This window comes from Sorghum bicolor, chromosome 6 (assembly GCF_000003195.3).
Source record: "Sorghum bicolor cultivar BTx623 chromosome 6, Sorghum_bicolor_NCBIv3, whole genome shotgun sequence".
In the NCBI taxonomy this organism is placed as follows: domain Eukaryota; kingdom Viridiplantae; phylum Streptophyta; class Magnoliopsida; order Poales; family Poaceae; genus Sorghum; species Sorghum bicolor.
The window spans coordinates 46021953-46162790 of record NC_012875.2 but is presented as its reverse complement, the minus strand read 5'-3'; the positions used below and the strand labels follow the sequence as shown (position 1 = coordinate 46162790).

General features: G+C 43.7%; 12 protein-coding genes, 1 long non-coding RNA gene and 2 other non-coding genes across 21 annotated transcripts; 9 read left to right on the top strand and 6 right to left on the bottom strand.

The window, feature by feature from the left end:
• Positions 31504 to 33938, top strand: LOC8075852 (MADS-box transcription factor 26). Its single transcript, XM_021463908.1, has 7 exons — positions 31504 to 31839; positions 31926 to 32007; positions 32175 to 32236; positions 32457 to 32568; positions 32658 to 32699; positions 32791 to 32832; positions 33358 to 33938. The coding sequence occupies exons 1-7, from the start codon at positions 31658 to 31660 to the stop codon at positions 33451 to 33453; spliced, it is 618 nt and encodes a 205-aa protein (XP_021319583.1). The 5' UTR covers positions 31504 to 31657; the 3' UTR covers positions 33454 to 33938.
• LOC8075851 (GTP-binding protein YPTM1) lies at positions 33888 to 35963 on the bottom strand. Its single transcript, XM_002446486.2, has 8 exons — positions 35777 to 35963; positions 35608 to 35680; positions 35442 to 35489; positions 35265 to 35312; positions 34703 to 34774; positions 34458 to 34613; positions 34243 to 34346; positions 33888 to 34167 (listed from the first exon to the last, which is right to left on the bottom strand). The coding sequence occupies exons 1-8, from the start codon at positions 35788 to 35790 to the stop codon at positions 34059 to 34061; spliced, it is 624 nt and encodes a 207-aa protein (XP_002446531.1). The 5' UTR covers positions 35791 to 35963; the 3' UTR covers positions 33888 to 34058.
• On the bottom strand, positions 36408 to 40104 carry LOC8080348. The gene is made up of 10 exons (XM_002446485.2): positions 39746 to 40104; positions 39606 to 39644; positions 39117 to 39237; positions 38962 to 39023; positions 38162 to 38229; positions 37929 to 37978; positions 37597 to 37666; positions 37272 to 37392; positions 37057 to 37173; positions 36408 to 36676 (listed from the first exon to the last, which is right to left on the bottom strand). The coding sequence occupies exons 1-10, from the start codon at positions 39986 to 39988 to the stop codon at positions 36578 to 36580; spliced, it is 990 nt and encodes a 329-aa protein (XP_002446530.1). The 5' UTR covers positions 39989 to 40104; the 3' UTR covers positions 36408 to 36577.
• Positions 47590 to 48924, top strand: LOC8080347 (ethylene-responsive transcription factor ERF027). The gene has a single exon (XM_021464040.1). It carries the CDS (start codon positions 47810 to 47812, stop codon positions 48458 to 48460), a length of 651 nt encoding a protein of 216 aa, XP_021319715.1. The 5' UTR covers positions 47590 to 47809; the 3' UTR covers positions 48461 to 48924.
• On the top strand, positions 62420 to 64928 carry LOC8080346. The gene is made up of 2 exons (XM_002447853.2): positions 62420 to 62720; positions 63556 to 64928. Exon 2 carries the CDS (start codon positions 63664 to 63666, stop codon positions 64597 to 64599), a length of 936 nt encoding a protein of 311 aa, XP_002447898.1. The 5' UTR covers positions 62420 to 62720; positions 63556 to 63663; the 3' UTR covers positions 64600 to 64928.
• LOC110436356 (protein phosphatase methylesterase 1) lies at positions 66584 to 71376 on the bottom strand. Of its 2 annotated transcripts, none has more exons than XM_021463251.1 (13): positions 71109 to 71376; positions 70937 to 71024; positions 70755 to 70825; positions 69861 to 69975; positions 69617 to 69696; positions 69188 to 69272; positions 69014 to 69094; positions 68555 to 68649; positions 68378 to 68428; positions 68137 to 68217; positions 67527 to 67599; positions 67103 to 67180; positions 66584 to 66986 (listed from the first exon to the last, which is right to left on the bottom strand). In XM_021463251.1, exons 1-13 carry the CDS (start codon positions 71216 to 71218, stop codon positions 66954 to 66956), a joined length of 1041 nt encoding a protein of 346 aa, XP_021318926.1. In that variant the 5' UTR covers positions 71219 to 71376; the 3' UTR covers positions 66584 to 66953. The 2 variants fall into 2 exon arrangements, with proteins under 2 accessions (XP_021318926.1, XP_021318927.1); XM_021463252.1 differs by having other exon boundaries at positions 70937 to 71021.
• On the top strand, positions 75850 to 75931 carry TRNAS-AGA. The gene has a single exon. It is a non-coding gene; the product is annotated as a tRNA-Ser (tRNA).
• LOC8080345 (endoglucanase 11) lies at positions 78598 to 80655 on the top strand. The gene is made up of 4 exons (XM_002447852.2): positions 78598 to 78884; positions 78987 to 79496; positions 79601 to 79753; positions 79865 to 80655. The coding sequence occupies exons 1-4, from the start codon at positions 78609 to 78611 to the stop codon at positions 80471 to 80473; spliced, it is 1548 nt and encodes a 515-aa protein (XP_002447897.1). The 5' UTR covers positions 78598 to 78608; the 3' UTR covers positions 80474 to 80655.
• On the top strand, positions 82301 to 83089 carry LOC8075850. Its single transcript, XM_002447851.2, has one exon. It carries the CDS (start codon positions 82397 to 82399, stop codon positions 82871 to 82873), a length of 477 nt encoding a protein of 158 aa, XP_002447896.2. The 5' UTR covers positions 82301 to 82396; the 3' UTR covers positions 82874 to 83089.
• Positions 83349 to 83421, bottom strand: TRNAK-UUU. Its single transcript has one exon. It is a non-coding gene; the product is annotated as a tRNA-Lys (tRNA).
• LOC8080344 (protein FAR1-RELATED SEQUENCE 11) lies at positions 83603 to 86187 on the bottom strand. Its single transcript, XM_002446484.2, has 3 exons — positions 85044 to 86187; positions 84519 to 84965; positions 83603 to 84313 (listed from the first exon to the last, which is right to left on the bottom strand). The coding sequence occupies exons 1-3, from the start codon at positions 86025 to 86027 to the stop codon at positions 83720 to 83722; spliced, it is 2025 nt and encodes a 674-aa protein (XP_002446529.1). The 5' UTR covers positions 86028 to 86187; the 3' UTR covers positions 83603 to 83719.
• LOC8080343 (chloride channel protein CLC-c) lies at positions 89697 to 117585 on the top strand. Of its 6 annotated transcripts, none has more exons than XM_021462820.1 (9): positions 89697 to 90339; positions 93787 to 94119; positions 95019 to 95219; positions 95407 to 95584; positions 96528 to 96790; positions 97124 to 97393; positions 97488 to 98556; positions 117121 to 117154; positions 117319 to 117585. In XM_021462820.1, the coding sequence occupies exons 2-9, from the start codon at positions 93857 to 93859 to the stop codon at positions 117558 to 117560; spliced, it is 2520 nt and encodes an 839-aa protein (XP_021318495.1). In that variant the 5' UTR covers positions 89697 to 90339; positions 93787 to 93856; the 3' UTR covers positions 117561 to 117585. The 6 variants fall into 6 exon arrangements, with proteins under 6 accessions (XP_021318495.1, XP_002447895.1, XP_021318496.1 ...); XM_021462821.1 differs by having other exon boundaries at positions 90201 to 90339; positions 93782 to 94119; XM_021462823.1 differs by lacking the exon at positions 89697 to 90339 and adding an exon at positions 92668 to 93473.
• Positions 113566 to 117114, top strand: LOC8075849 (two-component response regulator ORR1). Its single transcript, XM_002447849.2, has 6 exons — positions 113566 to 114076; positions 114355 to 114419; positions 115111 to 115188; positions 115314 to 115384; positions 116476 to 116665; positions 116743 to 117114. The coding sequence occupies exons 1-6, from the start codon at positions 113947 to 113949 to the stop codon at positions 116893 to 116895; spliced, it is 687 nt and encodes a 228-aa protein (XP_002447894.2). The 5' UTR covers positions 113566 to 113946; the 3' UTR covers positions 116896 to 117114.
• LOC8075848 (two-component response regulator ORR1) lies at positions 119536 to 122619 on the bottom strand. The gene is made up of 6 exons (XM_002446483.2): positions 122105 to 122619; positions 121807 to 121871; positions 121029 to 121106; positions 120831 to 120901; positions 120146 to 120398; positions 119536 to 120062 (listed from the first exon to the last, which is right to left on the bottom strand). Exons 1-6 carry the CDS (start codon positions 122232 to 122234, stop codon positions 119910 to 119912), a joined length of 750 nt encoding a protein of 249 aa, XP_002446528.1. The 5' UTR covers positions 122235 to 122619; the 3' UTR covers positions 119536 to 119909.
• LOC110436614 lies at positions 137111 to 137956 on the top strand. The gene is made up of 2 exons (XR_002454422.1): positions 137111 to 137415; positions 137591 to 137956. It is a non-coding gene; the product is annotated as an uncharacterized LOC110436614 (long non-coding RNA).

The window sequence follows — 140838 nt, the reverse complement described above, 5'->3', positions numbered from 1 at the left end:
GATAGATCGGATATCTTCTGCTTCAGCGCGTCTCCAGAAGATCTCAGGATACCGATGTTCTTGTGCTTCTCATCGGTCAAAAGCTTCTCTTTCCTCATTTCATCGGAGAGTTGAGTCTGAGCGGCTCTATCGACAAGCCGCCGAGAAGCTCTTTGGTACTGCAGCTGGCGACTCTCCAGATGAGCGGCTTGGAACAGGATTTCTTCAACATCGGCTGGGATTTGGCCTCTGAGAGTTCTGAACAGGGTCTTGGTAGGGTCGGAATCATCAACCAATTGCGTTGTGTCCTGGTGAAAAAGAGCTGACAATTCTTCCAGCCTGACCCTGACCTCTGCCGATGTGATGCCGACCGTCTGAGAAGTGCTTGCTTCTTCACCTTCTTCTTCAGAGAGATCAATGGCGAAGGAGAACAGGCTATCAGGAGAATTTTGTTCCTGGGAGGGAAAGCAAAATTAGCTCATACTTAGAGAATCGGCAAATAGTGCTAACGGTAAACGGTGACTTACTTGCTTCAAGGCGATCTCTTGTCCTTGACTGAGAAGTGCTGACGGAGCTGCAGGCTGATCGGCCAAAGATGCCGATGGAGCTACAGGTTGATCGGCTGAGATTGCCGATGGAACGATATCAACTAAAAGAAGACAAAAGGAGTTATGAGGCTAGATAAGAATAAGTTCATCGGTAGCGATATTGTTAAAGTATGTTACCTGGAGGAGGGACAACGGTTGTCTGAATCGGGAGAACTGCCGATGGTATAACTGGACCCACCGGGCCAGTTGTTTGTTCGCCCGTGTCAGCTGATGTATCTTCTGTTTGAGATCCTTCCTGTTGGGGTTCTTCTATCTGTGGTGCTTCCTGCATAGGTGGGGGAGATGGTGCTTGCTGTGGCTGGGCTTCTGGAGAAGAAGGAGAAGACTCCACCGGAATTGGAGATACCGGAGGAGGAGGGGGAGTTGCTACCTTCTGGCGCTTTGTTCCAGTCTTAGCACCCGTGGTGCCCTTTCTCTTGGGTTGGCTAGACTGGGGGGCATCGGTACTCTCACACCTGGCTTTCGCCGATGCGCCGGTTTGCTGCAATAATGAACAAGAGTTTATAAGCATAAATATAGCCGATATAAAGCTAGTCAGCATAAAGAAAAAGATTTGACAGATTGCCTTGAAAGCCCGCGCAAGAGTGGGAGCAGCAACCGTTGGTGATGTCTGAGTTCTTCTGGTGGTGACTTTCCTGAGGCGTACACCCCGATGCACAATGGAAGCTAGAGTGGGAGCATTGTGGCCGATTGAGGAAATCGGGCCTGATGGAAACAAGTCGATCGGCCTGCCACTCCTGCTAACCAATGGAGGAATATTGTCAACCTGCAAAAGGAATACAAGGGTAAGCTGCCGATGGGGGTAATATTGAGAAAATGAAACGTTGGTTTGAGTTACTTACAATGTCATCGGGAACTTCGTATTCGGAGTCAATCATGCCGCGGTATGAAAGTGCCGATCTGCAGAATAGATGCTCTTTCCATTCTGCCCACCATAACTTGTATGCCTGAGTGATAAAAGCAGCCGGAACCCATTCTGACAGATTTACATCTATATCGGCGTTTGGTGGTAGTTGGGCTGCTCGAGTCCACTCAAGAAGGTTGTTGATAGTTTCTCTGGGTTTTATCACATCGGCATAAGGAAGTGCAATCGGCAACTGGCCGAAAGCTAACTGGCGAGCTAATGCCGATGGATTGTAAAGTTCGTAAGTTTGAGGGGAGGTTTTTGTGCTACCAAAGAAATTCACTGGAATGATTCTGGGAGTCACAATTGCCATCATCACCTCATTGTCCCTGTCGAGAGCTTCATCAAATGGATTGAAGGTCAGAGGGAGCATGCTATCTGGGTCATCATAAGCCAACCATGGTCGTTCGTCTCTGGTCAAACCCTCATACAGAGTCTGGAAGAATCGGCCGATCTGATCTGGATTACCCCCTGAACCAGGCAGAACTATGACAGCTTCGCCAAAGTTCAAGGGGGCGCGTGTTGCTGATTCCTCTTCACCCAATACATGGTTTTCAGCTATATCTCTTGGGAAACGCTGTGTGAACAGGTTGAAGTTGAGACGCTTGTGCAGATGCAGATTGAGCCACATGTTGACAAACCACCAGGGGCCTCCCAAGTTGCCAATGGATTAGCCGAGCAGAAGTTTCTGGGCTACTTGATGGAGAAGGTGGTAAGCAGCGCCAAGCAAGTATCGGCCGAGAGGGAATCGGCCACCGTTAGCCAGTCTTTCTGCTGCCGATAGGTAGACAGAAGTCGGTCCTGCCGATCGACCACAGAATACAAACTTGTCCAGCCACATGTTCAGAAAGGTGGTTTGTTCCTTTATGGTGACAGATCCTTTCCCACGGTACTTCTGAATGTACCCCGACCAACCACCGATAGCGCGAGTCTCCACTTTGGCACTAGGGGCAGTATCAAAAAAGTGGGTGCTATCGGCAGAAGATATATCTAGACCAGTAAGCATGGCTACATCGGCAAGAGTAAGAGAAGCAGGGCCGTGGCCAAAGGTAAAAGCATTGAGGGTGTCTGACCAAAAGTAAGATGCAGCTATCAGCAGTGACTCGTTCCTATGCATATCGGTAATGGACAATCTAATGCATTGGGCTAGATTCCTTTCACCCCACTGAACTTCATTAGAGTTGCTGACCCTTAAGAACCAGTCTTTCCACCCTACAGTTGGGCTGGGCCAAGAGCGGAAGGTGTCCTTCCACAGATCTAAGGAAAAATTTTCGGCTCTGAAGGGGATCCTGTTGGTTTCTGCGTTGATAAGGTCAGTTGGATCTGGGTCCCCTAGAGGGCCGAGGCATTGAAGGTGTGGTTGATCGGTGGGGATGACAATTTTGTTGGACAATTCCTAGTGATTTTGGGCGTAAAAAGAAATACAAAGAGGAAAGAAAAGGAAGATGTTCAGTAAAATGAATTGCGAGTGAACAGGGATATGAAGAAAAATACAGAAGACGGGGTGGAGATTTGACCTCAGGGACGACGAACCCGACGGCCATCTTGCTGCGAAGGAAGCGTGTGAAGGCGCCGGAGTTGATGAAGAGGGGTACTTGTCGGAGACCTTAGGAGTTTTTGGTGGCGCCGCCGCTGGAAAAGTAAAGTTGGGTAGTAGAATGGTGTGATGGGGAAGGAGTACCCAAGAAGGAACTATTTATAGGACAAGATGGGCAAGGGCAAATCCGACTTATCTCTTTGCCGCATCCGAGAAATCCGAGGGTACTCAGGTGGATATGGTAACTGTTCGCACGGTAATCCAGGGATTGTGCAGGTGATTTGACGGGAAGCGGTCATTATCTGAAGATATTTTACTGTGCGAGATCTCCTGGTCGGTCCATCGGCGATATTCTATAACGGTCATATTGCCGATGGGTGGATAGAGGGGAAGTAACCGTTTTTGCGAATATCCTGGTCAGAACATCGGCAGATCTTTGTAACGGTATTGTTGCCGATGTACGACTGAGAAAAATGCCCGTTTAGGAAGTTGGGGATTTCGAGGAATCTGCGGAGGATTAGGATCAGAGTTGTCCAGATTGAGGTTGTCGGTTACCAGATTAGGAGCATTAATTGCGGGAGGAAGCATCATTACTGCAGAGAATTTCGGAGCATTAATAGTTTTATACTCCGAAACTGGGGGGCATGTGTTGACACCGTTTTTGGGCGCGTGTCTAGGATGGCAGGATAAGGTGGCAGTACGATGTTTTCAAAGCGGGTTGCCGATGAGGATGGTTTCCGATGAGGGAGAAGTTGAATGTGACTAAGTCCACAGGCAGTAATATGGTGCCGATGGCTAGATAAGAAAGTCTGCCGATGACTATGGCAAAGGATCTGCCGATGATGCAAAGGAGGAGTGTGGAAGCTGCCGGTCGTTATGTGGAGGAGTTTCGGTTTGTCACGAGGGATAGTTTTGTTATTTCCTTAATTATTTGCATCGTTTTGTATACGGATTCCGTGTAATTTGGAATTCGAATTCTAATCGTGTCTGGTTGTAGCTCTTTGAGCAGGGTATAAATATAGACCCTAGGGCCTTGTAATAATCAATCAAGAAATCAAACACACGTTTTTACTCATATTCCAGCATTTACTTTTCGACGACTTCGTCATACTTTTTCCTTTTGTTACGAGTTCTTAGGAATTCGTCGACTTAAGCTCGGCGTGTTCTCAAGTTCCGCGTGAGTACCTCTTAGCCGTGACATCCGGGCGCATCGCTGTTGTCAGGACTAAAGTATTCGAGTTATCACCTTTGCCGATAGCAAGGTCAAATCGGCTGGCACGCCTTAACGTTTGAATCGGGTATTAGCCCTTTGTGTTTGCAGACTAGTTTTGCATCAACAGAAATGAACTTAATGTGCTTGATCTCTCTAACTTCACTAAAAGATAAAGTTGTGTGTTGAAACTTGTAAATAGCTTTTGCTTTGCATATCATGCATACTAAAACTAAAATTTGAACAAACTTTGTGTGTAGGGCTTGTCTAACATGGTTAAGATAACCCCCTTGTGTGTGTGAAAAAGCTTAACCTTGGATCAAACTTGACAAGCATTAGTCTACTTTCAAGTATTGCATTTCATCTCATTTCATATGCATGCTTGTTAATTGACCGTTTCTTTTCGGTTATTCTTTGAGCATCCGTTGTGTTCGTCCATAGATAGGGGGAGCATTCAAAGCTCATTGTGTTTCAAACCCCTAGCTTTATGGCCATATGATGCTCCTTGGTGATTTCTCGAATTATTTTCACAAAAACTACTAACCCTATGGCTAAATATTTATGAAAATTTGAGGGTTTGAGAGAGATCACTCATACCAGTTCCATTTAGTGTTTATTTGTGTGTCTTTGAAGATGGAACTTGGTTGGGTCAAAGTCGGTCGTAGTGCTAAGTCGAAAAAGGACTCAGAGAGGCACCAGACGATGCACCGGATGCTGTCCCGGTGCGTCCGGTGCGGTGAGTGTGCCAGATTGCACTCACCGGACGCAGGAACAGTGTCCCTGCAGCGTCCGGTGATGTGCGTCCGGTGCTCACCTGGCATGCCCTAGGGCACCGGACGCTAAAGCCAGCGTCCGGTGGCCATCGTCCGGTGACATGCCAATTTGTAAACCTCTCTGCGCATGAGTTCGGTGGTCACCGGACGCGTCCGGTGCCACTTTAAGTGCGTCTGGTGACCCCGCGGCGGGCGCATATAACCCGCGCCCAGAGGTTACTCGCGGGCAGTTTCTTTTCTCCCTCGCCAAGCCGCCCGTGTCTGTGCCCTAACCCAGTCGCCAGAGCGCCGCCGCCGTTGAACCTCCTCCTTCCTCCGGCGACGCTTTCTTCTTCCTTCGCGCCAGATCCGTCCCTGATCTCTCCCTCTCCCTCATCTTCTCGCGTGGATTCAAGCTCGCGAGGAGTCAAGGGTTTGGGTTAGTTCTCGGTTTCCTGCCCTCAAGGTGTTCGAGTTTATGTCACAACGGTTAAGAAAAAGGTTTTTGACCCCGATCTTCTCTGTTCCATCTGTGCAGCACCTTAAGAAGAGGATTCGCGTTCACCGACAGTTTCCGATCGCGATATTTCTTCCGGAACGCGTCCCGTCGCCCGATCGTAAGCCGTTCGCGCCCGTTCATTATCTGTTCTTGCGTTCTATAGGGTTTTCTCACATCTAGCTATTATGTTTGCTTATATATGCCTTATCTTGTCTATCTCTTGCAGCGCGTTGATCTCCTGCGACAGTTGGTCATTTGTCGGCAGTTAGTTCAGTCAGTTGTTCTTGCGATGGCTCGTTGCAAGAACGTCAGTGGACCGGCAGCCAGTGCTGGAGGTTCCACGGGAGGTGATGGTGGAGGTGATCCTCCCCGTTGCCTGTCAGCGGTAGAGAAGGACAAGGGCAAGAAATTAGCCACCAAGAAGCGCAAGGCTAGCGACAGAGAGGGAGAGGTGGCCGAGGCAGTTGCAGCAGCAGCTGAGGCAGCTGAGAGGGGTGGACGGTCAGGTGCTTTGAGGATAGGGGCCGATCTCACCCCGCGTCAAAGGCGTGCGGTTCTTGAGGCCGAGGCTCGTCATGGATCACCTCCAGGCACCATCATGATAGGAGGGCAGTGTGTCACGATCAATGTCAGAGACCCAGATCAGGAGGACCCAGACACAGCGACAGAGGTAGAGACACAGACAGAGGGTCCAGCAGAGGCACAGGAGCAGGACCAGCCCCTCAGGAGGTCGACTCGCACACATACCTAGGCCACTCCTCGGACTGGTAGGCAGGGCCAGTCTAGCTCCGCTGCTCGTGCTACACCAGCTAGAGGCACACCAGCTTCTCGTCAGGGACCTGTCAGGATACACAGGGATCTCACTCTTGTGTCAGCTAGGGAGATCCAGCAGTTGCGGTTCGTTCCTTTTCTGTCACACCCGAATGTAAAAGAGCATTCGGGTGCCAAATCACATGCGCGCCAGGATCTCAAATTCACACACATGGACCGACATCATCAATGGTACAAAACACAGTGTTCAAACGAATTACATAAATGAGAGTAAAAGTACCATTATTACAAGCCAATTGTTTATCAAAGTGCGGAGGGGAAACATAAACTAAACTGTTCCATAAATAAAGGGAAAACTAAACGCCGACGTAGCAGGACCACCTTGCCACAGGAAGGTCGACGGTAGAACCACACGAGCCTAACAACCGGGAGACTCAGGGTAGTCCTCAGGGAAATCGCAATTGTACTCCTGATCGTCCGAGCAACCTTTAATGATTATAGCAAGGGTGAGCTCATGTCGAACTCAGCAAGCACAGACGGAAAGTAATGACATGCAAGGCTTAAAACAAGGTAAAGCTGACTTGGTTTGACTGCGGTAGCATTTTAGTTGAACACTTTTAGTTATGACTATTATTAGAACAACCTATTACTAATTATGAGTAGCATTAACCCAACCCTTAATTAGTGTAAGTAGTAATTAGCATCTTTTAAGTACTATCCTAAAAATTATAGAAGTCCAGGGATTAACCCCAATTATTACCAAAGGATAGCAATCCTGCCATCACGGAATAGCCATTCCGCCAAAACACGAGGTAGCAACCTCGCCAAGGTCCATCTCCAAGTAACCAGTGAATCCAATTTGCTCATCAAGTGAGGGTCTGGGCCGCTCGTGACCGTGAGCACGGCTGATATATCAGTTTTACACTCTGCAGAGGTGTGCACGTTCACTCCAAGTCGTGATTCCCATTCGCCCGGGGTCGCGACTCCCCAAAACACTACCAAGGTGAGCCGGCCTGGCCACGTGGCAGCGCGTGAATGGCCGGTCCACGGCACTGTGCTGTGGACCGGGGCGCGGGGGCAGTCCACCGGTCCATGGTGGACCGGGGGGGGGGGCGCGCGGGGCGGCATGGACCGGGTCCATGTGGACCGGCCGTGCGGGGCGCTGGGGTCGCGGTCCACGGTGGACCGCGCCCTGGGCGAGGCGAGCGGCGGGGCTGGGCCGCGGCGGCGCGCCATGGCCGCGGCCGGGAGCTCGCCGGGGCGCCGTTTTGCGGCGCGGGGAGGCACGCGGATATCGCGGGCGAGCTGCGCGCGGGGCAGCGGGGCCGGTGCGCGCGACGGCGGCGGCTGGGCGTGGCCGGAGTGTGCGGGCCACGCGGCGGCGCTATGCGGCGGCGGCGGCTAACTCCGGTGAGGCCGTACGCGCGGCAGAGAGGGGGAAAAGGCCCGCCGAGTGCGCGAGCGCGTTCGTCGCGAGAAGGCGGAGCTCGGGGGATGCTCACCTCGGGGCGAACAGAGGCGGCGGAGCGAGTTCGACGGCGGCGAGATCGCGGTGACTTCGGCGGCGGCGCTGCGAGCTCGGAATTGCGGCTAGGGTTTAGAGAGGGGGCGCGGGCGGGTGCGGCGGCCTTTAAATAGGCGGGGGCGATCATTGGGACGCGTGCGCACGGAAGCCGAGCGACGGCGCGGAAGTCGGAGCGGCCGTTGCGGTCCGTCTCCGATTCGGCCGGAGGTAGGTGATGACAGGTGGGTCCCACCTGCAGGGCCCACCAGTCAGCGGGCGGCAGAGAGAGCAGGGGCAGGGGCGCTGCTGCCGTGCGGCTGGGCCGCGGCCCACTTGGGCATGAGGGGAGAGGGGAGGGGTGCGGGGGGTGCTGGGCCGAGAATCGGCCCAGGTGAGAGCTCTCCCCTTTTCCCTTTTTTTTTAAATTTTCTTGCTCCAAAACAAAACAAAACAAGCATCAGCAAAATAAATAAAATCAAGCAAAATTATGCAGCAGCATGAATGCAAAAAATCAAACACGTTTCTACCTTATATTTTATTTTAATTAATTTTGTAAATTATTTAATAATTCTCCAAAAATTCAAATTGAGCCAAAATTAAGTCAAATTTAAACTAAATTTGAAATTCAAAAATTTGGAGTGTTATAAACCTACCCCCCTTAAAAGAATCTCGTCCTCGAGATTAGGATGAACCAGGGAATAACTGAGGGTATTTGGATATTAGATCATCTTCTCTTTCCCAGGTTGCTTCTTCCTCGGAATGGTGTTTCCATTGTACTTTACACATCCTGATAGTTTTACTCCTGGTAATTCTCTCTGCTGTGTCCAGAACTTTGATAGGACTCTCTTCATAAGTTAGATCCTCCTGTAAATCCAGTTCCTCTAGTGGCAACTGTTCCTCAGGCACTCTCAAACATTTCTTGAATTGGGAGACATGGAAAACATTGTGCACATTGGATAAACTAGCAGGCAACTCAAGCTCATAAGCCACCTCTCCTTTCCTTTCCAAAATCTTAAAAGGACCCACATATCTGGGAGCTAGCTTTCCCTTGACATTGAACCTCTTTAGACCCCTCATCGGAGACACTTTCAGGTATACATAATCACCTGCCTGGAACACAAGTTCTCTTCGTCTCACATCGGCATAACTCTTCTGTCTAGACTGAGCTGCCTTCAGAGTCTGTCGGATGAACTGAACTCTTTCTTCGGCTATTCTCAATGAATCAGGGCCGAACACTTGCCTTTCACCAGTCTGGTTCCAGAACAATGGAGTCCTACACTTCCTTCCATACAAGGCTTCAAAAGGAGTCATCTTAAGACTAGTCTGATAGCTATTGTTATAGGAGAACTCAGCGTAGGGCAAGCTAGTATCCCAACTATCTCCATACTGTAAAGCACAAGACCTAAGCATATCCTCTACTATCTGGTTGACTCTCTCTGTCTGACCATCGGACTGGGGGTGATAAGCAGTACTGAATCTGAGCTCGGTTCCCAAAGCATCATGTAACTTCTCCCAAAATTTTGATGTAAACTGTGTACCTCTATCAGACACAATCCTCTTAGGAACTCCATGCAGACACACAATCCGTTCCATATACTTTTCTGCTAACTGATCTCCACGGTAGTTAGTTCTGACCGGTATGAAATGAGCTACCTTGGTCAATCGATCTACTACAACCCATATTGAGTCATAACCTCGTTGAGTTTCGGCAATCCCACTATGAAGTCCATGCTGATCTCATCCCACTTCCACTCAGGTATCTTCAACGGTTGCAACAACCCTGCTGGCCTCTGATGTTCCGCTTTCACTCTCTGACAGGTGTCACACAATGCCACATATTCACCAATATCTTTCTTCATACCAGGCCACCAATAGTTTTGCTTCAAGTCCTGATACATCTTAGTACCTCCTGGATGAATAGAGTAAGCAGATTCATGGCACTCCTTCAGTATCACATCCTTGATTCTCTGAATATCAGGCACACACAATCGGTCCTTGTGCCAAACAATCCCTTCTTGATCAACTTTGAATCCAGGTGCTCTACCTTCCTCTATCAGCTTAAGTATCTTTTTGATCTCTTCATCCTCTTTCTGACCTTTTCTGATCTCTTGCTCAAGAGTTGGTTCTATGTCCATGGAAGTACCTTGGGTATTAGCAACAAACCCCAAATTGAGATACTCAAATTCTGCCAGTAGTTCCATCGGTAACTACGTGGCTTCCAACATATTCACTTGACTCTTTCTACTCAGAGCGTCAGCAACTACATTAGCCTTGCCAGGGTGGTAATGAATCTCCAGTTCATAGTCCTTGATCAATTCTAACCATCTTCTATGTCTCAGATTCAAGTCATTCTGAGTGAAGATGTATTTCAGACTCTTGTGATCCGTGTAGATATCACACTTATGACCCAGAATATAGTGTCTCCAGATTTTCAGTGAATGGACCACAGCTGCTAACTCAAGATCATGAGTTGGATAATTCACCTCATGTTTCTTCAACTGTCTAGATGCATAGGCAATCACCTTTCCCTCTTGCATCAGTACACATCCCAAACCTTGCTTGGAAGCATCACAATAGATAGAAAAGCTTTTAGTCACATCTGGCAAAGTCAAAATTGGTGCAGTAGTCAACCTCTTCTTCAATTCCTCAAAACTAGCCTGACACTGTTCATTCCACTTGAATGGCTTACCCTTCTCTAACAAAGCGGTCATGGGCTTGGCAATACTGGAAAACCCTTCAATGAATCTCCGATAGTAATCGGCCATTCCAAGAAAACTTCTGATCTCTCCAACAGTCTGAGGTGGACTCCACTTAAGAACATCTGCCACATTCTTCGGACTGACAGCAACTCCACCATTTGAAATGACATGACCAAGAAAAGACACTTCCTTCAACCAGAAGTCACACTTACTCAACTTGGCATAGAGCTGATGTTCCCTCAATTTCTGCAACACAAGTCTTAGGTGTTCCTCATGTTCTTCCTCAGTCTTGGAGTAGATCAAGATATCATCAATAAAGACTACCACAAACTTATCCAAATACTCCATAAAAACTTTATTCATCAGATACATAAAGTAAGCTGGAGCATTAGTCAATCCAAAAGACATAACTGTATATTCATAAAGTCCATATCTGGTGGTGAAAGCAGTCTTTGGAATATCACTGGGTTTAATCCTCAACTGGTGATAACCTGACCTCAGATCTATCTTGGAAAACACACAAGCTCCTTTCAACTGGTCAAATAGGTCCTCTATTCTAGGCAAAGGGTATTTATTCTTAATTGTGACCTCATTCAAAGATCTATAGTCTACACACATCCTCTGTGTCCCATCCTTCTTCTCTACAAAAATAACTGGAGCTCCCCAAGGTGAGGAACTAGGACGGATATACCCCTTAGACTGTAACTCCCTTAGTTGTTTCTTAAGTTCTTCTAACTCATTAACAGCCATTCTATAAGGTCTCTTAGATATGGGTGCAGTACCAGGTAATAAATCAATAACAAATTCAATCTCACGTTCAGGTGGCATACCTGGCAAATCCTCTGGAAACACATCAGGGAATTCTTTCACAACTCGAATATCTTCTACTGACCCACTGCTCACATGGTAAACTGTTCCTTCACTGCTAGGTGACATAGAGACTCTGACCTCAATTCTGTTCCCACTAGGTGCTGTTAGAGCCACTGTCTTCTCAGCACACTGAATAGTACCCTTAAACTTGGACAACCATCTCATTCCCAATATCATATCTAAACCTTCTGAACCCAACACAATAGGATTGACAGGAAAATCTACCCCTTATTTTAATGCTCATTCCCGGACACAAAGTATTAGTATGCATCTTTCCCCCAGGTGATTTAACTATCATGGTGTTTTGCATGGTACAGGTGGCTATACTATGTTTCTCAACAAACTGTGCACTTATAAAAGTATGTGATGCTCCAGTATCAAACAAAACAGTAGCTGGGCAAGAGTTGACAAGGAACATACCAACTACCACATCTGGAGCCTCCTCAGCAGTTTCCAGCTTCACATGATTCACCCTTCCATTGTTGTTCTTCTGCTTTTGGGGGCAAGCATTCGCGTAGTGTCCAGGCTGACCACACTTGAAGCAGGTATTTCCAGTGGGGGCGGGGTTGACATTGGGCTTCACTGGGACAGTGTTGGAGTTCTGGCGAGAGCCTGATGGTGCTGGGGCATTCTGGCGAGGCGCCTGACTAGCGGGGCGCTGCACTTGGTTGTTGTTGTAGCGCTGGCTCGTCTGCTGACTCTGGTTGCTGTACCTGACATTCTGCTGCTGTCCTTGGTTACCAGACTGATATGCAGGGCGAGACTGAGGGCCCTGCTGATTGTTGTAGCGGGGACGACTGGCACCAGCCTGCTGCTGAGAGGAGTTATACTTCCTCTTCTTGTCCTCCATCTTATGGCGCTTGCTCTCGAGCACCAATGCCCTGTCCACCATCTCCTGGAAACTGGCATACTTGACATTCGACATCATGTAGGACAGACCATCATTCAAACCTTCCAGGAAGTGGTCTTGCTTGTCTTCATCATTCTCCACTTCATTGGGGCAATACCGCGACAACTGAGTGAACTTGTCACGGTACTCACAAACTATCATGGAGCCCTGCTTCAGAGACAGAAACTCCTTCTTCTTCAACTTCACCAATCCAGCAGGCACATGATGAGTCTTGAAGGCGGCCTTGAACTCATCCCAAGTGATAGTATCCGGGTCCTGATGTGCAAAGCAGTATGAATCCCACCAGTCCTGTGCGGCTCCCTGAAGCTGCCCAGAGCCATACAGAACCTTCTCCCTGTCATTGCACTGAGCAATGACCAGCTGCTTCTCCACAGCTTTAAGCCAATCCTCAGCTTGCATAGGATCAGCTGAGTGAGAGAAGAACGGTGGACGTCCCTTCATGAACTCTCCACGCTTGTCCCTGGGTGGGGCAAACGCGTTGTTACCTCCTTGATGTTGATTCTGATTCTGATTTTGGTTCTGCTGCATGTGGTTCATAATATGGGCCATCCCTTGCATCAGCTGAGTCTGCATAGTCATCAACTGCTCTATGGTCATGGGCTGATTCCCAGGAGGAGGAGGGTTGGCATTAGTCCCGCTGTGATCATTGTTGTTGTTGTTGGACTGCCCGTTGTTTCCACCATTGGTGTTGCTCCTGGTGTGGACAGGCATCTCATGTATAGAAACAATATAATAAAATCAGATGTAGTTCATATGTGTAAACCTGAGTTGTAATATAAACTGCAATGTAATAATCTTTCCTCAAAGTAGGAACCAGCTGATAGTCACTTTCCCTTCTCAGTTGATAAACACAGTACTCACAACAGATGTAATATATAGATAATGAACTGATCATGATAAAGTAAGACTGATAAGATAAAGCGATAAGAAATATGATAAAGCACAAATAAAGGAGACCGATGATAACCCAAACCAACTATCTCATATAAACTTAATACTTAATCTTGTTCTTGATGCGTTGTGGACATGACCCACAACTCATCGCACTCATTACAAAGAACCAAATCACACCATTAACACAATAATAAATCAAGTTCTCACACAGACCAAGCAAAGCACACTAAGCAAACCACTAAGCAATAGACTCGCATAACTAAGATCGTGCTAACGTTCTAAGCGTGGCACTATTTATTAATAAGCTGGGAATAGCTCCTATTCTATAGTAGTACGAGCGCTGGCATCTCCATAGGCTGGATCTTCACGAGGCGGAGAGAAAGCAGGCCACTTAGGTGAAGGCGGTGGCACTCCAGTGATCTGAGCCTCCAGCTGCGCTATCCTCTTCCTGGCGTCGTCCAGCTCCTTCCTGACTTGCTTCAGCTCCACTAGTGAACTGTTGAGCTCGGTGTTAGTGACCGCCACCAGCTTGACAGTCCTGTGCACGCGGGGGTCTTGCTCATCAGTGGTGGAAGCAATAGTCATTGCCAACTCTCCACGGCGACGGCGAGGGTAGTAGCGACGCTCATCCTGGCTGATCTCCTCGAAGAAGTGATCACGGTATGCGTAGAAAGCCTGGCGAGCAGCATCATTAATGCCCGCCATCTGGGTAGACCTCTCAGCCACAGCCTCATGTATGGACATGATCCTCAGTGCCCTCAACGTCGGGTTAGGCCTGCCGACGTGTGCCCAGACCTTCCAGTACGCCGGGTAGTCTGGGTGACTCCAGTGCTCACTGCGGTACTCCACTGAGAACATGCCATGTCCCAGCTGCTGGTCAAGGAGACGCTTCAGCTCGCTGTGGAAGAAACACTCTCCACCATCCCTGGTGCAGACTGTCACAATCCACCCATCATCAGCAGCAAAAAGTCCATCTTGACCTCCAGGTCCTCCAGGTCCACCGGGTCCTCCGGGTCCTCCAGGTGCATCCTCATCATCATCATCATCCATGTCATCATCACCGAAGGGATCATCTCCTCCAGGTGCCCAGCAAGGCGCCCTTCCATGCACCACCAGAGCTTGAGGTGGTTGCTGTCCTTCATAGGGTTCCGCGTCTTGGAGGTTAGCACCGTCATCAAGATGCTGGTTAGGCTGGAACACGATGTTATCCACGCGACCAGTCAACGAGAACTCCACAGCTTGAACGGGGCGGAAACGAATAACGCTCTTGCGGCAGGTCAGGTGGCGAGTCATCTACTTATGCATAAGATCATAGACATGCAGGAAACGGTTAATAGATCATGACAATGATAGGTAAATGAATAACATAAATGAAGGTAAAAGTGTATGTGTAATGAAGATGAACCAAGATTATACAATGGATGGACAATATGAACTTTGGTGGTATTTATGGTAAGATATAAAAGCAAGTAATGAAGGTATAAAGTGAAAACAAGGTAATGAAATTTATTGTCAAGGCAGAAATAAAACATAACTCAAGTAATAAATGAAAAACAAGGAACAAGAAGGTAATATGAGTAGAATGATAATAAAAGACAAGGTATCAAAGAAAGGTTCAAATAACAAGTAGTAAAAGTTGAAACAAGAATATAAATGCAATATGAGAAATAGAAAGCAATAAATGATAACAAGGTAATAAATGCAGGAAGTAAGTGAATAAACTGAACTGTTAGTAAAAGTAAGTAGATAAGGCTAATAGATAAAGTCTAATGAGACAGGTTAGTAAGGTAGTTAATAGATCCAATGGTGTATTCCACCCAAAAGGGACAATCTAAACGGCTGTTTCTAACTAGGCTGCGTGATCCTACGGTCAACACGGCTTTGATACCACTTCTGTCACACCCGAATGTAAAAGAGCATTCGGGTGCCAAATCACATGCGCGCCAGGATCTCAAATTCACACACATGGACCGACATCATCAATGGTACAAAACACAGTGTTCAAACGAATTACATAAATGAGAGTAAAAGTACCATTATTACAAGCCAATTGTTTATCAAAGTGCGGAGGGGAAACATAAACTAAACTGTTCCATAAATAAAGGGAAAACTAAACGCCGACGTAGCAGGACCACCTTGCCACAGGAAGGTCGACGGTAGAACCACACGAGCCTAACAACCGGGAGACTCAGGGTAGTCCTCAGGGAAATCGCAATTGTACTCCTGATCGTCCGAGCAACCTTTAATGATTATAGCAAGGGTGAGCTCATGTCGAACTCAGCAAGCACAGACGGAAAGTAATGACATGCAAGGCTTAAAACAAGGTAAAGCTGACTTGGTTTGACTGCGGTAGCATTTTAGTTGAACACTTTTAGTTATGACTATTATTAGAACAACCTATTACTAATTATGAGTAGCATTAACCCAACCCTTAATTAGTGTAAGTAGTAATTAGCATCTTTTAAGTACTATCCTAAAAATTATAGAAGTCCAGGGATTAACCCCAATTATTACCACAGGATAGCAATCCTGCCATCACGGAATAGCCATTCCGCAAAAACACGAGGTAGCAACCTCGCCAAGGTCCATCTCCAAGTAACCAGTGAATCCAATTTGCTCATCAAGTGAGGGTCTGGGCCGCTCGTGACCGTGAGCACGGCTGATATATCAGTTTTACACTCTGCAGAGGTGTGCACGTTCACTCCAAGTCGTGATTCCCATTCGCCCGGGGTCGCGACTCCCCAAAACACTACCAAGGTGAGCAGGCAGGGTTTCACTACGAGACCTTTCACAGGGTCCAACTAATAAGATGCCACTCGTAAGTTTTTGCCGGGGCGCGCGGCAGCCGTGCCCATAGCAATGGGACCCCGAACTGACCGACCTCTTAATATGAATACCCAAGCTACATTCCTTACGCCTACCCGGAAAGTAACACCCTACCAGTGGAGGTCCTGCTAATTAGTCAAGCCAGAGCCCATATAGCTTGGAGCTGCACTGTAAGTCCCAGGGGGCCGCTCCCTGACTAAGTCCTTACGGAGAGCAGAGACGGGTACGCCCGGCAAACCGGACCACCAACGGTACCCGCTCTCCCTGTCACCACCATCTTCACGATGCTCGTAAGCATCCAACATCGCCATCACCGTAGTGACCAAAGATTCAGCACAATTTAAGCATCAAGTTGAGTAGAGATTAATACTTGTTTAGGCATGTGTATAAGATGAGTAGAGCAGCTAAGCAAACCTAGTATATCCTAGACTACCCAAATACATAACCCCAGGTGAGCAAGGAATAATAAGTAAAGCTAGTCATGTCCTTAGGGTTTGCATTCATTGGACACATGCATATAAAGTAAATGACATTAATGAGTAGGTTCAAAATGATCAAATGGTGTCTGCACTTGCCTTGATCGAAGTCGGGTTGCTCGAACTCAGCGGGATCCTGAACCTCTTCCTTCACGAACGTCTCGTTGGCTATACGCGACAATCATCAATCATAGGAACAATACATGCAAGCAAACAAACTTAATCAGAAACAGTACACGAAAGCATGCGAAAGCATAAAGCAACTGCACTACTGTATTCTACTCGATGAAACGAAACTATAGCGACCAGAATCACCTAAATCGGAGTTACGATGCAAAAGTTATGGCTAAAACAAGTTGAATGGCATTTCTGTAGATAAACTGAACTATTTTTCGTAATTAAAACTAATTAAAACTGAATTAAAACTCATTTTGGATTAAATACATAAATACCAACGGGTGCAGGGGCTAAACTGTAAAAGCAGGGGCATATTTTAAATGAAACTATAACTGAGTTGGATCGCGGGTTAAATTTGAAGAAACGCGAGGGCCTTTTCGCAAAAAGGCCAGGGGGCGCGCGGGACCGTGGCCGGCCTGGCCACGTGGCAGCGCGTGAATGGCCGGTCCACGGCACTGTGCTGTGGACCGGGGCGCGGGGGCAGTCCACCGGTCCATGGTGGACCGGGGGGGGCGCGGGGCGGCATGGACCGGGTCCATGTGGACCGGCCGTGCGGGGCGCTGGGGTCGCGGTCCACGGTGGACCGCGCCCTGGGCGAGGCGAGCGGCGGGGCTGGGCCGCGGCGGCGCGCCATGGCCGCGGCCGGGAGCTCGCCGGGGCGCCGTTTTGCGGCGCGGGGAGGCACGCGGATATCGCGGGCGCGCTGCGCGCGGGGCAGCGGGGCCGGTGCGCGCGACGGCGGCGGCTGGGCGTGGCCGGAGTGTGCGGGCCACGCGGCGGCGCTATGCGGCGGCGGCGGCTAACTCCGGTGAGGCCGTATGCGCGGCAGAGAGGGGGAAAAGGCCCGCCGAGTGCGCGAGCGCGTTCGTCGCGAGAAGGCGGAGCTCGGGGGATGCTCACCTCGGGGCGAACAGTTGCGGCGGAGCGAGTTCGACGGCGGCGAGATCGCGGCGACTTCGGCGGCGGCGCTGCGAGCTCGGAATTGCGGCTAGGGTTTAGAGAGGGGGCGCGGGCGGGTGCGGCGGCCTTTAAATAGGCGGGGGCGATCATTGGGACGCGTGCGCACGGAAGCCGAGCGACGGCGCGGAAGTCGGAGCGGCCGTTGCGGTCCGTCTCCGATTCGGCCGGAGGTAGGTGATGACAGGTGGGTCCCACCTGCGGGGCCCACCAGTCAGCGGGCGGCAGAGAGAGCAGGGGCAGGGGCGCTGCTGCCGTGCGGCTGGGCCGCGGCCCACTTGGGCATGAGGGGAGAGGGGAGGGGTGCGGGGGGTGCTGGGCCGAGAATCGGCCCAGGTGAGAGCTCTCCCCTTTTCCCTTTTTTTTTAAAATTTTCTTGCTCCAAAACAAAACAAAACAAGCATCAGCAAAATAAATAAAATCAAGAAAAATTATGCAGCAGCATGAATGCAAAAAATCAAACACGTTTCTACCTTATATTTTATTTTAATTAATTTTGTAAATTATTTAATAATTCTCCAAAAATTCAAATTGAGCCAAAATTAAGTCAAATTTAAACTAAATTTGAAATTCAAAAATTTGAAGTGTTATATTTTCCCACTTGGTTTGTAGCTACTAGGGATCCCCGAGCCGGTGCCAGGTTCTACACAGTAGTCCAGGAGGACATCTATGAGGTACTGGTTCGTTCACAGTCTCAGTTCAGGAAGCACAGAGTGATAGACCTTGAGATACTAGGGAACGTGGTTGGGGCAGATATCCGACAGTACTTTACTTACCTCTACGGCCTTCCAAAGTTACTAGCTCTCCCTGGTACTTACTGTGAGCAGTGGGTTCGAGAGTTCTACGCGTCAGTGTGGGTGTCTCTAGATCACAGCTATATCCACTACGCACTGGCAGGCTCAGACTACAGGGTCACAGCATAGAGGGCCCGAGAGGTGCTTGGTTTGAGAGCTTACTCTACCAGGATTCACCAGCTTTGCTACGGGAACTTTGAGCCTCCCCGACGTCCTCACGGTGGTGAGATCCCACCTGTTGACTTTGTGGCTCCGTGTTTCCGTCCGCCTTTTGGAGAGGGCTCTAGTAGGATAGTGGGAGACTTGACACGCCCAGCCAGGATCCTCGACTTTGTGTTGAGGAAGACTCTTCTCCCCAGGATAGGCTACAGAGATGGCTTCACTCGGATTCAGCAGTGGCTTGTAGCTCACCTCATCTCTCAGACTCCGTTTGACTTGTGGGATCTGATAGTCTCAGAGATCGAGGACACTATCTCAGAGAGCTTCAGGGGACGGCGTCAGTTGCCATAAGCACATTGGATCACCCTGCTTATTCTTCGTGCTAGGCCAGTTCCCCTTCCAGCTCACCTGCAGAGAGAGCTGACTGACTCTGACACCGTCTTCCCCCACTACAACCCCAGGCAGATGTTGAGAGCTCACCACGACCTCAGAGCTACACCACCTCCTCGTGCACCACGTGGCCCAGTGCCCCCACCTTCTCCAAGGGGGACTCGCAGTACAGGAGCAGTACCAGAGACCGAGGAGCAGCAGGACATAGCTATTGGGGCTTTTGTAGATGCTGAGGCTGAGGGACAGTTTGACTTCGCTTCGGACAGCTCGGACGATGACTATCGTCCTCCAGTGTCAGACCTTCCACCAAGGGCACATGACTACAAGGTAGGAGGCTCCTCGAGTGCTCCAGACCCCGCTCTGCTTGCCATTCTAGAGGGGATGAGGGCCGATCAGCGGTGGACAGCTGAGGAGCAGGCGAGGAGAGACAGGGACCAGGCTGCCATCAATGCAGCCGTGCAGGCTAGGCAGGATGAGCTCCAGCGATAGTTTCTGACCTTTCAGGAGCAGCAGCTTGCGTTCCAGGCCCAGCAGACAACGATGATGGCCGCTCTTATGGCCGCCTCAGGGATTCAGATTCTACAGATACAGCTCCCAGGCACTTCGTCTGTCAGGCCACCCACTCCAGCACCTCAGACTCAGAGTCAGTCTCAGCAGCCGCTACAGCTTCCCGCTCAGAGTCAGACGTTTTCTACGCCTCAGCACCAGGTCTCCTAGGGTGCTATCTCCTCTGGCTTTGAGCAGGTACCCCAGTTCACGCCTCTCCACTCTGGATTCACTCTTCAGTCAGCGACAGCGTCACAGCTTGTGTTGGACTTATCGACAGACCAGTACCTCAGTTTCACGTACAGTGCTCTGACTGGTGACCCTACGCCTCCTCCTCTACAGGCTCCTGCAGCCTTTACGGCGCCAGTCACCACTACAGAGCGTCTGTCGTCATCAGTAGCGTAGTCTGAGCAGCTAGCACCTTCCTCTACCGTGCCAGAGACTTCAGCTACAGCGACCGAGTCTGTGCCAGCTTCGTCAGTAGGACTCGAGCAGCCCGCACAGCCAGTGTTAGCTTCAGCGCCTCCAGAGCAGACCCAAACTGCTTCGCCAGCTCGTGCAGCTTCAGAGGGTCACTCTATCTCCTCCGCCTGGACGGCTGATGGTTCAGACGATGCAGCTCGTTTTGAGGCCGTGCCGAGGGATGTCGCTGCTCCGCCTCCTCCACCGTCGTCTTAGGTTTTTGGCGCTTGATGCCAAAGGGGGAGAGAGAGGGTTGTGAGTATGAGAGTTAGGGGGAGCTAGAGGCTAGAGAGAGGTTGTGTTAGTCTTATTTTGATATACTCTTTTGTGTGCTACTCCATCATGCATCACGTTTATCTTTATGCATTGCATTTGTGTGAGATACACTTTGGTTGTGAGACATGATTTGTTGCTTAATTGTGATATCTTTATGTCATGTGTTTTGGCTCATATTACCTTTGCTTCCGTGTTTTACTCCGATGTACTTATGAGTCTTGTGGTTATATCCTGTTGTGCTTCACTCACATATTTGGATGCAGGATGTCAGACTTGGTTGATATAAGCATGCCTAATCCCTTGGTTCTTATTGTATCATGCTTATTGAAACCAAGTAATTTGAAAACCTCAACTCTTTCATACTCGAGGTTATTGTCATCAATCACCAAAAAGGGGGAGATTGAAAGAGCATCTAGGCCCCTAGTGATTTCGGTGATTAATGACAATGTTGTTTTACTATGACTAACGTGTGTTTTGCAGAGGCAAAGTCATAGGTAAGGTCATGGTAATATGTTCTCGATGGACAGGGACGTACATGCCTACTTAATAGTGGAAATCGTTTTGGTTTTTGAAGGATGGCTGGACATCGTCAAGACTAGACTAGGTCTAAGTGTCATATGGTGAAGAAGGGCACTTAGAGTAGTTTAGGACTTTGTTTTTCTTTGACCGTACTATTAAGAGGGGCTTTGACCTAGTAGCTTGACATAGGCAAGGCTTTAGGTTTAGGTGTGGTGCACACTTGGTAAACCTAGCACTAGGCAGCTCAGAGATAGTCCTTAGATCGAGAGGAACCAACTTCGTTTAGGAGCGATCGCCTTTCGACGAAGATAGGGTGCCCAAGGGGGCACCGGACGCTACACCGGACGCTCTGTGAGTGCGCCCGGTGAGGTCCTTAGGCGTTGGAACAGTGTGGTGCTTAGGGTTAAGCACCGGACGCTGGCACCGGACTCACCGGGCAGCGTCCGGTCCCACACCCAGGGAGGTTGTAAACTTCCTTGAGCACCAGACGCTAGCACCGGACGCACCGGGTAGCGTCCGGTCCCATACGCAGGGAGTATGTAAAACTCCCCGAAGCACCGGACGGTGCCACCGGATGCTGAAAGTTAGCGTTCGGTGACCTGTCAGACGCAGGTACAGTTAGCCGTTATGAAGCACCGGTTGCCGGTGCAGAGCGTCCGGTGCAACATAAAGAGCGTCCGGTGACCCCGTTTTCAGTGGAAAACGGTTGGCTGACCTTTGGACTTCGTGGATAGTATTTATACTCCTCCACCTCGTCCATGAGAGGTCTCTTGCCCATTTGAACATCTGAGAAACTTGTTGTGGAGCAAGAGAGTAGCAAGAGCCTAGAGAGGATTGAGAATTGAGTGATTTCTTGAGAGAATCATTCTCTAGTGAATTCCAAGAGTCAAGTGTGCATCCACCACTCTCTAGAGCCTTGTTTGGGTCAAGTGAGAGTTCTTTGCTTGTTACTCTTGGTGATCGCCATCACCTAGACGGTTCGGTGGTGATTGGAGGCACGAAGACCGCCCGGAGTTCTTGTGGGTGGCTTGTGTCAAGCTTGTGAGCGGTTTTGGGCGATTCACCGCGACGGAGTGTCAAAGAATCAGCCCGTAGAGAGCACTTGGTCCTTGCGCGGACCAAGACCCTTGCGCAGGTGCTCCAACGAGGACTAGTGGAGAGTGGCGACTCTTCGACACCTCGGCGAAACATCACCGAGCATTTTCTTCCACTACGCTTTTACTTTCTAGCATTTACTTTGTGCTTTTACATTCTTAGAATTGCCTTGCTAGAATAGGATTGGAACTAGGTTGCAAAACATTTATCCGGTAGCTCTCTAGGTCACCTTAGGCACAAGGGGTAGAATTGGAGCTTATAAGTTGCTTAAATTTTTAGAGAAGCCCAATTCACCCCCCTCTTGGGCATCTTGATCCTTTCAGGCCAGAGGCCAGTGAAAGGTCCTTGTTTGGTTTTGGTAATTGAGTGACAACTTAGATGGACTAATAGTGTTTATGTGAGATACACGGGAGATTAGTCCACAGGTGATGATGTGATGATGGAGGAGCTCATTGCACATGAGACATGACATGGAGTCATGTGACCAAGGTGGAGAAGATCAAGATGAGGCTTGGCTCGATGGACCGGTTGCAAGAGTGAAGGGCAAGTTGGAGGATTTGAAGCGAGGGATCCCATGTGACGGTGAAGCTTGAGCAAGACTTGGCGCCGATGGACCGAGGCAACAGTGAAGAGCAAGTGAGGTCAAGATCGATGAACCAATATGGTCACATGATGATATGAAGTGGATCATATCATTTGGTGATTGGTTGGTGCATGTGTTGCATCAACATTGGAGGAGTTGGAATGGAAAGCGCAAGGCAAAGGTATAACCTAGGGCTTTTCCATTTCACCGGTCATAGGTGTGTAGAGAAGTTTATGACCGGATTTAGGATATATGGCCGTACTATCAAGAGGGGCAAACTTGTTTGCATATCGGTCATCTAGTGCCACTTGAGCGATCTAAATTTGCATACGTGATTAGGATCGAATGGCGTGGCAAGTTGAGAAGCTAACTCCCTTGGAAAAATGTTTGTGAAAAGCTAACACACTTGCACTTTGGTGGTGGACACTTGTTGGTGTTAGCACATTTGCAAATGAGGTGGAGTTCCTAGGGTTGAGAGGGGCTTGGGTTCCTCTCTCCCGCCCGCCGAGCTTGCGAGGCGGGATTCGGCGCTTTTGAGAAAAATAAGTGTATATTTTCTATTGCGCCGGTGGGAAATTTGGAGAAGTCACGGGAGTGTTTCTCGCTGAGAAACACTCACCGGACGCTCTGCGCGGAGGCACCGGACGCTGGCCTTTAGCGTCCGGTGTGCTGTCGGGTGTAGCAGAGTGCACCGGACGCACCGGAGAGAGTCCGGTGCTCAGCGTCCGGTGTGAGGAGGTTTTGCAACCCTCCCTGCGCATGAGTCCGGTGAGCACGGGACGCTACCGGTGCTTAGCGTCCGGTGACCCTGCGAGTTTGCAAAACTCTCTGCGCACGGGTCTGGTGTGCACCGGACGCGTCCGGTGTGGACTAGTTGAGCGTCCGGTGGTGCTGTGTCAGGCGCGAGCGCGTGGTAGCCGTTGGCGGCAACGGTCGAGTTCAAACGGCTAGTGACACGTGGCTGACGCCTGAGCACCAGACGCTGGGGGACGAGCGTCTGGTGGCTCCCTGTGAGCGTCCGGTGCCCTCGTGTTTTGCCCAGTAAAGGGGCAACGGCTAGTTTAGCCCTTGGAGCTATAAATAGAAGTGGTGGCCGGCCTTGGCTGGTGCTGAGCACCCTTGGCCTTGGCTGGTGCTTGGAGAGTGCTAGGAAAGCCTCTAACTCACTTGTGCTTGCAAGAGTGCGAATCAATAGCGAGTGAGTGATTCTAGTGCGTTGCATTGAGAGATTGCATCGTGTGGCACTAGGTGTTCGTGTTGCAAGCCGATGGTGCTTGTTACTCTTGGAGGTTGCCACCTCCTAGACGGCTTGGTGGCTTGTGACTCCGTCGAAGCACGCAAGAAGATTGTGCGGTGCTCTGGAGAAGAGATTGTGAGGGGTACGGTGCTCACCCCGCGGGGATCGCGAAGAGCAACTCTAGTGGAGTGCTTGTGGCTTGGAGGATCCCCATCTTGAGAGTGGATGTGCGGCACCCGCTGAGGGTTTGGCTTTGGAATGCCAATTAGCTCGTGATCCATCAAGTGGGTGTATCGCCACACCGAGGACGTAGCTTGGTGGCAACCAAGTGAACTTCGGTAAAAATCACCGTGTCAACATTGTCTACTCTTCTCGGTGGTTTGCATTCGCTATACACGAGCTTGTATTTACTTTCTTTATATACTTGTGCTTGTGTAGTTGCTTTTGTAATTAGTTAAGCTTGTGTAGCTTGCTAGTTACCTTCTTGCTTGTGTAGCTAGAAGTAGTTCCCTTGGGTGGCTAATTCGGTTTATGTAACCTTGTTAGTTACATTGCTTAGTTTGTGTAGCTAAGTAAGTTGCGCTCTCTAATTTGGCATTAGTTGCCTTGTTATTGAGCTTGCTAGTGAGCTTAGGCTTTGTGCGCTTTGCCTCACTAGTTTGTGTAGGAGCTCCCCCGGTTTGCAAAGTACTAGTTGCATAGGTTTGTGTGACCTTGCTTCTAGAATTGGTTAGGTGAGCTCTTGCTAAGGTAGCACCTTGTTTTCTTGTTTAAGTTCTTTTACAAGGTGCTAGAGAACTTAGATAGAGGGGTGTAGTCTTGGCTAGGCCAATAGATTTAATTCCGCATTTGTTTCGGTTAGCCGGTGCGATAATTTTTAGAAAGGACTATTCACCCCCCTCTAGTCCGCCATCTCGACCCTTCAGCCAGGCACGAGCACGGCACGGCCGGCACGGTGGCCCGTTGAGGCACGACCCCGCGTCGGGTTGGCACGGCCCGATGGCCATCTATACTCGTTTAATACAACCGTACAACACATAATCCTTGCTTTACCGAGCACTCTAGTCTGTTGCGGCAAGGTTTTCCTTGCCAACGCAGGAGAGCCAAATTAACTCTCCTGTAAGCAAGATCACTTAAAATTTTCTGTAACACTCTCGTGTTAAGCGAACTAAAACATGACATGTCATCATGAGCATTGCATCGTAAATTCGTTAAGCACACACTAATGCATTAACTTAAAATAAGTTTAAATTGGATGAATGTGTTTAGGAAGTAAAGTGTGTTTATTTTATGTATGGATGTTTGTTTTGGAGTTTAAAAACCTTGGGTGAAAGTTTTTCCGAAAGGCTTAGGGGGGAAACCCTAGTTTTCAAAACCCTAGATTTGTCCCCTTTTGTGTAATTTAAAAACTAAGCAAAATTTGAAGTTGAGTTCAAAAGCAAAGTTGTAGATCTTGTCAAGATGTACAACTTTGGTGTTTTGAGTTTTTGAAGTTTCAGTACAAAATTCAAAGTAATTTTGAAAATACAGATTTCCGAAAAGTGTCCCCTTTTCAAACTTAAATCTCCAATTCAAAATCTGTTTGGAATTTTGAAAAGTGGTCAACATGAAAGTTGTAGAGCTTGAAAAGTTGAACAACTTTCATGTTGGGAGTTTTTCAAGTTGTTATGCAAAATCAAAAGTAATTTTGGAAACTCTGTTTTGCCCAATTCAAAAATTTGGAATTGAGCTTGAATTTCAAAACTGTTGAGAAAATTTAGCTATTTTCCACCCAGAATTAGCTCTGGCCACCAAAAGATGTTTTGTAGCTCACAAAATTTTGCACAAGTTTATTTTTGGTGAAAATTTGGCTTCAGTTCATCTTTTGGTCGATTTTTGCAAAACCAGACAAAAAGGGGGGGATAAGTTTTGGCTCCTGTTCATGGCGGTGGACACCCGAGTCTGGATCGGTGAATGCCAGCGCATGGCCACCGTTTTACCTCGTCCACGCGCGTGTTCACGTCCGTGACGATGTGGAGCAGCTGCTGGCAACCAGAGGCGCGACGTGCCCTTCTCTTCTGCGAGTACCGACTGCTTTTCCGCCACCGGAGCACCGAGGAGCAGTACCCCGTCCCAATCCAAATTGGCCGTGCTCGATCCTCCTCGCATCAAATTGAGCCGTCTACGATGTTCGCCACCTCCTTGCGAATCCAGAACACCACCAAGCTCGCCCCATAACCCTCTCAATCGCCGGGACACCTCTATCCTCTCCAACTCCGACCGAGACCGCCGCCGTGAGTCTTTTTCCGTGGCCACGGTATTCTGCTCGGTATCATGCTTATCCGGCCGCTGTTTCAAGTTCTACTTGTGTTCTAGTAGCTCATGCGCTCTCTCTTTTGCTTTGGGCACGAACAGAATCGCCGGGACGAGCTCGCCGGAGCCGGAGCGCCCGCCCGATTTCACTGTCTCCGTCGCCAGCAACTTCAGCTGCTTCTCCCGCCGTGGTGAAGTGAGCATCGTGTTCCCTAAACCACCTTGAACCTCCCTACGCCTTTCGTTTGCTCTCTACCGGGCCCTAGTGGCCGGCCGACAGTCGGCCATGGCGACCGCCCGCTCCTATCGTGGCCGAGGTGGTAGCAGTGAGGTAGAGCGTCCGCGAATGGTACCTATGGAGTCGCGGAGTTGAGGCGGAGCCGATGCGCGCGCGCGCGGAGGCCGAGGACCTCGCTATCGGCCGCCGGAGTCGCGGCCGAGTCGCCGCGCGTGTAGGGGATAGAACTGACAGGTGAGGTCCACCTGTCAGCGACCTCGCTGAGAGAACGGGAGGCGCGCGCAGCGTCCGCGCGGGCCGAGTGGAGTGGGCCGGCCTGCGGGCCGATTTTTGTCCACTGTGCAGTAACGTTTTCTTTTTCTTTTTCTGCAGTTTTAGTTTTATATTTGAATTTGTGTAATAAATTTTGTGCTAATCCAAAAAATTATGAGAATTTTTGTATGGCTTCCTTAAAATGAGTAGAACACATGAAAAATATTAGATTCTATTTTCTGATAGTTTGCATGTATGTAAAAATTGCCTCTGTTTAATAATAAATAAATCTTCCATGATTTTTAATCAATTATGGGTGTATCCAAAAATCATGAAATTTAATATGTGATTTTGTGTAACTGATATCTAGCTTCATGATTAATTTCAGCTCTGTTTGATAAAGTATGCTATGCTTCTTAATAAAGCTATTTAAATGCTTATAAAAGAAATAGAAATAATTAATCCCTTTAGGATTTGGGTGATATTTTAGATTGTTTGATAACCAGAGGTCGCTTGGCATAACATGCTCCCTGGTTATGGTTTATTTCATATAAATGATCTTTGTTGTATGATAACTTCACAATCTTGTTTAATAAAGATGATAAAATTGGTTTAGTAATACTCTATGCTTTGATAGCTAGATTAATTTGTTTCTTTACCATGAAGGTAAAGTGTACTCGAGATAATCATATTTTGTTGTTATCATCCAAGAACATGTAACCTGTCTTTATCATAATCATGCATATGCACTTTTACGTATAGAGTACGCTCCGGAAGAATCTGATCCTCAGTGGGTTTCTTCCGAGTTTGTGGATCCTTCGAGTGTTGTTGAGTTGCCGAACGTCCCCTCCGACCAAGGCAAGCCCCGGACATTAAACCCTATCCTTGTATTTTCATAAAGTTATTTATATCACTTGAGTTAATATGATGCATTAGGTGAATAGGAGTTGAGTGAATCCTATTTGCTGCATTACCTACCTTGATGATTTCCATATTAACCTTGATTCTTGTTTTATGAAAATACTTAGTATGCTTAGTCCTGCTTTTTAGATAAGTTTTCAAATGAGAAAGTTTGAAGGGTTGTTGTGGAATACTTTTAAGATCAATAATGTTCAACTTGAGACCGGTCGGTGGACTTGCTTTAAGAATGGAGTCTTAAAGTAGTGTCTCCAACTGTGTCGATTAAGGACCGTACCGTTGATTGGCCTGTTGTGATTGAGACCTTTGAGTACAGCCCACATGCGGCGGTAAGCCTTACCTATAGCTATTCCGATACTTGAGAACGGCTAACCGCGTACTGGGAGTGGAAAGATGGCGAGAGTAGCGTGTACCCACCTTACGGATCTGAGATGACCGGGAAACATCTAGATTGGCTGTAGGATGGTGGTGTACTGTACTCTCGGGTGACGCTGGACCCGTTCTTGTATGGGAGGATCTATAGAAAAGGTTGACATATGCAAGATTAAGTTCTACATATGTCGTGTGGTACTGAATCCCCAGCTGGGTTTAATCGATTCGAATCGCCGTGTTTCCTCGGACATGGAGCCTCAATCCTCACACCATCATCGTAGTAATAAGTGAATCTTTGGTATAAGAAAGAGGTGTTTTGCTTATGAAAGTTGGATAATGATACTGGCTAGTTATAAGTGATAATCTTGAGTTAAAACTTGAAATTAGGCTTTACTCGTAGTAAGCTTTTATGCAAAAGAAATACTTGATCTTGTTAAAGCTTTACCTTGAATCCCCATAGCCTGTATAACTGAGTCTTCACCTCTTTTATAGTCGGTTAAGTCTTGTTGAGTACTTTTGTACTCAGGGTTTTATTAACCCATGTTGCAGGTGAATCTCTTGATTATCCTTTTGATGGTCATGGGTATTTTACTCTTGTGGAGGAGAGTGATGATGATGAACCTGATGTGTGACCTTGGGCAAGTAAAAACTTGTTGTGTGATCTATGGTTTAGGTAATATAAAGTTCCGAAGCTTTTATGTATTAAATACTTATGGTTTGTAAACTTTGAACTTAAGTTTCAATCTATGTTATGTAACCTTTCCGCTTTTACTCTGATTTCTCTTATCTATGAAATGTTGTAATACTGTGATACTTGATGAGGGAATTCCTGAAAAGAAAGTTACGTGGATGATTCGGGTTTCCCGAGGACACCCGACAGACTTCTTGAGTCATTTGGAACTCGTGCACGTCGATCAGAAGTCTTTGGGACAATGATGTGTGCATGTGGGCCACTTAATTCAGGAGGTTCTGCCACAGCTTCTTTCATAAAAATATTCCTTTATAAAAAAAACTAGTTACAACAAATTACCTATATAAAATGAGAAAAATACCTTTGGTGATGGATGCGACAACCAGGCTAAAATCTTCAAAAATAAAAACAGCTCAGAAGTAAACCACCTTCACTCAAAGCAACAGAGGGGAAACAATCCACAAAAGGTAAATGGGCAAAAGTGAAACATGTCACCATGAAATGACTGTATTTGTAAGCGCAAGCTAGCGACTATTGAGAACACAAATCCGAGATTGCAGAAATCCCCAAAAACAGAACAACTATGACAACAAACCATCCGAATCACCAATCTCAAAGCTAATTAAACTTTCAGTTAAAAAATATAATAGTTGGTAAGCCCCTAGGGGCTACTGTTAGGGTCCATACCTTCGGGATGTCATCCCCTTTTGTGAACGTAGAATCCTCAAGCCCAAGCAACGAAGATGCTTTGCCTCTTGTATTCTCTTGACCAAGTTGATGAGAGTGAGATTATCAAAGGCTCGTGTCCGACGAGAATATCCCGGGAGCATGTACTGGTTGACGAAATAGAGTGATAATAGTAATTCAGATTCTTTTTCATCCTATTTCATTTGTGTTAATATCTTTGTTATTACCTTTTGTTCTATTGTTTCGGGATTAGGAACCTAGGACTAGAGGGTACCGAGGATATCCAACTGTTTGAACAACTAACGGTTTTTTTTCTTTTTTGCAAATCATAGTACAGACACAGACACTAATACATATACGCATACTCACCCCTATAAAGAAACGTGCACATATTCTACCTCTATGAGTACCTCTGAATAACAGAGATCGAGTCAGCAGATGATCTCAGATGATCTTGAGATTGACAAAATCACAACAGGCGCTTCACTGTTGATAGGCATGATGCCTACCACCGAAAAAATCTTAAAATAAATCTAAATATGAACATCATATTCAGGTCGAAGATTGAATCCTACGACAGGTTCCATCGTAAGAAATCCAACTAGCTGAGCTACACTCGATTCGTAACTAAAGTTGTTGACTCTAAGGTTTCATAGGAATTCCCAGGATTTGCTGAATGAATTATATGATTTCATTGCTGTGCCTCGCTGCTGGGATTGATAACCTCGACTAGTCGAATTCCAATATATACTTGAAGATAATTGGTTCAGAATATAATATCTAAAGCAATATTAAAGGGCTTATCAAAGGAGTGGTCCTGCTAAACTGTAATCATGGTCCACATGGAACCATATAGTTTTTCTTTAGTTTGATAGTTTGGTCAATTAAGATTTTGTTTCAGTTGTGCGTGCTTGAAAGTTATTATATGTACGCCCGCTGAAAGCTTCTTATTAGCAAGAAAAGGAGTGGTCCTAATTCCTAAAGCATGTTATTGCTTTATTCTTTTAGTACTTACCTATTTGGGATTGTGCAAATGATAAGGTTCTGGCTCTTGAGTGAACTAATGCATTCTCCTTAATTAAACAAAATTGTAGTGCCAAGCAGCAAACTGAAACCTGCTAAACAGCAGGTAGTTTGGTTGTTCAAGTCGGTCATGCCAAAAGAACAGGTTGTGCCTCTGACAGCTCCGTTTGATACTCTTTTGGTTTGTGTTGGAGTTTACACAGAAAGCAGAGGTCCAGAAGCCAAGTTTACAAACAGTTTTTTTTTAATTAGAAATGTGGTGTTATGTAGTGGCACCTCAACAGCCAAGAAGTGTGCACCTTTTCTACTTTGTGCTATTTAGAAATCAGCGAACAGTATTTACAACCATGGCTTATCACAACAAATTGTTTTCTGTAATTTGAATCAGATGACAGGCATAAAGAATATGAGCTTAGAAGAAAGGTAGCTGCAGATTTTAAATTTTTATTAGTCTGACCTTTCAAAATAGAACAAATTCTTAACAATGTAAAGTGTAAATCTTTACATGGGATATATTCCTCACTAATATTCAGTATGATCATCGACAACTTGATTGTTTAGTTTGGGGGTAGTACAGGTGACATGAATTTATTTATTCATTTGGAAAAATAACTTTATGCGCTCTGAACCCAGTTAGTATTTACCTAGTACACTTTCGCTAGCAAGCTACTATAGCAACAGAAACTGTGACTCCCGAGGCAGTTGGGCATCAACATGAAACAAGACTAATTGAAAGGACATAATGGTTTCCCAGTGGTTTTGGCGGCTTCCCTACAAGCAAGAGGTTTCATGTGTCAGTGTCAGACTTTGTTGCCGTTATCAAAACAATACTTTTTAGTTTGACTGCCCAGCCAAGAGAAGAAGGTTAATCAAGTTGCTGGTCGTGGTAGTTTTCTCTGTCTAGAACAGGCACTAATGTAATTTCAGAGTTTGGTGATATGTGTAGTGTGGGTGGGATGAAAACGGAACAGAAATATTCCGTACGGACCGCTTTCGTTTTCTATATTATGATATCATTTTCTATATTATAATACCGTTTTCGAATTTTGTCAAACATAAAAATTTGTCAGTTTCAGTTGGTTTCACAACCTTTTTAATCATTTTTTGTACTCTTTAATTGCTAAAATGTAGAAATATTCCGTACCGACCGCGTTCGTTTTCTATATTGTAATTCCGTTTTCGACTGTTTTCATCCTTTGTAAGGGTTTCTTTATTCGTGTTCAAGATACACAGCTCTTTTTTGTGTTCAAGAAAACTGATCTATATACATCCCCCCTTCATGTTCAAGAAAAATGATCTATACAAGGGTGACAGTTCAGATCCTGTATGTAGGCCTTTACAGAGTGGAAGGACTGGCCTACCAGTTATTCCTTGTCCTCAGGAGTCAGGTGCGACAATAAAATGCTCACTTCCTTGGTGGATCCAAGTCGCCATTTGCCTCAAGTGCAAGAGGGGGATCAGATTGGTCACAACAGCCTCTGAAGCTAGTCAAAACTAGTGAGAGGCTGTGTGCACAAAACTAGTAGAAAAGAAAAAGGCTTGAAGATCCAATGGCTCGTGGTAAGGTTCAGATGAGGAAGATCGAAAACCCGGTGCACCGGCAGGTAACCTTCTGCAAGCGGCGAATGGGCCTGCTGAAGAAAGCTAAGGAGTTATCTGTTCTATGTGATGCTGCTATCGGTGTCATCGTGATCTCCCCTCATGGCAAGATTTATGACCTAGCCACCAATGGGTCTGTATTTCTTTCATGTTTATTGATGGAAACTTTACTGTGCATGGTGATCATTGTTCATTTCTTTGAAATTTGTTGATATGAAGGAACATGCAAGGTTTGATCGAGAGGTACAGGAGAACCTATTCAGAAAGGCCTGGTGAAAGTAGCAACCACAACAAAACCCAGGTCAGGAACTGACAGTATCAAATCAACAATTAACGGAAAGAAAGATTAGGGAGGAAAATTTTGCTCAGTGCACCTGTCCTTGGCATTTGTTTATCCGGTGATGCTATCAGGACTTCACAAGCACTAACAATCATTCTGTACGCTGATATTCTCTTCGTTTTTTGCAGATAATAAAACAAGAGGTGTTAGCGTTAACGCGTGAAATTGATTTGCTTCAAAAGGGATTCAGGTAAAGTAACTGTGTTTCACGTATACTGTATAAGCGCTGGAGAGGATGCAGCTTCATAGTTATATTTATGTTCCATCAACTTACCAGTATGAGCTGATGGGTCATGTTGAACTACCAAGAATCCTCAAATCACAAGAAAGTGCCAGACTATTCCAGTGTTTGGTAAACAATTATAGTATTGATTGCAGGACTCATGACAGATCTAAGCACATCCATGCAGGTACATGCATGGAGAGAATGTAGAGAATGATATAAACCACATGAATCTTGACGAGCTCCAAACCCTTGAAAATAATCTTGAAATGTGGGTAAATAGCATTCGCTCCCAGAAGGTAAGGTTTATATGCTTTCATACACAGACATGATATCTTTTCCAAAAAGAAAATAGTATTTTGATGTACTACTCTCATATGTTGAACAGATGCAGATCATCTCTAGGGAGATTGAGATGCTCAGAAACAAGGTTGGTTCAGTATTTGTCGCTCTGTTCCTGCAACAAACTAAGGTTTAGCAATTTCCGTCACCAATGGTCTCTTTGTGTTTCTGTTTTGCAGGAAGCCATGCTGCAGGCTGTCAATGGCGTGCTTCAGGAAAGGGTACTGCAAATCTGCATGTCCTTTCCTTTCTTTTAATATATATAAAGATTAAAGAACACTCTCTCTGAAAGATTGCATTAGGATCTACCGATCTAGGAATTGACAATAGGCCTACCTGGCTGCCCTTTATCTATACAAAGGCCAGAGTGCCAGACATTGTTATGAACCATTGGTCATTAAGGATGAACACTGCCAAGAATATAGCCAGGCAGAAGTGGCGTGGATGGAAACTAGACTTTTGAGGAGACTTGGGATTAATTCTTCCTAGTTGCTTGATTCTTGATTGAGACACTGCCTTCCTTTATAAAGACATGATTACTTGACCCCAGGTAACATCCAACCAAATTCTAGAAAACCATGTCTAACAATCCTAAACAAACTATCCTAACTGGTCTAATCTCTCTTATAATCTTTATTTCTTGACGTGAAGGATAGATGCGCTGGTCCTCTGGCCAACCATAACAGACATAAGGTCGGGTTAAGGGTTACAGCACATTACACGCTGACTTAATCTTGTGCATGCAGATAATTGAGCAGAATGGGATTCTGAATTTCAGCAACACGGCGATGACACCGCAAACACCATTCCAGCTAACCATGGAGAGAAACTACTATTTGTAGACAAAGCTGCCATCCTATGGATTTATACCTTCGGTTCTGAAACTGTATGGTGTTTCAATTTTGTTCCAAGTCAACCTTCTTGACCAAGTTTGTAGAAAAATGTATAAAAATCTACAATACGAAACAAATGCACCATTGAGACAGATTTAATGGTGGATTTAATTAACTAATTTGATGTTGTAGATGTTGGTGCATTTTTGTACAAACTTGGTCAAAATTCGAAAAGTTTGACTTGGGACAAAAATAAACAGAGATATAGTAACTCATAAGCTATGTTTCCAGTTCAACTAGGCTACCATGCGAGGACATCATAATCAGATCCTGACTACCACTCCATCGTGGGGAAAATTAGTATTTGTATCTATGCAAGCTCTGCATGTGTAAATAAACTACTTTTTAAGATTGAATTACCTCTATGTTCAATATGGTAGAACTTTGTGAATATAATGATGAAATTTGGCAGTCAGAGTTCTGGCTCAGAATCATTTCGAGTTTGTCACCACTACATTTTTGCAACTATATGTGTTTCAAAATAAACGAAGGCAGAGAAACACATCTAGCAGATATCATTTTACTGATTCTTCAAAGATAGACGTCGTTGTGCCTCATGTTGAACAGCATCTACTCTTCTGCTGCTCTTGCTGAATTGGCTGCCCTTTCATCTGAACTATATTGGAGGGCTTCCTCTCCAGGGCTGCCTGACTCCGTGCTTTACTGCAGATGAGACAAGGAATTTTCAATCTCAGTATAACCCCTTTGAGTGAAATCAGAAAAACCGCTTTGCCATACCTGTTCTTAATTGCAGCAGACATTGCCAAGAACGCCTCCTCGACATTGATCGAGTCTTTAGCACTAGTTTCAAGGAACGGGATGCCTATCTCTTCAGCATAAGCCTGCACTTATTTCTGTTGCCGATTTAGCTCAAGAAAGTTTACAAAGGTCAACCATTGCTTGCTAAACTACTATAGTATTGATGAATTAATAAGCTTCTTGGAAGTTTTGACCTGTGCTACTGAAGTATCGACAGTCCTGCTCTCAGCAAGATCACATTTGTTGCCAACAAGAAGCTTGCATACGGTGTCATTGGCGTATCGATCAATCTCACTAAGCCACTGCTTCACATTGTTGAAGCTCTCCATGTCTGTGATGTCATAAACAATCTGGGGACATTTGGCAACCAAGATGTGTTCATTGAAATGCAGGTCTAAAACTTTACGAAATTTATTGGCGGGTTGACTAATTTGTTTACAATTATCCCATGAGCTCCTCGGTAGTAGCTGCTTGTAATGGTCCTGAACCGCTCCTGCCCTGCCGTGTCCCACTGTTCAAACATGCAGCATCGGTCATCAGGTGCCACTAATATCTGACCAAATTGGGTATTACAGTTGCTGCTTTAAATAAAATAATTCCTAAATAAAAAGACGATCAGAAGCCAAAATGAATCAACGGTGACATTTTCAGTCTTTTCCCGCTTTCATGCTAGGAATTAGCCGATACAAGTTGTTCAAGAGAGAGTCAGAGAGTTAGATCTCTACCCTTTTATCATCATCAATTGGCACAAGAACAAAAAAAATGTATCTTTTCACATTGACCTAAATGATTTTAGGCATTTTTTTACATCATGTGCCATTATGTTCTTACCACCATGGAATTGTATGTTCTAAACCAAATTGAATTGGCACCCAGAAAACGAAACTGAAGACTGGATTGCGTCCAGCCTTTTCTATGTGACTTCCATCAATGTACTGAACACTGCCAACAAGTAACGTGTTCCATTGCAGCAATGTGAAAGCGTTGAGGAAACCACTTACAATCTGCAGCTTTATGGTCTTGCCCTCCATCTCGATCGTGCGGATTTTCTGCACAAACAGAACCAGGAAAATGGGATGGTCAGTAGATCAAAGAACACCCCAAATGCCCTGAAGTAGTTCAGATAGGAGGAAAAAAAACCAAGAATGCATGCAGCATTCCAAGAGGAACCAACTCACAAAGTCAACACCAATCGTGCTGATGTAGCTGTCTACATAGGAGTCGTCCTAGACGAACACAAAACGGAAGAGAAAGGTGTAAGTGACCACAGAACCGTATGGTCTACGGGAGCACAAGTCTGCAGCAAATTAATGGTGGGGCATCAAATGGCGCCGCCTGACTCACAGCGAAACGGAGGAGGAAGCAGGACTTGCCCACCGAGGAATCGCCGATCAAGAGAAGCTTGAACAGGTAATCGCTGTCGAAGAAGAAGCAAACAAGACCAAGATTTTGGTACAGTGAAGAAGAGAGGGGGAAATAAGAGAGGGAACAAGAAAGGGGAGAACAAACTTACAATTCGTTGCCCATTGCTCTTCCAATCTTCGATTCCAAGAACAATGCGGAGGAGAGAGGGAGGAGTGAGGGATGAAGATGCTTCTGCGAGGGACGAGGTGAGGACTCGTGAGAGAAGATGCAAAACCTCCGGGGGTGGAAGTCGCCTCTCTCACGCACCTCGAGAAACCGCAGGTGTATTATAAACTGGCCTCGTTAAGTTACAAAATTTTTTAGGAAATCGATACTGTATCACTTTCGTTATTTGATAAATATTGTCTAATTATGATCTAACTAGGTTTAAAAGATTCGTCTCGCAATGCTCCATGCATGTGCCACAATATTCGATGTGACGGAAAATGTGAAAAAAATTTGCAAAATTTTTAGCAACTAAACAAGGCCAGTAATAAGCAACCGATCCGGTGATGCATTTTGTTTTTATGGAACTCCGCAGCGTCGTGACGTCGGAGTGCTCCCTCAAGTTTTTTTTTTATGAGATGACAGGGATTCACGGGCGCGCCGCACCGGCCGCTCGCGGCACGTGCACACGCACCTGGCCTGCCAAAGACTATCACGATCTTGTTACGTAGTGTAGCTTTCTGCTCTCCTAACTCTTAAGTACTAGTACGAACACTTTCAAAAAAAAAAGGTACTAGTACGAACAACATTGCTTTGGGGCTTTTTAGCTGGGGAGAAATGAAGTGTCATGTGAGGAACACAAGTGCAGCAGACCAAGTATATGTACAAACCACGTCTGATACACTGTACCAGCACATATGTAAGATCATATAAAACATACAGTGAAGTTGTGGACGTCTGCTTTCTACTGGCTACTAAGTGAGTACTGCTGGAATAAGTAAGCTAGTATCTTCTTATGGTCGTTCGACTGGAATCCAGTGTTAGGGTCAATCAGATATGGCACCTGCAACACCATGATTATTCGTGAGTTAGAAGTTACCCTTGCTTCACCCTTTTTCTGTTAGAGAAGTAAAGTTGTCAAGAATTGATGCAGGTAAACAGCAATGCTATGTTCCTCGTGAATGAAGAAAATAAAGGGAAGAGAAACAATTGCCTTGCTAAGTTAGGTAATGCACCGGTAACTAGAAAAAAAAAATCTGATACCAAAGACAATTTGTTGATATAACCAAATAATGGACATGCTGATATACCTAAGAAAGCATATCTATAATGATACAGGTAGATAGGCTACATTTCTGATTCTGAGTATCAGAGATTCAGATCCTATCATGAAAATTGTCAGTTCCTCCTTCTCATGGTGTGTCATATGGCTAGCAGAATTACCTGCTTAGAGCCCGACTTCCTTAGAAGCAAATCTGTCTTTGATGATCCCTCTCCAACGTTCTGGAGAACATAAGGAAGCTCCAATTCACAGAGAGCCTCTCGAACTATCCTTGCATACTGAATCCATAACGTACAAAGGGAGAGGGCACCGTCATCAGAGACAGATAATACAACCAACTTGTAACATGACAACAATGAGAGCAGCGATTTCTCACAGAATTATTCTCATATGAGAACAGCTCCAACTTCTCTGCAGGTACAGCACCAGCTTTGTTCCACAGTGTCATTCCTCTTCCAGCTCTAAGAAGAGTGGGCACCCATCCTGTGAAAATTGTACTGCAGAGAGATGGGGAGGCATTGAGAATCGCATACATTGAAAAGAAAATTGTCCAGACCTGTTATAGAAAGTACTTTCATTTTATTCATCCCACTATCATACTTCCTTGGAAAATAATTTCAGCATCATCAAGTATGAAGCATATCAGCACGGTTACATAAGATAGGTAACATAAGCTTCTCAAAACAAGCAAAGCTGGATACCTCTCAAGAAGTCCAGGAGAAGGACTCTTTCCTTGTCCATACTGCCTGAACAGGTACTTCACAATATCTCCTGCACATCCAATCCAAGAGCATATTAGCGTCCAAATTTATTATGCCGTTATAGTAGTGAACTTGAACTTCATTACACAGAGTTACAGTTACAGATAAGAACTAACTCTTATCCTATACCTATTAAATACAGTCTTTCTGACTGCAGGCCAAAAAGTTTCAGAGACTCAATGTCATGGAATTGTAGCAGATAGCAAACCAGAACAGTGTGAACAAACTGTGTTTGGATTCTCTTCAAACCAAAAGAATTGATCAGAACTTACCACTTTCATACATTGAGATACCAGTACTAGCGTCAATAAGGAGTGGAAACCTGAGTACAGATACCACAGTTCAATGACTATCAGCAGTGCATCAGAAGATTTATGTCTCTTTTCAGTAATGCCAACAATGTTTAATGAACAAACATAGAATTCAGAAACTTTCCAAGATATATTCACTTGAAGCATTGTCACATCTATTAGTAAACAGTAATACTTAGCGGGTGAAGACATACTGCTCCTTCCCTCCAATTTTCTTGACCACATCTCTGTGCCTTAGTGACCCTTTTGGACATGGATAAACCTGAAACATTAGGAATAAGAATTGGTACCATTCGGAAGACAGCATCAGAATACTACACCAATAGCCAGCACCGACTATAATGCTAGTAGAGCCAGTACAGGTAAAACGGTTGCATGGTTTTCCAAAGTACTCCCTCTATTCCAAATTATAAAATGTTTTGGCTTTTCTAGATACATTACTTTTACTATGTATCTAGACACAATGACGGAGCCACCCTAGCGGCGGGGTGGGGCGGCCGCCCCAGCTACCAACGGAACCAGCCACGCACCTGCCACCCTCGCCGCCCGATGCAAGGAACCAGCCACGCGCTCGCCGCCACCCTCGCCGGCCGCTGCTAGGCGCCAGCGCGGCACACTGCTCGTCCGCTCACTGCCATCGCTAGGAACGATGGAGGGAGGAGAAGCAGAACTTGGTAGGGGCAGCAGCTTTGTCAGTTATTTAATTTATTTTTTTCACAATAACTTTTGTGATTCTAGTTTTTTTGCTATATTTTTTACAATCGTAGTTGATGAATACTGTGCGATTTGTGCCATAAGCTTTTTCGTTTATCTTCATGTTAGAACTCGCCCCAGCTATAATTTTTTTCTGGCTCCGTCATTGTCTAGACATAGTGTATATCTAAGTGCATAGCAAAAGTTATGTATCTATAATTTGGAATGGAGAGGGTACTAATTAGCAGTACAATGCTTCTATTGCAGAGCTGAAGGAACATTGTAAGACAAGGTTGAGCACCTCTGCAGAAAGGTCAAGCTCGGTCATGGCCTCCCGAACTCTCCTACAGAAGGGACATGCCTCTTTGGAACAATAACAAGGGATTTAAATCAGTAAATTGCAGGAAATCAGAAATGCAAGCCTTCAACCATAGGTAACAGAATTTATTGTTTTACCAAACTCATACAATTGAAGAGTTGGAGTGCTTATTGCCGAATCTATGTTCTCCCCACTGCTAGTAGCCACTTTTGATCCCCATTGCAGTCTAGCTAAACTTGAAATTGAAGATGTCGTGACCTGGGGAACAAAAGGTAGCCACATATACACAAGTCATGGAAAGAAACCAAAAAGAAATATTACGTTATAAAGTAACAACCAGCATGATCAGAAATACCTGCATCGTTTGCATTGTTAGTAGATTACCCAGAGTACTTATCAAAAATTGATCCAGAGTAGACGTGAAATGAAAAGTAATGAATACTAGTATGTCTGAAGCAGCAAATACATGGGACTGGTCAGAGGTTCCCTTTTGTGAATTTATTACGCAGTGTACGTACTTAATCTAGCCATCTGATTGAGCATCCAATTGGGTTCAGAACCCTGGATTCTAATCCAAGTCAGTATTATTAGTTCAGGGTTCGCAATTGCTCAGCCACGAGATTTACCTCCACAACGTCGTTGCGCTGCTGCGAAGGATCGCCTCCCTGCTCAGAAGCTCACACAAAGCAACACCAGTTTTAGCAATCCCGAGCCTAACCAAGCCCGGAGTTGGGCAACCGACAAATCCGACAAACAAACTAGTTACCCCGAGGAGTTTGAGGAGCGGACACAGGAACGACAAGACGCTGCCGCTAGTGGTAGAGGTGGTCTCAGTTCCGGCCGCCCCCGCGCTGGAACCGGGAGGGCGCGCTCCGGCGAAGGTTCGGGCGCCGCGGCGACTGGGAAGGTAGGCTCGACCCGGAGCGGCAGCGCGCTGCAGCGCTGCGGGAGGGAGGTGGAGATGGAGATGGAGTTGGCTGTGGCCGGCGGGGTATGCGAGCGGCAGCATGGCAGCCAGCGCCGGTTAGAGGTGTCGTGTCCTGGAGCTGGGACTGGGAGTCGTCGGCGTGCGTGACGTGACCATGACCACTGACGCCGGCGTGTGGTGGTCGTCACGGGGAGGTGGACTGGCGGTTCGGCTGGGTGTCTGAGGATCTAATGGGCTCTCTGTGGGCCGGGGCACGGAGTCGTTGTTTGCCGCCTCGCAGGCCAGCGCGATGGGCTTTTTGGTTGCTGAGATAAGAATCGGCGGCCCAGGATTACCCGACCGCGCGCGAGCGAGAGTGCGAGGCTGCAGCTGATCAGAGTTCATGGTCACGTAATAATGGCACATACGATCCTAAACACACTGGCTTTGTTCATTGCCTGCATAACCTCTTATCCAGACACCTGCAGTGCCTTGCCTTGTCCAGGCCAACAAGAATATGCTGCACAACCTCTAAAATGCAGACTTACTGTTTGGTCTGGCGCAGTGAACTAATTAACCCGCCCTTCATTAGATCGTATCTTCACCAGCATAATCACGTCATCGACTCATCCCTCCGATAATAGTGGACGTGCTGATGATGACGAATAGGATTACTTCCTAAACAACCGAATATATCAGTTATTTAACAGTGTTTTTCTCTCTGTCCAATAATAATTTCTGTCATGGCTTGTCACGTCCGCGGCGCCCGTAATGCCGTAATGTACCCCGCAAGTCCGAAATTTGTAGGATTGCCACGGGGAGGATATTTCTTGGACGTCCACTCCACCAGCATCTGAATTCTGAACCTTGTGTGTCCGTTCCGATCCATGCCCAACCAAACTTTTACCGACCTGACACAAACCAACTCTGCCATCGATCGATCGAGGCTCCTTCAATCTCGTCAATCGCGGTCATAGCCCCTCGGCCCTCGCCGAATCAAAATCATCAACAGCTGGCCAAAGCGACGGGTCGAACCGTGCTGTTTATGTAATGCGTACATAGATAATGCATATGGCCATATATATATGGGACCATGCAATCATGATCCAACGGCCGGCTCGCGCTGTTCGTGCATCTCTTTCGTCATGGCTTCTAGCTGTCACCACTCGCGCGCGGTGCATGCAATGCAACGAGACCTGGTGGCCTGGATGGACACGGAGACGTGCGCCGTACCGTGGACGCACGGACGATGCATGCCACCGATCGATATCGACCTGGCCAACTTGTTACCATGTAGGAGTACTATTACTACTACTGCTACTGAGATCGATCTCACGGCTGGCCGGATGGATGGCCACTTCTGATGCATGCATGGCAACTGTCGGCAAATCATAGACATACGAGTAGGAGTAACAGTTAAAGGTAAAAGGAACCAGGCCAGCAGCATCGACCACGGCCAGCGTCGTCGTACGTTCTTCCGCGGTATATATATATATATATTGGCTTGGCTGATAAACCATAGTTGAAAGATGATTTATTAGGCCTTGTTTGGACGTTGTCGTATTTACTTCAATCCATGTGTGTTGGTGTGGATTGGAGTGGAATTTAGTTCAAGTTCCACTCCAATCCACCCCAACACATGTGGATTGATGTGAATACGACTACATCCAAACAAGATCTGATGATAAAAAAATACTGCTGATAAACAGTACATACTAGACTCTATGTATCATACGGGCAGTGAGGGTGCTATAGAGGAGCAAGTAGATACATACTAAAGCACATACTGGACTGGACTTATCATATTAGGTTAGTCTGAGTTTCAAGTAAGTTTTATTTACATTAAATAGGTTACCATATATAGATATTTTTAATGTTATAATAGTGTGTTTAAGAAAAGAGAGAAAAAATAAGTTTTATTTAAAACTCTTTTAGCACAGTTACTAACTGTCTCTAAGTCTTGAAATGAAATGCTTTTAAAACTATAGAATAAAACTCTCTATTAAAAATTGTGAGTGTTTCATCATAATTTTATTTTATTTCATATCACACCACAGTTTTAGAAATAACGCTACAAAACGAGACCTTGGTCCTTGTCTGCGCGCTGTACTCAAGTACAAATAGGCTCTAGCTAGGTCTGCGGCTGATGCAACTTCCGCACAGCGCCGCACCATCTATCAGACGTCCAGATCATCTCGTACCACGAGAACCCAAATGGTGCGTGTAGTCGTGTACCAGGGCATTGTTTAGTTTTTAAAAAAATTCAAGATTTTTTATCACATTAAATCTTTAAACTTATACATAAAACGTTAAGTATAAATTACAACAATAATTAATTGTATGGTTTGCCTATGTAATTAAGAAATGAATTTTTTTAACCTATTTAGTCTATGATTATACAATAACTCTCAAATATAAATGAAAGTGTTAAAGTAGTAGTCGACCTCAAAAATTTTAGCCCACTAAACAAGGCCTAGATGATCTAAGTAGGATATGTAGGAGATCATGACGGACGACGTACACTGATAGATGGTGATGCGGCGGCCCTCCGGTCGACGTCGATCCTTTTCTTTGACCGGCCCACCGGCCGGTCCGTCGTCCGTCACGTCCCGGCGCGCGCATGATTAGCGACGATGATCCACCCGGCCCGCCGGAATCAAGATCGGCCAGCTCACTCGGACACTCGTACGCGCTCCCGCCGCTGCCGCTCCGATCGATCGATCCCGGCCGCGCGCGCGCGGCGCACGTCCGGGAGAGCCCGTACGGTCGATCGAGCTAGCGCGACGAACCACGCCTGCACTGCACACCAAAGTACACCCACCGTCGTCGGGACTGCTGGGACCGTTGCTGTTGCTGTAGTTGCCGAGATAGGCGGGCCTTGTTTAGTCCGTTCGGGAAAAAATTTTTACGATACTGTAGCACTTTCGTTTGTTTGCGGTAATTATTGTCTAACTATAGACTAGCTTAGACTCAAAAAATTCGTCTCGTCAATTTCAACCAAACTGTGCAATTAGTTTTTACTTTCGTCTATATTTAATACTCTATGTATACGTCTAAAGATTTGATGTGACGGAAAAATTTTAAAAAATTTTAGGTTTTGGCTAGAAGTAACAAAGCCGCAGGCAGGCGCGGCTCGCTGGCACGGCGCCCACGCCCCGCGCGGTGGTGGTGGCCTACCTCTCCCCGGCTGGCGGGCGTCCTGCGCCCTGCAGGCCCGGCGGGGGTCCGTGCAGTGCATGCATGCATGCGCGCCACCTCCACTCCACGGGCGGATCGAGCGGGTCGACTAGTCAAATCCGACCGCGGTCTGCAGGTCAGGAAGGTGGACGGGGACCCCCGGCGCACGGAGCCGGGTGACGCAGCGGCTGCCGCAGCCACAAGCGCCGCTGCCGCCACCGTGTGTGGCTCTCTTTCGGCCGACATGCCCGGGGTTTCCGCCCATACGTACGGACAGGCGGACAGCAGAGCTCGAGGGATCGATGGACGCACGCTTGGAAACGGATCGGAGCTGCTAGGGCCCTGTTTATTTTTCAAAAATTTTACAATTTTTTAAAAATTTCTCGTCACATCTAATCTTGCGACACATACAAGCTTTAAATATAAATAAAAAATTAATTAATTATATATTTTATCTGTAATTTACGAAATGATTTTTTTAAATATAATTAATTTATAATTAGATAATATTTGTCAAATACAAATAAAAATACTACGATGTTTATTTTGTAAAAAAAAACCAAGGCCTAGCTACCAATAGCTTCAACATTCTCTCGACTCTCGAGTACTGGCTAGCTACAAGCGTGTGTACGGGCCGGCCGGGAACGAAGACGCAGAGCTGACTCGATCTTGGGACGACATTAAACTGCTGGTATATATATCTAGGAATTGTACGTATAGTAGACCGAATCCCGTGTATATATATGAGATGAGATGATGATGATGATGATGATGATGATGATTACAGCCACTGCTAGCTTGGTGAGATATATACTAGTAGTAGCATACAGTGGTATACTTCTATATAATCATATCGTCATTAATCATGCATTCATGAATATATGGTTGGGTGTGTCGTGCTCGTGCTCCACCAAACGCGCACGGATTATATTATGGGAACAGCGACAACATGCATGCAGCCGTAAAGTCCATGCGAGGCTCCTTGATCCTGCAACTACCCAGCGCCTACGCACTCAAATGATTTGGCTGAGATCCCTGTACGGCTGTAGTACGTATAGTAGCCTAGATAATGCCAATTCACTCACGACAGGCGTGTGTGGGGTTCGTCAGTAGTGTATACAGTCGTGATCCTGATTCCCAGCACTGTTACTGTGCTCATCATCATTCGCTGCTCCTAGATATTTTGCATACATATATGTACATATCGTCTGTTCTTATCTCTCATCCATTCTAACATCCAAGGCATTTTTTTTTCCTTTTTGTGCAGGCTGCAGTTTATATAACAAACGACAAAACACGGTTACACGCTATCGAGTAGTAGTAGGATTCAGATTTTGTCAAAAAAAAAAAAACTGTAATCCTAGCTAACTGGGTAGGGTGTCAGCTACTGCGTGATTCTATAGTTTAAATCTCGTCTTTAAAAAATATGTAAATGTAGGTTGGAGATAAGTTTATGGTGGGACCTATCAATAAAAAATACACATGTAATTGAAAAATCATGTTAACTTAGATGGTTCTTTTGAGTTCTATAGGTGTGTGTTGAGATGAAGACAGCAGGAGTACATACGTAATTTTATATTTTCATTAATTAGCGTGGCTTTGAAGAGCGAGATTTACATATTTTGTGAAACGGAGAAAGTATATCACCACACGTCCACACGTTGTGTGTCCATCTGTTACATTGTGTAAAAAAGGACTGTCGTACTTGTGAAATCTCACGTGCGAACATGTGGACACCCTTTCCACCACTCGTTTGGTCTCTACCATATAGAGTCCTGCACAGGATCTGGATGGTGAATCCGAGTGACTTGGGTGGTTGTACAATGCATTGAACATCAAACATAACAACAACATCAATGCAATGAGAGCGTTGAGTCCTACAACTACGGTCTTTATGGGACGGAGCAGTGGCGGATCTAGCAACGAACCAAGAGGGAGGCTAAATAAAATAGCTAAAAAAAATTTCTCGCTCAATCCAGTACACTAATAGATATAGCTAAGATTGATAATTCAATATTAATTTATGGTGCTCAAAAGTAAAGATTTATAAAATAAACATAGAAAAATATCAAATACATAGAATCTTTTACAAAAATTTTTTGAGCCCAAGAGGGGGACTGCAACCACCCTAGCCCCCCCCCCTCCCCTTGAGTCCGCCAATGGGATGGAGGAAGTAGGAAACACAGCATAGAGACATCTCCAACACGTATCCAAATCGTTAGCAGGTATATTATCTTTTATTCATTCTACATGGATGAGAGAGAAAGGTGGAAAAGAAAAACTTGTTAGCCGAGTATGCAAGCAACAATAAAATCGCAAGTCTTCCGAGAAAACATAGATTTTTGACTCGGTTACTCTTTTTTCCTCATTCTTTCTTACTGTATCTCACGTTCCCATATGGATGGTATATTTTATCCTACCGTTAAGAACACCCTTATATGTAAAAGGGTCTAACGCTGATACCATGATGTCATCAGGATGGATCGGGTTAGCTGTCCACTAGATGTACGTAGCATCATCTAGGCTTAGACCATCTTTAGCTCCTATGGTCTAAATTAAGCTTATAGTTAGCTAAAATTAATTAACGGAGTACTCCGTAAATTCCAGATGGAAATAGCCACAAAACCGCTGGCAGGTCTTTCCATGCCAATCTTTTTGTGTACCTATCTGGACCCCGCCCAACAAGTGAATCAACAGAACACCGTTGCTTTGCAGAGGTGGTGGTGGGGTCGTAGGGAGACTTCACGTCCGTGCATGCTCGAGCGCTCGTTGATGATTACGGCTGCGCTGTGGTCGCCGTCGGTACGTACGTACGCATGGCACGGTACGGCGGGCCCAATGGTGTTCCGTACGCATGTCCAAGGTTCGGACACGTGTCGTCCTCCTGCGTGGGCCCCACACGGATACATGCCCTTCTTCCCCGATTTGGGACTCTCACTCTTCTTCAAACAAAAGATTCCAATTAATTAATTAATTAATTAATGATGATCCAGGAGGCAATGCATGGCTCCATGCCGCGCCAACCGTACGCCGCGTCTGCAGTCGTCAGTGTACTGCCTCAGATCTCGCCACTGTTCATCGCCAGCTTCCTCCCCGTTGCTCTGTCCTCTCAGGAGTCAGGAATAGTCCAAAGTCCAGGCTGTTCGACCCCATCCCAATACCAAAATGGACCAGCGACCAAGGCCTTGTTTAGTTCTAAAAAATTTTGCAAAATTTTTCAGATTTCCCGTCACATCGAATTTTTAAACGTATGCATGGAGTATTAAATATAGATGAAAATAAAAACTAATTGCACAGTTTGGTCGAAATTAACGAGACGAAACTTTTGAGCCTAGTTAGTCCATGATTGGACAATTTTTGTCAATACAAACGAAAGTGCTACAGTGTCGATTTTGCAAAAATTTTTGGAACTAAACAAGGCCCAAATTATAAAGCTTCCATTCGTTCCCTTGCTAGAAGCTCCAATTGCTTATTAGTAGTTATATAATTAAGCTTGCAGATAGAAAGAAGATAGCAAGGTTACACATATATATACTTGTGCATGCATGCAGTCTAACTGTCTAAATGTCTCTATATATACGCACAACGATTCGGCAACGTACATACATCGCAGATGATTTGGTGCCACGCACAGCCACATGCCCACGTATATGTACGACAGTCATTCGATAAAAAGTCATAGCTGAAAGTACTGTTTGTTGATTTATTATAAATAGAAAAAACATTGTTAAATAGCTAGTAGATGCGGCAGATAAGCAATTGAAACTATATTTAAGAGAAGAGAGAAGAAATAAGTTTTACAAAAATAAAACTTTATTGGGACAGTTAGTAACTCGAAATGAGTCATATAATTAATTATATATAAAACTACTCCCTCCGTCCTAAAATAAGTGTCGTTTTCGCTTTCCGAGAAATAACTTTAACTAAATATATAGTAAAAAATATTAATATTTATAATACATAATTAATATCATTGGAAAGATCTTTAAGTCTAGTTTTTTAACAAATTTATTTAGAGATATAAATATTGCACGTATTTTTCTACAAATCGAGTCAAACTTGTGACACGAAAACCTAAAATGACATTCTTTTTAGGACGGAGGGAGTATGTTCAAGTGTCATTGCATTTGACGTGACATTTTTTTAAACAGCACTATGAAACTCTCGACTAAGATTGAGACTACAAGTTGGTGCGTCATTTCAACTACTGTAGCTGTAGACGCTTCGTTATTCTCCTTGACAAATTAATGGGACAATGCAAGGATTGGATGATACTCTGCATATACTTACAGTCACAGTCCTAAAACTTTATTATGCGTCCTTTGCTCTGTTCGTCCAACAGCGGTGCATGGCTCCCCTAGCTTGATCAATGGCACTAGTAGTACACGAACCAACAGCCATGAGGCGTCCACAGCAACTGCACACGCGCACACAGTGCTGCCAGGACGAGCGAGGAGAGGGCATTTAATTATTGCGCCCAATCATGGCTCAAATCATGAGCTTAACATAGTAGCTGGCCTCTTGAAGTGACTTGTTGCGACCCCCGGCCGGTGCCCCCATCATGCGTTGCCATATATATATAAGGCCCACCGCCGTGTGGTTCATCTCTTCATCGATCATATCCAATCCCACATCGCATCCGCTCAGCTCAGCTCAGCTCAGCTCGATCGAAAGATCTTCACATGCATACACTAATCCTTTCGCTAATTCGCAACAACTAACTGGTTTGATTGGTAGCATAACACGATGGACCAAATGGGCAAGCACGTCCACGTCCTGCAGATGGCTTCCATGGCGAGCGGCGGCGGCTGCCAGTCGTTGTCGTCGTCGTCGTCGCAGCAGCAGCAGCAGCAGCAGTACCGGGGCGTGCGGAAGCGGAAGTGGGGCAAGTGGGTGTCGGAGATCAGGCAGCCGGGCACCAAGACGCGCATCTGGCTGGGCAGCTTCGAGTCGGCGGAGATGGCGGCCGTGGCGCACGACGTGGCCGCGCTGCGCCTGCGGGGCCGCGACGCGCAGCTCAACTTCCCCGGGTGCGTCGCCTGGCTGCCCCGCCCGGCGACCTCGAACCCGGCCGACGTCCGCGCCGCCGCGGCCGAGGCCGCCGACCGGGTGCGCTGCGACCCGGCGCTGCTGCTGCTGCAGCAAGTGCAGGCGCAGGCGCAGGCGGCGGCACGGGGCCACGACCACGACGAGTTCGGAGCCGGGCCGGGGCCGGGGCCCGTGGTGGTCGAGCTCGGGAGCGACGAGGAGTTCGAGCTGGACCTGGACTCGCCCAGGCTGTGGGCCGAGATGGCGGAGGCCATGCTCCTCGACCCGCCGGGATGGGCCACCGCCGTCGGCGAGGCCGAGGTGGCCCAGCAGTGCTGGTCACACGGCTCCCTCTGGGACGCCTGCTAGTGCTAGCTCAAGCTCACTCGGTTTGCCTTGGCTTTTTTTTTTGGCTGCAAGTGTTTTGGCCATGGCCAATGGCCACCAGACGCTGCTTAATTAACCTCACAAGTGTCGCAAATGCTTTTGGTGTGTGCCACTGTGAGCGCGTCTCTGTTGATTTTGATTCTCCCGTGTGGGTTTCGTTTGCTGCTGCTAGCTGTTGGGCTTGCCGGTTTTCCCCGTTCCCTGTTATCATCTTACCTGTATTATTAGTATTATAGGCAAAATGATGACAGTCGAGACCATTTCAAAACAAAAATAGTACTCATACTATGGTTTGGTCTGTTCCTGCATTTGTACTAATTTGTGCAGTCACATTGGAGACGACCGTGCATGTAACTACTCACCAAAAATGATCATGTACTTTAGTATTTTATAAACATGTATGGTGATTTTTTTTTGTAGACAATCATATCTAATATGAGAACCGTGCAGCCTATTCGCTTGAGCTTATCAGCCGAATTTGTCAGTCATTCAGCAGTGTTTTTCTCTCACAACAAATCAGCCAACAGTAATTTCTCCCATGTCATAAGTCAAATTGTTTTAAATTTAAATAGAGGGGATCTTGGAGATGATGGCACCAGAGATAAAGGAAAAAGATAATGGAGAGGCTACATTACTCTCTAAATTTAAAAATCATAGTTTTATAATGATTTTTTCAACATATAAAAAATTATGATAAGTTATTGAAGTATAAAGAATGAAATCATAAGAGATATAAAGGAAATATTAATGGGATAGCCCTCTAGATAGAGATATAAAGATTGAATGCCTTTAACAGTAAGATGGTCCTTTACTTCTTGGTTACTTGATTGGAGTTTTATAGTAAGTTAATTCTATGTCAACTCAGCATCAACACTAGAATCAGTATTAAGTGGGCTAGTAGTAATGGTAGTATAGTGAGAGAGAATGGTTAGCAATGGTGGATGTATAGAGGCGATTATGGGTTGCTTGGTTCAAGAAATGTGTTGATCTACTATGTTCTCATTTCTCACTTTTTTGGAATGGAATAGTTGGTTCATCACCATACCATCCTTCATAAACAAATAATTAGTACAACATGGGGAACATGGTTATTATACTAATGACAAAAAATGAAGATATGATTCACTGTCTCATTTAGGATGTGATGGTTCCACAAACCAGACATCCCATTAGGTTTATTTGAGAAGATCCTAGATTCTTCGCCCATTTATCATTGATCTTAACCCATCAGCATGTTGCAAAAACCATGTGGATTGTTTGAACTAGGAGAGGTGCTACCAAAGAGAGTGTTTCGCGTGTGAATTTTTTCTTGCGTGTTGTTTTCATGGTGAAATAATTAGAAACCTTTTCCAACATTATTTGTTCAAAGGATATCCATCAGACCATTGACAAGGATTCTATTATTATTGGGTCTATTTGGTTGCAAGGTAGGATGGAATGCAAGAACTCAAGGCTGTGCCCTTGACTAAAGAATGATGAGCAATCATCAAGATTATATTATTTGAGAATTTCTTGGTTAGGCTATTTACTCATAGGTGCTTGATCGTGCTAATGGCTAACCAGCGGTGCAGTGTTGTGTTCTTTTGTGTGGGGAAGCATGTCTTGTGTTGTGTCTCTTGGATTGTGAATTGGTGAAGTGTAGGTGATGGATGCGACCTAGTGGTCAATGACAAAGAGTAAAGATCAAGCAAGATATAGGTCCATGGACCAAGAGCAATGAAGGGCAAGCAAGGATGCTTGGGACCATGGACCGAGTAGGAACATAGAGGATCCAATTGTTCACATGAAGAGCAAGAGTACATGGAGAAAAGAGGATGATGAAATGGCATTGGCAAAGTCAAAGAGGAAGATGATGGCGTCGTGACACTTTGTTGTAGGCTGGGCACACCTCTACATCAAAATGATGAAGATGGTGTCTATCAAGTCAAAGGGGAAGATGAATGCAATAGGGCATTGGTGGAGGTTACACACACATTAACATCAGTGGGTCACACTTTGCAGGGTGTGTAGTGGGTTTGCTATTTTGGTCCCAAAACTAGGTGTGTATGGTTTGGTGGTTTGGGCCTCAAAACCGCTAACGATGGGTTTGACCAGTTTGGTGATCAAGATTGAGGTGACAAGTTGGATCACACATGGCATTATCATGATGTTTATGTCAAGGCAAATCAAAGTTGTGAAGGCTCCAAGTTTGTTTGATCCACCAACAAAAATATGGACGGTTTAATCCCTTGGGTATATGAATTGAGTGTTTCTGTAAGGACATTTTGGAAAATAATCGAGTGGCTAGTTCCTTCGAGGTGTCTCCCTCATTTGTGTGTGAGATAAGGCTAAGGTTAAAGGAAGAGAGGGAGAGAGAAGTGACTTTTTGTTCTTAACTTTTTTGCCATCTTGATCTATGTTAGGATAGGAGAGGTTTTTAATTGAACATTTTGGGGTAATCCAAGTACCGATCTGAAAGCCCTAGTTTGGTTTTGGATAATTGATGAAACCCTAGTACTAACCTCTATACTAAGTGTGTGTAGACTTAATGAGGTTGGTACATGCCAAGTGATGGAGCAAGTGATGATCATGGTGACGATGGTGATGACCACAAGATGATCAAGTGCTCAACATGGAAAAGAAGAAAGAGAAAAACAAAACCCTATTGAGATCAAGGCAAAGGTATTGCTTAGGGTTTTGGTTTTGGTGATCAAGACACTGAAGCGCCCCTGGTAAACCAGGAACTCAAATGTGATACAATACTAGTCCCAGGAGGCTAGTAACACATTTATTACATCAGATAAGTTTCAGCGCAGTAGTCTCGGTAAGCGTGGACAAGGAAGGCACGCTGTAATAATAAGACACCAAAATACAACATAGGTCCAAAGGACCCAGAAACAAACGATATCACAATCGAACATCTGACGAGTCACAATGCCACAGGCTTAGTTGGGTGCAGACACGACCTTACTCGAACGCCACTTCGGGATCGAAGTCCGGATCTTCCTCTGTTTAATAAAGCAAGGGTGAGTACAAAGTACTCAGCAAATCCAACCTTACCCTACGGAAGGGGTTAACAATATATATGCATATGGATAAATCAAGGATGAGGCTTAGTTTTATTTGCATAAAGCTATCTTTTTACACATGCAAGGTTTCATTTCACAAATACTGTTGTAAAAGACCTCTTTTTCCACATATGATAGTATTTCTAAAAATGGGGGTTTGATCACAATTTTAAGTGTTGTTGAACCCTTGTTCCCACAACACAATGGCAGTCAACCATTTATTTCCAAAATCACACTCACTCTCATGTTTTCACTCATCCCAACCAATCTAGTTGTTGAAACCAAACCATAACCCGTCCGAGACCGCGGACACGGCTATCCAGATAGATTTACACTCTGCAGAGGTTGTACACTTTTCCCACAAGTAGGATACCATAACTTACACCGTCGTGCAAGCACAGATCCATCAAAGTCATTACCCTCCATAGCTAAGTAATGGCGCTCACCACGGGAACACTAAGGCCACATCTCATGATACCACAATAATTCACAAAGCTCTTTTCATACAATTCCACAATTTCACATACATCACTTAGTGTCCCGTTGCACACCTGCCTCCAGGTGATTGCCATACTAACTAGAGGGATTTAGACTAAGCCTTTCCCATGCAAGGCGAGTGGTTGTACGATAAATGAGTTAGGCAAGATGAATCATCAACTCAGTCCTTAATCGAGACAAGGCGGATATCTTCTCGCTTAACCCCGCAAGGTATAAGCCACAACACCAGGGCATCCCCAAAAGAGATCCCATCCGCCCCATCTCCATAGTAATCACATCTATAACTTGTTCATTAACCCTTTCATAATACCCACAATTTATTTTCACCACTCACACCTTTTACTTTTAAAATCATTATATTTGAAAAATGATGAGTATCCAGGATGAGTAACAAGTCCTAAGCATACTAAATAACAATATTTCTGTCATAGCATATTATTTGTTCCTAAGTTCAAACAAGACAATTACCGGGTAATATCAATTCAAGGATGGCTATTCAACAGGTTTTAACTAAGCAGCGAAAATACTTCGTACATATATCGTACATGCAATATTTAAAACGGCTTCTACGGGTTGTGTTTAAAAATAGGATCAATATGCATCAAAGGAGATCGGTTGGACTTGCCTCCGTCGGCGTCCTCAGCAAACTCCTGCTGACAGTCCGGGTCCTCGGCGTCAAACTCGCGGTACTCGTCTCCAACGTTCTCGTTTTCCGGCTCGTTCACTCCGTCAACTAAAATACGCGACGAACGACACAGACAACAGGCACAGATAAATAATCATATAAATTCAAATGAGCTCCAAAAATCATAAAATTAATATGGGAGGTAGATCATGATTTTAGATGAATTTAGAAAAAAGAATTATTAAAATCAGAGTTAGCATATGGTATTTGTGAAATGGCCGGACTTTAATCATGTGAAAAAGGCTAACGATGATTAAGAAATACATGCTTCACGAGATGAATTTTGGCTGGTAGTGCATGTTGCATGCATGCATGTACTATTTGGAGTTAATGCTTATGGCCCCACATGCATGGTTAGAGAGAAATTAGCAGGGGTCATTAGAGCTCTTCTGTATGTCATGGTTCTATTCGTGGAGTTCTTGGCAATGAATCGGTACAGACAAATACAAGGAAAAATATAGGAAAAATACTACAGAAAGACAGAGAACAGCAAGGAGATGCTCATGAGCTGCTCACCTCGTCTTGCGACGACAGTCGAGCTCGGCTTGTGCGTATGGCCGTATACGGTATACGCGAAGTGAGAGTGAGTGAGCGAGTGAGTGAACGTGTTTCTCGGGTGGTGAGAGTGAGCACCCGAGGCTGGCTTTTTATAGGCCAAAGCGATCAACTGCGTGCCATTAAAAATACTACTGTAGCGCATGGTCGGTGCCTAATTTCATGCGAAGGACGATGTCCCATTTGCATGCACGTTGCATGCAAATGGACGGTGCCTAATCACCGTGTCCTTGCATGCAGGTGCATGCAAATGGTCGGTGGCATGTCCTGCATGCATGCATGCATGAGATATCTATTCGTGTAGGTGCATTGCTATGTTTTCTTGCATGTAAACTTGCTGGTACTCGCTGTTATTTGTGCGCGAAAAAAAATATGGATGGATTAGATGGAGATACTATAGAGCTCAAATTATTTTATAGTTTTTGAAATATATTTTGAAAATAATTTTTAATGCGAGTGATTTTTTAATGTGAATTTTTGGGATGTTACAAACCTACCCCACTTAAAAGGAATCTCGTCCTCGAGATTCGGCTGGGTTCTAAACAGGTGAGGAAACTCTTTTCTCAGGGCATCTTCTCTTTCTCATGTTGCTTCCGCTTCAGTGTGTCTACTCCACTGAACACGACAAATTCGGACTGTTGTCGTTCGAGTTTGCTTGGTGACTGTATCTAGGATTTTTATTGGCACTTCTTGATATCTTAGGTCGTCTTGTAAATCAACTGTGTCTAGCGATATTTGTTCCTCTGGTACTCTGAGACATTTCTTCAATTGGGAGACATGAAACACATTGTGTATATCTGACATTTCTTCAGGTAGCCGAATACGATAGGCTACAGCACCAATCCTCTGTAATACTTGATATGGTCCAATATACCGTGGTGCTAGCTTGCCTCTAACTTGGAACCTTCGAGTTCCTCGAATAGGAGAGACTTTGACATACACAAAATCTCCAACTGCAAAACTTAACTCTCTCCTTCTTTTATCAGAATAGCTCTTTTGACGTGATTGTGCCTCTTTCAATTTTTCTCTGACTTCAGCTACACGATCTTCTGCTTCTTTTATAAGGGCTGGTCCAGGCAAAGTTCGTTCTCCAACTTCTGACCACATCAATGGGGTTCTATATTTTCTTCCATACAGGGCCTCAAAAGGTGACATGCCCAAACTAGCTTGGTAACTATTATTATAGGAGAACTCTGCATAAGTTAGGCTTTTCTCCCAATCTTTACCATATGTGAGCACACATGCTCTTAGCATATCTTCCATAATCTGATTTACTCTTTCAGTCTGGCCATCTGTTTGAGGATGATAAGCTGAGCTAAAATCTAGCTTGGTTCCCATAGCTTCATGCAAACTTTTCCAGAACTTAGAGGTAAATTGGGTACCTCGGTCGGATACGATCCTACTTGGCACTCCATGCAATTTGACTATGTTATCCACATATAACTGGGCTAACTTGTCTCCACTATATTTGGTGCGCACAGGTATGAAGTGGGCAACCTTGGTAAGGCGGTCCACTATTACCCATATTGAATCATTTCCTTTCAGAGTTTTGGGTAACCCATTCACAAAATCCATGCCTATCTCATCCCATTTCCAAACAGGAATAGGCAATGGTTGGAGCAAGCCTGCTGGTTTCTGATGCTCCGCTTTAACCCTTTGGCAAACATCACATTGTGCAACAAATCGTGCCACATCAGCTTTCATGCCATTCCACCAATATCTTTCTTTTAGGTCCATGTACATCTTGGTGGCACCAGGGTGGATAGAATAAGCTGAGTTATGGGCTTCATCAAGGATTAATTCTTGAAACTTTCTCTTCTTGGGCACACAAATCCTGTTTTTATACCACAATACTCCTTTGTTATCCACTCTAAAGTATGGAGCTTTATTTTCTCCAGTTTGCTCACAAATCTTCATCAGATCCTTATCCTTATGTTGTGTCTGTTTGATTTCTTCCATAAGAGTTGGCTGCACCATCAGACTGCCATTTTGAGGTTGGCGTACTATATGCATGTTTAACTGTGCTATCTCTTCTTGTAGGTGAGTGTTCTTAGGCACCAACTGCTGACCATATGACCTTCTGCTTAGGGCATCTGCTACCACGTTGGCCTTTCCTAGGTGGTAATGAATCTCAAGGTTGTAGTCCTTGATTAACTCCAACCATCTTCTTTGCCTTAGGTTCAAGTCTGACTGTGTGAAGATGTACTTCAAACTCTTGTGATCAGTGTAGATTTGACACTTGTTTCCAATGAGATAGTGCCTCCAAATCTTGAGAGCATGTACTATCGCTGCTAACTCCAAATCATGGGTAGGGTAATTTTGCTTATGAGGTCTAAGCTGACGGGATGCATAAGCAACCACTTTTCCTCCTTGCATGAGAACACATCCTAAACCTTGTCTTGAGGCATCACAGTATATGATAAAATCTTGGTGAATGTCTGGTAAAGTTAACACTGGTGCTGTTGTCAGTCTCTTCTTCAACTCTTGGAAACTCTTCTCACATGATTCTGTCCAAGTGAATTTCTTATCCTTCCTAAGAAGCTCTGTCATGGGTCTGGCTATCTTGGAAAATCCTTCTATAAACCTTCGATAATATCCAGCTAATCCAAGAAAACTTCTAACCTCACTCACATTGGTGGGTTGCTGCCAATGGGAGACAACTTCTACTTTCTCAGGGTCAACTGCAACTCCTTCGGCTGTCAAGATATGGCCTAGAAATGCAACCTTCTCAAGCCAAAATTCACACTTGCTGAATTTAGCATACAACTTGTGTCTTCTTAGCTTTTCCAACACTACTCTCAAGTGTTGCCCATGTTCTTCAGCACTCTTAGAGCTCTTCTATATGTCATGGTTCTATTCGTGGAGTTCTTGGCAATGAATCGGTACAGACAAATACAAGGAAAAATATAGGAAAAATACTACAGAAAGACAGAGAAGAGCAAGGAGATGCTCATGAGCTGCTCACCTCGTCTTGCGACGACAGTCGAGCTCGGCTTGTGCGTATGGCCGTATACGGTATACGCGAAGTGAGAGTGAGTGAGCGAGTGAGTGAACGTGTTTCTCGGGTGGTGAGAGTGAGCACCCGAGGCTGGCTTTTTATAGGCCAAAGCGCTCAGCTGCGTGCCATTAAAAATACTACTGTAGCGCATGGTCGGTGTCTAATTTCATGCGAAGGACGATGTCCCATTTGTATGCACGTTGCATGCAAATGGACGGTGCCTAATCACCGTGTCCTTGCATGCAGGTGCATGCAAATGGTCGGTGGCATGTCCTGCATGCATGCATGCATGAGATATCTATTCGTGTAGGTGCACTGCTATGTTTTCTTGCATGTAAACTTGCTGGTACTCGCTGTTATTTGTGCGCGAAAAAAAATATGGATGGATTAGATGGAGATACTATAGAGCTCAAATTATTTTATAGTTTTTGAAATATATTTTGAAAATAATTTTTAATGCGAGTGATTTTTGAATGTGAATTTTTGGGATGTTACAGACACCATAGAGGGTGTGATCACATTTAGGATAGATAGCCGTACTATAAAGAGGAGAATTCTTTGGCTAAGCGGTTATCAAGTGCCACTAGGTGTCATTGTTCATGTGCATGCATTTAGAACCTAGTGAGCTAACTTAACTCCTTCGAAGAAAATGTTTGTGAAAATGCTAACACACGTGCACATGTTGGTTTACACGTTGTGGTGTTGGCACACTTTGAGAAGGAGGTGGAGTTTGAAGTGTAGAGAGATGATGGGTTTTCGAGAAAATGAACTGCATATTTTCTATTGCGCCGGTGGGAGATTTGGAGAAGTCGCAGGAGTGTTCCTCGTAGAGAAACACTCACCGGACGCTAGCTGTTGAGGCACCGGACGCAGAGGCTGTGCGCCCGGTGTGCTGTGGTGCTAGGGTTAAGCACTGGACGGTGAACACTGGACGCTGGGGAGCTCCTGTTCATGCGTCCGGTGCTATCTGACTTCGGTCGGAGTGTTTGACTGGAAGCACCGGACGCTCAGGGAGCATCCGGTGTGTGGACGTTTTGCGACCCTCTCTGCGCATGGGTTCGGTGAGCACCGGACGCTACCGGTGCTTAGCGTCCGGTGACCCGCAGGTTTGCGGAACTCTCTGCGCATGTGTACGGTGCCAACTTGCTCAGCGTCCGGTGCACTGCAAGTGACCGTTAGACTCTGACACGAGAATTTCAAAAGGCGACACGTGGCTGACGTTGGAGCACCGGACGCAGGTGTTGAGCGTCCGGTGCCCCTTTAAGAGCGTCCGGTGGCCCCGAGTTTTGCCCAGTGAAAGAGCCAACGGCTCTATTTGTTTGAGGGGCTATAAATACGTGTTTGGCCGGCTTGGGGCTTACACTCTTGGCATTCTAACATACTTAACATCCTTGTGAGCCTAAGCAAACACCTCCCACTCATCTCCTTCATAGATCAAACATCTTTGTGAGATTGGGAGTGATTCCAAGTGCATTTGCTTGAGTGATTGCATCTAGTGGGATCGTTCTACCTGCGGTTTTCTTGTTACTCTTGGTGGTTGCCGTCACCTAGACGGCTTGGAGCAGCGGAGGAGCATTGGCACGAGTTGGTGATTGTTCGTGGCCATCTCCCGGTGATTGTGAGGGGTTTGTGCCTACCTCGACGGAGAGCCAAAGGCAACATTAGTGGATTGCTTGTGTCATTGAGCTACCTCACTTGTGGGTAGGTTCTTGTGGTGTCCTAGTGAGGACGAGGTTTTTGCTACACCTCTTAGCCACCGAACCACCAAGTGTTGGTCGACACAACGGGGACGTAGCGTGCCGGCAAGCACGTGAACCTCGGAAGAAAATCGTGTGTCTTCATTGTGTTTGTTGATTGGATTTCTCCCGGTGATTGGACTTCATTTTATTGATTGGTTCATCCCCTCTACACGGCGGTATAAAGATCAAACCATCTCTCTTACTTTCTCGCAAACTAGAGTAGCTTACATACTTATATAGAAACTTTAGGTAGCTCTCTAGTGTAAGTAGAGACATAGCTTTTGTGTGCCTAGTGATCATTTCAACTAGAATTGTTGGATAGGTGGCTTGCAAACACCCTTTTAGAGCTAGAGCAAAAAGCTTCGCTTTGTTATTTACTAACCTCTTGCTCTAGTGATTTTGTAGAATTTTTAAATAGGCTATTCACCCCCCTAGCCATATTAGGACCTTTCACGATCTTGTGCAAGTTTGTCCCCGTCTCTTTAAAATTGATATTTATCCTTTTCATGCATTCACAACTATTTTGGGGGAGTTATTTGTGTGTTGTTTAGATAGTTATAGGCACAATTTTAGAGTGTTTTAGGGTCCTTGGAATTTGTTGCTATCATGGTGTGAAGCAAAATCTTATCTCCCAAGTCCCTCCCTCCAAAAACCCTCTTTTGCTTCCTATTTTGGTAGATTTCATGAAAAATCTTTGAACTAGAGTTCTTGAGTGTCATTAACCGGCTTCTAGGTGTTATGAGGTCTTGGGGAACATATATAGGCATTTCCTTTAACGGATTTCCCACAACCACCTTCAGTTCCCTCTTTTGCACTTTCTCGAGAGCACCCTAGTTTGATAGAATAGTTCTTGGATTCACGGTTAAGCCTAGAACTTTTTGGAAAGGTCCGAGATTACCTTTGCCATGAGTTAGTCAAGGTCTGGGCCAAGTTTCAGGATTTTGTAAGGTGATTTGGAGTGGTTTTGGATTTTTAGAGCTAGTCCCCTGCATTTGTTTTGGAGAAATAGGCTAGGTCATTTTTTAAACCGGTTAGACCAATTTTTGCAACTTGTCTTTTTGTAATTAAATCTTATAGAGATTGATTTATCATGATGTCGTGGTTCAAAATTCATGTTCTTTGGAGATCATTTGATTATTTTACTTTTCTCAAAAACCTACTCAGGTTGTTGATGAAGAAATAGAAACCAATATGACCTATTTCTTCATAAACAACTATAGAAACTTTCTATAGTGTTTTAGTGTTTTCTTTTTCTTTTTTTGAATGCATACTGTTTTTTCCATGCTCTTCACTTGTTTGGCTTCAGCCTATTTGTAGTCTCATCCCTAAGGCCACTAGGTATGTTGAGACTGCGTGATCATGGCAAGAGACGCAAGAAAAGCTTGGGTTCAGCTTTATGCCATATCGTCATCTACTCGTAGAGAAAAAAAAAATGATGCTCCTATTTACTTCCCTCCCTTATTTAAGAATTATATACTACGATGCAATCCTTCCTAATGATACCATTCTGTATTTTAAGAATGAAATTGTTTCGTGTCTCTGTTTGGTTGGAGGCGGGTGGTTCCATTTTCTTGTTTCGTTAGAGGGGCACAAATAAATTGGATGACACATTTGTTAGCCAAAATCAACATATGGCCCACCTGTTAGTCAAAGACCCTCCACTTTCTTTCCTTATCTTCTTCTCCTTTAGCTGCCCTTGTGGGCCTTGTTTAGTTCCAAATCTTTTTGCAAAATATGAATAGTAGCACTTTCGTTTGTATTTGACAAATATTGTCCAATCATGGACTAACTAGGCTCAAAAGAATCGTCTCGTCAATTTCGACTAAACTGTGCAATTAGTTTTAATTTTCATCTATATTTAATACTCCATGCATGTGTCTAAAGATTTAATATGACGGAGAATCTGAAAAATTTTGCAAAATTTTTTAGAACTAAACAAGGCCGTAGGCAAGAACGACCACCACCCGCCCACATACATCTAGCTTATCCGTCTCACCACTATCGTTGTGCTCTCGTTCAACTACCGCGTTAGCATGTCGAATTAGCGAGAGGAGGAAGACAAGAGACAATATGTTCTGGTACGAAATATTCCTCTATCCCATGCATACCGTCGTTTCTCAACCAAATGCTATATAAGAAATTGTAACAAATAACGTGTTTTTTAACATGTATATCATGGTACACTTAGAGCATTTGTGACGGACATTTCCAATTTAGTTCTATACAATAAAATATTGCTATAGGAGTAGGTCATTTATACTGTAGAGGTATTTCAATGGAGTAGTAGCTCCCATCCATGGAGTCCGATCTTAATGATTAGAAAATATAAAAATTTGGCACTTTTTTCTGTCAGCATGGGTCCCATTTATGGAGTCGGTTCTAGATGTGGTTTACTATCAGCTAGTCTCAATATATGTTTCATGAGAGTGTCATGCACATTAAATAGGGTGCCACATAAACAAAATTGTTGACTTGGCAGGGTCATTAAATGAAGGAGTTTCATCAGATGAGAGAGGAGTTTCATTCCCATGAAACTCATGTGGCCCGGTTACCTAGTTTAGAGTCTTGGTAACTGTGCCATGAAACTATGCATTGAGACTGACCTCAGTCAAATACTCCCTCCATCCATCTATTGGGGTCATATTACCAAAAATAAAGTTTCCAAAAATTGGGGGCATATAACGTATGGGCCAGTTCTCCATGCCCCGCGCTCGTCCTACGAAACTCGGCTCCTCGTACCAGACGCAGCATTGATGCAGCGCCGTCTGCCATCGCTTCAACTACTCCCTCCGTTCAACTACACCGTTTCCCTCCCATTAGCTATCCTGGCCGCGTGGTCGAGTACAAGTACGCTACGAGAGGCCACGCTGCTGAGTACGCTAAAGACGTTTGGGGAGGGTTTTGCGGAGTAATTGCTCGGTAATCCAACTGTCCGCATGCGGAGTAAATGGAAACGTCATATCAAGGAAAAATTCTGCACGCGCAGCCTTTACTTGGTCATCACGCCACACCCAAAGACGCCCCCGAGTAGCGGATGATGTCTAATCATTGTGGGGGTGTATTCAATGCGGTCAATCTTAAGGCGTTTCCAACGGCTAACATGTTACTAGCTCCGAGCAATAGCTAGGCCATGTTTAGTTGGTGAAGAAAAAAAATTTTACGATATTATAGTACTTTCGTTTGTTTGTGGTAATTATTAATTATTCAATCATGGATTAATTAGGCTCAAAAGATTTGTCTCGTAAATTTCGATCAAACTGTGCAATTAGTTTTTATTTTTGTCTATATATAATACTCCATATATATCTAAAGATTCGATGTGACAGAAAATCTTGAAAAATTTTAGGTTTTTAAATGGAAGTAAACGAGACCTTAGCTAACGAGACAGATAGAGAATTAGAAAATAGCGAGAGCGCAAGAGCCCAGCTCGCACATCTTTCTAAGTTTTATGAGTTTGACATGTATTCGATGTCTAGATTTTTTTTACTGTTTCTAGCTAACACATTAGCGGGCCATTTAAACGCGTTACTTGGAATGCCCTTGCAGAGTAGAAGAAAAAGACTAGCTAACTTGTAGTGTCGTCAATGGGAACCCAAAGTGCAACATCGCTAACGGCAGAGTTTTGTAGTGTCGATGCTAGACCCTTATATATTTACGGAGACAGAAAGAAAATAATGCTTTAATGGATGTTGTATATAAGGCCTTGTTTAGTTCTAAAAATTTTTATAAAAAAATTTAGATTTTTTGTCACATTAAATCTTGTGGTGTATATGTATAACATTAAATATAGATAAAAATAATAATTAATTATATAATTTTCTTTTTTTACGAAACAGATCTTTTGAGCCTAATTAGCCCATGATTGGACAATATTTGTCAAGTACAAATGAAAGTGCTACAGGTTTCATTTAAAAAAATGTTTCAAAATTTTTGGCAAAATAAGCACTTTTAGCACTTTCTTTTATATTTCACAAATATTGTCCAATCATGTTAGACGTAAAAAAAATTGTCTCGCAAATTACAAACAAACTGTATAATTAGTTATTGTTTTTAACTTTTAATGCTCTATACATATGACGCAAGATTAGATTGACCTGGAAAATTTTACATTTTTTTTTAAAACTAAACAAAGCCCGTATGCCGGCCGGCCTTTGAGCTACGCAAACGCAAACGAAGGGCTCTCTGAAGCATGGCGAAAGGAAAAAGACGGAAACCAAATAAGGGCAAATAAAGAAAATAATTGAACCGATGCTATACCAGAGATCTCAACAGATTAATTGAACCGTATCTTAGAAATCAATAATATAAATAAAATACAGCTGAACCGTATCTCTAGAAAACCAAATAATTGGAAAATAAAGTAAAATAGGAAAAATACAGCTGTGAGCAACTGTCCTCTGTGGACCAACCACCTCTCCCCCTTCCGTGTGTCTCCTCCTCTTTCCGTTCCAATTCCTGATTCTCACGAGGACGGACAGACCATCGAGCCTTGCGCGGGTGGAGGAGACGCAGGCCGATCCCAGCGGCGGCACCACATAGTGCACCCACGCGGCGCGCGCCCTGTCGCCGATCGCCGACGGCCGACACGCCGGCGCCGGGGGTTTCGTCTAGCGCGCCGCTGGTATCCCGCTCGCTGCCCCGCGCTCGGCGCTCCGGTGCATTGTTCTGCCGCCGGCTCAACCGACGCTTCCTCGGCTGCTCAATCTCGCAAATTCGCTTGGTAAATTACCTCCCAACTTCCTTTTTTTTTCTCTGATGAAAATACCTCCCAACTTCTTTTGCTCTTCCGAAGCAATTTTGATGCATCGCTATTATTTATTAAACTGATGACCTAGGATTCAGTTTGTTAGCATTATTAGTTGAAGTTCGTCGAATCGTACGGTTAGGGATTCTATTCTTCGGACTGTATGATCGTTCGGTTCTGCTAAGGAATTGGGTGGGCGGGGGGGTAGATTGTGTGCCTTATACTGGAACTTTGTTGTTAGTTGTACAGTAATTTTCGAGAATTTTGCTTCTATATGTGGTCAAGACCCTTAGGTACTTTATAGATAATAATGCAGTAGGTTTACCTCTCTGAATAGTTCAGCTGATCCTGCATCAATCTGGATAGTTTTTGCTTGTTGGAGTCTTCGCGATCGTCTTGTCTTTTTCCCTGTCGTGTTGGTGTTATCTATGTAATTAGGTAGTGGGCAATGATCACCCTAATCATAACGCAATGGTTGGTGGATCTGGAGAGGAGTTCCATTCATAGAAGTCACCCAAATTTTCAAAGGGAAAGTGAGACAGAGTTTTGTTAGACAATTCAAAAGGGAGTTGTAAACTTGTAATAGGCTTGTGACGCTGAACACGTCCAATGTTTGGTGAACAGAGCCATGTCAAAGATAAGCATGAAGTAGTAGATTGGAAGCTTCATTTGCTATTGTTGCCCATTTGAAGTCTGCCGTTGACAAGTATTATGTTTCATCTACTGTTGCAAATAAATAGCTGTGTTGCTAGCACCTACTTTTGTATGTGTTCCATCTGTTGATAAATGTCTTGCTCCCTTTCCCTTGCAGGTTTCCTTTCTTAGTGTTTTGGTTTGGTTTCTAGGATGTGAGAACAGCCTATGTGTTGATAATAAAAGTGAGAATGCTTGGTGGTCTGGAGTTGTGGTGCTTTATGTAATGCACCTGATCACATATTTCACCAATATCATTGGTGTGGTGACCATTGCTCTCATCTCCGTAGTCTCCATCTTGGGCCTAATTTGCCTCTGCCGCTCAGTGTACTTCCAACTGTGGATCAAAAGAAGAGGCTACCAGCGCCTTAGCTACTTCAACGGGCCATGGCTGACTCGGATAACATTGATGCTGGTTGCATTCTGGTGGGGTATTGGCGAGGTAGTCAGGCTCACCTTTGTGAATGGGGAGGGAAGGCTAATCTCTAACCGGACATGGCAAGTGAACGTGTGCAAATTCTACATCATCTCAAATCTGGGGTTTGCAGAACCAGGATTGTTCCTCTTGCTCTCTTTCCTTCTTAGTGCAGCTTTGCAGAAGCAAGAACTTGGTACCTTGAATAGGAAATGGAACCGGAAGACTATACGTGCAGTATTCATTCTCTGCTCGCCTTGTTTGATCTGGGAAGCTTGTGTTGTTTTCGTTGGTGGTCGTGTTTCCTCAGATGACGGTCAGCGATCAAAGGTTTCAAAGTACTGGTTTTCTGCTTCTGCAAGCCACAACGGCAACATTACATGCACGTATCCACTGTTGAGCAGCGTATTTATTGGGGCGTTTTACATCATTTTGACTGTCTATGTCATGTTTGTCGGACGTCAAATGCTGTCTTTGGTGATCAACAAGGGACTCCGGCGAAGGATATATATGCTCATTTTTGCCACCGGAATATTACTTCCCCGAGCAACACTTCTTGGGTTATCGGTTCTTCCTTGGCCTGGTGAAGTTATCCATGAGGCTCTTGTGTTTGTTTCCTTCCTTGTGCTGATGCTTGCTGCCATGGTCGGTATCGTTATTCTGGTTTATTTTCCAGTCGCTGATACCTTTGCCATAGGTGACCAGGAGCATATAGAGATGCAAGCAAGTCGTGAAATGATCCTGTGATAGCCTTTTGATTTGATGTTCCGCTTTTTGTTCAAGGACTAACTGAGGGGGATCTCGTGCTACTTACCCTGGCTCTAGCCATATTTAGTCTTGCAAACTCCGGCTGTCACTGTATCTCCAAAGTTTTGTGAAGATAGAACAGGTTAAAGTAGGGATAACATTCTCGTGTTTACTTTTCCCCCCTTCATCTTAACTCATGTAGTCATGTGGCATGAGAAGTCCTGTAAAATAGTTCCTTAGACAGTGAAAACTTTACTTTGTACATTGAGGTAAAGCTTCAAATATCAGCCTTTTGGATGAGCTATAAGCGATGCCTATACCATTCAGCATGATATTGTTTTCTGCGCGGTCTGTGAGAATGTTTAACGATATCCAATTCATCTATACCAGTTTAAATGTGCTCTGACATCGTCAATTATTTGGTAATAGTTTGGCAGCTGAAATCTGTTGTTAGCAATACTCCTTTTGTTTTAAGATATTAAATTTTGGAACTAATTAGCTTGTTCTGATGATTTTTTTTTTGTTATCGTTAAAGAAGATGTACTAACTCGTTAAACATGTTTGAATTTATTTTATTTTTTATGTGTAACTTTAGAATGTATTCGCCAAGTTTTAATATAATTCAAGTGTCGTTGATACATCAAGGCATAACTGGATGCCTTGTTCGTGCTCCTCTCGCCGCATTGAGTAAGAAACTAGAATAGGTAGCGGTGTAGCTCGTTTGGTTACTTTGCTCGCCTACCTCATGCAAGCAAGGTTTTTGTTTACTACCTTAGACAAGCAAAGTTTTTTCTTAACTGCTAGCTTACCGTGTGTTTGGTTGAAGAGCGGGACGAGCCGGGTCGGAGCGAACACATTCCCGTGGCTATTTGGTTGGAGTATGGGAGGTTTAGGTTGGCTCCAGAGTGGAATATTCCTCTCAGATGTGGGTTGGACTCGTCCGTCAAAATCTGACGGACGGAGCCGCTCCAGTCGGGTTGAGTGGGTCCCGTGCAGGGACCCCAAATGGGGGTCACTTCTCATGTTTCTAATTCCTTCAACCAAATACTAGACGGGTGGGTTGACTCCGTCCCTATAAACTGGGTTGGATCCAACCCAACCCACCCAACCCTCAACCAAACACATGGTTAGACAAGTCGATTTGGCTCGCCTTGCTAGATAAGGCAAGGAAGGGCCTGCTTGGTTCTGCGAAGATTGTTCTGACCTCGCCTCGCTAGGCTCGAACAACTGAGACACTCGCTCGCTTCAGCCAGCCATAAAAAAGCTTGCCGGCACAAAAATTGTGATCAGCTGGCTGGACATCCAAACGCCTTGCCTACTCTGGTTCCTAGCTCGGCAAGGCAGCATAGCTCTCGGCAAAGAAACCAAGCAGACCAGAAATCAGCGAACGAACGAACCCTAAGAGCAACTCCTAATCATCCTATCCTCTACCTCTCTTTTAGGGTTGAACAAGCGAAAACAAACCTCCAACCAGCTCCTCATTCAAGCCTAGATGGATAAGGTCATCTCATTTCTCTCTCAACCCCCACATGTAAGATCCCTTCATCTGGCCTTGAGAAAGAGTAGAGCCTTCCACATAGGACGTTTCTGTAATAGGGAACTCCTACGCTGTTGGGCCACGAAAGGGAGGAAGAGACATAAACAGAGAATACCTGTTGTGCTTGTTCGCTTGAGCCAAGCGCGGTTGATACGATAAGGTTGTTGGGACTTCCACAATGGCTGCTAAACAATATGTTTTGGGACTTCCACAATGGCTGCTAAACCCTAAGAGCAGTGTTTTTCTGCTAAACTCTAAGAGCAGTGTTTTTCTCACAACCAGTATGTTTCGATTTTTCTACGTCTTCGGCTGCTAAACACAACAGTATGTTTTGATTTGGTACACCTTCCACTTCGACAAAGATCATCCTATGCAGTATGCACGGGCAACGTTGTTGGGACTTTTGCTCTTCTCGGCTCCGTTGCAACGGACGATAATTTATGCGGCTTTTGAAACGTGCTCAAAGCAGGCTTCTTCGATTGATTCCTACTAAGCTTGTCGAAGCCAGCAGATATCCAAACAAACAGCTATCATAACGACCTTATCCTGCTTGAAGGAGTATAATAACCTCACGGAAAGCATTACAATGCACTCAGCTTTACATACAAACAACTCGTACAAAAGACACCGGCAGGTCGCAGAGTGATCTCATGGGGGAGTTGCCACCAGATGATGAAAACCGATGATTGAATGTTCACGCTTGCATGATCATGCGAACCTTTTTTCCTCTTCGACAGGAAGAGAACTCGGATAGGCAGATCTACTCATCATTTTCCTAAACACTGCCAATACCAGAACAGTAACTTGTATATTATGTCTAGTGCTGCCATTTTTTAATAAGCCCAGGTATCTGAGAAAAAGTGAAGTGCCAAATATTAGCTCAAGGCAAGGAGAACTAAGAGGGGGGAGAGATTGCATATATTTCAAATAGTAAAGGTGAGAGCAAACGAAAGGTTCATTACTGACCTCAACACCGTTTGGGCCTATTTTGTTGCGGGATATGAAATTCAGTATGTGCGATGCAAACTCTTCAGGTACATCTTCCTGAATAACGATTTGATGATGTGTCAAAGGTGGTAAAGATTTGTAATTCGTTGGCTAAAACTATATTCCTAAACCAATGCTTCCAAAAGAAAAGAAGTTCATGGACCAATAAACAGCACTCGGAGAATGAACCTCTAATTGCTAAATTGCTAGTTCCTGCTATTGCTATGTGTAGGCAAACTAGTGAAAATTTTAAAGTAGATCTAGAGCATTCAGGCAGAGCAGGATCATCACAAGCTCTAGAAACACTGAACTGAACGAATCTAGAGGAATGGTACAAAAGCTGGCCTTGAAAGAATTATGCAAGGGACTCATATATATTAACATAAACATACTAAGAACCAACCTGTATGGCATGTCCAGTGTGCCGAACCACCACCATTTGAAACTTTCCTTGCATTTGACCAATTGTTAAAGCTCTGAAAAATGTAAACCAAACAACCAATACATTACACAATTTATCTTCAATAGTGTATCGTCGAGTGATTGAAGATGTTTGATGTCTCAGAACATTTTAACTAACGACAATAGGATTCCACATCCAATGAAAGCGACATTTCAGAACATGACAAACAACTTTACAAGAGGTTTCACTTCAATAAAAGCAGCATTTTGATGATTGATTGGCACCCATCCGATTTGTCATTCAAAAGCTCTAGCAACAAAGCCTGGCAAGAATTTCCATATTTTGCGAACTATAATCATGATAAGCAATTGACTTTTGCTGCCTTTTGATTTATAGTTTATCAGTAATAATCAAAAGCTGATAGACCAGAATTCATAAAATATGCTACAAGCTGACTTTGCAGGCCCAATCTATTGCAACTGACAAGCAGCAGAACATTGAATGACAGTGATTTAAGTCGCTAGCAAAAGGTGAAGAAATTAAATGTTGAGTAAACATCATGAACATGGACTAGAAACTAGATAATTCCTCATACTCGAACATAACAAACCTGTCTAGTCTGTCGGTACCAGCTAACAATAGGATCTTTTGCACTGGGCAAGATAGGAACTTGTCTGAAAGACCTTCATACCTAACAAAGAAACACATGCACTTTAGTATGAACTAGTCACATAAGAGAATTAGGGGGGGGGGGGGGGGGGGAAGGGCATCAGAAGACAAAATGATTTTACAAAACATGAGAATGAGAAATTTTTTATTTAAAAAAAGGAAACATCAGATTGAAAGCATACCATCCTTTCCAGTACTTTTCTGTTTGCTCAAGAGGAGTGCTATATGTATAGCTGAAACAAAGTATGACGGCATAATTAGTGTTGAAAATAGAAACAATATTACATTTGCAATGGTGGCTGCGCATAGACATGTGAGATACAATAGTAGAAATATACACTAATCAAAGTACTGCTCACCATTCTCGTGATTCATCATATTTCAAGGTAGATGGAATGGACACACGAGCAGACTCGACGTTCCTTAATGGCCCACCTTTGACACTCCACTCAATCTGCATAATTCCAAAATTGATTGAACAAGAAATAAGGCAGGGAAATAATTTTAACAATAACAACTGCTGCCTTAGCAAGAATGGTTATAATTGCATGGTTTAATACGCATGACACTGATCCAAAATTGAAATTAGTTTCATTGTATAGTTGTTCACTTGTTCTTCCATTTTATTTTCAGCCTTTGCATGTTTGTGTCCATGTTGTTGTCGTACACAGCTCAAATATATATGTGACTGACAGTTACTCATTTCAGCTTAAAGTGATGAATAAGATATCTCTTAAAATACTGAGAATAATGGATAATTACACATACTCAAAGCTGATTTAAGGTGTCAGAAACAATGTAGGTCAAAATCAACATACTGCTTTTTCAATGCTAGGAAAATGCTGTGCCCGATTTGCTAAGATCTTCTGCATATGAACCAGTGAAGCCATTGCTGTTCCCTGTTTAGAACAAAGATATGCCAGAATCAGTAATAATGATTAAGATTGTACAGACACAAAGTAAGATGCCAATAAGGAAAAACTCTTACTAACCTCAACAACATCAACTACAACAAGCCCATGAAGATTTCGAATTTCTTTTCTTGCAGCCACATGTACAGCCACTGAACCACCCATGCTAAAAAGGAAGTTCAACCGTTCTATTAGTAAAGTTTTTCAATGATTTAAGATATAGATAGAAATAGAAATATTCTACACAAACGGGCTGGCTGAATTTAACAGATAAAAGGAGGAATTCTATAAAGCAAAGCGATAAAATATATTAAGCTGGAACCGATTAAGATCATGGTGTTTCAGTGGAAGTTTCAAAACGATAAAAATAACTTTTCATTATCTATTAGGAATTCGCTCCTCTGTTTATATTGTCTTTGGAAAGCCTCATCTAGGGCATTTGTAGACTGATTCAGATAATGCGGGCGCAACAGAAGAAAACAGACAGGAAAATGCATGCTGCTGACTCACCTATGCCCAACGAGTATAATTGCTGGTGGCAGATCTCCATACATTGTACGTATAACAGCTATGACATCATTGGTAAGAGTCTGCAGAGGCAAACAAAAACACTTTTAAAGACTGAAATGTGTCCAGCAATGAGCAAATCACAAAACAACTTATGTAACAGAATGCATCCACCAATTAACTAATAAGCATGAGAGCGTAACCAATACGATCATAAAAAATAAGTCTGGAAACATGATGGGCATACTTCGATGGACAAATCCAGATCATCATTCGTTGTTGATTTCCCATGTCCCCGTAGATCCATGGCAACAACACGAGTCTTGTCCTTCATTCGACTTGCTGCTAGAGCAAATGAAAGCCTAAGGCAGATCAAAGAATAATTGCAGCAAAGTAAGCATATCTTTTTTCCAATAGACAAGTTTGCTATGGCAACATTGCATAACAAGGGAAATCATTTAAAGTAGGCATTACAAGATTTCGGGAAAAAATTGTCTTCACATGCTTCCCTACCGAGCAAGGTTCCAAATCGTGTTTGCAGCGGAAATGCACCAATGTATACACAACACCTATAGAGGCATCAGGCATGTATAATACAGCTATAGCTAGCTATTTAGAACCTTACCAAGAATAAAGATCAATTGTGAACATTGTCAGGAAGAAAACATTTGATTGCAGCATCTGTGCATTCAACATGCGCCCTACTGTGGGTCAATCATTAATGAAATTTGACAAAATGTTTCACAACTGCAGCAGAAGATGTGATTTCGGTTCCAGAAGGATTGCTCTGGAAATTCAGCAAGATGTACTTGCAACTCTTAATTTCACAAAATAAGCATTCCACACTGGTTTATTCAAGCGCAGCCCTTAAGCTCATTAAGCACTAACTTCGCCCGCACAACTTTGAATGTCACAGATAGCAGCTGTTGGTTAAAGGTTCTTTTATGCTCCATCCCCAGTTCCTCACCAATACGTTTACAGTACAAGACTAAAGACTATTTAGAGTTTAGATTGAACCCATCCCAATCAACCTCAGTGCCCATGCTAAACATTTCCTGCAAGTCCCAACACATGGACATTTGCACAATTCACCAGCAAAACGTGTAGACTATTCCTAGATAAACCTCCGCGACAGACTTACCCTGAGTAGCCACCTCCGTGCAGGCAGAACACGACGGGCCCCTCCGATCCGGCCGTGTACACATTGAAAACCTATAATAATTAGAGGGCAAAAAATATATAAGAGAAGAGGAGGATCCAACATTTAGATCGCATCGCGTAACAGAATCACCCGAGAGAACTCCGGCTAAGGCCGAAACTCACGTCGTCGGTGTCGAGGATGGCTACGCGGCGCTCCTCGTCGAAGTAGGCGGACCAGTCCAGCGGCGCGTACTTGTGGAGCGAGTGGCTGCTGCAGAGGCACCGAGTTAGGGCATCGCGGTGCGGGAGAAGTGTGTGTGTTGTGGGGAGAGGGGGCGGGCGACGGGTGGCTTACTGCGTGGCGGGGCGAGGCGGGACGGCGGCGGCGGAGAAGGCGGACGAGTCCTCGACGGTGGGCTCCTCCTCCCCCTCCTCCTGCAACGAGGAGAGCGGCGGGGTCTCCATGGACGGCGCTGGGGCTGCGGTGGCAAAGGACGCGGCCGGTGATGCCCGCGAGCAGAAGCCGCGAGACAGAGGGGAACACGACGGCGAGGAGGGTGACAGAGGAGCCCAGAGGCAAGAGAGCACGGCCGATTCCGAAGAAAGAGAACGTTTTCTCTAGAGAGGAAGCGGTTTTGGGTCTCTCATTTTCTTGGGTACATGTTCCTAGCCCACAGTACCTAAAAAAAGTACACTTTTACAATAGTTTGGGAAAAAATAATGGTACTATAAAATTATAACTATACATACTTTCTTCGTATAGTAAATTCATTCATAGCATCAACTTTTTAAAATTTTACCAATTTTATAGAAAGGAATAATAACATGACACCAAATAATTAAGAGCATTAAGAGCATCTACAAGAGACTTTCTAAATCTCACTCTCTAAATTATCATCTAGAGACTCATTGCATAAAACTCGCTAGCCCCTCTCGTTCTATTTTTGGCTAGCGAAAAAATCTGAAATAAAAGATGTCTATATTTGGATGACTATTTAGAGGAGCTGTTGGAGGGTAATTTTTCACCAAAATTTATATTTCTAGCATTTAGGAAGAATATGAAGAGTCTTTTAAAGATGCTCTAATAAGAAAATATAATTCATGGCGGACCTAGTAATAATAATTTAGTGTCATAAATATTGATGCTAATTTTATATAAATTTAATTAATTTTAAAATAGCTTGACTTAGAATAAGTCTAAAGGTTAATTTAATTTGGAAGGGAGGGAGTGATAGTACCTTATCAAAAATTGTTCCATCATCATGTAATAATTGCACTTTAAAAATTGAGAAAATGGTAAAATATATAAAATATACAAGTGTATTCATTATAAGATATAAATGTTAATGCTAAAAGTACACCTATTTTAGTACGGAGTGAGTAACTCGTTAGTAATTGTTGTCTATTTGAAAAATCGTAATAGCATCTCGCCATGTTCTTCAAAATCATACGCTCTCCATTCAAAACTGTAAGACATTTTGGCTCTTTTAGATATATAGCTTTTGCTATATATTTAGATTTACATTATGTTTATACTAGTAGCGTGCCCGTGCTAACGCTACGGTTTTATCTGGGAGATGTATATAAAAACATTCAATGATTTTGTTTCATAGTTTAACTTTTACACAATTATATTTGAGCATATATACCGTCTGGAAACATTTTTGCATAAAGAATACAAAGTAAGCTAAGTCCTCAACTATATAAGTTATATTCTATCTAAGTCCTTAATCATGACTTGGAGATCTTTAGGGAAGCGTCAAAATATTCATTTAAACGACTCTTCAAAATGTCTGCCAAGTATACATGAATCTGTGGTCGTATTGCCAATGGCAATATGGCTATGATCTCCGAGCGTATCGGGTGGGATATTTTCCTTGCCTAATATAATTGGCGTGATTTGGTCCATCTCAGAGTAATTAATACATGCATATTTTTTTGTGAGTTGTACAATAGTTTGTTTCACTTTAGTAGAGAGAGAAATAAAAATAAAAACTATGGAAGAGATTAATTACCCGTGGCTGATGTTGCAGGTAATGTTTCAGTCGAAGCACATGAATTGCTACTATTTTTGGATGTAGCCTTCTTCCGTTGTCAGTAGTTACATATGTATTCACGCTTTTTCCTATTGATCTCTTCTCTTTGTTCGCTGGACCTCTCAGCTCGACGAATTCGCAACCGCTCTCTTCTTTCTTCCCTCCTCCGCGAAGCGTCATCTAAAGTGGCATTTGAGTAGTATAACAGAAGATTAGCAAGACACCCAAAGGTGTTATACACATACATATTGAAAGTATATCTAACACATCGCGTGTATCTTCGAGCATAGACATTGCGAAATATCAGCGAGGATTTCTATCTGGCAGTAGCGGTGGACAGCCAGAAGAGCCGAAGATTTAACATGCACATCAATTAAAGATATTAGGACTAATAGCTAAAGATCTCTTATACAATATAAATAGCATGCTGGAATAGCTGAACATAAATTTTATAGAATCAGATATCATTCGTAATAAACCCCGAGAAAAAGGGTAAAAATTAACTTGAGTAGACATTGGCGTGTAGGAACCCAACATCTCCTTTTTACAATTACTAATCGTTTTTCTTCTTTTGGTTAAGAATAACTGAAACCCAACCAAGCAATTTATTAAGGAAAAAACATGTAATCCACAGAGAGGGTGAGGAATTTCGCATTCTGCTATACTGGCATAATAAACTGAAAACAAAACTTACTGACATAATGAAGTGAAAATAAAACTTCGATCAGGTTGCAAGCTAGCAATGGCGCGATCGTCGTGTCTATGCTGATGCGATCGTCATGACAGCGGCAAGCCAGGGGGGCGATCGTCGGGGATAGGCACCGCGCGGCTTTGTCGTCCACTCGTCAAAGTGCGTGGGCGCGGGCGTGGACACGATACTGATCGTCGCGGCGCCTGTTCGGCCTGTACAAGTTAGAAAAATATTTATAAGTAACAATCATTTTTCTTCTTTTGGTTATGAATAAATGAAACCCAACCAAGCAATTTATTAAGGAAAAAACATGTAATCCACGGAGAGGGAGGGAGGATTCACATTTTGCTATACTGACCTAATAAACTAAAAAAGAATTACTAACATAATGAAGTAGAAACAAAACTTCGATCAGGTTGTTGCAAGCGCGATTGGCGTGTCTACGTTGGCGCAATCGTCATGACGGCGGCAGGCCAGACGGGCGATCGTCGGGGCCATACACCGCGCGGCTTTGTCATCCCCTCGTCAAAGTGCGTGAGCGCGGGCGTGGACACGATACTAATCGTCGTGGCGGCTGCTCAGCCTGTACAAGTTAAAAAAATATTTATAAGTAAGGATCATGTATAATCAGAAGCAGAAGAACTCTTGATAATGCATAATGCAAACAATTCATACCGTCTAATGCAAACAAGTTTAAATTTAAATTACTTCAGATTTCAAATTTATTTTCTTCCTTGTCATCCGAATAAGTTTTGTCGCATATCCTCACTGACCTGCAACTACGTGCACCGAGGCCAGAAGAATTAACAGCCGCATCGTCAGGAAGTGCAGCGAGGCCAGAAGAATCAATGGACACACGCCTATCAGCGAGGGCGCCGGTGATTGGCCACGCTTGGGTGAGCTTCACGTATGAATTGTTTGCGGCTTCCTCCGTTGGCACGCCGTGGGCAAGGAAAACCTCCGTGCAGCTTCCCCCTCCACTCCTTCGCGCGTGGGTGATCGGAAGTTCGCCGATCAGCGCAGCGGCGGCACAGAAAGGTTTTGAAAGTTTTTTTTATCGGTGGTGGCTTCCGTCGAAGTTTGCGGTGCGGTTGCGGCGTGCGGCGTGAGGTAACGGGGGTGCAGCGTGAGGTAGCAGAGTGAGAAGCCTAGCTTCCCACATCGAATCGTGACCATCAGATTTGGTAGATGTGCTTTTTTAGCCATTGATTTTAATGGTGTAAGATTCTTGTGTGCAATTTTCTGGGTACACAGTGGTCGAAGACTCTCAGTGGGGGACGATTTAGTGGGTGGACCAAGTATAATTAAAGAATTCCATTATAGTAGAGATATATAGTAAAGCAGTGTATTTAAAAAGTAAAATATTTACAATTTAGAACAAAAAAAAGTAAGTCATAAGCAATAAGCAATTTGTTGCGTATCCGAGAAATAGAAGGAGCATCTCTACGAAAACTTTTTTGCATGGTTTTTAATTTATAATTTATAATATTAAAAGATTAAAATTTTATCTGTACCATCTCTCTCCTACGTCCATCTGTCTCACTCTCTTCATTGTCCTCATTGAATTTGGAGCTCAAGGAGCATCTGTCTCACATCATAAGGCACATGCAGGCGTCGGCTTGTCTTTCACGTTTCTTGAACTCACAAGCAAGCACAATCGCCACCTATTTAAATTAGGTTAATATCATCTCAATTTTCCATACATAGTTGTCTTTTATAGCTCTGACATTTTATTATGGTTCTTGGGATTTATTTGATTTAAGGTTGAACCAGAGTCCAATTAAATCGAACAAAAAACAGTTACCTCATTATGATTCGCATAAGCGCAGGGCACCAATTGTACATCACGTTGCAATGTACGAACACTTGCTAGTTATCATAAAATCAAACTAAAAAAACATGTTTTTTTAGTAAACTCTATCTTTCTGCACTCACCTTTCTTGCTCTCCAATATGTGCCTCTCTAAATACAACATATTGTTCTTTATTGTAGAATTTTTACATAAGTAAAATTATGATTAACCATTAGAAGTATATGGAATGAACTTTAAAAAAAATATTGTAGACGCGCGAGATATAAAATGAGTGTTCATTGAGTGTACCAACGAAACCGAACGCGCAGTGCCCTTGTTCGGTTGCCCCGGTGGCCGCAGCACGAATGCAACCAGAGAGTCAGCGTCGCAGCGACCGTGCAGGTGTCGCCGGATGCGCACAGAGGCAGACCTCCGAATCGACTTGGCCTGCTGGCTGTTGCCGTGCACGGCGACGGTTAGCTCATGGTACTGGCCACTGGGTCCATTAACTGGCTTTACGCCTGTACTCATCGTAATACAATAACATTAGACCTAAATAACCGTCTTAACAGACGTGGTGGACGTGCCAGAGTGGTTATTGGGCATGACTAGAAATCATGTGGGTTTCGCCCGCGTAGGTTCGAATCCTACCGTCCACGTTTATTTTTTTATTTTTTATTATATTTTCTTTTTCAGTTTTTTTCCCTTTGCCCTTATTTGCTTTTATTTTGTGTTGTGTTTTTTTTAAAATTTTTTGTCTGTTCATTTTCTCTCTTTGTTTTTTTCGTCGGATAGCTCGCCATACATTTTCTTTTTCAGTTTTTTTCTTTTGCCCCTTTTTGTTTTTGTGTGTTGTGTTTTTTTATTCTTTTGTCTGTTCGTTTTCTCTTTTTGTTTTTTTCGTCAAATAACTCACCACTTTGCCAGAGTAATGTAGTCGTGGATTTTCTTTTTGCGACTATGTAGTCGTGGATTCTGATTCCTCGTTAGTGTATGCAATTCTGGTTCTTTTTTGTTTTTCATGTGTTTTTGTTTTTAATTACATTTTCTTTCTAAGTTTTTTTTCTTTAGCCTTTTTTTGGCCTTTTTGTGTGTTTTCTGTTTTTAAAAGTTTTTTTTGTCTGTTTGCGTCAGATAACTCGTCACTTCGTCAGGGTAATACAGTCGTAGATCCTGATTCCTCATCAGTGTATGCAATTCTGTTCCTTGACCATCCGACATGGAAGCTGTTCATTCTACTAGGTTCTTGCCTCCTCAGGCCTTGTTTAGTTCCAAAATATTTTGCAAAATCGACACTATAGCTCTTTCGTTTGTATTTGACAAATATTATCCAATCATGGACTAACTAGGCTCAAAAGATTCGTCTCGTCAATTTCGACCAAACTGTGCAATTAGTTTTTATTTTTGTCTATATTTAATACTTCATGCATGTGTCTAAAGATTCGATGTGACGGAGAATCTGAAAAATTTTACAAAATTTTCTAGGAACTAAACAAGGCCTCGGCTTTGCATTTCTACACGTCTGAACTCTCTGATCTCCCATTCCATCTCGTAGCTTTTTTTGTTTTCTTTACTTACATTTTCTTTTTTTAGTTTTTTTTGGTATGTTTGAGTTCTGAATTTGCTTTTCTTGTCGGATAACTTGCCACTTCGCTAGGGTAATGCAGTCGGGGATCTTAATTCCTCGTCAGTGTATGCAATTTCGTTCCCTGACCATTTGACATGGTAGCTGTTCATTCTCCTGGGTTCTCGTCTGATCGGCTTTGCATTTCTACACATGCCTTTTTTTGTTTGTGTTTTGTGTTTTCTATTTTTACTTACATTTTCTTTTTTTCTTTTGTTTGTTCAAGTTCTCTTTTTTTTTTCTTTTTTCATCGGATAACTCGCCACTTCGCTAGGGTAATGCAGTCGTGGATCCTGATTCCTCGTCAGTTTATGTAATTTCATTTTGTGACCATCCAGCATGGTAGCTATTCATTCACCTGGGTTCTAGCCTTCTCGACTTTGCATTCCTATGCATGCCTGAACTCTCTCGCCCACGCAATATCACATTCCCCTCGTTAGAAAGCAGCATTCAGCGGATTCTCAAAGCCACTAGAGCTCGTGACTCAGCCTCGCCGCCGGCGCCACTCCTACTTCTATCACCGTTGGTCCTCCTCCATCTCCCTCCGGTGATAATCACTAAAGGTTAGAGGGAGTACGGATCCATCATTTTTAAGTTTTTCTAGTAGATTAAGTCTTTAGAGTTAGGGTCTCTTCATACCATTTTTTTTGTTTTTGGATCTATTTCAGCCTTCTCTTCTCTGGTGGGCGGCGAGATAGTAGGGTGAAATCGTTTTCTCCATGGCAGCTACATTGAAAATACGAGCAACAACTATGACGTTGCATCCTCACCGATTTGACGACACAAAGACTTTTATTTTCGGATGGCGACATCAAGACAAAGATAGTGTCAGCACCATAGAATAATTTTTTCCGATCTATTCCTCGTTTTATCGTGGTTAGATCTGACCACGATAAAAAATTAGGGGGAACAAGTTTCAAATCAGTACATGGTAGAGGGAAGAAGAAAAAAACATGAGAAAGAAGAAGTTTCTCAACTCCGCCTACATGAATGTTAGTCGTCGTTCGTTGGATATCTGTTCTCATATCTTTTGCTGAGTGTTTGCATGTGCCGTCATCTATACTTTAAAATCCGGAGTCACTGGTATAATTTAGATGAATTTTTTTAGCATTCAGCCATATACTCGAGAGCAGGAGCAGCCACTTCAATTCTATCCTTCCATAAGTAACCGCAGCTAAGATGCCCTGATTCCACCACTGTCCTGCACCTTTAAGTCACACTCAAGCGAGAGATCGCAAGCTCCAAGACACAATTCCGATCAAGAAACACAAACCGAGAGAAGGTCCCGCTGAATGAGATCGTCATTTAAGTACCATTCATCGAAAGACCCAATCACAGCAGCAGCTGCATGCAGCTTATTGTTCTGCAGAGTTCCTTATCTTGCAATATGATTACCTTCAGAGCAATACTCCAAACACTGATAATGGAGTCAGCAGCAATGCGCCACACCATCATGAGCAACCGCGGATTATTAGGACCAATCTTGGATCATGTATTCATTCATGCTATTGCCATCCCAGTCCCAGTAACCAGCGGCTCTGACTCGCGCGCTTCTCGGAGCAAGATCGAACTCGACTGAGATAAAGATAACATAAACAAATCCCGCAGATGCAATTTGCCGAATCAAACAGACCTCGCCGCATGCAGCTCGCCGTATAAAACCCCCGCGCGTCGCAGTGCAGTAGTGCACTATATCGTACGCGGTGGAGAAGATGATGAGCTCTGCATTGTCGAATCAAGCTGCGTTGGCAGCACGATCAAGGACGATGCCATCGCCATCATCATCGCAGGTTCTGGTGCTTCTCGCCGTCGCTGTCTCCCTCCTTTCCGGCTCCAGCTATGTCGCTGCCGGCGGACACCCCGATTACGCCGACGCGCTCGCGAAGGCGATACTCTTCTTCCAGGGGCAGCGGTCCGGCCAGCTGCCGCCGGACCAGGCCGTCACGTGGCGCTCCAACTCCGGCCTCTCCGACGGCTCGGCCGCAAACGTACGTGGGCCTGGAGCCCTGCACCCTGACCTGGGTCAGTGGGGCTTGGAGTCGCGTTGGCCTTTTCTTGTTTGTCTCTGATATATGAAACGTGCGCGGCAGGTCGATCTCACCGGCGGCTACTACGACGGCGGCGACAACGCCAAGTTCGGCTTCCCGATGGCCTTCACGACGACGATGCTATCGTGGAGCGTCCTGGAGCACGGCGGGAAGATGAAGGCGGCGCGCGTAGTGCACGACGCGCGCGCCGCCGTGCGGTGGGGCGCGGACTACCTCCTCAAGGCGGCCACGCAGACGCCGGGCACGCTCTACGTCGGCGTGGGCGACCCGGACGCGGACCACCGGTGCTGGGAGCGGCCCGAGGACATGGACACGCCGAGGACCGTGTACGCAGTGTCCGCGTCGGCGCCCGGGTCCGACGTCGCCGGCGAGACGGCGGCCGCGCTCGCCGCGGCCAGCTTGGTGTTCCGGGCCGCCGACCGGGCCTACTCCAGGAGGCTGCTCGCCGCGGCGCGGGCCGTGATGGAGCTCGCCGTGCTGCACCAGGGAAAGTACAGCGACTTCGTCGGCGGCAACATCGGCGCCTACTACCAGTCGTACTCCGGCTACAAGGTCCCGAATCAAATCGAGCCAACCTCCGGGATCAACTACAAAGTGATCGTTGATTGATCGACTCATTCGAGCGTGGTTTTATTTCCCCGGCCGGCCATTTGCAGGACGAGCTCCTGTGGGGGTCGGCGTGGCTGCTCTGGGCGACCAAGAACTCCTCCTACCTCGGCTACCTCTACTCCTTGGGGGACATCGACAGAAGCGTCGACATGTTCAGCTGGGACAACAAGCTCGCCGGAGCTCGCGTGCTACTGTCACGGGTACGCCATCGCAACACGAACAAAATCACGCTCAAGCATGTTGGCTGCTGGATGTTTGTGTCGTGTTGTGCGTGCCTGCACGGTTTCACCTGCAACTAACCCTGCACGCAGAGAGCTCTGGTGAACGGGGACAAGAGGCTGGAGCCGTTCAGGCAGCAGGCGGAGGACTTCTTCTGCCGGATCCTGCGCGACTCCCCATCCTCCACGACGCAGTACACGGCCGGCGGCCTGATGCACAAGTCCGGGAACGCCAACCTGCAGTACGTGACCTCGGCGAGCTTCCTGCTGACCACCTACGCCAAGTACATGGCCGTCACGAAGCACGCCTTCGCCTGCGGGAGCCTCTCCGTCACGGCCAGGTCGCTCAGGGCTCTCGCCAAGCAGCAGGTGGACTACATCCTGGGTGCCAACGCCAAGGGCATGTCGTACATGGTGAACTTCGGCGCGCGGTGGCCGCAGAGGATCCACCACCGGGCGTCGTCGCTGCCGCCGGTGGCCGCCCACCCGGCCCACATCGGGTGCCAGGAGGGGTTCCAGAGCTACTTCTACGCCAGCGCCGCCAACCCGAACGTGCACACGGGCGCCGTCGTCGGCGGGCCCGACGAGCACGAGGAGTTCCCCGACGACCGCGCCGACTACGCGCGGTCCGAGCCGACGACGTACACCAACGCGCCCCTCGTCGGCTGCCTCGCCTACCTCGCCGGCACGTACAGGAGCTAGCGCGTATCACTCTGACCACGAGTCCACGATGATGATGACCGTTGAATCATGTAATGGCGTAGAAATGGGAACGAAGTACCGTGCACAACAATTCTTTGTTGGGATGAACTCGTGAACCCATTATATTCTCTTACAAAGCTAAACCCTTCCCACTAAATGACCAACTAAATATTATATCTCTTCATGCAAGGTGTTTACATCATTCTCCGCTAAGTCTATATCATCACATATTAATTACAAAAAATATCTATATCATCTATATCATGTGAAATACTTTAAATATTTAACCTACTAACATACAAGTCATTTACATATGCTATTTGCTTGATCACCTATGTCTCTATAATGTAATCAAATATTTTATTGTTTTTCTTCTATTAGCTTAACGATTGTTTACCAGATCTAATACAACAAAATAACATGCAAGTCAATATATATATATATATATATATATATATATATATATATATATATATATATATACAAAATATACCGAATACAATATAATAATGCTATATATATAATGATTTATTTTTAAGAAAATCTCGCAGCAACGCGTGGGGAATTCACCTAGTTTATTTTGTTTAACACACAGGAATTGGGAGAGAACATTTGCACATGTAAAAAAATCTCTAAAATATAATGGCATAATCATATTATTGCTACTTTTGTTAAAAAGAACATGATTGCGGAAAAACATGCTACAACTTTTTTTTTGAGAGGTCAAACGGGGGAGGATCCCCAAATTAATGAATATCATTGCTAGCCCCAACACAGCCCGAAGGGTAGCATCCTACAACTTTGGAGTTTGGATTATGAATCATAAGGGATTTCGGATTCTTGTAGAAACATTTTGGATTTAGATTTTGATCGAAAATGTTTCAGATGATAAATTGAATAATTTTATAAAAATCATTTGGCTAATAGATTGGATTATGAATCATAAGAGAAGGGAGTAATACTTTAGTTTTTTTTCCAAAAAATAAAATAAAATGATAAAGACTTCCGTTCAGCAATTAACTTAGATACCCTATTTTAAAACTTTTTTTTATAACAACCCTATTTCAAACGTTGGATAATCCGATGGACGCAGATGTGGGTATCTGTAGTTTTAAGTATTAAGGTCATAGTTTCAAAAGTTAAACATGATTTTAAGTGTCAACTCTTTTGTCACTAGAGGGACTATTTCTTATCTCAATCTTGACATCTTAATCTTGATTTGACTAGTTGGAAGTATAATCTAGCACGAGAGGAGCAAGGTCTTCGGCGCGTCTTTTTCATTTCTCATTCATCATCACTCAATGAAATGGCACTATAGCACTTTTGTTTGTATGTGATAAATATTATTCAATTATGGATTAACTAGCCTTAAAAGATTCGTTTCGCAAATTACAGATAAACTGTGTAATTTGTTTTTATTTTTTCATCTATATTTAATACTCCGTGCATGTGTCCAAAGATTCGATGTGACAGGGAATCTTGAAAAATTTTGAATTTTGGGAAGGAACCAAACAACAGGCCAAATGGAATATCTCAAGATTCCTCATCTTTGTTCCCCTTAGGCCTTGTTCAGTTTCCAAAATTTTCTAAATTTTTTCAAGATTCCTCGTCAAATCGAATTTTTGGACGCATGCATGAAGCATTAAATATAGATAAAAATAAAATCTAATTACATAATTTGCTGTAATTTACGAGACAATTTTTTTAAGTTAGTTAGTTCATGATTAGATAAAATTTTTCAAATACAATCGAAAATGCTACAGTAGCCAAAACTAAAATTTTTCTTAAAACTGAAAAGGCCAAAACCCAATAAAAAAAATGCTCCGTTGGACCTTTCCCATCCATCCAAGAAGGCAAAGAACCAACCAACCAATCCCCAAAACCAAGAAGGCAAGAACCACCACGGCACCGGCAGTCCGCTACATGGAGGCCGCAGCCTCCGCCCTTCTTCTCCTCGGCCTCAGCGCCAGCCTCGCCGCCTTCGCCTCGGCCGCGGCTCCGTATGACCCGCCGACGGTGCCGGAGCTCATGGACCGGTTCGGCCTCCCGCGCGCGCTGCTCCCGGAGACGGCCCGGAGGTACCTCCTCCACGCCGACGGCACCTTTGAGCTCTTCCTCGACGACGGTTGCGTGGTAGAGGTGGGGGGCTACCGCGTCGGCTACGACGTCGAGCTCTCCGGCACCGTGTCCCCCGGGACGGTCACGGGGCTCGAGGGCGTCCGCGTCCGCGTGCTGTTCGTCTGGGTGCCCATCACCGGCGTCCAGGTGGCCGGCGGAAAGGTCACTGTCCACATCGGGCCAGTCAGGAAGTCGTTCCCCGCCGTTGGGTTCAAATCCAGCCCCCAGTGCACCATCGGATCGGCGGCGCCGGCGGCAGACATGCACCCCAGTTTGCTGTAGACTTGTAGTTCAACAAGGAACAAGGGAGATGTAATTTGCATCACAACTTCAATTTAGTGAGTTTGTTGCACAAAAGATCATGCACTTTCATGTTGAACGCTGAAATAGCAACTGAGGTTATCGCGCAAAAGATCATGTGTTTTCATGTTAAGGCTAAAATAAAATGTTCATGAAAATTTTATTGAATAGAAAGAAGTAATGAAAACATAAAAAAAATACATAGTGAAGAGGAGGAAGCAATTGAAAACATAAAAAAAACTGATAATAAAAACATGGTGAAGAGGAAGAAGCAATTGAAAACAAAAAAACTGAAAACTTAAAAGCAGGGAAAAAAGCAACTAAAATAAAACAAACATTTGAAAACTGAAAATGTATTTAAATTTAAAAAAATTAAAAGAAGCAGGGAAAAAAGCAACTAAAATAAAACAAACATTTGAAAACTGAAAATGTATTTAAATTTTAAAAAATTAAAAGACGCCGTCTGTGGGATTCGAACCCACGACCACACGGTTAAAAGCCGTGCGCTCTACCGACTGAGCTAAGACGGCTTATTTTTTAATTGTCTTTCATTACACTTAATAGCCAATGTACTTACTATTGTCTGAAGCTCAAATCAGTAGACAACACCAATTCACCTCCACAGCTAATTGACCAGTGAGTCAGTGACGCATGCTTACTATTGTCTGAAACTCAAATCAGTGTAAATGGATTTCAACCACAAACTACAAATAATGTACATCGATCAATTGCACGATGCTATTGCTTTGTTACTAATTAGTACTGCTACTCATCTACTCCTACCTGCCCAAAATGCAATGGTGTAGTTATTGCAGCCTACTAACACTTTCACCTGAAAGAGACTGGTTGCTGCTTTATCTTGGACAGTAGGAGATACACCTCCTGCGTTGCAAGATCCATCCGCTCATGCGATTTGGTTGCTTCACTCACCAGCGCTGAGACCATGGATTGCAATGCTCCCACTCTCTCAGATGCTACGCCCTGAGGGTGATGAGGAGCTCCATTCAAGGAGTTGGAAAGCGGTGGCTGAGTCCAGCGCCACCGGACAGGAAGGTAAAGGTCTGGGATCTGGAAATAGTTCAGTGCTGTGAGCACGTGAAGGGCATGCCGGCAAAGGATCCCTGAGGACTCAAACATCTGGCAGCAACAAGAAATGAGCTCCTCCCTTTGGTTCCATGTGACACTGCACCCACCCTCCTCGGTATGGTGACAGACAAGAAAAATACTCCCCTCCAAGTGGAAGGATGCATATTGAGCAGATGCAACAAGCTCATCTTGTAACTTAGAGAAGGCATATGGGGTGAGAATTGCAGCAGCATGGCCTTCAATTGGAGATGTTGTCTTCAGGCTTATGCTCTGCAAATTTTGCTGCATCATTTCTTGTTCACCAGCTTGGTCTTTGTAGGTAACAATAATTGAAACCTGATGAAAAGAATTAGCAGAGTAACAAATTACTGCTTTTATTGCACACTTCACACAAAGCAAGGAGGAAGCTCAAAGAAGAAATTTATGTTAGCATGTACTATACTGGACTGAAGCCAGCATTTTTCTTTTAGAAATATCTGAAAACCATGGTGATCCACATCACATCAAACAAAAAACTTGGTATTTGACAAGAGATCCGCACCTGCTCAATGAAATTTGCAAGGTGTGTTTGAGCACTCAAGAATTGCTGAATGAAGGCATTTGTTGACTTTGAAACAGCTGGGGAAGTAATCAGTCCTGCAGTAAAATACCCTCTCAAATATGGCAAGGCCCAGAGATTTCTTGATGCAAACAGACTACCAATATGCCCATTTCCATGAAGTCCATAGCAGTTCACCATGTCATTCCACCCAAGATCAAATGCCACTGTGCTGTCCATGTTATATAGCCTATCAAATTCATTTTTCCAGTCCTTGTAACGCTCTCCTAGATTTGCACCAAACCAAGATGGGAACCTGGCTGCTATTAGCCATTTGCAGAGGACATGTTTTGTGCTCGGTAGTTCCTTTTCGATTGCTTCCTTGAGACACACATTTTGATCTGTGAGTATCGTCTGAGGAGCTTTCCTGTTCATGAAGTTGAGAAACACCTGTCAACAAGAAATGCTGCCTAAGAGAACAGTGGCAAAGTGGCAAAGTGAGTTTTTACGTTGATGATGAATGGTTACCTGCAATGCCCATCCAAATGATATCTGATTCTCCTCTCTTAGAAGCACACAAGCAAAGAAAAAAGGCCTTCCGTAATTGTTCAAACCAACCCATATCCCGAGCACCATGTCGAGTGCAGATAACCGATGAGTGGTGTCAAACACAACAGCATCACCAAATAGCTCATAAGACTGAACTGAATCCGCATACGTCCAGGCAATGTTCTCCACATGATTGCTGGCATCTTTTGTGAACTCAAACTTAAAATTAGGATCCTTCTCTTTGAAATTCTTGCACATTCTTAGCAGATCGACGCTCTCGTCCTCCTCATGCTCGACCTTCCTGGACTGTATGAGGTTCCTCACATCCTTCTCAGTGAAAGGCAGGTTCCCTGGCTCGATGCACTTCTCCAGCTCCATTATCCTCATCATCTGCTGCACAGTGATCCCTGACTCAGCAAGCATCAGGATCCGGTCCCTATCGGCGCCGGAGATGAAGCGGTACGCCGGCAGGAGGCGCACCTTGTCCTGCCCCAGGAGCGCGTGGTTGTGGTGGTTGGAGAACCCCATGACTCGCCACTCCGGCAGCGGACCCCCGGCGTCGTCCGCGCCCTTGCCTATGCGCATATACGCCTGGCACCCGCACCGCGAGGAGCTCTTGTTCCGCTGCGGCCTGGGCGCACCGGCGAGCGGCTTCGCCGGCGCGGACCCCGCGCGGTGGCACACGAAGTACCGCCTCGTCAGCCCCCTGCCCACGCCGTCCTTCCCCTCCGTCCGGTGCCGCCGGATCGAGAACCCGCACCGCCGCGCGAACCCGCTGTAGAACTCGTACGCCGCGTCGTGGGTCGGGAACCGCTGCCCGACGTAGGGAGCGGCGTCGGAGTCACCCTCGCCCGCCCCCGCGGAGGGCGCCGCCGTCTCCAGCGAGAGCCGCGTCTCGTCGGGGGAGTCGTCCTCCCCACGGGCATCGCACTCCAGTAGAGATGCGGGCTCCGCGGGCGTCATCCTGGCGTTTGGCCACTGGAGGATGCAAGAAGTGAGAAATTCCAATGAGTTTTAGGGGCGGGTTGGACGAGAGAGGGGATGGACGGATGGAGGCGTTGAGGTGGCCGGAAAAGGAGTCGGCGCCGGCGGCAGACGTTATCGAGCCCCGGCGAGACAATTGGATTTTCGCCACGGTTTTCCATATTCAAGAAAATTTTTCAAGATTCTCCGTCACATCGAATCTTGCGGCACATGCATGAAGCATTAAATATACATAAAAGCAAAATCTATTTGCACAGTTCATCTGTAAACTGCGAGATGAATTTTTTTGATCCTAGTTACTCTATAATTGGACAATGTTTGTCAAATAAAAACGAAAGTGCTACAGTGCCGTTTTTCACCGGTTTTTGCCAACTGAACAAGGCCTCAGACCCTGTTTAATACAAAGTATTTTTAGAGTTGTTGAAAAATACCATGGTTTAGTGAAACATTTTGGTTTTAAAATGCCACGATCTGTGATATTGTGAGAGTACTTCAATTCCTTGCATCTGTCAACCTGCTCAGAGGCACTACCAGTGAGCGTGTTTCTTCAGTGACTGCAGCTCCTAAGGTATTCTCTGGCATCAGGAATTTTCCTACACAAAATTTGTTTGAGGGAATGCTTGAGACAGCAAGAGTTAGACGACCGTAGTACATCAAGTTGCATTTGGGTTTGTGGTACAGTGGAAGCAAAATCAAGATAATGCATAAAAAGACGCCGGCAGTGATCTTGACCGTCCAAACAGATGGAACTGGACTGAACGTCACTTTACTAAGGCCTTGTTTAGATGCGAAAAAATTTTGGATTTCGCTACTGTAGCATTTTCGTTTGTTTGTGGTAAATATTGTCTAATCATAGACTAACTAGGATCAAAAGATTCATCTCGTGATTTACAGTTAAACTGTGTAATTAGTTTTTATTTTCGTTTATATTTAATGCTTTATGCATGTGTCGAAAGATTTGATGTGACAGGGAATCTTGAAAAAATTTTAGTTTTTGGAGTGAACTAAACAAGGCCTAAAGGGAACCAATGATGGAATTCTACAACTTTGATTCATCAGCTAGGGGCCGGGGCAAGCCGAATTTCAAGCGGAGGGAAATGTCATGAACTGAGGCAGGAGAGGGGCTTTCAAGATGGGCCGTTGCATGGGCTTCCAAGCTAAACGAACGGAGAATAAAAAGACCAAGCGGCCATGAGAAGGGGCATCGAACAGAACACCCCCTTGCTATTTTCTTGCTATCTCTTATCCATTAGTCTTTTTTCCAAGTCTGTTGCTCCTCATTTTTCCCTCATCAGATTATCCGAGACTCTCTATCAACCTGCAGCTTAGGGAAACCGGAGCTCCATATATTAGCCATGGTCAAGTTACATTCAGAGATTACAATGTTTCCTATGACCTGATGGGGGTAAATGCCACTCCTCCACCTGATAGTCACGAGAAACTAGACGAGCACATATCATGATGGGCTAACCTATTACAATTTTGGCTAATGAAAAGCAAATCAATAACTTAAAAGCTCCGGCTAAAAACATCCATCTTTCAAAATGGGGTCGATTTCTGATCTCTACTTTGTTCGGCCTGCCCATAGACTATATCAACCTGCAGCTACGCAACGGCCAAGTCTCTAATTAATCATCACTAGCTTAAGAGCTGTTTGAGTCTCCGATGCGGTACTTGGTTCTGCCTTCCATGCATGGTGCACCACCACCACACCACATCAAGACACATCTTACAAGTTTTCATACATAATTAATAATAAACATAAAACGATAATTATTTGAATACACGGGGTGGAAGACTTGTTAATGAAAATCTATAACATATCCAAATGGATTTGTTTCTCTCTTATCAGCTTTATGCCGGCCGCCTCTTGCCGGCCTAGGGCACGACGAGACGATATATATTATCTCTTTCATTCGTCGGCAAACGCATGATAATTGATAAACTTCCTGCAGCTCTGCGGCCCTTGTATGTACTATGTAGCAGAGATGAAACGGACGGTGACAGAATATAGAGACAGAAACTTCGAGTCCGGAACACGAGATTATATATAAAACTTGATAGGCGTGAGGGTCTCGCATGAACTGGATTTTTTTTCCTTCCAGTAGTGATTTCCAGTGAAAAGTATCATCTGTCACGAATTTCTGTGTCATCCACACAACAGTTGAATGAAAGGAAAAAAAAACAAAGTAAGAACATGTGTATGTGTATATAGCAGTATAGTACGCACTAGCTAGTACGTACCATGCAAGTCGGTGTACACTTGACAGTTGACACGGCAGATAGATTCCAGCAACAGTCGAATCATCCTACGCACGTTTAGAAACACTATACTGGCCGATCAGGTAAGGATCGTGGGAGTGTACGTATCACATGTGCCGATCGCGATCACATGGCAGCATCCATTCGTAACGCCGCCTCGCGCCTGCCGCCTGGTACGGCCTCGATCGGTCTCATGGGATAAATGGCAATGCATGGAGTGAGATTAACCAGCTCGATTCGTGGATCTCGTGTCAGGGATATCATCATCCGCGCACAGACAAGAAATAGAAGGGACGATCTGGATCCAAAGAATCCACCCTGGAATATATCAATCAACATTCAATACATAAGTAATACAACTGTCAAACGTATGTTCGCTTGTCTTATAAGCTGTACTTTTTTCTATCAGCCAACATTGTTTTTCTCTCATATTAAATCAACGAACTGTATTTCTAGCCATATGACTTTCTGAACCAGCGAAGCTCAGCTAGCAGGTCACATAGTAACAGCTAGCGTGAGAAATGATGAAACGGTGACTCGTTGAGACTGTACTATACTACTCAACGAGTATATTAGCCTGAACTCGGATATATGCCTACATGCATGGCATTTGTTTAACTGTAGCTCCCACATTTATCACCTACGGTATTCGGCCGGTAAGTACTGATTGGTGCCCCTGGGATGGTTTTACCTCGTAAGACAGGCAAACATGCATCATGTTATGACAGATGCCTGCATGATCCCTCATTTTTCTCTGTCATTTTTTTTTTCCGATCAGATGACCCGTCACTGTCAGGGCCAGGTGGGACAGTTGAAGCCTCCCCGGGATGCACGCTGCCGCGCGCCGGCGTTGCATCGGGGATCACATGATTGCCACGTAGAATCAGAATCTGCCCAGCCAATACGTGGGGTGTATTCTCCGTCCAATCCAAGAACAAAAAAATATACATCAATCTGCTTAGCTAGTCTATGTTATTACAAGTCAAACTATTTTAGCTTTAGCTAAATTTATTGAAGAGATATTCAACCTTGCCGTTCATTTTTTTTATGGTCAACCTTGCCGTTTATCTGGTTAGTAGTTGAAGTTTTAGTCAAAACCTAGTATAAATAAAAACTTTTGAAACGTTAAGTATTGTGCTAGTGGCGTTGGGATGTCCTGTGGGTAAGGGGTATGGATGTGGGATAAGAATATACGGGTATAGGATAGAAAAGTTCTTCTTATCCCAATCCTTTTTTGTTTGGTATTATGATAGGGAAATGAATATCAAATAACCATTGTGCGCTTATTACAGAGGTCAAGAACCAAATTAAGGCAACATAACTAAGGATAAAATTGCAATTTCATACACAATCATATCATATTCATACCATCATAATTCATAATAAAAAAAAAAGAACTGGGAAGAAGCAATCGGAGGAAAAAAAAAGGAGAGCAGAAATCAGGTGCGCTGTTGCTGTCGTGGCGCCGCCCGGCGCTTGGCAAGGTGAGCCGGGCGTCCCACGTGTCCGCGTCCGGACTGGGCTCCCCAGCATCAGGTTGCCTGACGCGAGGTTCGACCGTTCGACTCGAGCGGGTGCGAGTGCGACCAACCGCGAAGGCCGAGCGAGAGCCCACACGAGACGACGAGCGCGGGACGATCTCGATCGGACTGCACGGGTGGCGTGCGCCCTGCCCGCCCCTGCGCCGCATCGAATCCACCTCATTTAAAGCGAGCGAAGCGAGCGCGGCGTGCGCTCTCCGTCCCACCATCTCTCGCACCGCCCCCATCATCCTCTTCTCTTCTCTTTGTATTTGGATTGGATTTGGAAGCTTCTCCAGTTGTCCAGGCGACGCACGCCCACCCCTCACCTGGTGTCTGCCGTGCGGGGCTCTCGGCGGCGAGCGGGCCGAGCTCGACGGAGGAGAAAGCGGCCAACTGCCGGCGGAGCGAGCGCGTGGAGTTCCCCGACGGATCAGGAAGAGGATCTCGGTCGCGGAGAGGACCTGGCGGCCGGAGCAGTTCGTCCGTCCAGCCGGGATTGCTAGCAGGTACGCGCTCGACTCGCACTCGTCCCTTTAATTTGCGGCCTCATCAGAAGTCGGAACCTCTGCACTCACTCGCGCCGGCTTGCATTTTTGTCTGCGCGCGGAGGACCGTGCTCTCTCTGTTGCCTCTGCTCTGCTTGTGTAGCAGCAGGATCGCTAAAGTTTAGACGATGATGCGTGTAGATACAGTTGTTGGTCTTTTGCCAAAGGGCGACGTAATGATCCGTGGACATTCAACTAGTGGATGACACGGTTGGAGAACCAGCCAGTGAATTCCTTCCCCCCCCCCCCCCCCCCCCCCCCCCCCCCCCCGCGCCCAGGCCGGCAAGTTGGATCGATCCGACGTGCCTACAGCGTAGCGTAGTGGCAGGCGTCATGCACTGACTGATGGCCCGCCCAGTTGGCACTGCAGAGCACCATCGTCATCAAGGAAGTTAGCCATGGAACGTTAATTGCGATAACAACAGCAGCTGGTGGTTGGTTGCGCCTAATTTCCCGTCGCCTCATGGCGATCGTGTGATCTGACAGCGAAATGCGAGGAGCAGAGAGGCCTCATTAGAGGCCCATTGCTGCAGCTGTGATAGTCTGATCTGACTTGGACCCCCCGAAGCTCGTAGAGAGATCGATGGAGATGGTAATAAGAAGCGAAGCTGCCGTCGTCATGGAGCACATGCAGTAGGATCGGAGGTGCTCCTTTTCCCGCGGCAGCTCTGCTCTCTTGTCCTCTAGTCCACTTGTGGGAAGGAGGAGAAGATTAGGCAGCCGATTGATTGCCGATTATAGTAGTATAGTTTGGTTATCCCTTTCGGAGAGTCCTGGCCGGAAAGCTAAGTGAGATCAGGCTACCACAAGTATTAATATAACCACCGATGAGCCGTGAGCGAAATGGCACTGGCAAAGTGCCAAATTGGCGTGCGAGGCTGTGGCCGCACCATGTGGACTCGGATTTCCCGCGGGTGCCGGAATCCCTTTGCCTTTACACGTGGTCAGGATCATCGGTTGGTTGCGGAGTTGCGTTTCAACTCTTTTTTTTTTTTTTTTACTTGGATGAGATGACATTGCAGCGCCGGGAAGCTGCAATGGTTAGTGTCAGGATTCAGAACGGAACTGATCTGTTCTTGCGTATGGATAAGGCCGTATTTAGGCCTGGGCCTTGTTTAGTTCCGAAAAGTGAAAACTTTTCGGAACTGTAGCACTTTCGTTTGTTTGTGACAAATATTATCCAATCATGTACTAACTAGGATCAAAAGATTTGTCTCGTGATTTCCAGCTAAACTGTGTAATTAGTTTTTGTTTTCGTCTATATTTAATATTTCATGCATGTGACACAAGATTCGATGTGACGGGGAATCTTGAAAACTTTTTGGTTTTCAGGGTGAACTAAACAAGGCCCTGGTTCAGTTCGCAAAATTTTTGCATTTTGACACTGTAGCATTTTCGTTTTTATTTGATAAATATTGTCCAATTATGAAGTAACTAGACTTAAAAGATTCGTCTCGCGATTTACAGATAAACTGTGTAATTATTTTTTGTTTTTATGTATATTTAATGCACCATGCATGTGTCGTAAGATTTAATGTGATGGAAAATCTTGAAAATTTTTGGGAACTAAACAATACCTTTGATGTAGTGAAAAAATTCGTGACACTGTAGCACTTTCGTTTTGTTTGTGATAATTATTGTTCAATCATGGACTAACTAGACTCAAAAGATTCGTCTCGTAAATTTTGACTAAACTGTACAATTAGTTTTATTTTTGTTTACATTTAATACTTCATGCATGTGTCTAAAGATTCGATGTGATATAGAATTTTGAAAAATTTTGGGTTTTTAAGTGGGAGTAAACAAGGCCTAAGTTCCTTCCTGTGCGGTCTGTGCCGACGTTATAGTGAACCGTAGAATAATTTTTTTGAGGAAACGAACCGTAGAATAATTTTAGGGCTGGATAAAGACGTGTGCATTATATACACGTCATCCATTTGGAATGGAAAGGCATCCATCCACACTGAACATCGTCCATCACGACGAGGCAGCGTGGACGCAGCTTTTGATCGGTCAATCGTTCGGCCGGCTCGGATGGTATGCAATGCACATCAGGGACCTGCAGAGTTGCGGCATCTCCAGGCGCAGGAGCACCCCCTCTTGCCCTCGTTTGAGGATGGGCCAGTGGCCACACAACCCAGACCTTGTTTAGTTCCTTGCCGAAATTTTTTCGGGACAGGTATTTTCGTTTGTTTGTAGTAATTATTGTCCAATTATGGACTAACTAGGCTCAAAAGATTCGTCTCGTAAATTTTAACCAAACTGTGTAATTAGTTTTAAATTTCGTTTATATTTAGTACTCTATGCATACGTCTAAAGATTCGATGTGACGAAAAATCTTGAAAAATTTTTGGATTTTGGGTGGAAGTAAACAAGGCCCCACATGAAAAATGAAAGCTCTAAAGTAAAGATCCCAATATCCAATGGCCATCCGATCCGATCCAACCACAACCTGTATAGATGCATAAGGACGAGGATGATGCTAATAGATATCCCGTTTTTTTCTCGTAGTCTCACTTAATGAACTAAATATAATTTTTTATTTTTTTCATTTAGTTTATTAAATAATACTAGAAAAAAACCACGAATATTTATTAGGAGCATCATCTCCATCCTTATAGACGCACCACTAACTAGCACTCTGCCGTTCTGTTTCTCTTTCTCACCCTCTAGTAGACTTATAGAGAGAACCTGACGATGGATGAAAAATGTGATCGAAATCGAACGAGATGAAAGTGACAACGAAACAAAGCTGGTAAACCGGGGGAGGGAGTATCGCCATGTGGGTCACGCGAAAGCTCACGGCCTCCCTCTCCTAGCCCAGAGACTGAAAAGTGTCCCTCCCGCCGCTTTGCGACCACAGGAAGCAAATAAATTTCCACGCCAGTCGGCCTCGTCTGCCGTGACAGGTGGCGGCACGCTGAACCCGGAGCCGACCCCGCTCGCATAGTGCGCTCTGATTGTCGCGTCGCTGAATCGACCCCCGCAGACCGACGACTCCCAAGTTTCCCCGTTCTTCTGGCGTGTACGAAGGACTGGCAGTACGCCACAAGATTTTCACGCCGATCCCAGCTGGTTTCTTAAATTCCTACTAGGTCAGTCGACACTTGACAGTTGCATGATGAGTTAAGCTTACTAGTGCTTGAAAAACATACCAACATGATTGTGAATGTACAGTTCAGAAAAGGGTACATTCAGAAGAAAATTACTCTGTATTACCATTCAATTTGATAGATCCAGCTCAGCATGAATTAAGCATGGGCCTTTTTCTCTCCTGAATTTTAAGTAATAATTCACTACTATACATCAAGGGTAATCTGTGCTCACGCTACTGATAAGAATTAATTTCCCTTTTTCTGTCCAGCTTAGTGCTCTACTTCCTCTCCATTTTTGTCTCAAAAAGTGCAGGCAGAAGCGCAGGAGGAGGAGCGCGCCGCGGCAGCGTGAGCGACGCCACCACCCAAGCGGACGGGCGGTAATGGACGCCGCCCACCACTCGCCGCCGGACGCGCAGCCGGAGAGGCACGGCAGCTTCAACTACGACATCGAGAGCACGGACGGCCCGTGGCGCGGCGCGGGGGCGGGGCAGGACCGGTCGTCCGAGGCCCTGCTGCGGTACGACGACCGGTACGACGACGACGGGCCCCGGCAGCCGCTGCTGCGGAAGCGAACCATGAACACCACCTCCCAGATTGCCATCGTCGGCGCCAACGTCTGCCCCATCGAGAGCCTCGACTACGAGTACGCTCTCCACATAAACCGCCTCCTCTGTTTCTCCCCCTCCGTGGCTCCGTTGCTTGATACTGTCAACTTCCCAAAAGCTTTCTGTTCTGATTCGGCGAAAATGTTTGATCTCTACTGTTTTCTCGTGGTGATTGCGACGGAAGATCGTTGGGTTTTTCCCCCCAAAAGGACGGCAAGAGCAAGATCATGTTATTACTTATTAGTTTATTTGTTATTGTTTGGCATGCCTTACCAGAAAGCTAGGATCTTGTGATGCGTTTGGAAGACGAAAAAGTTATCCTGATTGATTATTGTTCAATAAGGCGTTAACATTCGTGTGCCTTTTTGCCATTGAATTTTGTGGTTAATTGTTCATACACTATACAGCAATACTGCATCGACAATGTCATGTTCTGATCGTTCGTGTACTTAATTGTGGTTGAATGAGGCTAATTAGTAGATTCCATGGAATTTTTTAATGGTCGGATGCCAGGATCTTCCGTTGTTGACATTATGTACATAGTTTAATCGAACACTTTTTATAAAGTATCAAATCTAGAATAAGAAATAAACCTTAATTATTTGGGATCTGAACCATGCACTGATCTGATGCCGTTTGAGTTTCGACAAATGGAACAACACACACGAAGCACTGTGCTTCTATCTTGTAGTATGAATAAATACTGATGCAGTTAAATTTCTTAAATGGGGCTGTAGCATGCCAAAAGTAGGATACCAACCAACAAACTGAGAAGAAGCTGACTGCAAAATTCTTCAGTGTAAACTGAATGATAATAATATCTGGCAGATGTAAATTGCTGACTGTATACTCCTTAGAAATAGAAAATATGCACAGTTTATCAGGCTTGCTATGCTACTTCCCGACCTACCATCAAAATTTTTATTGCATGTTTCAGAATTGTGGAAAATGAACTTTTCAAGCAAGATTGGCGATCAAGAAAGAAGAAGCAGATATTCCAGTATATTGTTCTCAAATGGTCCTTGGTTCTTCTTATTGGCTTGTGTACTGGACTTGTTGGCTTCTTCAATAACCTTGCAGTTGAAAACATTGCTGGGTTCAAACTGTTGCTTACAAGTGATCTAATGCTCAAGCATAGGTAAAGCTTCACTCAGATGTTTTTGCTATTTTACCAGACCATTTAGTTTTAGTCTCCAGCTGTTCAAGTTCAATATAACTTGTCACTGATTAAGTAATAAAACACCGCGACTAACTTGCATAAGATTTTACTGACTAATATCAATTGAATAATGTGAAGTGTCAATGGTTTGTTGCTTCCAGTGCAGGTACTTCACAGCATTTCTGGCATATGGAGGTTGCAATCTAGTCTTGGCAGCTACTGCTGCAGCGATCTGCGCTTACATAGCACCTGCTGCTGCTGGGTCTGGTATCCCTGAAGTTAAAGCATACCTTAACGGAGTTGATGCTTATGCTATATTAGCTCCAAGTACACTGTTTGTGAAGGTAAAGTATAATTCAGAATACAGTACTTGGTGTTTCTTTTTTACAGGGAAACCCTGTTTGATTTCTTATTACTCTTTGAGCTTGTGTTTATGTATTAACTTCTATTGCTACCTTACCTGATTGGATTACTAGGCCCTGTTTGTTTCAGCTTTTATCTGGCTAGCCAAAAGCAAGAAGTGCTCATAGAGGTAGGGTTTGCGTACGTGTGTTCATAGGGTGAGTGTCAGCGTTGTGCTGTGTAACCTTGGACACGCTCCTGCTTAATGAAACACGTGTCAAGTTGACACGCTCGCGAAAAAAAAATCTCAAAAAAAAAGAGAAAAGAAGCAAGAAGCAAGAAGCTAGAAGCTAAACAAACAGCCCAGGTGTTAAGCTGGCTTTTGAAATTCTAGAAATCTAGCTTCTGAGGAAAGCTTTCTGGCTTTTGGTGTACTTAGAAGCTCAAAATTTAATACAAAAGGGGGGAAAAACTCAAACAAAAAGGCCCTTCTTTTCCAGCATTTGCATGCCATGTACTGACGTGTCATTGATAATTGCTGTAGAAACGCCTAAAACATTTTTCCTGCTTACTAGGAAATCCTGAAAATGCATTTTTTTTACTGAACAATCCTGAAAATGCATTGACAACCAAATTATTGTTTAGGGGACAGTCGTACTGCCTTGCTCATTATTAGTGTTTCTTCGGATATGTGTTGCTGAAGAGAATCTGTTAGACTGTTACTTTCCTAGTTTATCCATTTATGATGCTTACATGCTTAGGCAAAAATTTTCAATTAGAACAGATTATGTGTTTATGTCCGGTAACTTATTCAGAATCATGATCTATAAGCAGCTTGTTTTGTGGATGACACATAATGCTATCAGGACTCCTTTTTTTTTTAATTTATTTCTGGTTCAGAGTTTAGCAATCTTTTTCTGAAAACTTTCTTCTCTTGTTCTGTAGATATTTGGTTCAATACTTGGAGTTTCAGCTGGATTTGTACTTGGAAAGGAAGGTCCCATGGTACATACAGGAGCATGCATTGCCAACTTACTTGGTCAAGGGGGGTCACGCAAGTACCATCTGACATGTAACTGGCTCAGATACTTTAAGAATGATAGAGATAGGCGGGATTTGATTACTTGTGGCTCTGCTGCTGGGGTTGCAGCAGCATTCCGTGCGCCTGTTGGTGGTGTGCTCTTTGCTCTTGAAGAAGCAGCATCATGGTAGGAACTATTTCCCTTGTCACGAATGTTAATTCATATTTAACAGGTGCTGCCATCTTGCCATATGTGGTGCCTTTGGATTTGTAATAACATTGTTACCAACCTGAAAATGCAGACCTTCATCACAGTTGTAGTAGCCGTATCCCATTGTTATCTGACTTCCAAAATATCAATTCGAGTGATATATCTTTTGAATAAGAACCATAGTTTGATTGCTTCAGTTTGCTGATAGGAGAATTCATCTATTTGTAACTGCATCAGATGGGTGATGCTGACATTTTTTTTTTTTGCTGCATCACATTTGACTGAATGCATCTCTACTTCATGTTTCAGGTGGCGAAGTGCTCTTCTGTGGAGAACATTCTTTACAACTGCTGTTGTTGCTGTTGTGTTGAGGGGCCTGATCGAGCTCTGTCGTAGTGGAAAATGTGGTCTCTTTGGTCAAGGAGGGTTGATTATGTTTGATCTTAGCTCAACCGTCCCGAGTTACAGTACCCAGGATATCATTGCAATTATTGTCCTTGGAATAATTGGTGGGGTATTCGGGGGCCTGTTCAACTTTCTCTTGGATAGGATTCTCCGAGCCTATAGTTTTATCAACGAGTATGGATCCATCATGTGTATTTATTTACTCTGTAAAATTTTCCTTCAAGGTGCAATCTCATATACATTGTTGTCTTTGGCTGTCTGCCTGCAGGAAAGGTGCTCCATACAAAATTCTTCTTACCATTACAATATCGATCATCACATCAGCATGCTCTTATGGGCTACCTTGGCTTGCTCCATGCACTCCATGCCCTGCTGATGCGGTGGAGGAATGCCCGACCATAGGCCGCTCTGGAAATTTTAAGAATTTTCAGTGCCCACCGGGCTATTACAATGGTCTTGCATCATTATTCTTCAACACAAATGATGATGCCATCCGCAATCTATTCAGCAGTGGCACCGAGAATGAGTTCCACATGTCCACTCTTTTCGTATTCTTCACTGCTATTTACTGCCTTGGCCTTGTGACATACGGTATTGCTGTTCCATCTGGTCTCTTTATCCCTGTTATACTTGCTGGGGCTACATACGGGCGCATAGTGGGGACCCTTCTTGGCCCGATATCAGACCTTGATCCTGGACTATTTGCACTTCTTGGTGCGGCATCTTTCCTCGGTGGCACAATGAGGATGACTGTATCAGTCTGTGTGATACTTCTGGAGCTCACCAATGACCTCCTTATGCTCCCGTTAGTCATGCTCGTTCTTCTGATATCGAAGACTATAGCCGACAGCTTTAACAAAGGGGTTTATGATCAGATTGTAGTGATGAAAGGTTTGCCATTCCTGGAAGCTCATGCCGAACCACACATGAGGCACTTGGTTGCTGGCGATGTTGTGTCTGGGCCACTGATCTCCTTTTCAGGCGTCGAGAGAGTGGGGAATATCGTTCAGGCGTTGAGGATCACAGGCCACAACGGATTTCCAGTGGTCGATGAGCCACCTCTGTCAGAGGCTCCAGAACTTGTTGGGCTTGTGCTTAGATCCCATCTGCTGGTCTTGTTGAAAGGCAAGGGCTTCATGAAAGAGAAGATGAAAACCAGCGGTAGCTTCGTGCTGCAAAGATTTGGTGCCTTCGATTTTGCCAAGCCCGGCTCAGGAAAAGGCCTGAAGATTGAGGACCTGGACTTCACTGATGAGGAAATGGACATGTACGTCGATCTCCATCCAATCACAAACACATCGCCGTACACGGTGGTTGAGACCATGTCACTTGCAAAGGCCGCCGTCCTTTTCCGGGCACTGGGACTAAGGCACCTGCTCGTTGTGCCAAAGACCCCAGGGGTGAGCTCTCATTCTCCGAATCCTGGCTCTAGAGATCAAATATTGCAGTGCAGGCCATTCTTTTGACATGATATGAAGTTCATGCTGCAATATAACCTTAACCTTTTTCTTTGTGACAAACTCGATCTGACAGCTAATTTCTTTATTGTTCTACTGCAGAGACCTCCAATTGTTGGAATCCTGACGAGGCACGATTTCATGCCGGAGCATATTCATGGGCTGTTCCCAAATATACACAAGTCGCACTAATGGAGCACTCATTCAGTACCATATTTTCTTTGCCGTCGTCGCCTTGTAGCTAGCTGTACGAAAACGAAGCTGCTTTTGTCCAATATATTTGCTATCAGCCATCTGCCTTTTGTTTTCCATTTTATTCTCTTCTGGAGTACTCCGAAATCATATAATCACTGAATAATATTGTATTTGTTGTAAAGAGCCTGTCCCCATGCAATAATCTGGCAGTACTCCAGAAGGAACTTATTCTACGTTCCATTTTGTTTTCTTGTAGAGCATATCAATATGTTGATTTGCAACCTGCAAAAAAAAGACCATGTTGGTTTGCAACCAAAGATATTATGCTTTCGTGCAGAAGAGAGATGTCTAATTCCCAAACCTTGTCTGGTTATCTGTCATGTTTGCTGCGGAAAAAGAACCTTATCAGCCAATATTGGTCTTATCAGCTGAATCTTCTAGCCAACAGTACTGTCATAGCTTATCAGAGGGCTATAACATGCCGTTGCTTCCGGAGTTCCGGGGCAAGGAGATCGGCTGTCCACGTGATGACGAGAGACATCGTATTTGTAGCTATCACATGCCCATGATCTCCTCAGGATCCCTGGAAAATTCGCCAGGATCCTTCTACAGCGACGCCGGTGGGAATGGCATCTACCAATCCAATCACCATAACATCGTCTGGCCCGCATGGCAGTAGCCCAAGCAAAGCAGACATGAACCGAAAATCGAAAGGGGGGCGACATGGGGAGACACCATGATGCTGCCCCTGTATATTCCAGCATGTAGTGTTTCACCTGCCAAAAAGGCCGGGTTTTTTTTGTTGAAGGAAACCATCATTGTCAATGGACCATGCCCTTCTCTTTTGTGTTTCTCATGCCTTTTTTTTCCTTCTCCCTTTCCACGGAATTACTGCAATGGCAATTGCAAGATCAACTATAATAACAAACTCTTTCATCACTGTAGTAGTTTTAATTGTCAAATTAGATTCTGTGTTTTGCAGAGACTCTTGAGCTTTGGTTCGTCTGTGGCTCCGTTCCTGCACCATTGATCTGGGGGATGGCTGGTTCACTTTCAGAGTAACAGCCCATGTGAGCAAACAGAACTAGGCCATCACAGGTAGAACATAGGAGTACAAAATGTTTCCCCGCATTCGAAACAGACCTTACCCAGCTGGTCAGGTTATACCGTATAAGTAACCTAATCAACTGAGTTACAGTCATTTCACATCTCTCAAAGAAACTAAAAAGTGCAACATCACTAGTTTAAACAACGTACTTTTTATTTATGCTACTAGGAAATTTCCATATCTATCTTCAATTAAGTTTTTTCTTTTTTGAAAAAGAAAACATTTTTGAAATTCTGGATCCGTCACTAAGTGCTACTAGATGCAGTGCAGCAATAAGCTTCATTAACACCGTACTGCAGCACCGCCAACACGTACACACACAGTAGGCTTCTTGCATTGACGCTCTGAACCACCGTATCCAGCAAAAGATCCATCACAGCAAATGAATGGAAAATCACGCCGTTGGGCCTCTTCTTGTTTTGGGCTGTAAGTGTGTGTAGTAGTGATATTGGGCCGTCGACCCATTTGTTGCCAGACCAGCGTTGCTTATAAGCTGAGAGCTGTGCGTTGTCTGGGTTATCGAACTGGAATTCTGTAACCACCTCAACCGTTCGTCTCGCCCCAATCCTATTACTATTATTGCCGTGTTCCCAATCTCAATTCAGATTCCAGTTATCTCTTAGGTTTGCCAGATCCTGACAAAATCTCAGAAATCGCAAGCGTTTCTTTGGCTTCCTCCGCGCATCACTGCTAAGATCACCTTTTTTGTTTTGTTTTCTTCTTCTTCAGAGAGAGTATCAGCAATAGCAACCCATCGAGCTGAAGGAGGTCGCTCCTGCTCCTGCCGCATGGGCCGGCTGCTGCCCGTAATCCTCCTCCCGTGCATGGTTCCAGCCGGGCCACCAGTACCAGCAGAAGATGGCCACGCTAGACTACTGTACACCGGACAAGGCATCCGGCGGGCGCGGGCAGGGTGTGGTTGTGGCAGATCCCCGGATCCTCCTCGGGGATCCGGCGTACCGGACGATCGCGGCCGCCGCTGTACGCGTATCTCTTGTCGTCTATATTTAATACTTCATGCATGCATCTAAAGATTTGATGTGATGGAGAATCTGAAAAAATTTGCAAAATTTTTTGGAGCCTCAAATCAAACTTGGAGACGAACACGAAATTATCCACTCCTCCTAACATTGTATACGATCTGTACTAGACTGGGCTCCGTTACTTGTCATCGTATCCTTCCTCATTTCTAGAAGGCCAGCTAGGATAAATAATAAATATCTCTAGGATTAGGGTAGTCCGTATGCGATGGCTTCGTTCATTTATCTTATCAGCTATATTTTTCCTATCAGCTAGCAATGTTTTTCTCTAACAGTAAATTAGTTAACAGTAAATTTTATTATGACTTTTTACACCGGTAAACAGACACAGTAGCTACAGCCAACAAACAACGAGGACCGACCGTAAGAGGTCAACCTGGTAGTAGTCTGGTACTGAGCCGTGAGCCCGTGACGTGAGAGAAAAAGAAGTGGTGGTCAAGCGCTCAGCGAGACGATGAATCCACGAGACCGGCCCGTGACGACGACGTGTCTGTTCGGACAGTCGGACCACGACCATCCATCCCCACTCCACTCCGCTCAATCGAGGATCTTGCCGAGATCCGCGGTGAGCCCCACCCCAGACAACACCCTGCCACTGACACCTAGCCGCGCCCGATGGCCTTGCTCGGCGAAAAGGAAAAAGTTTTGATAGCACATTCGTAATTATAGTAATTAGTATTTAATTATAAATTGATTATACTTAAAAGATTCATCTCACACGGTACATGTAAATCGTTTAATTAGTTATTTACACGGTACATGTAATTATAGTAATTAGTATTTAATTAATTATACTTAAAATATAGCTACCTGTTTACAAGGTCTTTGTTTACTTCTATTTCAAAACCTAAAATTTTTCAAGATTTCTCGTCACATCGAATCTTTAGACGCATGCATGAAATATTAAATATAAACGAAAATAAAAACTAATTACACAGTTCGGTCGGAATTTACGAGACGAATCTTTTGAGACTAGTTAGTCTATGGTTGAACAATAATTACCACAAACAAACAAAAGTACTACAGTGTCGCGAAATTTTTTCCTTCATTAACTAAACATGGTCAAGGCTTTACCCTAAAAACCAAAAACTTTTCAAAATTCTCCGTCACATCGAATCTTGCAGCGCCTGCATTGAGCATTAAATATAAATAAAAACAAAAAACCTAATTGAGAGACAAATCTTTTAAGCTTAGTTACTCTAAGATTGGACAATGTTTGTCAAATAATAAACAAAAATGCTACAGAGTTTTGGATCCAAATAAGGCCCGTCGGTCAGAGAGGCGTGACCCATGCGTTCCTTCGTCACTGCTGCTGCTATGTACAGTACTGGGCACTAGCGCTATGCTTTGTCTCTCTTCCCAGCCACTCCTTTCTCTATCACAACTGATCAAAGAATCCTTGCGCTGGGATTTCACTACTAGGCGCGATCCTTTTCTCGGGATTTCACGATAGAAACCCTGCCCCGCCCTGGTGCTGGACTACTGGTGCTACACGAGAGAACCATACTCGCCTTTTTGTCTGCAGAAATGGCCTTGTTTTATTTTCAAAAATTTTGCAAAATTTTTCAAGATTGCTACTCACATCAAATCTTACAGTACATATATATGATGCATTAAATATAAATAAAAAAATAATTAATCGCACAGTTTATTTATAATTTGCGAGATAAATTTTTTAAGTCTGATTAGTCTATAATTGAATAATATTTATTAAATACAAATAAAAATACTACAGTATCTATTTTTTAAAAAAAAATATAATTAAACAAGGCATTCGTACCACCCGTATTCTTATGTACTTGGAGCCAGCCCAGATCTTTAATTTGGCTGCAGTGCAAAGCGGCGTGCACGGCAGGGCCACCCATGCATGCACATGCACGATCGAGTCCATAGCTTTGACGACCGCTTCGTACTCCTCAGGCGTTGTTAGGCCTTGTTAAATTCAGAAATATAAAATATAATTAATTGTATAGTTTATCTATAATTTACGAGATGAATCTTTTGAGTTTAATTAGTCTATAATTGGACAACAATTATCAAATACAAACAAAAACGCTACAGTGCTTAAACCCAAATTTTTTTGGCAACAGAACAAGGCCTTAGTTCATCCAAAATCTCAAAATTTTTCCGTTTAAATCGAATTTTTGGACACATGCATGGAATATTAAATATAGATAAAAATAACTAATTACATAGTTTATATGTAATTTGCGAGACGAATTTTTTAAGCCTAATTAATCTATAGTTAAACAATAATTATTAAATACAAACGAAAATGCTATAGTAGTCGAATCTAAAAATTTTCATCAACTAAACAAGACCTAATTGAGCCAGCCGAGCCGGGGTACTAGGCCATGCATTGCCTCGCTGCCTGCCTGCCTCCCATGTTCGTTTTCTTTGTGTAGCATACAGCCGCCATGAGAGAGATATTGGTGTGATGTGCTGCCTTGTTCGTTTGATCTTATTAATCAAATCTGTTAGCTATTCAGTAATATTTTTTTATTATAATAAATTAGCCAACGGTACTTTCTAGCCAAACAAGGGCACTGCCACTGTGGGCGTAATGGCTGTCTAGATTCGCATTTGCAGCCAGCCAGCCAGTGGAACCGAGCCAAGCCAACCGACCGCGGGGTCAAAAAGATGCATCAGCTGGAGGGGGGAGATCTTTTTTTCGGTCAGGTCAAAATCAAATGGCCTGGCCGGCGAGATCTCAAAGCGATCCGGAGGCCTTGATGCTGCCTGCGGTCTCTTCTCGCCTTTTGGGTCCTGTAGTTTGTACGTGCCTGCCCACCTTCATTAGAATTATGATCAAGCTCTGATGCAGGCTCGACACGCGTGCATGCGCTATCTATACATCTCAGAGGCTACCTTTTGGGAGAACAATATCAACAGAAAGCTCTAAAGCACCTCTTTTTTTCTCTTTTTGCACACGTCATCAACTCATGATGTGACTTGCTTTCTAGGCCTCCTTTATATAAAACAAACAGAAAATAGATAGATGCGTAGAGTTCCACTTTGAAACAAAGGATTAATTCAACCTCCCTAAAAATAGGATTTATTAAACCTCTATTAGAAAATAAAAATTATGTACTTTTGTTTTATTTGATTTCAGTTGAGTTTTACTGGGAAACCCTGATCTTGTGCTTTTTTTTTTTTTGCTTATCATCAAACACGCCCCGTAGTTTGAGTAGCGCTATGACCCAAATTAAGCCTACTGATTTTAAGGGCAATTGATATCGGCCTTGCAAAATGCAAAAGTTTAACTAACTAGCTTGATTCTGAAAAGTGAGGTGTAAGACATTTCTTTTTATTTTGTAAAAAATATAGGCGAACCAACTAGGTCATACTCCCTCCGGTTTCCTGAAGAATGTCGCTTTGAGGTTGTTTTTTAGTAAAATATTTTAAGCTTTAACTATAAATAAATTCTTTTGGGTTAAGTTTGAAAATATCAAAGTGATGTAAGTAGATTAATCTCAAAATGTAGTTTTATAAAACTATATATTGACTACATTCTATAAATATTTTACAGAAAAAATAACAATGAAAGTTGTCTTTTGAGACCGTGTCGGTAGCAAAACGACATTCTTTAGAAACTGGAGGGAGTACCCATCAATTTTGTATCGCTCACTCACATTGCGTGGACTGTATGGAAATGTGTTCAGTCAATGTCAATGCTAGCACATTTAGAACCCTGAGTACTCCTATATTTCCTTTTTCCCCTCCTCACCTTAATTCCACAACAGTGCCCCTGATGGCCACATACTTATTTTTGTGGACCATGTCAACGTCGACATATAACTAATATCATTTCAGGCCGTCCTATAAATACCTCTAAAGGACTGATGCAATAGATTTTAAAATTAATGAAGTCATCATAGATGTCTCATTATCAATGAGCATGTCACCTGCTATAAAAAGAATAACATCGTTAAACCACAATGGGTTGCAAAAGTACAAGCACCCACATTAAGATGGGCACCTATTTATAAATTTAAGTTTCACCCTTTAGTGTTTTTTTTAAAAAACTATTCCAAATAAGTTTTAAGAAAAACTTGTTCAGGTATGTTTTACACTTTCATGGTCAACTAAGTTTAACTAACAAGGTGACCCATGCGATTACGTGGCTAATATAGCTATTCGGTTTTATGCAACTTAGTTTATACTCTTCTTATTTGTTTTGAGTCTCATATCCTAACCTAAATTTAAGGTTTAATTATTGTTTATTGTAACCTAATTACTTGTTTTTCATGAGTGATTTGTTCACTACATTTTTCTTTATTGGTTGGTTACCTTGAGCTTACGGTGGATGTGCTCAAACTACTTGACCCAATAGTTGTGACATGTTGTATCATTCACTTTAACATCTCTGTGCATGTTAATAGCTCCTCGAAGCTCCTTTTAGCACCAAATGTTAAAGGTTCACCATTACCTCTACAAATTATGTCTTCCTTACTCCTTAGGTGACACATTAAATGGTTTTATCTTTTATCTTTTTCTTTATACAATGTTTAAACTCTTATATAATGGACCATGTTTACTTATAATATTACATTTATCATTGAATTTAAATTGAAACTTTGAATCTCCTTTTAAAGACAAATATTTCATCACTTAGCCAACATAAAGAACCTACGTTCTAATAATTTAACATGTGTTGGTAATAGAGAAATGGATATAACAAGGGTCATTGTGAAATAACTTTTGCATAAAGAACCTACAACATATTATACTTTCCTTCCACCCTTTTTAGCTAGTTTAACAATAGCTTGCAGTTTATCATTAAGCAAGTACCAAAGAAAAAACTTAATTTTTAGGGGAACCTTGCTTTTCTAAATAAAGCCCGCAACTCTACTCTTGACACCTCTGTCAGTCAGAAAAAGATACAACGATTTAGGCCTTGTTTAGTTCACCCTAAAAACCAAAAAGTTTTCAAGATTCCCCGTCACATCGAATCTTGCGGCACATGCATGAAGCATTAAATATAGACGAAAACAAAAACTAATTACACAGTTTGTTTGTAAATCGTGAGACAAATCTTTTGATCATAGTTAGTCTATAATTGGATAATATTTGCCACAAACAAACGAAAGTGCAACAGTAGCGCAATCCAAAATATTTTCACATCTAAACAAGGCCTTAGTTGTGAACAGATTCTTCTTTTCTAAAGCCTAGAAGACTCGATCAGCTCTATGTCAGTCAAAGCACAATCATTTAGCATATTTAGCAAACTCATCCATCTATTGTACTATTGCTCTGATAGGCATCTTTTAAAATCAAGACCTCAGGAACCCTCATCCCAATGGTCAGCTACATGACAAAAGGGTCCCTAATCAGATTATATAGCTCACTATATATAATTTTCAAAGGGCTCCCTATGACCAATAATCCTTCCAAAATCTACAATCTACCATCACCCACCTTGAAATAGCACCCCACTTAAAAAGATGTTTGACACTACGTAAACCTTTCCAAAATTGTGAACATCCTGTAGCCTTAGAGTAAAAAAAATTATTATCCCCCAAGTACTTAGCCTTCAGAATTTTGAACCAAAGTTCATCCGTCTGTTGGTATATTTTCCAGATCCATTTTACCAACACACTCTCATTCATTATTTTAGTATTTATAATGCCTAGACCCCTTGGTATTTAGGTCTGCATACCATTTCAAACTTAACCATATGGTATCTAATTTAGTCATATAGAAGTGTTCGGATAGTAATAATAAAAAAATTATAGAAATCCTTAGTACTCTGAAGGATAGATTTTTAAGCCTAATTAATCTATCATTAGCACATGTTTACTGTAGCATCACGTACAATTCTAGCTTTGCGCTCAGTCAAATCACCAGAAATTTGACCAAGTTTCTTTGTAAAGATACTAATATTTATCATATGAGGTATGTACCAATAGATTTTTTCCCCCATGGAATACATTTTTATGTTATACATATTTAGTGCCATAAATGGTAATATATATTATTTCTATAAATCTAGTCAATTTAAGATGCTTTGACTCATTTTTTATGGATGTAGTATAATAAAAAAATAGTGGTCAACATTCAGTTGTAAAAGCTTAAGGAAATTCTATCATGCGAGGAAAATGTCCCAATGACCCCAATTTGTTCTCGGTTGGATTTATTTGTCTATAATAGGAGGAAAGGTAGAAAACTGGAAGCTAAAATATGGATGGATGATAAACGAGATGCAACACATTGCTCAAGCTAAGTGTTGTTTTTTCAAAATAAATAAATAAATAAAAACACGCTGAATATACACAGAGGCGTAGTTCTAAGAGAGATTAAGAATCCTGATAAAAAACATATACTCTCTAATGTCAAACATACTCAAGTTTGACCACATATGTACAAGAAAACGTTAACGTTAATGATATATGATTAATATCATTAGATAATTGATGAATCTAGTCTCATAAAAAAACTTATATGGAGATATAAATGTTGCTAGTATTTTTTATAAAGTAGTCAAACTTAGAAATGTTTGACAAAGATAAAGTACAGACTAACCAAACTACAAGAGGAACAAATGTGTGTGTGTGTGTGTGTGTGAGAGAGAGAGAGAGAGAGAGTGCGCAAATATGTTGCTTAGATATGCACATCAAATTTATTCACAAGACTTCTAACAATTGTGGCTACTAAAATTACTTATTCGTATTGAAAAGCACAGGTTAATTAGCTAGTATCTCATGAGTAATTCATTTAGTCCTTGAATTTGTACACATAGAAGTGGCACAACATGCACATGAAACTGCTTGTAGGGGCAGATCTAAAGGGGGGGCTCTAGCCCCCCTAGAGCTGGTGTATCAATGGAAATATGAGGAGAGTGAGGGAGAAGAAGAGATGGAGGAAAGAAGAAAAATGAAGAGAGAGGAGGAAGAAGAAGAGATTAGCCACCCTTCAATCCTGTTCTCTATTCGCCACAACTACTAGTCAAGGTTATTTTCGAAAACTCCTAGACAACATGCAAAATAAAAGAAATAGCACACCATAGCACACCGTCGCACGCGATGCTTATCTTATACTCCTATAAAACTAAACCCTACTACTTATTTATCTCAACATACAAACACACAATTAAAAATCCACTAGCCCATGCAATTGTAGTGTCCACGTTAACAAGTCACTATATTTCTCTCAGTATGCAAACTGTCTAACTAAGCAATACACTATCACACACAACTAAAATCTATTAACCATATAATTGTAATGTCTATGTAAGTAAGACACATAAATATCAACACACGTTAGTTATCCAAAAAAACAAAAAAAAAGAATAAAAACAGACAGGTTGCAAAAGTTGATACACCGGGACAAACTAACACCAACGTAGCACATCATTGTAATGGTAGCCAGATCGAATTCGAATCCACGAGCTACATTTTCTATAACCCTCACGGGCCATATGCCCATATCTAGCTACATGAAAAAAATAATAATAAATTAGGCCGTCAGCGTCAGGGTCGCCGCGCGCGCGTATCAAATCAAATCGGCTGGATTAAATGAAGCCTTTCTAAACAAATCAATGAAGCACGGCCTCATAGAGTTGTGCATGGACGTACGTGCATCTGTACAGGATAACATCCAAGCAAAGCTGGAGCACTTAAGTAAATAAATTTCTAGAGTTTTTCTAAATCATTTTTTAAAATTTTTTGACCAATCTCATACAAAGGAGTAGTAATATCTATGACAATAAAAACTATAATGTCCTTTTAGAAAACTATAATATGAAAATATATTTCATATTGTAACTAACTATACTTTGTGTTGTAACTATTAGTCTTTTTAAGTAAAATTCAGCTGAATTTTAAAAAATTGATTCAGAACAGCTCATAAATTGATTTATTAAGGGATATGAATGGATAAATAACTGGGAGTAGTATTGAATGGTCAACTTCTTGTGTGGAGACCATGATTTTCGATTTTGGTATTCAATTTTTTTGGCCACCCCCAAATTACTAAAATTGACCAAAAAAAAGTTGAAATTTTTTAGTGACTTCAACAAGAGATATGATTTTATAAAGCTTTTAGACCTAAACAAAATATTAGCATGATTATCTATGACATTGAGTAAAAGATTATGAAACATAAACAATAGAAAATATGAGCCTAGAGCTATATATTAACCATAAGCATACATTAGTGTGAAGTCAGCCACCTAAAAAATTTACAAAAATTCATTGAAATTTTGTTGAATTTTGAACTCTTATGGAGAGAGTACTCCCTCCAGGTTCCTAAAAGAAGACGTTTTGGATTGCAGACATGATCTCCAAAGGACAACCTCGACTTCTTATTTCACTACAACAAATAAGGCTATACATGACGAACTCAGGTGACGTTTTACGAAATTGTCACTGTCCAACCCAAAGCCCACTATAAGCCCACTATGGACAAACCCTAGTTCAGCTTTCCACCATGATGCATAACGAGCCGCCGCCTCCCTCTCACAACACAAGCAGAGCACATGTGCTGCGTGCGAACTCGAAAGCGTGAAACCCCTCCCCGCCCAAGGATCCCAACCGCTGTCCCACGGCGCGCGAAGGGAGCAAACCCCCCGACCGTCCGCCCTCCTGAGCCACGGCGGGGACAGCGGAAGCAGCATCACTCTGGAGCAGCCAACCCTCGCTCGACCGGAGCAGGGGTTTTGTAGGAATCTCCGAATCTGCGGAGTTCGTGGCCGGATTTCGCGGGGCCTCCTCGTTTCGGGCCAGAAGATGGGGAAGAGGAAGGAACTGGAGCAGGTGCCGGATGGCCTCTCCGACTTCTCCCTCTCTGGCCCCGATGCCAAGAGCCACAGATTGGTGAGTTGTTTGTTCAAAGCATCTTCATGCAATTCAGCACTCGGCAGAATCAATTCAATAGATGTTTTGTCAGATCTGTTTTCAGTTTCTATACCATTTTCCTATTTCTTATTAACTAGCATTAGGTTACCCAGCAGTATTGCTCTGTCGGGAACCCCCTAGTGAATAAATTAACAAAAACGTCTTTTCTGCAAATAGCATATGCAGTCATCGAAATGTTGATATGTGCTGCTGCCAATTCACTTACTGAATGTGTTGCTGCCAATTCACTTACTGAATGTGTTGCTACAAGCCTCAAACCTACTAAGAAACAACACTTCGACAATGTAAGTTAGCAGTAATTGTTTGAGACTTGATTATCTGTCGTGAGGTTAACTCTGTCCTTATTGTACATGACTTGATGCCTTGTTCCTTGCCTACGATTTAATTTACCTACATACTCTCAAGGAGACAACTACATGTGTTATTTTCAGGGAGACAACTACAGAGACTAGGACCATGATGCAATGGATTTTTGAAGGAGTTTCACTATACTTAAAAAGGTTCAAGCCTATGCACTAGCTACTAGAATGCTATTGTAATAGATGTGAAGGTTGATAAGGACCTATTTTTGTTTTTCCTTGTGATGATCAGAACATGTTAAGTTAATGTACTGGAAATTGAGTTACCAAATTGTTGGGCTATATGTGATTTTCATTATATGATTTGTGATGGTCAATTTTGGTGAACACATAACACTTACATGGCAAATCAAATCTATGATGGAAAGCATCCTGCGTGTTAGATGGCTATGACGATCAATTTTTTCATACACTATCGGGCCTAGTCTGGGCTAAATGGACTTCTAGGGATTCCATGACGAACTTAAATGTCAATTTGTGACGGCCTAGTTTACTTCAACAAATTTATGACGCGAGATACATGACGGTTTTTTTTTGTCATGGTAAGTTAACTGTGACGTGTTTTTGACCATTTGTGACCAAAGTAACCGTCATGTAAAGCCTTGATTCTTGTAGTGTTTTTAATAAAAATATTTATTGGAAAGTGATATATGTATACTTCTATTTTCAAGACAAATCTATTAATATGGTTTTGACATTTCCAAACTCAAAAACTTAAAAGGTATTCATGATTTGTATTCCACTTGTTTGACTCGAGCCCTGTCTAAAACTTCTTTTAGAAAACTGGAGGAATGCATGCGTGTTGTGGATGTCTACATCTCTTTTTTTTTAAGAAAAAGTATAATCAACGGAGTATAACCCATTGAGTTAGGAGCCATGCATGTGTGTTTTTCCCCTTTTTTCTTATAAAAAAGCAGCTAAGGGCAACCTGTGTGAACTGTGAAGTCGATTTTTATTGTCGTGTAAGTGTTGTTTACTTTCAAAAATTTTTGCAAAACTTTTACAAGATTTCTCTCACATCGAATCTTGCGGCATATACATAGAGCATTAAATATAGATAAAAAAATTAATTATACAGTTTGTCTGTAATTTGCGAGATGAATCTTTTAAATCTAGTTAATCCATAATTAGACAATATTTATCAAATACAAACTGCTATAGTATTCACTAGAAATGCTCGCGGCGTCGCCGCTTATGGCCAGTGTGTGGGATTTTTAAAGCGTTGATGGACCTTGTTCCTAGTAATAAAATTTGTTTGATTAAATTATCCCAAAGTGAGAGCATTTAGTTCATCTCTCTCTTATCCATCCAACAAGCAGCAGCGACAGGTTGTCCTCATCACATAAACTTATATATATAGCATGTGTTAGCAGTGAATATGATCTTCCTCCTCAAAAGGTAAATACACATCATCTATGTTGTTCTATGTTGCCCAAATTTTTTTTGGCATAATAGAGCATCAGTTAACAAAAGTTGTATCCACAACTAGGGGTGCTAAACCCTAAACTCTAAACCCTAAACCTCTTTAGTTCAAATATTTGTACTACTTTTTAATTTTTTTGGAAAAGTAGTATAAATATGTGAACTAAAAAGGTTTAGAGGTGCACCTAATCATCACTCATTTGCACCCCTATCCACAACTGTAAACAAAAGCAGCAGTCCGCATTGGCCTTGGGCTGTACACCAAAATATCCTTTGTTTAGTTTCCAAAGTATTGTCCTGCCACAAATAAAAAAAATAAGGAAGCAGCATATATGTATGCTGAGCATCTCCAAAGGCTTTGGCAAATTGACTTGACATTTGTTGTTGTTTGCAAACTCCCATAACAAAATGCAAAAGATAAAAATAAGTCATCTCCAAGGAAATTGGCATTTGGACTTGACAAAGGATAAAAATAGGAGGTCTCCAGCCGCGCGCGCTTTCCTTGCGCGTGACTTTGCACGCGCGATCAGGTTTGCAAAGCCATCTAGAACTTGACATTTTTGCCAAGTTTGCTCCCTCATTTGCCAAGTTGCCCAAATTGCAAACTCCAAATACAAAACCGTTGGATTTCTCTTTTGAAGCTTTTTGGCAAAATACTCAAATGCAAACCTCAAATGCAAAACCTTTAGAGATGCTAGCTGTGTGGCCGCGGCCGAGAAGCAGTCGGAACAGGACTTGACGCCTGTTTTTTTATTTTAGGAATTTTGTATGATTTTATATAGATTTTATAACTTTTAGCTGATTAAAACATATAGGAGAACCTAATAGGACAAACGTTTTGCACTTAAGTCCCTGTATATTTCCTTATTCCCAATATGCTCTGATGTACTGAGTCAGCAGTTTTACATTGGAAACCCTAAAAAAACTTTTATTCTTATTTCCTCGTCCAAGAGCGCTCAGCAGAAGAGAGCACACACGCAGGTTGGGGATGCCGGCATCGAATCAGCCGGGGACGGCCTCGGCGGTAGCGCTTGGTATGTAGGCGAGCTGCGCAGGTCCCGCGCGGACCCGGTGACATCCGTGGCTCGGCAGGAGACAGGCCGTGGCCTGCTGCCCACGCACATAGTCTTTGTTACAGCGGCATAGCTGAGTTGAAACTGTGGCACGGCCGCCGGGGATGGCCAGGAACGCCGCGGCAGCTGCGCAGGTGGTTCCCGCACCCTGCTCGCGCTAGGGCTGTTGCCCACCCGCCCACGTAGCTGCACCCCGCCGCCGACCGTCTAGGTGCAGAGCGAGGAGAGCCCGGACAGACGCCGGTACGTTTGTGATGCAGTAAAAGGAAGGAAAGAGAAGATGAGACGACAGGGTGAAAAGGAGTACCTTCTGGCCGGGAATTACCAGAGGCTTCACGAAGCCTTTGGAACCGGACTGTACACAAACCACGCTAAAACGCTTGAGGACCTTTTATTTAGGATCGTACGGATGAAGGAGAATCAGGTGACGTGGCTCAATGATATGGCCTGGTTTGGTGCAGGAATCGTTCTTTAGAGAATAGGCACGAAAATGATGAGACGGCGCCTGGGGGGAGGGGAAGCTTGGAGTTTGGAAGAAACGTTCGGCCTTGTTTATGAAAACCAAAAAGTTTTCAAGATTTCTCGTCACATCGAATCTTATAGTACATGTATGAAACATTAAATATATATGAAAACAAAAACTAATTACACAGTTTAGCTGTAAATCACGAGACGAATCTTTTGATTCTAGTTAGTCTATGATTGAATAATATTTATTACAAACAAATCAAAGTACTACAGTATCAAAAACTTTTCACTAGCGCGCAGTGGGGCCCACGGAGGTCCTCCTCGTCTTCCTTCTTTCGCTCTTCAGACACTACAGTAGTCTCCCTCCTCCCCTCTCTTCCCGCTCTCCTCCTTCATCAGTCATCACACACGCCTCTGACACCATATCTCCACCTCCCCGGCCCTGTCCTGCGAGCCGTCAGAGGATTGCCTCCTCCTCCTCGTCTTCCTCATCACACTGTCTCTCTCCCTCTTCCTTCCTCCTGGACCTGCATATGCTGGCCACCTGTGGCGTCACACTTTATAAGAGCACGCGGCCGGCAACCCTCTTCCTCGCCATCCATTGTTGCCACGAGTAGAAGCTTTTGCTGCTGACGCCTGACGCTGCCCTGCCGCCGAGCCGGTTGGAGAAAAAGAGTACGTAGAGGGACACTGAAACAGAGGAGCCAAGGGGAGCGACGAGACGAGCGAGAGGCCGGCCGGCGGAGATCGATGGAAGCAGCAGGAGTAGTGGAGGTGGAGGAGGGCGTGATGAGGGTGCTGCTGGTGGACGACTCCCCCGTCGACCGCCGGGTGGCGCAGCTGCTCCTTAGCAGCAACTCCTGCGCCGGCTCATTCCACGGTCAGCCGCCACCCCTAGCTCTGAGCTCATATCATAAGCCACCTCCTCCCGATTCCTTGCTTACCCTTTGATTCGTTCGTTTGCGTCGGTCGATCATCGAATGCTTCCTCGGTTTTCTCAGCTCTGAAAGCACTATGCGTGCATTTTACACAGAGCTGATCTTCCTCAAGCTAGTTTTCATCTCCTGTCACGGTCTTCAGTTCGTCCGTGTCATCATCACTTCTGTTATGTTTTAGATTGCACTCGATTCTGAACAGCTCGTGTAATGTTTGATGCAGTCATCGCCGTGGACAGCGCGAAGAAGGCGATGGAGTTCCTCGGCCTCAAGGACGGCGGCGGCAAGGTAACAAACAACAGCCGAGCCACCTGCCTCCCTCCATGCTCATTTCAGTTTCAGAGACCATCGATGCCCGGCCGGCATCCCTTCCCGTGCCGGCTACTCCATCCAGCGAGAGGGAGAGAGCGTGCATGGGCTCCTGCACCACCTGTCGGCTTCCCGCCGGCCCAGCGCCGCCGGCCGCGCCGTACCGTACGGCCCACGCGTCCGCTTCGCATGCGCGCGTGACGACGAGCTTCTTTTCTCTTTTGGAAGCAAAAGGTCGCCGCTTTTCATGGCGGTAAAAGCAAAAGAAAAACCTCTAGCTGCCTGCCGTCCGTCTTACGGCCACACTGCATCCACAAAGCCGCATGCCTCTTTGTTTAGTGCTACTGCTACTGCTGCTACTAATAGAATGCTAATGACAGTGTCATACTGCCCGCATTAGAGGCAGCGGCGTGGCTAAATATGGCCTGATCTCGCCTTGTCCTGTGAAAGCTCAGCACGGGATGGAGAGTGTTCAGTAGGGGCCAGCACTCTGCATTACGGACTCCAAAGGAATCCCGTTCCTCCATCCCTTCCCTTTTTTTTGCCTTTCTTTCAGGCCTCCTTTTTTTACCTTAAATTTCTGTGCCTCCACCAGTTGAGTTCTTTGTTTATTCTTAACCAACTAATTAAAATGTCGCGCTAAACTAAACTTGTGACACATGCTTTGCAGGAGCAGACCATCGACATGGTGCTCACCGACTACTGCATGCCTGAGATGACCGGCTACGACCTCCTCAGGGCCATCAAGGTACTACTACTTCTGCAATGCAAGATTACCCCTAAACTTCGCAGGCATTTCTGCATCTGCTCGCTTCATCTCTGCATTTCCGTATGTGTCTCGGTCTCACACGCTGCAAATTGCTCATAAACTAGGCACTGAACCCTCTGAAGCCGATCCCGGTCATCGTCATGTCGTCAGAAGACGAGCCCCAGAGAATCAGCCGGTGAGCTCCTTTGTTTTCCTCTTTGCAGCACCAGTTCTTGATTTCCCCTGCAGATTTGATTACTGTTCTGTAGGCCTTGTTTGGCTTCTCTTATAAACTTTAGTCCCTGTCACATAGAATATTCAGACGAATGGATAAAATATTAAATATAGACTATTTATAAAATTAAAAACACAGATAGAGAATCATTTATGAGATAATTTTTAAATCTAATTAGTCTATAATTAGACACTAATTGCTATAATTAACCTACTAAACTTAACCTCCAATCAAACAGCCCCTAAATACGAGTAAAAAATGTTATTAGGCCTTGTTTAGTTCGCGATTTTTTTGGGTTTAGCTATTGTAGCACTTTTATTTGTATTTGATAATTATTGTCCAACCATAGATTAAGTAGGTTTAAAAGATTCGTCTCGTAAATTACACGTAAACTGCGTAATTAATTATTTTTTTATTTATATTTACTGTTTTATGCATACGTCAAAGATTCGATATAACAAGAAATTCTAAAAAATTTTAGAAACAAAAAGGCCTTAGTTTAACTGCTGACACAGTAGAAGCAGACAGGGGTAGCCTTGTGTCACGGACTGTACTGAAGGAGTAGGCAGTGGGTCCTCTCCAAGGACTCGCGGCTTGCACCCGGCAGCAGTACGAGACAAAGATACGTCTCTGCGAGAATTTTTTTTTGATATGGGATGTATCGGAAGAATATTAGGAGAGATTTTTAGAAACTAATAAAAAAATAAATTACATAGCTTATCAGGAAACTATAAGACAAATCTATTAAACACAATTAATCTATCGTTAGCACATGTGAGTTACTGTAGCACTTAAGGCTAATCATGAAGTAACTAGTCTTAAAAGATTCGTCTCACGTTTTTCAATCAAACTGTGTAATTAGTTTATTTTTTATGTACATTTAATGTTCCATACACATGTCCAAAAATTAGATGGGATGGACGAAAAAATTTTGGGTGGTGAACTAAACAGGGCCTTGCCATCCCAATCATGCATTGTGCTAGTAGCATCATCATCCGATTCTGCAGGCGATCATGGATGTGCCACTAACGACGTTTCGGTACTCGAAGCAGATGCCTGAACGCCGGCGCCGAGGACTACATCGTGAAGCCCCTGCAGAGCAAGGACGTGCAGCGCCTCCGGAACTGCTCCACCGCCGCCGCCGTCGTGGCCAAGCGGAATAACAACAAGCCGCCGCTGGTGCTGCCGCCCTCCTCCTCCGCCGCCGCCACGTCGCCGTCGTCGGGACGGCGAGCGGCCATGGTACGTACTACGTCCGCGTCGGTCGCCACTCCCGTTTCCTCATTTCTCTGACGTACCGGGTGTTTCTCTGCCGCCAGGTGCTGCACTCGTCGAGCGTGGAGCTCTCGCAGTACCTGCCGCTCCTGCTCAAGCTCGTCGTGCTGCTGTGCGCCGTGCTGTGCCTCGGCGAGCTCCTGCACAGATGGTCATCGTCCTGTGGCCGCTGCTCGCTCTCCCCATGGCGTGCCTGAGCAGCAAGCGGCAAAGCCAGCAACGCTGCAGTGCAGTTCTGGTCTCCTGGGCACCCCAACAGGAGGCTGATGATACAAATGCAGAGCTCTTCTGCAGCAGCTGCGGCTACACCAAGTTCTGAAGATTGAGACTGATGAGGAAATGGACATGTACGGCGATCTCCACCCAATTTCTGTACAAATACATCGCCGTACACGGTGGTTGAGACCATGTCACTTGCAAAGGCCTCACCTGCTCGTTGTGCCAAAGACCCCAGGGGTGAGCTCTCATTCTCCGAATCTTGCTCTAGTAGAGATAAAATATTTCAGTGCTGGCCATTCTTTTGACATGATATGAAGTTCATGCGGCAATATAACCTTGTGACCTTTTTCTTTGTGATATGCTCGATCTGATAGCTAATTTCTTTATTTGTTCCACTGCAGATACCTCTAATTGTTGGAATCCTGACGAGGCACGATTTCATGCCGGAGCATATTCATGGGCTGTTCCCAGATATACACAAGTCGCACTAATGGAGCACTCAATCAGCACCATATTTTGTTTGCCGTCGCCTTGTAGCTTTGCTGTACGAAAACGAAGCTGCTTTTGTCCAATATTTGCTACCAGCTATCTAGCCTTTTGTTTTCCATTTTATTGTCTTCTGGAGTACTTCAAAATCATATAATCACTGAAGAATGATATTGTATTTTTGTTGTAAAGAGCCGCGGTTCCCATGCAATAATCTGGCAGAGCGATATGCATGTTTCTCTGCCTTCTCGTGTGGTTCTCATCCTCCTGCAGGGAGGACAAGGAACTTATCCTAACGTTTCATTTTGTTCTCTTGTAGCCTTGTAGGGAAACTGTTCTGTGCGCTGAAATTCGGCTGTTGATGCTGATTTTTTATTTTTTGAGAGAACTAAAAAAATAGTATTGATAAGTTTAAGCGAACAGGACAAGCGGATCGGCTGTCCATGTGATGACGAGACTAGAGACATCGTATTTGTAGCTATCACATGCCCATGATTTCACAGGATCCCTGGAAAATTCGCCAGGATCCTTCTACAGCGACGCCGGTGGGAATGGCATCTACCAATCCAACCACCATTACATTGCGCCGGCATGGCAGTAGCCCAATGCAAGCAAAGCAGCCCTACGCACGAACCGAAAACTGAAAAGGGGGGGAGGCGAACAATGACAGGGGAGACACCATGATGCTGCCCTTGTATATTCCGGCATGTGGTGTCTCACCTGCCAAAAAGGCGGTTTTTTTTTTTTTGAGGAACCCATCATCGTCAATGGACCATGCATGCTATTTTCTTTTGTGTACTCCTTGCCTTTTTATTTTCCCTTCTTCTCTCAGCGGAATTACTGCAATGCCAACTGCAAGAGCAACTATAATAACAAACTCTTTCATCACTTTAGTAGTAGTTTTAGTTGTCAAATTAGATTCTGTGTTTGTAGAGACTTTTGAGCTTTGGTTCGGTCCAGCGGCGAACCTATATAGATCCTAGTGGGTGTAAATGTTTATGAAAACGATGTTTTTTTTTAAAAAAAAACACCATATATATACTCCGTATAGTGTGCATCACCCCTAATTTGCTAAGCTTCACTGCCGGCTCCGTTCCCAGCACCATTGGTCCGGGGGATGGGCAGCCCATGTTCACAAACAGAACTAGGCCGATCGTCTTGAGAGTTGGCTATGCGTCTTTGCTGAGTGCTCTTGTGTACTACAGAACTAGTATTTATCACCAACGAAATTGTGTGGACAGAGGATTTATTGTTGCCTTTTCGGAGCTAATGCCATTCAATGTTTGCCGGTCACGTTCTGTTATTATAAAATAATAGTAAACATGTGTTGGCTACAGTAGGAGATTTTTAAAGATTCAGACTCGTTTGAAAAAAATATTTTAACAATAGATGAACTTATATTCGCGATTAGAGAAAGTAGGTTTCTTTCTTTTTAAATATCAATCAGGTCAGACATGGCATTGAAAGTCTTCCTCCTGCATTGATTCTGGTCCATACGAGGAAGAAAGATTGAAAGATTTGCATCTCCGCAAGACGTTGACGTGTAGTAGGAGACTGAAAAGGGACTCGCTACTTTGCATACTGTATCGTAACTAGAGCCTTTTATGTAGCAGTAGCAACAAGAATAGGACTCCACAACCACAGAGGAAGTGATGTTGTTGAACTCTGCGGACCTCACACACACCCATACAGCGTCTGGATTTTACATCTGAAATCAACACATTCTACTCTAGCATCGTAGCATGAATTACATTTTTTTTGTCATCGAAAAGCTATAGCTTGGTCCAGTGTAAAGAACTAGTCTCTGCTGCCACAAGTGTGTTCATCTGGCTGGATGAAATTGCACAGCTCAAGGTCACAGTCGTCGTCGAGTTGGGAAGAAGGCATTTATTTTATAGAGTACCTTTAACCATCAGAAGGATCTGATGCTACATCAAGTCAACCTGCGTTGTCGTCTTTCTCTTTCCCATGGGAATCGGATCGGATCGGATCGGATCGGATCTGATGATCTGAACTGCAAGAACAGGTGAGCAGTTGCCATCACCCTTCACCAGGACGAAACGGGAAAAAAGACTCCCCCCGCCGTCGCATCAGCATATCAGCCCCGGATCCAGGCCGAAAAGGACTCCAGGTACTTTAATTTGGCTCTGAATTTTCTGATTCATTCTATACAAAGGATACATGGGTTCGTTCGTTCTTCCTACGACGTCTCCCTCGCTCAAATCAACAAACAAAAGCCACCGAGAAGCTAGCAAGCGTACGTAAGTGGCCGACACTCATATGGATCAGATCAGAACCCCGGTTAGAATCTCAAAGCAGACAGACAATCTTCTTCTACCTAAACTAATTAACTAATTAACGACTAGCTAAAATCTCCACGGCTGTTGGAGCCTGAAAATGGCCGCCGGCAATGCAGCAGCAGCAGAGCTATGCATTTGCATCATCAGTCTTCTTCCTGTTGCTGCCCAGGACTGCACACTGTACTGCGCTGCACCGTTGCTGCTGCTCAGGCGCACCACGGGGAGAGCGAGCAGCGGCCGCCCGACGACGACCATCTGTGCAGGAGCTCGCCCAGGCACAGCACGGCGTACGCCAGCACGATGAGCTTGAGCAGCAGCGGCAGGTACTGCGACAGCTCCACGCTCGACGACTGCAGCACCTGGCGGCAGAGAAACACAAACGAAATGAGGAAGCCGTCCGAGGGAAGGGGAGTGGCGGCCGGCGCGCGGACGTAGTACGTACCATGGCGACTCCGGCGAGGTTCGGTCGCCGTCCCGACGACGGCGACGTGGCGGCGGCGGCGGCGGAGGAGGGCGGCAGCACCAGCGGCGGCTTGTTGCTATTCCGCTTGGCCACGGCGGCGGCCTCGCACGGCGCGGCGGCGCCCTTGCTGCTGGGCCTCGCGGCCGCGGTGGTGGAGCAGTTCCGGAGGCGCTGCACGTCCTTGCTCTGCAGGGGCTTCACGATGAAGTCCTCGGCGCCGGCGCTCAGGCACCTGCACTCCGAGCAAGCAGGAGAGACATCAGTACTCGGAACATCCACGATCGCCTGCTCTGCAGGCTGCCGAATCGGGTGAATGCGCGATGCATGGATTCAGCCGGTTACAGGAGAGTACAGTCAGTCACGGGCCGAGTGAATGAATGTGCAGTGCACTGATACCGAGGCAGTGAGGCACCGTGACACCATTACGGACGGCGAGCGAGCTTTGTTGTAAGGCCTGGGCTTTTAACCCCGTCTGCTACTGTATCAACAGGCATTCAGAGAGGGGAGGGACCAATGCTAGTAGCTTTCACTACTCTCTTCCCTTTTTTTTTCTGTACTCCTATTTAACTGAACAATAATAAACTCTGGCAAGAAAAAAAAAAGAAAACTGGTGCTGCATGCAAAGAGGAAAACAATGGAGCTAGTACTAGGATGGCTGGCTCACCGGCTGATCCTCTGGGGCTCGTCTTCTGACGACATGACGATGACCGGGATCGGCTTCAGAGGGTTCAGTGCCTGTCAAGTTTAGGAGCGATTTGCAGTGTTTGAGAGTGAGACACATACAGAAATGCAGAGATGAAGCCAGCAGATGCAGAAATGCCTGCGAAGTTTAGGGGTAATCTTGCAGCAGCAGCAGTAGTACCTTGATGGCCTTGAGGAGGTCGTAGCCGGTCATCTCAGGCATGCAGTAGTCTGTGAGCACCATGTCGATGGCCTGCTCCTGCAAAGCATCATATGTGTCAAAAGATTAGTTTAGCGCGACATTTTAATAAGGTGGTATAATAAACAAAGAACGGGACTGGACTGGTTGAGGCACAGAAATTTAAGGTAAAAAAGGAGGCCTGAAAGAAAGGCAGAGGGATGGAGGAACAGGATTCCGTTGGAGTCTGTACTGCAGCGTAGTTCCCTGCTGAGCTTTTACAGGACATGGCGAGATGAGGCCATATTTAACCACGCCGCTGCCTCTAATGCGGGCAGTATGACACTCTGTCATTAGCATTCTATTAGCATTAGTATTAGGGAGGCAGCAGCAGTAGCACTAAACAAAGAGGCATGCGGCTTTGTGGATGCAGCAGTGACTCAGTGAGCCTGTGGCCGTAAGACGGACGACGGCAGGCAGCGAGAGGTTTTTCTTTTGCTTCTATCGCCATGAAAAGCGGCGACCTTTTGCTTCCAAAAGAGAACAGAAGCCCGTCGTCACGCGCGCATGCGAAGCAGACGCGTGGGCCGTACGGTACGGCGCGGCCGGCGGCGCTGGGCCGGCGGGAAGCCGACAGGTGGTGCAGGAGCCCATGCACTCTCTGTCTCCCTCTCGCTGGATGGAGTAGCCGGCACGGGAAGGGATGCCGGCCGGGCATCAATGGTCTCTGAAACTGAAATGAGCATGGAGGGAGGCAGGTGGCTCGGCTGTTGTTTGTTACCTTGCCGCCGCCGTCCTTGAGGCCGAGGAACTCCATCGCCTTCTTCGCGCTGTCCACGGCGATGACTGCATCAAACATTACACGAGCTGTTCAGAATCGAGTGTAATCTAAAACATAGCAGCAGTGACACGAACGAACTGAACACCGTGACGGGAGATGAAAACCAGAGGAAGATGAGCTCTGTAAATGCACGCATAATGCTTTCAGAGCTGAGAAAACAGAGGAAGCATCCGATCGACCGACGCAAACCGAACGAATCAAAGGGCAAGGAAGAAATTGGGAGGAGGTGGCGGCTGACCGTGGAATGAGCCGGCGCAGGAGTTGCTGCTGAGGAGCAGCTGCGCCACCCGGCGGTCGACGGGGGAGTCGTCCACCAGCAGCACCCTCATCACGCCCTCCTCCACCTCCACTCCTGCTGCTGCTTCCATCGATCTCCGCCGGCCGCCTCTCGCTCGTCTCTCGTCGCTCCCCTCGGCTCCTCTGTTTCAGTGTCCCTCCCCTGCTCTTTCTCTACAACCGGCGCGGCGGCGGCGGCAGGCGTCAGCAGCAAAAGCTTCTACTCGTGGCAAGGGTGGTGGATGGCAAGGAAGAGGGTTGCCGGCCGCGTGCTCTTATAAAGCGTGACGCCACAGGTGGGCACGGGGGGTTGAGGAAGACGAGGAGCGAGGAGGCAATCCTCTGACGGCTCGCAGGACAGGGCCGGGATGGAGGGGGAGGTAATGGTGTCAGGGACTCAGGCAGGCCGCAGGCGGTGTGTGATGACTGACGAAGGAGGAGAGCGAGGGAGGGAGGGCTGTCTGAACTCTGAAGAACGAAACAAGGAAGACGGAGGGAGACGAGAGGGGCGCGGTGGGCCCCACACTCGCGCGCAGTGGGTCCCACAGGAGCGGTGGCTCGCAGGGCACGGGAATTGCTTTCCCCTCTAGATTTTGCTGTCGGGGAATCTCTCCACACCACGCTCCCCAGTCCCCTCAAGGCCTCTCTCTACCTTCTTCGCTTCTTTTCTTCCCACCTCCAAAGCTTTTTTTTTCCCCGTCTCATCATTTTCATCCCTTTTCTTTCCTGGATCGCCAGAAAGATTATGTGGCAATAAAAATCGGCTTCAGAGTTCAGACAGGTTGCCCTTAGCTGCTTTTTTTATATAGAAAAAATAGGGGAAAAAAGACACATGCAAAGCTGCAAATCAAATGGTTAGGCCTTGTTTAGTTTGCGAATCTTTCGTTTATATTTAGCAATTATTGTCTAACCACGGATTAATTATGCTCAAAAGATTCTCACAAATTATAGACAAATTGTGTAATTAGTTATCATATTTAATGCTCCATGCATGCGTGCAAAGATTCGTTGTGATAGAAAATCTTAGAAAGATTTGGAAACTAAATAAGGCCTTATACTTTTTTTAAAGTACACGCTACAATGTAGATGTTCACAACACTCATGCATCCCTCCACAGGTTTCTAAAAGAAGTCGTTTTAGATATGCTTTTGGGTCAAATATGGGGAATACAGATCATGAATAACTGTTAAGTTGTTGGGTTTAAAAACATGAAAATTACATTAATAGATTTGTTTTGAAAATAAAAGTATACATATATCATTTTTTGATAAATATTTTTTATTAAAATAAGAAGTCGATGTTGTGATTTGGAGATTGTGTTGCAATCCAAAACGACTTCTTTTAGAACCTGGAGGGAGTACTCTCTCCATCAAGGTTCAAAATTTGACAAAACTTCACTGAATTTTTGTGAATTTTTTATGTAGCCAATTTTCCACACTGATGTATGTGTCCTATTGCTAATATATAGCTCAAGGCTCATATTCTATATTGTTTATGTTTCGTAATCTTTTACCCAATGTCATAAATAGCTTTAGGTCAAAAAGCTTTATAAAATCGTATCTCTTGTGAAGTCACTAAAAGATTTCAACTTTTTTTTTGTGAACTTCAGTAATTTTGTGGTGGCAAAAAAAATTGAATACCAAAATAGAAAACCATGTCTCCAGTTCTCCACACAAGAAGTTGACCATTCAATATTACTCCCAGTTATTTCTATTTTCTGCATCCATATCCCTTGATAAATCAACTTATGAGTTGTTCCGAATCAAGATTTTTAAATTCAACTGAATTTTACTTAAAAAGACTAATAGTTACAACACAAAGTATAGTTAGATACAATTATGAAATATATGTTCATATTATGTTTTTTCTAAAAGGATATTGTAGTTTTTGTTGTCATAGATATTACTGGTCCTTTGTATGAAATTGGTCAAATTTTAAAAAATGATTTAAAAACACTAAGTGCTCCAGCTTTGCTTGGATGTTATCCTGTACAGATGCACGTACGTTCATGTACATATCTCTATGAGGCCGTGCTTCATTGATTTGTTTAGAAAGGCTCCATTGAATTCGGTCGATTTGATTTGATTCGCGCGGCGCGACCCTGACGGACTTAATTTTTTTTCATGTAGCTAGATATGGTCGTGGGGGTTAGAAAATGCAGCACGTGGATTCGAATTCGATATGGTTGCCATTTACATGAAGTTCTTCGTTTGGTGTTAGGCCGTGTTTACTTCTCAAAGAAAAAAAATTTCGCAACACTATAACACTTTCGTTTGTTTGTGGTAATTATTGTCCAATCATGAACTAAATAGGCTCAAAAGATTCGTCTCGTAAATTTCGACCAAACTGTACAATTAGTTTTTATTTTCGTCTATATTTAATACTCCATGCATATGTCTAAAGATTTGATGTGATAGAAAATCTTGAAAATTTTTAGATTTTGGGTGGAAATAAACAAGGCCTAGTTTGTCCCGGTGCAACAACTTGCAACGTGTGTGTGTGTGTGTGTGTGTGTGTGTGTGTGTGTTTTGGTTTTTTTGGATAATTAACGTGTGGTTGGGTCAACCGGGAAGCGAGACTGGCTAGGGCTACTAGTATTAGTATGTACGTATTATAAGCATAGCGTGTGACCTAGTGCCTTTTCTTTTATGCATGTTGTCTATCGGAGATTTAGAAAATAACCAATGTTCATGATCGTGTTCCGCCACATCTATGTGTAGAACCTCAAGGACTAAATGAACTTCTCGTGAGATACTACTATACTAGCGCATTGACTCGTGTTTTTCTATACTAATAAGTAGTTTTTGTAGCAACAAGTAGTAGAAGTTTGTGAATAAATCTGAGGTGCATATCTAAGCGACATATGTCTCTAACCTATTTGTTCATTTTGTAGCTTGGTTAGTCTATCCTCCCTCTGTCTTTGTGAAATCTTTTTAAGTTTGACTACTCTATAGAAAATACCAGCAACATTTATATTTTAATATAAGTTTATTATAAAAGAAGATGATTCTAATTATATACCATAAACATTGTTCTTGTATATATTTGGTTAAAGTTGAGTACGTTTAACTTCTTAAAAAAGTGGAAAAGACAGTTAAAAATGGATTGTGGGAATATATGTTATTCATCCGGATTCTTAATCTCTCATAGAATTGCACCTCTATGTGTGTTCGCCATGTTTGTTCGCTTGTCTAAAAAACTATGGCTGAAAGTACTGTTTGCTGATTTGTTGTGAGAGAAAAACACTGTTGAATGGCTCGCTGATTCGGCAGATAAGCTCAAGCGAACAATTGGCAGTGGTAGAAAAACACTGTTGAATGGCTCGCTGATACAAATATATTCTATGAAACAAAATCTCATATGATAAATATTGGCATCTTTATGTATAAATTTGGTCAAATTTGAGGTGATTTAACTGTGCAAAGCTAGAATTGTATTTTTCTGAGATGAAAGGATTATTGTCAAACGCAACAAAATCAGCATATAAAAAATAATTTGTATATGAATCTATTATTGATAATAGTCGTTACAGCTTGCGTAGCAATACCTGCAATGTCAAAAAACAATCAATAAAAATGGAAATGGGTATATCCATTTTTTTCTTAACAAGGACGAGGTACTTGTACTTGCAATTAAACTATAATACTGAGTAAATGTTTGTAAGGCCTTGTTTAGATCCAAAAACTTTTTGGATTTTGACACTTTATCACTTTCGTTTTTATTTGACAAACATAATCCAATCATAGAACAATTAGACTTAAAAGATTCGTCTCGTGATTTACAGGTAAACTGTGTAATTAGTTATCTTTTTTTATCTATATTTAATATTTCATGCATGTGCCGCAAGATTTGATGTGATGAAGAATTTTGTAAAATTTTGGGTTTTTGGGTGTATCTAAACAAGACCTAAGTTTGGCAGTGGTAGAAGTCTATCTTTAGTGATGCACAGGTAGAAGTCTATCTTTTTTTCTCGCAAAAAAAAAAGAAGCCTATCTTTTCACATACACGTACGACTTGTAGACAGCATGTCAGCGACAGCGTGTAATGCCAGATTAGGCGAAATGCATTCCGCACTATATGCTTACCTTGGTCCTTGATGTGTCGACCGTGAATACGAAGTTAAAACAATCGATTCATTAACAGCAGAGATACGGCATACGTACACCAGCAATAACACTGTACTCCTACAACTGCAGCGTATCAGCACACAGACAGGAGCCGAGGCCAGCCGTTTTGGATTGTTTCCCCTTGTTGGTATCCCCCCGGCCCGCGGCTGCATGCATTTCCTCTTGTTCTGCAGCTACGAGAATCTGTGCAATCGACAATACACTGCCTGTGTGTTGCATTCATTTGTCCCTGACAGTGTACCGCGTCCTATGCGCTGAACCGGATTTGCATGCGATACATGAATAGCACGACCAAAATTTGATGATACGAGATAGTGTCAGTAAGTACCATACACGCATGCACGAAAAGGTGCCGGATAGGAGTATTCACGACAACACGATTCATGGGGCTTCATTTATAGCCTGTTGGATACGAAACATATGTACGAAGGCGTGGATCTTTTCCAATCTTTACAAAAGTAGCTAGGGTTTCATGCATACTCAATTATTCTCAGGCCTTGTTCACTTGTTAAAATTTTTGGATTTTTGGTACTCAAGATTCTGATCATGGACTAACTAGGCTCAAAAGATTTATCTTGTAAATTACAAGTAAATTGTGTAATTGGTTTTATTTTCGTCTATATTTAATATTTCATGCATGTGCCGCAAGATTGAATGGGGAATCTTGAAATTTTTTTGGAAACTAAACAATGCCTCATATGATATCATTGTGGTAAATAGCTAGCCTACCATAATATTAGCGTGGCCTTTTCAAGATCTACTGCTATGATATTACAAATCATTCGGTCATTGTAATTAATAACGTTTTAGCCCTACTAAACATCGTTATTTGGTTTAGCTGCAAAGTATTTTACAACCACTGATCATGACCAAAGGCAAATATTTATTTCTTACGTTAGAGGAGTACTCATGATTAATCACTCCTTGGTTACCACAATCATGTCCTAAACGTCAAGTATTATGGGTATGAAGGGAGTATACGTCTATACCTACACATCATGATCTTTTACTTGATAAACCATTAAATAATTTTTAAACCGTAGAATTTTGAGTTTTCAATGAATATGAATATTGGTTTTAGCTTGTGTATGTTTAATGATTTAGTGAATGTTTAAGTAATTAACATGAAGACATATGTTTTCTTAGAGTATGTATCATAGGTCCTGTTTGAGACGCTTATCAGTGAAGATATTTTCTTCTAAGCATAACTTTTCTATAATAAGCTAGATTTTAGAAGAAGTCTCGTGTGAAAAAAGATAGGCAGGTGAGGATGAGGATGAGGAGAGGGGTACAGGGATCCGGCGAGGATGAGGCGTAGCTCGACAAGGAGGAAGAGGAGGGAGGTCCTTCGTTAGTGACAAACCCCTTCTCGCAGAGCCGGTCATCAGCGGTATGTTCGGCTTAGGTTTTGTCGAAATCGCATTGGTTGTGCAACAACTCCGACGTTGGCCAGCGAGGCAGCGTTGCTCCGCGCGACGGGTGTGTCGATGTGTCATGTATTTGAGTATGCTTTCGTTAGGCAATTTTTCTTAATTAAATATTTTTATGCAAAATTTTTCAATATTTTTCTATAAGATTCGCTAAATTAAATAGCCATTTTAGTTAACTTTTTTTGTAAATCTTTTAGATGAAAAACGCCGTTAAGTATAATAGTTTGCTATTTACAAGTTGTCACGCAATGGCGGCATAGTGGGAGTACATAACACGCTCGATCGACAAAAGCCTGCGCCTGATCTCCAGCGTGTACGTCTCGCAACAGGGCAAGGTCGGTGTTCAAACCTTCATAAGCAGCCCGACAATAAATAAATATAGATAAAATTAAAAATTAACTATAAAGTTTGTCTATAATTTATGAGATAAATTTTTTAAGTCTAATTAATTTACGATTAGACAATAATATTTATACAAAAATATTATACTGTTTCGAAAAAATTTCGTTGAGAAACTAAACACGGTCAAAGCACTGCGTGCAGCCACACAAATGCATGTCGATATGCCATGAATGCATGCAGGGGCCGGCTACAACTACAACAACGATGTCGATCTTGTGTCGTCAGCTGCCCAGCTATATACGTACGACAACGGCCCCCGATCGAGGCCCCCTGCGGTCCACGTACTGTACGTACGACGGCCGGCGCGCCGGGTTCACGCACGGCGCTGTACCTGTACCTGTACGAGTACGATGCCGACGACGGACGGCGTGCAGCGCAGTGCAGTGCAGTGCACGCAAGCACCCCTGCCCGGCCGTCGTAGAGAGAGTGCCATCTTCGACCGCAATCGTCACAGGGAGTGAGGGGGCACAGCCGCGCACAGGGGCAGGAACACACAGATCAGCCATTCAGTGAAATCAGCCAACGCTAGTTCAACAGCCTGCCATGAACTGCCGTGACGAACACCGGCGTCCGGCGGCCACGCGAACTGAATTTCTGCCCTGTTTGCGACGGCCGACGGCGACTCCTGGAAGGAGGAGGAGCTCTGCTCTGCCATTTTTTTGGCTGCGAGCGCGTGGACGCTTGCGAGGAAGTGGGATCCCGGCGTTAGCGAATCGAGGGGCAGCTGCCTGCCCTACCGGCGGTACGCATGCCGTGAATACAGTCACGCAGCGCGTATCAGAGGATCCCCAGCGCAGGCGAAGTCGGAAGATGGATACAGATTGCACGTCCGGCGCGCACATTCTTGTTGATCATCTGCATCTGGACCAGCGTACGTAGAGTTTGGAGTCTAAGGACCACTGGAGCAGGGGTAAATTTCATGTACAATATCCTTCCATTTTTATTTTTTTTAAAGGGTATGTAAACCATCAGCCGGCATCAGCGTAGTATAATAGAACAAAGAGGGAAAAAAAACTAGTTCATGCAAACATTTCAAGATTATACGAGATATATCAGCTTGTTTGTTTGTCTTAAAAGTCACGGCTAAAAGTACTGTTTGTTGATTTATTGTGAAAAAAAACACTAGTGAATAGCTGACAGATTCGGCAGATAAGCTCAAGCGAACAAGCTATTAAAATAATAGTTTCTACATTAGAACGGATGGAGTAGTTATTAAAATAATAGTTTCTAGGAATGGGAGAGAGAGAAGTTAAAAGTAAATATTATGCCACTGAGTATTCTACCATAATCTTTCATAGTTATAAGAAGAACAGTTACTTATGCATTTGAAGTTTAATGAAAACGAACTTTACATTAATACGTAGAGCTCAATGGATCTACATCTATGTAGTTTACAACTATTTTATTTGAAATTATTAGAATACCAAAAATTCTTTGTACATTCTTAGATTATGAAATTCAAAAGCATAATTTCTAAATGACAGACGAATGGTCCATACAAAAGTTGTGGAATTATCAATGTGATCTAAAACTAGTTAATATTTTTTGTAATTTCTAAATGATAGACGAATGGTCCATACAAAAGTTGTGGAATTATCAATGTGATCTCAAACTAGTTAATAATTTTTTTGTATATATTCATTTAGAGTCCTAAATATTTGTTTTATTTTCTTATATTTAAAATGTAAATTTTAGATCTTTTTAAAATATAAATCCTTCTTTGTCTGACTTTATATGCATAAGTTGTGAATTCTTTTATTACATTAAGAGTTAGGGAATAGCCATGGACATAATGATCACTTTTAAATTTTATCTCACCTGCACTCTTGAAAACTATTATTTTAATAGCCCAGTATCTAAGAGCTAATTTCTATAATTGAAAGTGTTCTCTAGCAACATTGAAGGATGCCCTACAACAAATTTACCATTGGGATAGTGGTAACAACACCACTATAGGCTTAGGACTATTTGTTTGAGTTGTAGCTTTTAGCCTTTTGGCTCAAAAGCTTGCTTCTGATTTTTGACTTCTGTCTGTTGCCTTTTTGCTATTGGCTTTTGTAATAATTTTTTAGCTTCTCAGCACAACAAAAGCAAGAAAAAGCTGCTATCAGTGTGCTTTTGATTTCTTAGTTCATTTTCTTAGAAGCTAGTTTTTGAGCTTTTCAAAAACTAGCTCAACAATAGATTGTTTTATTGAGCTTTTGGCTAGTAGAAACTATAGACAAAAGCTCAAACAAACATGCCCACCATGTTTGGTATGGCTTCTTTTGATTTGGCCCGATCTATCATGGTTCTATAGTATGAGTTACTCATATTTCTTCTCACTAGAAATAATTATGAGCTAGTGAAACTATTAACTTTTTTATTTCACAAGCTCTGGTTTCTTCACCTACTATGGAAAAAAGTGGATTAAGCTATCCAAAACATGATCTTAATATAGAAAGTCTACCCAAACTGTTTTCCTCAAAGAAAAGGTCAAGAGTAAAATTGTGCCTATCCTCCTCCCCCCTACATTCTTCCCTTTTACTCACCCATCCTACCTATTTACTGTAGTGTGTTATACACAAACTTTGTTCAACTATATTAACTACTAAGTTATTTTTAGAATTTATTAACTATATAAGATACTCAAAGGAGAAATTTCTTTTGATAGTATAAGTTATGCTTGGCAATCTTTTATCCATTATTTTATCATTTTATCAATAAAAGATGTCTCCTTATTAATTCGCAAGGCCTAGAAATTAGCACCAAATGATTACTCACCGCTATTATCATGCAAAAATTATTCCACAAAGACCCTTATATCTATTTCTCTATTACCAGCACATGTTATTATTAGAATATAGTTTCTTTATGTTGGCTAAGTGATGAAATCTTTGTCTTTATAGGGAACGAGGGATTCAAAGTTTCAATTTGAATTCAATAATAAATATAATATTAAAAATAAACATAGTCCAATATATAAGAGTTTAAACATTATTATATAAAGAAAAGTTAAAAGATACGACCATATAATGTAGTATCTTAGGAACTAAGGAAGGCGTAATTTGTAGAGATAATCATAAAACCTTTGACATTTGGTGCTAAAAGGAACATCGAGGAGCTATTGACATGCAAACAAGATGTTAAAATGAATTGTACAACATGCATGTTGTGAACTATTGGACCAAGTAGTTCGGGCACATCCGCCCGTAAGCTCAAGGTAACCAACCAATAAAAAAAGTATAGTGAACAAATCACTCATGAGAAATGACTAACTGTGGTTACAATAAACACTAACGAAACCATTAAATTTAAGTTAGGATATTGGACTCAAATCAAATGAGAAGAGTATAAACTAAATTGCATAAAACTGAGCATATATATTAGCCATATAATTGCATGGGTCCACCTTGTTAGTTAAACTTAGTTGACCAAGTTATTATGAAATGTAAAACATAGCTGAACAAGTTTTTCTCAAAACTTATTTTTGAAGAGTTTTTTTTATAAAGACACTAAGGGGTGAAACTTATGTGTATAAATTGGTTGTAAAATTTTACAAAAATAAAAAGCTTTGTCAATCCCAACTTGTTGAACAGGGAGACACTGTAGCTGTAAAGGTTCCTGAAAATAAGCTTGTCTGCAAAAAAAAAGGCAATAGTTGTGTTAAAGAAAAGTTCTGTGCGAACTGAGGATATCTTCTTAACGGATTAGTTTTATTATGATGAAACATGTCTATCAAAGTTGACGTCCTCATCTTAATGTAGGTGGTTGCATTTTTGGGTTTAACGATGTTACTCTTTTTATTGCAGGTGACATGCTCATCGATAGCGAGACATCTATGATCACTTCATCAGTCTTAAAATCTCTCGAATAGAAAAACAAATTGCAGATTGCGTCAGTACTCCGCGAGACAAATTTATTAAGCCTAATTAATCCATCATTAGTACATATGTGTATTGTAGCAACTAATATCTAATCATGGACTAATTAGACTTAAAAAATCGTCTCACAAATTAGTCTCTAGCTATATTGTTAATTTCATAAAAAATTCTATATTTAATACTTTATGTATGTATCAAACATTCAATGTGATAAAAAAATGCTAAAGTTTAACATCATTAACCAAACGGAGCAAAAAAAAAGTTACGCAGACACTGCTACGACGTTGACGTGGTCAAGAAAATGAGTATTTGTGGTCATCAGGAGCATTGTTGTGGAATTAAGGTGAGGAGGGGAAAAATATAGGAGTAGTCAGGTTCCTAAATGTGCTAGTGCTGACATTGACTGAACGAACATTCATACAGTCCACGCTGTGCGCTTGAGCGATACAAAATCGATGGGTGTGACCAGTTGGTGCGCCTTTTTATTATTTTTGCAAAAGAAAAAGAAAAAGAAAAAGAAAAGAGAAATATCTTACCTCACCTTTCAGAATCGAGTTAGTGAAACTTTTGCATTTTGCAAGGCCGATCGATATCAGTTGCCCTTTAAATAAATCAGTAGGATTTGGTCATATATAGCAAACTACGGGCGTGTTTGATGATAAGCAAAAATTCTCAATCCACAATAACAGAAAAACACACAAGAATAGGGTTTCCCAGCAGAATTCATCTCAAATCAAATAAAAAAAAGTACATACTACTACACACAACCAGAATTTTCAATTTCTCCTAGTAACGTGGGGTTCTCCTAGTGTTTTAGTATTTAAAATTTAGTATAAACTTTCCCTAGTAAATGCCTCCTAGTGAAGATTTCCTAGTGTTTGACTAGTGGTAGTGTTTTATTACTAACTAAAACACTAGGAGAACTCCACCATTTTGGTAGTGACAAGGCATCCGAACGATTTGTATATATATTCTGGATCAAAGTCGAACACTTATGAGACGACGCATCGATCTATTTTTTGTTTGTTTTGTTTTAGGGTCAAAGGAGGCCTAGCTAGAAAGCAAGTCACTATATCAATCATGATTGATGACGTGTGCAAAAAGAGAGAAAAAGCGGCGGTTTAGAGCTTTCTGTTGATATTGTTCTCCCAAAAGGGCGCCTTTGATGCATAGATAGCGCATGCATGCCGTGTCGAGCCTGCACCAGAGCATCATCATCATAATACATATACTACAGGACCCAAAAGGCCAAAAGGCGAGGCGAGGAGACCGCAGGCATGCAGCATCAAGGCCTCCGATCGCTTTGAGATCTCGCCGGCCAGCCAGGCCATTTGATTTTGACCTGACCGAAAAAAAAAAAGATCTCCCCCCTCCAGCTGATGCATCTTTTTGACCCGGCGGTCGGTTGGCCTGGATGGCTGGCTGCAAATGCGAATCTAGACGGCCATTATACGCCCACAGTGGCAGTGCCCCCATGCGCTGTTGTTGCTTGCACTGCACATCACACCACCATTATCGATCGAACATGGGAGGCAGCGAGAGGCAATGCATGGCTGGCCTTCTCGTACCCCGCCGGCTCGATCGTCTGGCTCAATTAGTAGGAGGAGTACGAGGCGGTCGTCAAAGCGATTGGAACTCGATCGTGCATGCATGGCCCTGCAGTGCGCCCCGGCCGCTTTGCACTGCTGCAGACAAATTAAGATCTGGGCTGATCCGGCTCTGGCTGCCTCCAAGACTGGCGGCGGTACCGAAGAAGAATATACGGGTGGATCATATTCTCCAAACAAAAACGCACTGCCAAAACCGAAAGGGAGATAGAGCTATTAGCCGGGCCGGCTGAAGATCGTATCGGAACCTCTGGGATCATGCATGCATGCATGCATATCATAGCAGCAGTATAGCACCGGGGCGTGGCAGGGTTTCCATCACGAATGAAATCCCGAGAAAACGACCGCGCCTAGTACGTGAAATCCCGCGCAAGGATTCTTTCGGGTCGGGGATGGGGTGAAAGGACAGAGAGACAAAGGATAGCATAGCGCTAGTACTGTAGCGTACATATAGCAGCAGCAGCAGTAATGAAACGCACGACGACTCTGACTGATGGGTTTTTTTGGGTGCGTTCTCCATCTGCCTCCTCGTACTCCCCTGCTTTCACTGGCACCAATACTGTGTAGGAGTATGCGGACCGATCCAAGATAGAACCGACCTGTGGCTGTGCTACGAAGGTGTACGGGAAAACTGGGCTTTGCCGACTGCTAAAATACTTTGCCACCTGCCAAAGACAGGGCAGTCGGCAAACAGTCTCTTTGCCGACTGCTTCTAAAAGCAGTCGGCAAAGGATTCTTTGCCGACTGCCCAATTATCCTAGCAGGTGGCAAAGAAAAGCAGTCGACAAAGACGTCCTTTGCCGACTGCCTAGCAGGTGGCAAAGAAAAGCTGGTGGCAAAGAAAAGCTGGTGGCAAAGATGGCTGTCTGGCAGGTGGCAAGGGAAAGCTGGTGGCAAAGGTGGCGGGACACTAACGGCGTCCATCGCCGTCCCCTTTGCCACCTGCCAGGCCATTAGGCAGTCGGCAAAGATAAAATTTTTTATTTTTGAAGTTTGAATTTAGGTTTTGGTCATTTGACGTCATCACTTGCTTCAAACTTCCTCAAAATTTTTTCATAGTCTCCACATGCAATAAGAGTGAACCTTAAAAACTTTCGTGATTTTGTGACCTTTTTTGCTATATTTTGTTAATTAATTTCTTTAATTGTATTTTCCACCGCAGAATCCTACTTTAAACTGCAGGTGCATCAAATAATGAAACTTATCCATTCAAAAAATGATATTCATGTTGGAGAGTCTATTTTAAAGTCGTTTCTAGAAACTCACCCAAAATTTTGACGTCTTTATCCACGGAACATAACTATCCAGGTGTGGTAGAGGTGATTTTTAATTATATAAAATTCAAACAAAGTCGGAAAATTACGAAACTTTATGAGGTGTCATGTTATCACATGTGAAAGCTATAAAAAATTTTTGAGAAAATTTAGAGCAAGTTGCAGTATCAGATGAACAAAACCCAAACATTTGCAATATGATCACATGTAATCACATGGACAAGAGTTTGAGTTTTGTACATCTGACATCATAACTTGCTCCAAATTTTTTCAAAATTTTATCATAGGCTCCTCATGTGATAACATGATACCTCAACAAGTTTCGTAATTTTCTTAGTTCGTTTGAATTTTATATAATTAAAAATCACTTCTACCATACTTGGATGATTATGTTCCGTGGACAAGGACTTCAAATATTTAGGTCAATTTTTGGATATGGTCTAACAATATATTATTCAACATGGATATTATTTTTCAAATGGCTAAGTTTTACTATTTCATGCACCTATAGTTCAAATTAGGATTATTGAGTGGAAAAATCAAATTAAAGAAATTAATTAATGAAATATAGTAAAAAAAGTCAAAAAATCACAAAACTTTTTGAGGTTTAATGTTATCATATGTGGACCTTATAAAAAAAATTTGAGAAAGTTTGGAGTAAGTTGCAGTATCAGATGAACAAAAATCAGACATTTCCAATATGATCACATGTGAACACATACGCAAATGTTTGGGTTTTATACATCTGACGTCACAACTTGCTCCAAATTTTTTCAAATATTTATCATAGTCTCCTCATGTGATAACATGATACCTCAACAAGTTTCGTAATTTTCCGATTTTGTTTGAGTTTTATATAATTAAAAGTCACTTCTACCACACTTGGATGACCATGTTCCATGGATAAGGACTTTAAAATTTTGCGTTAGTTTTTGGATATATTCTAAAAATACATTATTCAACATGAATATCATTTTTTGAATGGCTAAGTTTTACTATTTCATGCACATATAGTTCAAAGTAGGATTATATAGCGGAAAAATCAATTTAAAGAAATTAATTAATGAAATATAGCAAAAAAAGTCAAAAAATCATAAAACCTTTTGAAGTTTAATGTTATCACATGTGGAACCTATGTTAAAAATTTCAAAAAATTAAGAGCAAGTTGTGGCTGTTTAAAAAAAGAGAAAAAAAATACAAAAATTCTTTGCCGACTGCCTTAATGTAGGACAGTCGGCCAAGAGATTATAATAAAATATTTTCCAATGCCTTTGCCGATTGCCTTTACCTGGAAGCAGTCGGCAAAGGACTTTACCCTAACAATATTGGGCCGGCCCATTTCGCCTCCCTCCTCTCTCCACAGAGCCGCCCCATCTCCTACCCGCAGCGCCTCCCTCCCCTGCCCACAGCGCCGCCGCCGCCGCCCACCTCCCTTGCCCACAGCTCCCCTGCGCCGCGCCCCGCCCCTCTCGTCGCAGCAGCGGAGTGGAATCCAAGTCTGCGCCCTTGTTCTCGTCGGCTTCGTCTCGCTCCAGGGCCCAGCAGCGGCCGGGCTCGCTCCCCGCGCAGGCGCTGCTGCCATGGTGCCTGCAGCAGCGGAGGCAGAGGCAGAGTCAGCGGCAGATCTTGGTGAGTCCGCTGTGCTCGCTTCTGTTATTCCCTCTGGCTTAATCTGTGGTTGCCCATACTGCTGCGCTTGCAATCCGCTAATGGCTTCTTAATCTGTGGTTGCCCATGCTCTGCGCTTGCAATCCGCTAATGGCCTCGTTGCTTAGTGAATCTACTAGGTGTCTGGAGTATATATAGTAAAAAAAGGCCTGCTTTCTCTTTCGCATCCGTTGTTTTTTATGCTCTTGCACTTTGTCGCTCACTTGGATTCTAGTTTTGGTGCTATGTATTGATAGATATACATAGTAAAAAGCAATGTATGTGCTTACTTATGCATGATTCCTATTTACAGTTCTGTAGCCTCTTCAACAACTATGCTAATGCAGAAGCAGAACAGGTTGACTGAACAGGCATGCCGGTGCCATGGTCACCCTATTCACGTTGTATGTATTTGAAATGATGCATATTGTTTTTTGCTTGGCCTTCCAATCTCTGTAAGAAATACCGAACGGCCTCCTTATGTTTTACTGTTCTTTCCAATTTAGGGTGTTCAACACCTCGGACGTCTCTGTTCTTTGCTTCTGTTTTATAACCATGGAAGCTGCAGGACCTTAGTTTGTCGATTTCTAAGGCTGCAACTAAGCATACTAGAGAATGTTCTGTAGATTCTATCTTGGCTTGCTTTCTAGTTGCATTAATCATATATTTACCAGTTGGCAACTACTTTAGTGGCATCCATGGCTTGTGTTTTTTGAGCCTGCTATTTTGTTGTACTGTATCACTGACAATCTAATGAGAGATTATGCACGAAATTATCTCTGTATTTTCAGGATGTTGCGTCCAAAATAATGGCCTTTTCTCAACAAGGCCCGCACACTACATGCATAATTTCAGCAAACGACGCTCTGTGCATGGCGACACTGCGTCAACCAGCAACCTCTGGTGGGATAGTGACATATGAGGTATATTCAGGATCAATTGCTTAGAGCACAGGCGATGCTTTTAGTTTACTGCTAGGTCCTTTTTTTGAAGCATTAACACATGTTTAAAATTGAAGCTGATTTATATTTCTGTTTCTTATCTTTTGTCGGACAACATGGTTCTAACACTAATGCCTATTTGCAATCTTAATTTCAGATATTGGATGATCAAGATGTCTTCTTTGCCAATTTGCTAGGTGGCTGTCTTGGTTGCATTGTCAAATCTGCAACTCGAGCTAAGGGAGATATGGGGCTGCAGCGACAAAGGCAAAGCTGTTGTCTCTGCTTTGTCCAATGTTACTCCTTTTAGTAAATGTTTAGCTAGTACTCTCAGTTTTGTGGTTGTGCAAAGAGTTTGTTATGTTGATGCCAAATATTTGGAGAAGATTTGGGTAGATGGGTGCCAAAAGTCTACGCGTCTTGTGTACTTTGTTGTTATGTTGATGCAACACTAGGATATATTTGTATTTAGTGGATTCATGTTGGACTACTAATAATATATATAATCGTGTGTATTAGGTCATGTTGGAGTGCTGTACACATGTTCTTATTCAAGTATATTAAATATATTTTAAATTGTATAGAAAAAACTATTTTACCTGCCAAAAAAGGCAGTCGGCAAAGAGCCCATTGCCACCTGCCATTAAAGGCAGTCGGCAAAGAGCCCTTTGCCACCTGCCAAAAAAGGCAGTCGGCAAAGAGCCCTTTGCGGCTTTGCCACCTGCCAAAAAAGACAGTCGGCAAAGAGCTCCGTCATCTCACGACGGCGTTCGTTCCCTTTGCCGACTGCCATATTGGCAGGTGGTAAAGGCTTTGCCGACTGCTTTTCTCTTGGCAGGTGGCAAAGGTTTCTTTGCCGACGAATTCTTTGCCACGTGTTTTTTGCCGACTGCCACGTGTAAAGCAGTCGGCAAAGCCTTTGCCACCTGTTTTAGGGCCTTTGCCGACTGCTTTTGGCAGTCGGCAAAGAACAGAATTCCAGTTGACCAGTAGAAAAGTTTGATGGAATGGAACCGATCGGAAGGAAATGGAGCCGTAGCTAGCTAGTATTACTGTACACAGCACACACACGTACTAGGAGTAGTACGCACGACCACGACGTGCCGGGTCTCTATAGAGGGATGAGAGAGATCCGAGGATAGCGACCACGGACGTACTCCGTGTGTTTGGTTGGTTTGTTTCTTTTAACACCTATTATATTGAATATTTAGATACATATATAAAATACTAAATATAAAGTACTTCCTCCATTTGAAATTATAAGTCATTCCAGGAATCTTGAATAGTCAAAGCATCTCAAGTTTGACCGAAATTGTAGAAAAAATTACAAAGATTTATAACATTAAACAAATATACTATGAAAATATAATTAACGAAGAATCTATTGATACTTAGTTGGTATCATAAATCTTATTGTCCTATCACATAAATTTGGTCAAACTTGAGATGCTTTTAACTCTTCAAGATTCTTGGAATGACTTTATAATTTTGGATGGAGGGAATATTTACGAAACTAAAAACACTGCAACATAAAACTTTTACGAGGTGGGTATTTTTTTCATTTTTGGCCCGCCTTGGTTAATCAAACACAAAAAATAAAAAAACTCGTGGCAGGCCGGTTGAGCCCATCCATGGCCGCAGACGCCGACACCGCCGTAGTCACCGTAGTCGCTGCTAGGATATGGCCTCCAGCCGTCGCATCCAGCCTCCCGCCACCGAGATCCGACCACACGCCGTTGGATCTGGCCTCCCCCCGCTGCCGGATCGAGCGGCCCACCGCCAAATCCGTCGTAGGGAGGGCGTCGTTGGGATGGGTGGAGGGTCACCAAGACCGGGATAGAAGGGGAGGGGTCCATCGTCAGGAGAGGAGGGTTGTCGTATGTCGTTGGGGGACAAGGGCCGCCGTGTGCCGCTGGGAGTGGAGGAGGGGCTACGCGGGAGAGAGGGTTGAGCGTCGCCATGACCCAACGCTGTTCGCTGAGCCCAATCGTGCCCCTACACCCGCTTGCTGAGCCCCGCCACCGCCATGGTCCTGCGCTGCTGTACCTTGCGCTCGCTCATGGAGCCTTGCAGTGGCCCTGTGTCTACACGTCGAGCGCCGCTGCGGCCTCATGCCCATGTGCCGACCCTTGTCGAGGCCCCGCATCGGAGGAAGAGAGAGAGAGGAGAGGGAGAGTGAGGGCACTGAGGGAGGGAGAGTGAAGTCCCGCATCGGTTGCTTTAAGATGTCCGCCTCCAAAAATAAAGGATTTTTTAAGATGGTTGACTTAATACGTCTACCTCCGTAAATCGATTTTGGGATGCAGCCAAAAGTGCCCGCCTCAGTAAATAAAAATTATCCCCCTTCATTAATTGCAGGCATTAACCGGGGCGGATGAATTTTGTGACTGCCTCCGTTAATAAAATGGCACTGTTTTGTAAAATTATTTGTGTAGTAGTGAAACACAGCTAGAGAATAATTTACGAGATGATTTTTAAGCCTAATTAGGCCTTGTGTAGTTCCGAAAAGTGAAAAGTTTTCACTACTGTAGCACTTTCGTTTGTTTGTGACAAATATTATCCAATCATGGACTAACTAGGATCAAAAGATTAGTCTCGTGATTTACAACTAAACTGTGTAATTAGTTTTTGTTTTGGTCTATATTTAATGTTTCATGCATGTGCCACAAAATTCGATGTGACGGGGAATTTTGAAAACTTTTTGGTTTTCAGGGTGAACTAAATAAGGTCTTAGTTTATAATTAGATATTAGTTGTTATAGTTATAAATGTGCTGCTGAACCCATTAAATTAAACTGGCGCAGAAATCCTGTTAAACTGCCGGCAGGTCTCCTCAGCAGCTACAGCTAGCTTGGTGTTTGCATGCCACGCCGTGGTCCTGCTCCTGCGGATCAACGGATGGATGGAGGTGTCCCTACTAAGCCATTGCGGACGGCCTTAGGGCGTGTACAACCCACAGACAATGAGTCGTCTATAAGCTACATATAGACGATTAAATAAACAACTCATACAACAAATTATCTATTTGACCGTCTGTAAGTTATTTAATGCTTGCATGTAGCCACGATCAAATATGAATTTGACCTTGCATACTAGTATATTGCTAGTTGATACCAAATAGATCATACATAATAAGTTGAATATGATTAGTATAGTATTTTTTAGAATAATCAATATCGGATATGATATGATATGATATGATATAATATAATATAATATAATATAATATAATATAATATAATATAATATAATATAATATAATATAATATAATATAATATAATATAATATAATATAATATAATATAATATAATATAATATAATATAATATAATATAATATAATATAATATAATATAATATAATATAATATAATATAATATAATATAATATAATATAATATAATATAA

Bases quoted from the DNA above. Each gene is read 5' to 3' on its own strand.
- LOC8075852 (XM_021463908.1), top strand. From the start codon at position 31,658: ATGGCTCGTGGTAAGGTTCAGATGAGGAAGATCGAAAACCCGGTGCAC. The intron at 32,569-32,657 runs GTAAGGTTTATA...TATGTTGAACAG, and splicing joins ATAGCATTCGCTCCCAGAAG to ATGCAGATCATCTCTAGGGA. The intron at 32,833-33,357 runs GTACTGCAAATC...TTGTGCATGCAG, and splicing joins ATGGCGTGCTTCAGGAAAGG to ATAATTGAGCAGAATGGGAT.
- LOC8075851 (XM_002446486.2), bottom strand. The intron at 34,775-35,264 runs GTAAGTGGTTTC...ATGTTTGAACAG, and splicing joins AGACCATAAAGCTGCAGATT to TGGGACACGGCAGGGCAGGA. The intron at 34,347-34,457 runs GTCAAAACTTCC...AAATAAGTGCAG, and splicing joins TCGATACTTCAGTAGCACAG to GCTTATGCTGAAGAGATAGG.
- LOC8080348 (XM_002446485.2), bottom strand. From the start codon at position 39,988: ATGCTGCCGCTCGCATACCCCGCCGGCCACAGCCAACTCCATCTCCAT. The intron at 37,393-37,596 runs GTATCCAGCTTT...ATCTCTCTGCAG, and splicing joins TCTCCTGGACTTCTTGAGAG to TACAATTTTCACAGGATGGG. The intron at 37,174-37,271 runs GTGAGAAATCGC...TTATGGATTCAG, and splicing joins TCTCATATGAGAATAATTCT to TATGCAAGGATAGTTCGAGA.
- LOC8080347 (XM_021464040.1), top strand. From the start codon at position 47,810: ATGGACCAAATGGGCAAGCACGTCCACGTCCTGCAGATGGCTTCCATG.
- LOC8080346 (XM_002447853.2), top strand. From the start codon at position 63,664: ATGCACCTGATCACATATTTCACCAATATCATTGGTGTGGTGACCATT.
- LOC110436356 (XM_021463251.1), bottom strand. From the start codon at position 71,218: ATGGAGACCCCGCCGCTCTCCTCGTTGCAGGAGGAGGGGGAGGAGGAG. The intron at 69,976-70,754 runs GTAAGTCTGTCG...GATCTGCCTTAG, and splicing joins CACGGAGGTGGCTACTCAGG to GCTTTCATTTGCTCTAGCAG. The intron at 69,273-69,616 runs GTGAGTCAGCAG...CTTCCTTTTTAG, and splicing joins ATTATACTCGTTGGGCATAG to CATGGGTGGTTCAGTGGCTG.
- LOC8080345 (XM_002447852.2), top strand. From the start codon at position 78,609: ATGATGAGCTCTGCATTGTCGAATCAAGCTGCGTTGGCAGCACGATCA. The intron at 79,497-79,600 runs GTCCCGAATCAA...GGCCATTTGCAG, and splicing joins AGTCGTACTCCGGCTACAAG to GACGAGCTCCTGTGGGGGTC. The intron at 79,754-79,864 runs GTACGCCATCGC...CCCTGCACGCAG, and splicing joins CTCGCGTGCTACTGTCACGG to AGAGCTCTGGTGAACGGGGA.
- LOC8075850 (XM_002447851.2), top strand. From the start codon at position 82,397: ATGGAGGCCGCAGCCTCCGCCCTTCTTCTCCTCGGCCTCAGCGCCAGC.
- LOC8080344 (XM_002446484.2), bottom strand. From the start codon at position 86,027: ATGACGCCCGCGGAGCCCGCATCTCTACTGGAGTGCGATGCCCGTGGG. The intron at 84,966-85,043 runs GTAACCATTCAT...TCTTGTTGACAG, and splicing joins CATTTGGATGGGCATTGCAG to GTGTTTCTCAACTTCATGAA. The intron at 84,314-84,518 runs GTGCGGATCTCT...TCTTTTCATCAG, and splicing joins TTGCAAATTTCATTGAGCAG to GTTTCAATTATTGTTACCTA.
- LOC8080343 (XM_021462820.1), top strand. From the start codon at position 93,857: ATGGACGCCGCCCACCACTCGCCGCCGGACGCGCAGCCGGAGAGGCAC. The intron at 94,120-95,018 runs GTACGCTCTCCA...TGCATGTTTCAG, and splicing joins ATCGAGAGCCTCGACTACGA to AATTGTGGAAAATGAACTTT. The intron at 117,155-117,318 runs GTGAGCTCTCAT...GTTCCACTGCAG, and splicing joins TTGTGCCAAAGACCCCAGGG to ATACCTCTAATTGTTGGAAT.
- LOC8075849 (XM_002447849.2), top strand. From the start codon at position 113,947: ATGGAAGCAGCAGGAGTAGTGGAGGTGGAGGAGGGCGTGATGAGGGTG. The intron at 115,189-115,313 runs GTACTACTACTT...CTCATAAACTAG, and splicing joins ACCTCCTCAGGGCCATCAAG to GCACTGAACCCTCTGAAGCC. The intron at 115,385-116,475 runs GTGAGCTCCTTT...TACTCGAAGCAG, and splicing joins GAGCCCCAGAGAATCAGCCG to ATGCCTGAACGCCGGCGCCG.
- LOC8075848 (XM_002446483.2), bottom strand. From the start codon at position 122,234: ATGGAAGCAGCAGCAGGAGTGGAGGTGGAGGAGGGCGTGATGAGGGTG. The intron at 120,902-121,028 runs GTACTACTGCTG...TAAACTTGACAG, and splicing joins ACCTCCTCAAGGCCATCAAG to GCACTGAACCCTCTGAAGCC. The intron at 120,399-120,830 runs GTGAGCCAGCCA...CTCGGAGTGCAG, and splicing joins GAGCCCCAGAGGATCAGCCG to GTGCCTGAGCGCCGGCGCCG.